Raw genomic sequence first — 144,179 nt, 5'->3', positions numbered from 1 at the left:
GATATATGTAAACCTTCCTCTTCAATCACTATATTTATTTAATAATAACCGTTCTGAAGATTTAAGCGTACAAAGGGACATAGGGATATAAGGACAGAAAAAGCGACTATGCCTTATACTATGTAGTGATTAAAATATCCATAGAATAAGATGTAGGGTTCAAGCAGACTGGTCAGAAGGCAGTTCACCTTGACCGGACTCACTATGCATGTAAGTCATCTTGTCGCGCGATGTGATTTATTTTACGACTGTCCAGTCTGACCCGCTGCTTGTTCTATGACTCACACATACACGACGTGAATGTATCGGTATCAGATCATAAATCACCATTATATTTACATTTTGCAAATACGACTGATTGAATTTTGTTCCGGTTTCTAGCAAGATCTGTAATTTTTTGCCGAATAATACCGATAACATCAAACAAAACGGTCAAAACATCTCCAAGATTGATCGCATGCCATATCATATTGGGTAATACTGTGATGATAGTGTGTATGTTTAAAAAATAAATGAATAAACTTCAGGTGTCGCCGAGTTCGCCAGCAAGCTGTGTGACTCACCTGGCTATGGTGTGCAGATGCGCGCTGGTAGCCAGCTTGACGAGCGGGCGCTGCGGCGGCCGACTGGGCCGGGTCGGCGGGCTGTATGTGTACTCCGCAGCGGGCGCGCCCGTCAGCCAAGACCAGTGCTCCGTCATCGTCAGGGTACTTGGTTTACACTATCACAATATACACTGCACTATGTAATTTTTTAAAGAAGTTTTAATTTTGTTTTGCATTTCTAATTTATAGAACATTTTGGTATATTAGCGCACTGGAAATTAGGTTTACATTTGACAAAATGCAACTTGAGTTCAAAATGACTTTATAACAAGTAAAATTCTATGATAACATAATTATGTGTAAGTAAGTAGTATCCGAAATTCAAATGGGCCTTGTGTTTTTCCTCAATGAAATTGCTACTGGTTAAAATTAATCTTATTCAAAATGTTGATTCTCAGCTCAATAAGCACGTAATATCTCAAATGGGTAAAGTTTCGCATCCACTCCGTGTATTCATCCTTCAAATCCTCGAGTCTTATTAGATTCACAAACAATGATTGATAATGCTGCTCAGTAGTTTAGCACCCTGAAAACTTTCCACTTGATGTTCAAATAACAACCTTATAATGAGACACATAAGGTTATAAATGCACTTGTATCCCAAGAGCTACCAGCAATTTTAACAATGATTTGAGATATCGCAAGAGTTTTCTTAGACAGACGATACGATTATGACAAGCTAAATTGAACCTTAATGCAACACGAACAAAATTTAAAGTTTACGCTATCCCGAATCACGAACGCAAAACGGGACTATTAAAGTTCCCTTTTCAAATCTTATTCACGAAAGAAACTTGCAACTATCCTTTACACTCGCTATAAGGTAGAAAGGGAGAGCGTATGCGTATCGGAAGCTCGGAGCAAGCGTTTAATAAGCACTAGGAGTAAGTAAGGTAATAAATCTCTCCGCCCTTAGGCCGGGCAGCACTGCACGCCATATTCATAGCGACACTTATGTCTGTGACGTCACGCTGTGCAGCGAATGAAATTCTTGGAGGAGGCTTCATAAAGGTGGGGTGCAGGAAACTATTTCCATTGGGATTGTTATTGTGGTGCCGCTGAGATTTATTTGCTTCGTAATAAGAAAACTGAAGAGCGTCATGAAATGATAGGAATACATACACATGCAGCTCTAACTACGATTAGGTATACATAAGGATAGAAGTTTATATACTGGCTAATTAATGTCCGCGGTTTCCTTCACGTCCCGGGAAACTTATTCCCATCAAATATGTAGGATAACATACATATGTGTATGTCCGACTTATTTCTGAGCTGAATTGCATAAAAGTTGGTTTAGTCGTTTCAGCTTGAAATAAATTAATAAAATTTACAACCGCAAACTAAACACTGAAATGCAAATCCTAGCTACCACAATACTCGTAACTGTTTACACGCCTTGCCGAGCGATGCCGCGGGCTGCCCCATGTATAGCTGATGAATTTGCGAGCGCAGTGCCACCGGGCGACGCACGTGGTGCTGCATACTACTGCACTCATTAATGACCAGTGCATAACAGTGCTTACTGCAGTTCTTATAGATATTAGGAGGGCCTGGATTTACTGGCGTATTAAAATCTATTATATCTTTATGATTTGAAGTTTATTGTTCAGCATATTTCATTTTAGCTTCCTGTACTTACAGCAAGAACATTATATTACTGAGTTATATCGTCAACGCTGTGCTTTAATTGCAGGGAGAAACAATTTAGAATGTCCTATTTTTCACACAGGTTTTTCACTACAATTTTTATTTTATAACTTGAGCCCTTTGACCCATGGCATTCTCATTTATGCCACTCGGCGGTAGTATACACGTAGTATAACTAATTTCTGAGATCGGGTTTCACCCGCTTCCAGCAATAACTACTACGCGCACCGTGGTAAAATGGCCTATAAATTAAGTAATATATGTTTTCAAATCGGATCAGTAATGTCCGAGATTATGGCGTTCAAGCAAAAAGACTTTTCCGCTTTATAAATCCATGACTATTACACAAAACTAGCCTTTTGCGGAAAACCTTTTCCAAAGAATCATCGTTCTTCATAATATCATTTCTGTTCATTAGTAAAATAGTTGTTTGTGTCTGGTAAAACCCTCGCTGTGTGCGTGACGCGTCAGTATTTGTCTGCTCTATGTATATGTATAGGTACATACTAGCAATATGTATCATTGTCGGAATTAACTGATTCAATGTTAAGCTACTAAAGCTTGGAAGTAATTAACTTACGATAGCGCATGAGGCGTACAATGGATTATAAGTTTGACTGAGATTAATTCGGTGAAAATGTTGTGACAAGTGATATTGCGGATTAAGTTAAAGCTTACGAGTATTTTCATACTATGAGAACTAATTAAATGAACTGATGCTTAGTTAATTAACTCTAAGTTTATTGTTTTTGAACCCTTTTACTAGCTTTGTACAGTAGGTACTAAAAATCCTACAAACAAACTGCATCGTAATAAATGTTATATAGTTGTTATAAACGCTGACAGAGTTTTCTTTAAAATTAACTTTTGCAATACTAAGTTAAAACCTAGAAGTCTCTCCAAAAGCAAATAAACAACTGTCATTTCTATTTAACCAACATCGTATGCAAATATTCAATTCCATTGCATTCATCAATTGGTACATCAAAGTTCCTATGTCCGACCACCCGCGACCAACAGTCCCAATCACCAAACCGATAGCAATCAACTATCCCGCACAATACACTAATCTTTCAATACATTTGCTCTGATTAAACTTATCACAATGCACCCCGTCCGCCCCACGAGGGGGGCGTGCACCCCACCCCGCGGGGTGAATGCATATTAAGATTACAGTGATCAGGCTGCGGTTACTAGATAACAGTATATATGGATTGATTTGTTCATGTTGTGTGATTCTAATTGCTATTCACTAATTGCCTAATGGGGATCTGTCTAAAAGGGTTCACTGTGGATCGGAATATGTTGGTGTTGTATGCACTGTCAGAATGATACCCATCGGATAGGACAAAAAAAGTAGTTATATGTATTTTTATAAGATATTTGCTCGCAAATATTTTTGAGAATAATTGAATCGTAGAAATAATAAGCAGAACTATTATGTCCGGCATTTTTCATTTGATTCACAACTCCGAAAAATAATATAACCAATCACCAATATATAATATTAATTACAAATACAATAATGGCAACATAGTGCAGTTCATCCACTCCTGAGTTATCCCCGCAGTTATAAATCACCAGCACAATGGAGGGCGCACTCCCTCTCAGGGAGGAACACTCGTATTATAAGCATAGAGAATGTTTCTATGAACTACTCGTAGATGTCGAAGTTAGTTGTGAACTGTTTGTAAAAAGGTCGAACTTTGTTGTGTGAATAATATTGCTGATGTTTTATTTTTGAAATGTGGGTAAAACCGCAGGAAACTACTACATAGTATCCGACTAATATTGTAAGCGCGAAAGTTTGTTTGTTACGCTCTCATGGTAGAACGGCTGAACCGTATTATATAAAACTTGGCTTCCATATAGATTATATCTTGGATATCGAGACGACCCTATAACGGTTATAAGTAGTTGCCTCGGAACGTAAACAAAGCCGTGGGCGAAAACTATTGTTACAATAATATTAAGTAGGTCACATCGTAGCGACTACGACGTAACGCTACGGGCTATGATGCTACGAGATTTGTAATTATTTCATTCTTTCAACCCACCCTGATTAATTTTCAATCAGCTAGGGCACACCCGCTCCATCGCATCTGTGTCGTGCACATAACTATTCTAATGCAAAGGGATGCACCGCTGCACTTGTGGGGTGCGCCGCACACTACATAGCTGCGTACGTAGGTACATAATTGATCAAACACATTATCGTTATTTGGGGGCGTGTAGACTATAATTATTGAGTTATTGTGGTCATTCAAATTGGGTGATAAAAAAGATACGAGTCACAGAGATACCTACTCGTACATAATTTTACTGTCCCAATCAATAAGCAACGAGCAGTTTTTGGTACAAAATCAACACGGTCCAGTTAACCAAATAAAAAACTTAATTTGAGCAACCCCACAACAGAAGCCGTAGGGCCTCTCCAACTAAACTCTTCCAATAACCCCTTGTATGTTATATGTACCTACGTATGAAGGTATATGTATATCTCCAGTGTTTAGCTGCACTTTTCCACATTTCACTTCATTATCGCGGGCCGAATCAAAACAAACCGTTTACTAATCAAATTAGGACCTTATCTCAAGTGCGACGAGGTGGAAAATCGTGTGCACGCTCCACGGAGGGGATGATTTCCCCATTTAGACCAGACTGTTTGGTACGTAGATGAAATTAAAATATACACGCAGTTGCTGTTTTTAATTTTCTATGCATTGAAAAAAATGGCCACTGTTTTACATATTTATAAATCCTTCATAGTTTTTATTATTATAGTTACGTCTTTAATATATTTTTTTAATAATATATTCTATGGAATATCTGATATAAACGAAATAACACGTAGATGTAATTTAAAACTTTGAATCTGATAAAAATAAAACAATCGATCGACAAGTTTCGAAGAGAACAAAGAAAATTACTCACAGTACATTCTTACTCACTTTTTGGAGTTTTGCCAAATATTAGTACATATTATATCTTTACACTAGAAACATAAGTAATATCAGTATGAAGTATAGTTTCGTGGGGCGCCTAACGTTCTCGTACTAGCATCGCGCCGCAGCGTGACTCACTGTAAAGTCCGCACTCACACAGGCGCAGAGAGTTTACACGGGCTGCTGCGTGTCAATGTGTGGGTGTAAGGCTAGGTCGCAGTGATAGCGAGGATAGTGGTAAGCGTACTGGGATTTATAAGAATAGATGAAAAGAATCAAATAGAATGAGATTAGTAATGAGAATAGGTTAGCGAGAGTAATACAATTAAAAAAAATATTTAGGTATCATAAATTCTTATTAGAATCTAAGCATACAATTGTCAAGACTAGGTTCAATCAAGTCAATTTTAGTATTCTGTTTCCGTTATCAACCTATGATTATATTTTGTTTTTTTGTAAGTCCACCTACTTATTGAAAAAATATGGAACTAACAATTAAGGACCTTTAATTACTGATCAGCAACTAATCTAAAACTGCATTTATTTGCATTGCATTAAGTTTTGCTGGAAAGGGATAGTAACTGCATTTTGACAGTAGCGTGTTCCCTATCCCCCGCTCGCGCTCCCCTGTGACGCCCGCCTTATGTCGGGTGGCACTTTATGTGAAATCGATGCATCGCTGTTTGTAAACACTTGCACTTACCAACAAACTTTATACAATATTATAATCTTTATTAAAATAAAGCTCAAGTTGAATAAATACTTGAAGAACAACTAAAAGTTATTTTGATGATCAACAAGTTGCATTTCGAAGGATGAAAGTGAAAATTCCAGATTATTTCTTCATTTTCAGATTATGCTATAATACTTTCGTATAAGCACGAAATATCTAATAAGAAAACACCACAATAAACCCAAAAACATCGCAATTAACCAAAACATTGACTAGAAATTCATCACAACACAATTCTTAGGGCACTCACTCACTACACTGGTCACTGAATTTAAACTTCGAACAATTTTGTTTAAATTTAAATAGTTTTTATTTAAGTTTGTTCTTATTTTGAATGTGACGGCGGGAGGTGGCGCGGCGAGGCGGCCACGTTGCGAACTAACCTAACCTTGCCGGCTGCACTCGGGGCGCGAGCGTAACATTTCTACCAGACCGAACACTCTTGATCCTTGCTAGGCAAACGTGTTTTATATCAAGCGTCTACAAATGAGATAACACAGCGGTATGCAGACACTCGTAAAATTGCTTACGAGCTGTTAATCGGTAGCATTCTTTAATGACATTAAATGTTTATTAAGTAGCTCTGATAGGTATTGTAGTCCGCACAATTTATTGCTTATTTATTCATTGGTTTACGAATAAAATTTTGTATTAACTTTGTCTGTATATCGCCGCAATAAATGAGTAAATCACTATTAAATAGAAATAACTAATTCATGAGGCATTATAATTCAATACTCACAAATCTAAATCTGTCTCATTTATAACACATTTCAATCATTAACATTATATATTACACACACACACACACACAAGATAGCAAATTTTATCCAGTAATAATAATTAGCCGCAGCACTAAATAGGTAGTAATTTAATTTTTATGTATAATTTAGATGTTTCCAAAAGCAACAATTTTCGCAAGTATCAAACCCTTTTGGTCAGACTAGCGGGTTCAACCCCGTGTGTCCGGCGCACCCCTCGTTCATTCATTTGTCGTAGTACGCCGGGGGTGGGGGGCGGGCGGTGACCTTGTAGCGACTATGTATGAACTGTTTTACATGCCCTGGCTGTTTTCAGAGGCCTGTTTGTAAACAAAAAAGTATGTAAAAGCGTTTAACTTTTAAAAGCATTATAATTCGTCTGTGTTAAGTACAGCTATGGATTTCATAGCCCTGTTTAGGATATAGTAACTCACAGTGCGAATATTCAAGTTAACAAATCAACTATTCAAATAACAACGTCGTATCAAATCAAATAAACTTCAACTAAATTGCGCTACACAATTTGCAGTCTAACTCAATATTTGTAATGATCGGGTGTGCTTTTCGTGCAGTTTTCTCATAGCGCCCCCTCGCGGCGACAAAACGCATAAACATTAAACATTGGTGTCTTGTTTTCTCCCCTTCGTTACCCGACGCCCGAAAATCTATTAAACACATACTTTCCCGAGTTCCCCATCCATTGCGCTATGAATACAAGTGTATTGTACAAACGTGTAGTGAAACAAGGCATGCATTTGAAACTAAAAATTACTGTCGTCTAATGTTATGGTGGAGGTGTAGTGTGAGCGCACCCTAAGCCGCACGTGTCACTGCCGCTCGTATTTTTAATGAAATTCGATAGATTTTATTGCCGTTACTTAAAATAATAAATAATAATAATTCCCCCATTTATCAATGTTGAATTTTATTTTTCAGGAGATGTGAGCGAATTTTAATTATTTGACGAAGTGCTCTGTAAAATTAACCTCCCCACTGAGAGACATTTAACGATTACTTAAGTCACTCCTTAGTGACGGAATGACATAAAAATCCTTCACTAAGGAATGGCTTAAGTAACCATTAAAAATGTGTCTGGTAAGGTATATTAGCATAAATATTTAATTGAAAACCCCGTCCACAAGTTTACTTTATAAACTAGAACAGGATAACAAAAAACCTTGCAAGTCGGTAAATGCAATTAACCCTATCGCGGCCGCGCCGTCGCGTTGCGTGACCAATCTGCTATCTCAACCCGTCACTGCAAACAGCTCGCACTTCGCACTAATATTCATTATAACTGTTTGTCTGTTTGTGTACACCACTTTTTTGGGATAAGTACCAACTTTTTTGAGACATATGTCAGTCAAATGTGACGAGTTTTACTGGAGAAGCGGTATTTTAGTGTTAACCTGCTTTACTTCATATGTAGATTATTTTAAACCTAGATTCCTTATCTTCAGGTTGCGGTATATTTCAAAAGTCAGCCAAAAAATGAAATTACAGTCGACGACTTGGCACCAGTATATTTGGGGCATCAGACTGTAATCGTCTTCAAAAGTAGTTTATTGCCTAAGTTATGAAATTCATTATCCTAGCTGAAGATACAACAGAATTTATAACTACCTACCTCATATGTACATACTTCTACGACCAACAAACGAGAATCATCAATGTGCCACTTTTATGGTATCCATTGCAGAATGCCGAAATTTATGGCATAACTTCACAGCAAATTTTCAATGTCCTGGTATGAAATAAATAATCAAATCATTTGGTCACAGCACTAATAACTAGGTACAGATTCATAAAATTACCAATTTCCTTTGTTTAATTGATTTAAACTTGAACAAATCTTATTCGTGCGAAGGTATATGTCTACAGTAGTCCTCTGCCTCCTCACTACTCCTGCCTTCCTAATAATATAGTGCACATAAATAATAATTGATTTAATTGGAGTTATAAAACTCAGAGCGTATTATTTTAAATTGCATTTTGATTGACTTTGGAGTGCAAGCTGCATTTTATTTGCTCGTCGCCATTTTTATTGCAAACCAGCTGCTGTTGGTCAAACGTGTCTTGAACAGATTCACTTATGTACTTCGTGCTAAATCATTATGACGTTTTTTTATTGCCATTATCTGTATTTTATCCTTTTTAGAACCGTAAAATATGTATGTATTTGACTTTGAGCCAATGTTGTCAATGAAACACGTAACCATCAACGTATTAGCATGAAACATGTTAATTTTGTCGTTTTTTGCCACAATTAACTAAGTAGCTTTGTAAGTTTTACATTTCGAATGCGTGAGAATTTCCAAGTGCAGAACTTTTACAAAATGTAGACTAACAATTGGCCGCTTACCGCGCCGTCATTAGCGCATTTCCTTTCCCGACAGCTGGTCGGTACTCGCGCGTCGGGAAACTCTAGTACTGTATAATTCCGTGTAATTCCTTATTTCTAGCAGAAGTAATATCTTAGCATAACAGCTCGTGAGCACGATGTTCGTATTACCGCGGTGCACTAGTTATCTTACTCATCTCACGACCACTCTAAATTGCTGCGAGGAACATTAATGGTTAAATTATATACATTTGCAATAGCTACATGTACCCAATAACACCTTTAAGACAGGAACAGCTACAAATATTGGACCAAATGTTAAAAAAAACTTACCTTAGATTAACTGTCCTGTTTTCCGCAAAAAAGCACGTTACAAAACGTTTCACGCACTGAACAAAACAATTCACTAACAGCCTACAAAACTTTGCAAAACAAGCAAAATAAAGTGAATCTATCGAAAAACACCGTTGCATACCCTTCGCGCAATCCCGCATCCCGCTGTCCCGGGTCCCGGGGTCCGGGACGACACATGTCCGCGCATAAATTACGGCGTTGCGGGGATGACTCCCGGAATTAATTAGGGATGTCCTTACCTGAAACAAGGAAAAAAATATTAATTAATTGGATTCATAAAAGTTTTAATTTTCGCAGCTTTTGGCACGGAATTTACAAGTTTTAATTCGAACATTTTTGCATGTTTCATTATTCATTCTGTTGCTAGAGACCCGGGCTTCGCACGGGATAACAATATTTCCCCACTATTTAATGTATGTTATTATACATATAAACCTTCCTCTTTAATCACTCTTTCTATAAAAAAATGCATGAAAATCGGGTGCGTAGTTTTTAAGATTTAAGCGTACAAAGGGGCATAGGAACAAAGCGACTTTGTTTTATACTATGTAGTGATAATGCCCAGCGATACTTTGGGATAAATTAAAGCTTAACCCTATGTAGGTACATACATAAGTAACGGTAAATAGAACAAGATAAACTAAAATATAAAAGAGTACTCTCAGTTACGCCATGCATCGGAATTTGAGAAGTGATTGCAGCACTTAACGCACTTACACACACATTACGCGGGTCGAGTCGAAGCGCAAATGTTAGCGGTGCACCGATTAGACATAGCCGCGGTAACGATCGCCGATAGCTATTGGGAGGAACGCCGATATCAGACGATTTCACTGCAGCTGCCTAATACGAGTACAGCGATTCACTCCGTTTAATTGTCTCATGTATGATAGTAACGGTATTGTTTATCTAGATAATTAAGTTAGGAAGTTAAGTTCAAGATAGGAGCCGGCTCCAACATGGTTGGGAAAAGGCTTGGCAGAGATAAGTACAGTTCAAAGTTTTTAACTATTTTCCTTGACCTCAACAATTGAGGAGGATAATCAATAATCAAAATTATAAGACAAAACTAACTACAAATTACAGTCCTCAATATTTTTTCTTTGCCATTAAATGCCCCGCTAATAACCAAGATAACCTGTATTACGTACATTCAATTTATATCCCTGCTTCAGCACGTTGATTGTATTTTATGAGTGTTGTGAAAGAATTGATTACCGTCATAGTGTGAAGCTGTTTGTCACAACAGATGATGGCACTCTGCCGGGGGCGATGTTCAATTTATGACAAATCACTTTGAATAATATTCATATTTTCGCGCGCTCTCTTGAGGGGATGCCACAGGCTTCGTAACGTTTCAGAACCGGTAAGGACGAGAGTGTGGTATGGAATGAGGTGTGCTTTTTAGCTACCTACTTTAAAGTAAGGACTTAGGTATAAAGTTGGATAGTCAAGTCAACAATATATTATTTGTGAAAAAGCTGTCAGATTTAAAACACGTAGGAAGGCAGATAGTAATACGCTTTATGTGGCACACTCAGATGCAACAAGTGAGACTGAAAACCAATCCAAACATAGGAAAAAGGCAAGGCAAAAGATGTTTGTATGGCACTTCAGTGCCCTGTCTGAACTTTCATCGTCCCCAACCATCATATCTCAAGTTGACAGATTTTCAGCATGATGAAAATATGGCGCGAGTCACAATAATAAAACGGCGTCGTTTGTGCCGTTATCTTAATAGAATATCGAACGTTCTCGAACCTCGGGCTCGGGGGCACAACATTTACATTTTAGAAGGAAACCCTGAATGTGCTTTTCATTTTTGAGTTCCGCACCCTTTAGTGAAATAGTTTAGTTATTCGCTGCGTCAGGAGGGCGGAGGGTAAGGAGTCCAGATTGAATGTTGTTGAAAAGGTTCTATAGGGTACTTGTCATACTGCCCCATGAAAGCAATGCAAAATGACGAAGGAAATTGCAAGGTTTATGGGTATCTAATAGTATCAAAAGTATAAGTAAGCGAAGTTTCAAATGTTATAGTCTGAAACTAAATCAAATCACGTAACTTATTTTAGTATCAATTGGTTGCAATTTTACAGGAGATTATAAAGTCATCATACCACATTATTTGTATTAAATCAATCTATTCATGAGAATATCACGGAAAGGGTTAGTATTGAAATATTGCGCAGCATAGAACAAGACTTGTACCTTGTACGAAATATAATGTTGTTCTTGAAATAGTCAACAAGTGAGTGTAAGTTTAATGTGTATCCGGTCACCGGTGCCACGTGCGACCAGCGATGCTGCGTTTACATAGGGCTAGTTACTTGAACTATTACTGCTATCTCATGTTAGAGACAAAATTATTGGGGACTCACATAAGCATCTCATATAATCTAGACACACGGCAGTGTGTCCGCCAAGTTCGAGCAAAAAAAGCGACACACCGGCCGTGGGTTATACCTATTACACGAACCATTTCGGGCCAAATTCGACCCCCCTATAACTCAAAATCTATTTTATTTACACATATCAAATTTCTAGTATCTGTTGAGACCCCCTCACTTATCTAAAATACAAAATTTCATTAATATACCTACATATTGTAGGTCTTGAAATATTGACGTCAGAAAATCGCTATTTTTACTATACACTCACTGACTGACTCACTCACTCATCAAAAACCTAGACCACTTCCAATGGTCGTATTGACTTGAAATTTGGCATGGAGGTAGGTCTTTATGTCAAGGTAAAGGAAAAAGTCTGAAAATGACCAAGTGTGAGTCGGTTTCAAAATAATGAAGGTGTATACCCCTAAGGAACTGAAACGAACTAAATTTATCTATATTTATATAATATATCTTCGAATGGTGGTACCGATCTGAAATTCGTTACAAAGGTTTGTATTTAGTCAAAGTAAAGTAAAAATCTGAAAACGGCCAAGTGTGAGTCACTTTCGAAAATAACGAATGTGTAACTTTGATCCACGAACATAATATATGATAACATGTCATGTCAGTCAGTTGGTAAATCTAGTCCATTTAGTTATTCTAGTTCATTTCTTTGTAAGAAGCATAGTGCATATTCAAAAATCTAAAAGATAGTATAAATGAGACATTTTCTTAACTAACTTAATCATAAGAAAAAAATAAAATAAACAACCTTTCAAAAATAAATGAAATCCCACCCAACACAAAAATGTGAAAGACTGCCAAGTTCGATAATATGGGAATGCTTCGCCTATAAAAGAAGTGAGATCTGAATAAGTACCAAGTTCCATACACATACCTCAGTTAAAAATAGTTACTTTTTAATGATGTTACTTGCCAAGTTTTAATAGAAATTAAATACTTGATTCCCTGCGTTTAGTAGGTTTTTTAACAAGGTGTGTGAAAACTTGCCAAGTAACATCATTAAAAAGTAACTATTTTTAACTGAGGTATGTGTATGGAACTTGGTACTTATTCAGATCTCACTTCTTTTATAGGCGAAGCATTCCCATATTTTCGAACTTGGCAGTCTTTCACATTTTTGTTTTGGGTGGGTATATCTTACCTATATATATATATTCAAATACAAGAATTTGTGTTTAATTATTTTATATAATAATAATAAATTGAATTAAGTCTCAATTTCATTTAAAACAAAATTTTGGTCCTCCAATTAAGAGAAATACAATAGTTATACGGTGCGAATAGGTGAGTAAATGTAAAATTGAGGCTATTTTGTGTGCCTATCTACTTAGCAAGCGGATGAGAGTCATGTTTCTATTTCTGCGTGTGCTTTATAATTTAGTATGCTTATTCACTGGTCACCCCACGGCGTTAATTTTGAAATGTCTTTCAATATTTACATATTTTTAATAAATAATTCTAGCGTCCGGCTAGAATTATTAATAAGTAACTAAAATTATTTTGTATTATATTCAACTTATTTTCATGATATGGACAGCGAGTATCCTTATGGCGTTCCCTTTTCTTCAGCATACCGAAGAAATATATTTCCTCTAACTTAATAACTGGGCATACAGTTCGAACGCAGCATCGCGTGCAGCGCGCCGTGCGACAGATTTAACTCACGCTTACTCACTACTCACGCTTGTTTATTGCGCGCAGCTCGACTGTAGCTGTGCCAGTCCTTAGGTACAGCTGGTGTACTTGCATGTCAAAAGAACAGTTGCACCTAGGTGTAGGAGTTATTAAATCTTTCTGATACATAATGGCGCGGTCTCACCTGCGTGTTTGATTGAAATGATTATTTCATCTACTAAACAAAATGTAACAACAATAACAAACGTAGTTTTTTAGTTTTAATTAATTTTATAACGCAAAATTAGCGACTATGACAAAAACTCATTTAATAAAACATTTTTTTAATCTCCTAGCATTACATTAGGTACCATACAGACCACTTGCCCCAGCGACTGTCCTCACATCATGCGGCAGTGTGAACGCAGCATCGCGTGACAGATTTACCGTAGCGTTTGTTTATTGGGCGCGTTCTATTTGTGCAGTGTTTGTGGTCGCGTACACCGCACCGCGGAGTTGCGCGCCCACTGCGAACACTTTCCGCTGTTTTATTTACTGCAGCTGTGTGGTGCACTGTACTCGGACATGTTGCGAGTTCGTATGTGTTGTGCATTATGTCTGGTTTGAATTGTAACTGGTTGGAACTGTATGGAACTAAGCTAGGAATAAGTAACATAGACTAGTAAATATTATTATGTCCTTCTGAAGTTGAAAAACTACAAAACATAAAAAAATTGGTAAGGGAAGGCTGCTGGGCAATTTTTTTTGTACTTGAATGTTGTTACTTAAACTTCAGTATAAGGATGCCCGAATACCTAGATTGTACCGTACCTATTATAATTAACACATTTTCTGGTTTAGATGCCTAATAAATACCCATAATGTATTACTTAAATAAAAATCTAAGCTCTCGGCCACTATTACAAAAACACTAGCCCATAGACATATCCCGACTAGATCCTCCCGATGTAGTTAATAGCCCCATACACTAGAGATTCGAGTGTCGATGCACTGGCGTGCCACTGCTTGTTCCCACTTGTACTCCGACAGCTGCACTCAATGGCCGGAGTAAGTATTGTTACTAGAGATACGAGTGTCGATGCACTGGCGTGCCACTGCTTGTTCCCACTTGTACTCCGACAGCCGCACTCAATGGCCGGAGTAAGTATTGTTACTAGAGATACGAGTGTCGATGCACTGGCGTGCCACTGCTTGTTCCCACTTGTACTCCGACAGCCGCACTCAATGGCCGGAGTAAGTATTGTTACTAGAGATACGAGTGTCGATGCACTGGCGTGCCACTGCTTGTTCCCACTTGTACTGCGACAGCCGCACTCAATGGCCGGAGTAAGTATTGTTACTAGAGATTCGAGTGTCGATGCACTGGCGTGCCACTGCTTGTTCCCACTTGTACTGCGACAGCCGCACTCAATGGCCGGAGTAAGTATTGTTACTAGAGATACGAGTGTCGATGCACTGGCGTGCCACTGCTTGTTCCCACTTGTACTCCGACAGCCGCACTCAATGGCCGGAGTAAGTATTGTTACTAGAGATACGAGTGTCGATGCACTGGCGTGCCACTGCTTGTTCCCACTTGTACTCCGACAGCCGCACTCAATGGCCGGAGTAAGTATTGTTACTAGAGATACGAGTGTCGATGCACTGGCGTGCCACTGCTTGTTCCCACTTGTACTGCGACAGCCGCACTCAATGGCCGGAGTAAGTATTGTTACTAGAGATACGAGTGTCGATGCACTGGCGTGCCACTGCTTGTTCCCACTTGTACTCCGACAGCCGCACTCAATGGCCGGAGTAAGTATTGTTACTAGAGATACGAGTGTCGATGCACTGGCGTGCCACTGCTTGTTCCCACTTGTACTCCGACAGCCGCACTCAATGGCCGGAGTAAGTATTGTTACTAGAGATACGAGTGTCGATGCACTGGCGTGCCACTGCTTGTTCCCACTTGTACTCCGACAGCCGCACTCAATGGCCGGAGTAAGTATTGTTACTATTGAATCGGCTTGCACCAATGTTGTTTTGTTATGGAGGTCATCTGTTAATGTTTATGTATACTCCTATACTAACGAAACTTTACTGGGTCCGAAGTGACACTTTTCCCGATTAACTTAGGTTGTATATTTTATTCAAGTTCTCACGAGACGCGGGTGAAACCACGGGAAAACAGCTAGTGTGGTATAAAGAAACAAGTTTCAGTATTTTTTCTTGGATGCTATGAGGATGAATTGTTTATTTATATTCAAGGAAACAATGTATTTTAGATGAAAGGATTCAATATTTCTTAGAAATAATGTTTTCTGTTATAAATACACGTACAATGTAGACTTATAAGAACGCTGAATCATTTTCATATGCAGTACCGAAAGAAATTAATTTGAATAAAATATTCCAAGCACAAGTCAAATAAACTTGTCTGGTGGTCTCATAACGTTTTACTCATTAAGTGCGTTTATTAATAACTTAAAGAAAGAAAGATAAAAATAATATTTATGGTAATGCGGCGACAAACACGACAAACAGGCTCGGAAGCCTCCGGTAGCGAACTCGTATAATGTTACACATTCATCAGTCACTTAGAGGCGTTTTATTTTACCTTTTCGGGAGCGATGTCACGAAGTGCGATAAGACTAAAGTCGTATAAGTATCACATTAGGCTCTCCTCTCAAAGCCATTGCATGTTTATTAAGCCCGCATTTTGAAAATCAACTCGTTATATCACTTCGACGCTGTATTTATTAAATAAATAAAATTGTATGTGCAATAAGTGTTCAATGCTTTATTCGCTCGAGATATCAATAAAAAAGCGAACAACAAGTACAATGATAACTTAAGCGAACGTGTGACTTAATTAAAGCAAGATTTATCTGCGAGCTAGCGCGGTCCGCCATTACTTGCGCGATTATTCGGCAGGCGTCCGCTACAATATAGATACAATCCACACTTAGCATTGCATTATCACGTGAAACGATAAAACTCCTAATGTGTCGAGCAGTTCGCTTAATTGGCCCAAACTTGAGCAAAAAACTAATGAATAAGCGATTCTGGTTTCGCTGGGCTCGCTAAGTGGCGGATAAGAGTTCGTTAGGCATATCCCAGAGCACTTATCCTTTATGTGGCGCTCTTTTTGCTCGTCTTGATAGTTTTGTTTAAGCTTTATTGTGGTTTATAAAGAGGCTGCGGTATGAATGAGTAGATATTTCTCTATTGATACGTGCGTGAGTTGTCAGTCGATAAGATGTGTTGGCTATAAGATTACGAGTGACTGCGGTAATGAGGCGCTTGTAAGTGTCGTCAATAAGGCGGGTTGTTTCATGGCTAGTACAAGTGAAGGATGATGAAATGCCTGGGCCTGGGCTAACGGATTCTGTGTCAACTAATAACTCCTAGTAAGGGAGTGGTGTGGCCGGTACTTGTGACTAGATGTGTGCTTATTTATAAGTGCCAGGTATTTGTGTGTGACAGCAATGCTTATTGCTAAGGTAGGCTTCATTCACACTTATTTTTATTTCCCGTGAGAATTGCAAGACTAAGTTACAAACATGTCGTTCAAAATATGTGTAAGTAATTAATAAAGTTAACTGAACATGACAGCACTTTAATAAGTGCTGTAATTCGTTAGTAAGTGCTTAGTTATCATTAGACTAGCTTTACCTAACCTATATTGTGCTACCTGATTGACTTAACTATACATGTTACAGCCTTTTTATCGTCCCACTGCTGGGCACAGACCTCCTCTCACATGGAGAAAGATTGAGCATTAATCACCACGCTTGCTCAATGCGGGTTGGTGATTTCAGACTTTATAGTACAGGTTTCCTCAAGATGTTTTCCTTCACCTTTTTATCAGCCATTGGTGTCTAAGTATACTTAGAAAGTACATATAAACTTAGAAAAGACAACTAAACATACCTTTAATTCCAGTTAATGTACAAAAGTTCTGCAGTAACTGCTACTCACTATCACTTGTCATCAGTTAACAAACATCGCACATTCAAAAACAGTCTCAACACTTTGACATAATGTAAAAATAGTTCCAAAGATATGTTTATTTTTAATAGTAACACTTCTAAAACTCTTACAGATAAAGATATGTTCTTTTTCCAAAAATCCTACCAAAAAAACATTTCAACAAAAGTCACTGAAAATCGTCATCATTACACACACAAACAACTATAAAATACACTTAATACAAAAATTCGACACTATAAAAAGTTTTTAAGTGATCATTTCCGCGACGTATCTCACGTATCGTAACAATGTTCGCGTAGGGCGGGCGGCACTGCAGGGCGGGCGGCGCGGGCAGACTGCGCGGCGTCTGGGCGCCGACTGCCGCCCTGTGGGGCCCGCTCACAACGTGCGCTGTTACTCACTAGCTGGATGCTGTTGTCATTCATAGTTCAAGTTTTCAGTACTTCGAAAATAAAACAGATTTTACTTTACATACTTTGAGAAGTTTATAATTTTCAGCGCTCTACATGTACATAATACATCCTGGTACCCCTTGGTTGTACTTATTCTCAGATATTCTCGCTAATACCACTCATTCTCATAGATTTACAAAGATATTCTCTCGATAATTTCACCAATTCTTGTAGATTTACAGATTACAGAAATGATGTGCTTTCCGAAGCTTATACCTCTATACAGACGGTAAACCAGCTACGTACGTTCCTATACATACTCATGAAAGTTAAATATAATAGGTCAAATGCATCGAGTGGAGCTCAACCTTTCATTTAATCGCTGCTTACCACGAGACAGAGCGGTATTAGTTCAACTGTATCTAGTTTATTATTTAACTGCAGTTAATTACGTTGGTCAACACCACGTGCGCTATATTGTTTATATATTTAGTTTGTTCAACACACGTGGCTTATCATAATGGACTCCAGTTATAAACAAATTGACTTGTTGCGTGTTTTGAGCAATGAAACTATCTTTATTGCAATCTAAATGTATAACAATAAGTTTGCAGTGGTGGCTGGTATGCTGAATGTTCCCAATTAGTAGGCTACTATTATAGTTTGTCAAATAGAATGGCTTTGGCCTGGTAGTTGTACCTACATTGTATACATACCATATTTATATTTTGCATTTCTAGTTTGTCGAAATTAAAGCTATTATTAAAGTATTTTTGATGAATTGGACCTGGGGTTTTTAAAATTTCATCACAATATTGGGATAAATTAATATAAAGGTACGATGCGGTTTTTTTTATATTGGTACTGTCTTCGACCTACATATTTTGTGTTACCTATTTATTCCTTAATACTATCGCAATTAACCTACGATTGTGTAATGATGTGTTAATCACAAAATCCAATGTATTGTGAACTGTTAACAGGTCAAAATTGTGGACATTAATTCACGACCAAGCCACATACTGTCCACGGCTTAATCCAATTCAGTACATACAGTTTCCCAAGCTGCAACTGCGACGGACTCAGTAACCGACGTACTGGACCCGTTGCAGCAGATAAGGCAGCAATTAATGCACCGCCCGGATCGAACCCGCGACCCCCCACTTGTTGCTACCGTTACTAACCTACATTATATGGAGCTAGTCTAGCACCTGTGTGGCGAGTATCTAAACAGAGCACAGTAAATTATATTTGTAGTCGTTTAGTTGCGATGCGATATTTATGAGTACAGGCAGGTACTTAAGGTATGCTAAGCGTTTGCTTGTTCTAAGGTACTTACAGAAAACTTTATTAACTGTACTATATAGCTTAGATTTCAGGTACAGGTACCTAAATGTTAAAGAAGGGGATATGATCAAATTCCCAACGATGTAAAAAGTACGAAAGTGTGCAAAAGGGGTCGTTGATCACTATCTTTTCATAGGAAAACTTTCATTAATTTCCCTGCATTTGTGTCTACAGCGTTACTGCCACAGTCACATGTCTAACGCAATTTATTACGTAGCGGACGTGACGTGTCAGCGAGGCGTCGCTCGCGCCATCTAGCGGCGCGCGCCGACAGCGCCGTAACGTATGGCCCGTCAGTTACGCGCCGGCCGCCGTTCGGACCGGTCGTGCCGTCACAACTGACCAATGATGGAATTATAGCGCCTTTGTAAAACTGTTAGAATGAGAGAAGGGGGTGCCATGAGATTAGATTTTAATATCAACATGGTGGTTCCCAGCTCTCCATTGAGCTCACAAATTCTAATAAATATTATGATCGTGAGTTTGAATAAGGTATGAGAGAGAATTTATAGAAATCGATGTCTATTAATATCTTGTTTTCAAAATGATTACTGGCTTTCTGTGTATTCTCTACATAAACTGTTATTAATATCTCCTCTATAGGATCAATAACTTATTATAACAAACACAATATAGCAGCACAGTAGGCCTTGTTCTAAACATTTGATTTACCCTTTATTCCCACGTGATAACTCAATATTTCCATGGTGGCTCGCTGTAATTTCAATACAATCCTCGTGTAGAGCAGATAGGGCCATTAAGTGCACAATAACCAATACGCTACGTCGCAATACAATTCACTGGTTGTATGTAAATCGTCGCAGGCGCAGGATACCATCGCGCTAGGGGCTCCATGATCTATGGGACGATTGAGACATTCCCGATTTGGTGCCTTGCCAGATAGCAGGTGCCAATGATAAAATGTTTGAACGTTCTTGGGAACATAATGAATCAGGTAGAATGGAGATGAGCATGAAATATTCTAGACATCTTTTCTACTTCTGAGCTGCAGCCAACTAGGTATACTCTTAAAAGCATGAAGCCCTAGTACATTACTGACTTTACCAAAAGTTTCATTAACTAGTATGTACTGACACGTAAGTTACTACAATAAATATAGTTCCATGTCGGAACGTGAAGTAGATTTGGTACGAAAACTATGTAACTACCTATCTGTGTGATATTACTTCTGAACATATTATCAACCTACAATAATAACCGTTACTTAGTTCCTAAACCACCTATCCCATGGCCACACTAGATCAGATAGAGGTGCGCTTACAATTTGCATCTGTGGGAATGCGGCGCGCACACTGTCGCGGCCATTTGTACGAACACTGAGTTATTAACCGTTGCCCGCGATGCAACCTGTGTGTGTCGAATGCACTTTGTTTACGACACTTCGAAGAGATTAGGGAACTTTTAAAGTCTCATTAGGAGTTTAGTTTGTTGGAGGTGCATCCGGGATCATTGCTGATAAAATAAATGTAATGCGCTCAGGTGTTGCTACTGCCATTCAATGCATTAGGTAGGTATCAATATGATTTCAAGTTATATTTAAATCCAATTATAATACCTACTGCAATGAATAACAAAAAACCGTTCGTTAGTTAGGTAAGCAGCTAGTAAATTGGCGTAGATGCTTGGGGCCTAAGAGCGCTTTCACATTATCCAATTTTTAGGTGCAACAACAGTTTTTGTTTTAGGTACAAAAAAAGTGCAATAACCGTGTTATGCACCGTGTGAATAATCCTTTGGTTTGAAAGCCCTATAATAAATACTGCAAAGATCTAATCCACGATCTACAACGACAAAGACATAACATTAACACGATAACGCATAGAGCGGTCACATCATCTCACAAGCCGGCCGCGTCCCGCTACAATAGTTGACGTTGTCAGTAGCGAGACAAGTTTATGCACAAACGTGCCTGTCTATCGCTTATCTGCTCTGTGGCGGTTCTCAAGCTCTGCGTGATGAAGTAACAAGTACTTTGTACAATGGATAGCTTGTAACTGTTTGTAGAAAGCACGTGTGAGGTGCTACGGTGCTACGGGCTACGTCTACGGGAGTGAACGTGCTACGGGTGCTACGTGCTACGGTGTGTTATAAAGTTCAGGTGTATAAATATGACCTACAGTTGTTGGTATGTTTAACAATAGATGGGACCATTTTTTTTTTTTGGTGCATGAATTTATTTTAGTGGTAGAATGGACAGCTTTAGGTACGTTAAATGGGATACCCTACGGTTTATCGTTTTTACAAGTATAGTTGTTCTCAGCGGTTTCACCTGCATCCCGATGAAACTTCTTTTTGTATATGTCACCGTAAGATTACAAACATCGTTAGATTACAATCTATCTCGAGAGATTGTAAACTGTCGAATTATTGTGAACCGTAACATCTGATTGCAATTTAACGCATTATTTTTCGCTATATTATAATCTATCGATGAGAAATTGTCAAATTGTCAACTGTCCGAAAGCTCTCCCTGATTGGTCAGTCTTTTTGTAAGATCGACCAATCACGACCAGCCGTTCTGTTGCCATGGAGTTCCCGTAGAGTTAGGAATGAATTTGTGTTTGAAGACAAACTACCTAATTGTTTTGTTTTTTTTTTTTATAAAAGTTTCTTATAATTTTCCAATTTCATTTAAATAAAACTACTTTTACGGATTTTATCGCGGTCGGTTTTAAACGTCGGGATTAAATAATATAATATAACCGCGATAAAATCCGTAAAAGTAGTTTTATTTAAATGTCTAATATTCGCGTAAGTGTCAGAAATCAATATGTTTCCAATTTCAATTTGTGTTTGAAGAATAAATATTTCGTTACAATTTGTTCTCTCCATATGTCAGGAATATTAATTACATACTCGTCCTAAATAACAAATACTTGAAGAATTTTTGAAGAGCATTTATTTTATTTAACTGACACCTCTATTTCATTCCTAACTCTACGGGAACTCCATGGGAACAGAACGGATTATTGGTCGATCTTACAAAAAGACTGACCAATCAGGGAGAGCTTTCGGACAGTTGACAATTTGACAATTTCTCATCGATAGATTATAATATAGCGAAAAATAATGCGTTAAATTGCAATCAGATGTTACGGTTCACAATAATTCGACAGTTTACAATCTCTCGAGATAGATTGTAATCTAACGATGTTTGTAATCTTACGGTGACATATACAAACAAAGTGAGCCATGTCCATATCTGTATTTTATATCGGTTTATTAGTTTTGGCGTAAAAACGCGACAGATGGACCGACTTACTTTCGCATTTATAGCATCAGTAAAAAACAAGCAATAACAACATAATTCCCTAAGAATCCACTCCTCTTACAGTACAGAATTAATCAAGCATTAATACGCGATAGAAAAACTAATCAATAAAGTCTTAGCGAGCAAAGATTCATAATAAATGAACATTAGCTTGGCTACTCGAGGCAAGCTTTCATCGCGTTGGCATCAGGCATGCTTGTCGCTCGAGCTGAATTATTGAAGGCTTAGGAAATAAACTCGTCAGCTACAGTGGACAGACAGCTCACTTGTACCACGGTACCGGTACTGCGCCGTTTTCTTAGATTTGATCTTAGGAATTAAAATACAGGTAACGTTTTAGATAATGTTACTAAGTACTATAAAGAGCTTTTGTTAGTTAAGTGCTCCGAGTTACCTGCTATCTGTACTACCAACTATGTCTAAACGTTTACTATGTATTTATACATTTAGCTCCCCGCGGTTTCGGTAGCAACCCTTAATAACTACTGCGCGCACCACAAAAATAACATATAAGCAGGCTACTTTGAATCCATGTGTGCGGAAAGCAAATCCACTGGGACGCGGGTAAAACCGCTGGCTAAGCTAGTTCGTCATATAGACATACGACCAATTACTAAATTCCTGCGGTACAGCGGAGTTTCATTTGAATGAGCATTCAGACGCATGAAGTACTGTAATTATTCTTGTCATCATTGTACGCATAAAATACGACACTTGATGGACGGGATGGACTCCGAACATACATGTAACATTTTTCATAGACTCGAGTATGTAATATATTACTGTAAACGTTAGTTACTGACTGTCACTATACATTTTAAGTTATAAGTAGCCTACTGAACTAACTTGAAGCTTTCTCATATACATAATTTTATCTTGTTATTCTAATCATTACTGCACGTTTTATTAACAACTGTTTTACTACCAAAATTGGCCTTGACTCAATGATTTATCAAAAGCTAACTGTCATCTATTTCATGTGAGAGAATACCTACCTATGTCAGCGTAACACAGCAGTATATATCTCGACTTCTGAGTGTTGTACGTATAAGGCGGCTAACTATCGAACAATGGCGTTCCCAGATAGTTTGCCAACCTGCAGTCGACCACTTCCCGCCAATGCATGGGATTGCGACATCGCATACCGTCTCAAGTAATTTCCCATATATCTTCCATTCAAGGAAAATATCAGTAGCATTTGTTTTTACTCATAAAATGCGAAAGTAAGTTTGTTTGTTGATTTGTTACACTTTGACATTGAAACGGCTGAACCAATTTAGAGTAAATTGGGCACAGATATAGGTAGTGGTACTTTGGAGGTCGATAGTCTACTGTTTATTCGGATGATGGGAGTTAATTCCGACGGGATGTGGGTGAAACCACCGATGGTAGCCAGTTTCCCATGTATCTTCGCCCAAGGTTCGAGGAAACTATCAGTCGGCAGTTCACTGGTAGTGTATAACAATTTGCATGAGTGTATAGCACGAGCAGGTTTTTATCTGCGGCTCGGTTTGACAGCTGTCACCGCGCATGCGTATGATATGACACTTTATGTCTATGCAGTCCAGCAGGGAGAGCGTGGTTATCAATTGCATTTGAATTTAAATGAACATGAGATTACACGGAAGTTGGATGTTCAGTCGACTGATAGTCATACATAGCCGTATGTAGCATTAACTTACTGCAATTTAAATAAATGAGATAAGTAGTTAATTATACTTTAGGGTAAAGAAGTCTTAACCTCTTGTATGCTGCTAATTAAAGAGCAGTAGATCAATTGTGTTCGGGTGGATGCGCGTTTTCGGCATACGAGTTAACGCACTATTAAAGTAGGTAACTTCAGAAGCTGAATAACAGGACAAAAATCACCTTATTTAATGCCAATAGCATCCATTCCTTAGCCCTAACGAGGCACCACTGACACCACTGGCGTCCACTGCCAACAATGAATGCCCTACTTGCATAACACCAATATCGCAATACCCCCAATATTATACCATGATAGAGTATTTACTCAGCACCGCGACTGCGCCCACGCAGCGCGAATAATACCGCTGGTGTATACTTAACTTCAATATTAACGTTTGAATGAGTCGTCAAGCGGTTTGTTACGGGCAATTCTCAGGATAAATATTGATTGAGATATCTTAGGAAATTGTGTTGTAACACTATTACACTGTTGAGGGTATATTTTCGAAAAAGACGCTGCTTTATATACAAATATGTCAGCCATTACTTAAACTAAACACTCCGATGGTTCCAATAATAACACATAGATATGGTAAGCTTCAGTTCAAAAGAAAGTCATATGGGTAACTCTTATTTGGAAAAGCCAGATTTCAGAAAGCTTCATGTGTGAAACTCTTTTCTTATATATTTTCTGTATACTTAGGTAAACAATGGCACAAAATGATTCCGTCAATAAAATACAAGACAGCACACTTTTAGCTGATTCCTAAACAAAGTAGACAGATAGGTACATATCATACTGTTGAAGACACTTATCTTCAAGTTCTCAAGTAATCGAGTAACTGCTATGGAATCCGCGACAGTGGGGCACAAATCTGGCAGGCTGCGGATTATCTGAGTCTAGCGGGACGCGCCCTGCTCTTTGCGAGGCACGATTGTGATGACATACGGGGGTGTATTGCGGACGGGTCTGCTGCGGCTGACCACGATAAGTGTGATGATTTAGCATGTAAACTAGTCCAATTTTGTATCGATCTGGTTATTTTCATTTTTTTTAGTAATATTTATGTATTCATAAAAGATTGATTTTTTTCACAATTAATATGTTTTGTATTCTGACCTATAGAGAAATCTACGATTTTAAAATTGTTATCTCAAACCACAAATTGTAATCATACTTAATTGGATTAGATCTAATAATTTAACGCCGTTATTTCAATATTTTCATATCGTCTTTGTGTACTTAACTGAAAATATAGCGAATTAGATGGTAACTGAGTAGGCTACATAGTAAAATACGATAAATAGACAATATTTCATTTTAGCTTTTCATAGAAAGGCTGCGTTCCGGTACCGAACTTACCTCCGTATGTCCTAGTTCCCACTTGTCGATACGGCAGTTCACGTGAATCACGACGATCATCTCATTTACATACCAATACCTCCCCCCCCCCTCCGCATGCCGCACCCCGCGCGCCCGCCCGGGGAGACCACTCACTCGCGATTACACCAATAAACGTACCTGCAGCAATAAACCATCACTTCAATATAAACCTATTAGTTGATTACTTTCCAATTGTTCACCGGATTGCTTTATAGAGACCAATTAAACTTAATTAATAAGAAATGTACTCAATTCATTATCGGGATCGTTTTTATGGGTCTATTAAAGCTTTGAAGAAAGGTCGTTCAATTGACGTTACTTTACTTGCGTAGTTAAACGGATTTTACGAGTCTATTTAACTTAAAAGCTGGGAATACTCAAATAGTAAAGTTAGACAGATAACACCGTGAGAGAATGAGTTTCCCCTATAAATTACACACATTAAAATGACTCAGATCCTGAAAACATATTCTTGCAGAGTAAAATTGATGAAGAAAATGATAAACATTCGGAGGTGGATTGGGGAACACAGGTAGTACGTAGGTAATTCAAGGAAATGGAAAATCTTTCAGATCGAGATAAAGTTCGTTTATTTATTTCCCGTATCGTATTGTTATTCAAATGACTTGGGGAGCTGGTCGTGTATCCGAGCCCCCGGGGGCGTTGCTTGAGGGTGGCAGGTCCCCGGGTCCTCTATTTAAAGGAGCTATTAAGAAACGTGTCGCGCACTGGTTACGGCGCGTTTAACTTATATCAAAATGATTATCGCAACATTATGTTAAGCAGAGTTTCAAGTTAATAACTTAATACGCTTGTATTATGGAAAGCGGAACTAAGCAGGAAAATGTTGAATAAAAGTTGTAGCATATTTCTTTGATCTGAGCATCAATTACTAAAAGTACAAATTTATCGATCACGTATTGTATAAATTACTTGTTATCTAGAATGGTGAAATAACATACGGGCTTCTGAACATGACAGCAACATTGATTTAACAAAATAAAATATACACATTGAGATAAAAAAAACGAATTTCTTACATGAACATCATGTAAAACTCACAAAGTTTTTCACGATCGACTAAAATAGCAATAAGGTGCGCAGGAGTGGCGGACAGGTCACACTGACGCAGGCGCAGCATTTCAATACAATGGCACGTATAATACCGCGCGGGGATTATTCAGCAGTATGACGGTAATCCGGAATAATCTCGCGTTTCTAATTGAAGCTGTGTGACAGTCGCCGCCTCTCCGTCGATGTTTTATTCACAACTTTACATACTTGTGAATTGTCACTCGCGCCAGATATTGCCTTATGCGAGGCTCGGAGAATGGTTTTTACCTATTGAATTGAAGTTCAAGTTAGCTATGCGCTCGTATGTTATTCGCGATCCTGTCATCCTTATGATCTTTACCGCAAGGTTTTCTACGGAACACTATGAATAACACACTGTTCGCTTTGTTTTCAATGTCTGATGTCATATTGAATTTTTATCTTGTCAATCCTTACAATTATATCTGGTGAAAGAAGTCCTTTCTCAAAGGTGCAGGCTCTAGCTAAGAACTAAGAATTTAATTTCGCGACATCCTAGTTAGATTAGGTATGTATGTATCGGTCTTGAAACCTAAACCAATAGCAGTCAGTATCATCTCCGATAGAGCTGACCGTGAGATGGACTCGTGATACTAACAATAGACAATGGAGTGATTAACTGATGCAGATTGCGTTGACAGGGACCAGTGAATACTTGGTCTACTATACCATTGACTAATTTGATAACATAAGCTGAAAGTTTATTTTGATGATGGATTTTGATTCTGAAAAACTAAAGTTCAAAATTCGAATAAGAAGTTCTTTAAAAAGCTTTCTGTTTCACACAGCTTTTATTTCAATTAATGTCCATTAACTTTATGAACTCACTGATGGTCAATAAGTTGTCAGCAATTAAACATAGCTTAAGCAGAGTGTTAAATCTTAGATTATGTTCATAAGGGCCTGCGTTTATATCTAACATTATCTAATAGCAGTGGAAGCATATTGCCCTACATACTGCAGTACCGCTACACAGTAATGGCGAACAGTGAAATCTGTGAAAGACTAGCGTTTCCACGCGGTTTCACTCGAGTCCCAAAAGAACTACTTCTTGCATCCCGATGAATAGTAGTATACTTGGTATTTTAATGTATAAGCTATAATTTTAGTGTAAAATTTTATCTAACTCTGTCCACCGGTTTGCATAAGAGAAGAACGAACACTCGTGCTCGTTCCACTTTACTTTTATCGATTCGAGCGTCCTTTCTCCCATTTATTCTCACTTTATAATAGTGTGTTGAAAGTAGAACCTCCGTATAGTAATATATCAGGCTAGGCGCGAAGTGGTCTTGATTATAACCTAGCGCTGTCACAGAACTGTGCTGACAATTTACATATAGATTCGTTTGTTCTGAATAGTTAGCAGTTAAATCAAGTTAACTGTCGCGCTCAACATGACGTTCTGGGCGTGTTCGCGACACCTGGCGTGGCAGTGGTTACGTATAGTGTGATACTGAATAAGTATATTAAATTTTATAGTTTATGGTACAAACACGGTACAAATGTTTTCCAAAAACTCCTTTGTCCAGAACTGGACGTGTTTAGGCTATGACGACGATACAAACGTTCATATTTTGTTGTAAGAAAGCTTGCTTTAAAAATAAACAATAACTTTAAAAGGATAAGGAAATACTGAAAGACATACCTACTGTAGATATGTATGCACTTACTATGTAGCTTGCTTAACGAAAATTTAAAACTCTATAATGAATAACATTAAACTTTAAGGTGCATTTTCTAATTATAAACAGCTACTTTCCATCCCCACTAATAAGTTTTCATAACATTATGATAGACTGCAGTGAAGCATGCACATTAAGCCGTTTGCACGTGAGCGACGCGCGTGTCGTGTCCGGCGGCTGTCGACAGCGCATCGTGCCCCCGTGTGCAATTACCCTTATCTCTAGTGCTACACTATATGGGAAATGTTATGGCCTGTTATGGTTCCGGGACGAGTGAGTTTATTGCATGCATGCCTATTGTTTATGGTTTTTGTGAACTGTCCCGGTTATAAATGTTTAATTGTCATGGAAGTTTAATGGCGTTTAAATTAACATTATGCTGCTTATCACGGCTATTGGGCGGTGGGAGTCAACACGTACTTTATGGAGTCAATTATGATTATATTTTCTGGTGTTTTATTTTTGTGAATATTTTATTCAATAAGGTCATTACTCTCCGTTTTCTTTTTAACTTTGTGGGTTTACATTTTTTAAGTTGAGTAATTATTTAATGTACCCACAAGTTAACTTCTAATTTCTACCTAACATAGAATTTGACTTTCTTTTACATTATAAACATGCGGTAAGTACTCGTTGTTAAGTAAAACAAAGTAACCCATTGACCCGGCGGCGCTGGACATTAGGCTCACAGCGGTGGGTCGCGGGTTCAGTGCTGTCCCGTGCGCGCCGGCCATTCATTATCGCGCACCGGACTACCGGGGCAAGTGTCGTACTCGGTTAGATAGTATGGCGACAGACATGATATTTAACGATTTTTATTAGTGGTTGCGACTTCAGTAGTTCTGAATCTCTCAGTCGTTCCCTTGGATACACACGCAAAATCCTAATCCTTCAAGAAGTATATTTAAAAACATAAAATTTTAATTATGTCATTAATTTCCGAGCATAAAACTATGTATATCCCAGTACTTAGATCCTATTACTATAATGATGTGATATGCCCGATACATCTCCGTGTGTTCTCACCCTAGTTCCTGGATGCACTCCATTAATGTCCTGTTAGCTGCCATTACTGAGCATCTCCGTAGCTGGAGGCGCCTGATTGCACCAGTTCTTATGTCAGATCTTATCAGGACTCTGGCTGACGAGCCTGGCTACTTACACAAAACTCTTAGAAGCCAGTTTTAGATTTCTCTCTGTATTTAAGTACGTCTAAGATTAATTTATATTGGAAATTCATTCGCTCGTAATAATCTGGTTGATTTAAATGAAAACTGACTGAATTTGTCAACAGCTAGGCATTGGAAAAGTTATGTATCTATGCATAAATAAACATCAATAACGCTGAACATTATCATATTGAAATGCTTTAGCAAGTAGGCTTTGCGACCACTTTGCGGATTAAATTATAATGAGAGGTTTAACTTGTGGGTGGCATTTTGGTCTAAAAGTAATTATTCATTTGCATTAAATTAACTTAGCAAAGTGTTTCATATCAATAAATCAACTTTTGTTTAAGAAAGTGTTCTCTTCTCTATAGCTTCCATATTCAATATTTTAGGGAAACTTTTGGTAAAAATCGGTCTCCTCACTAAGGCGTACATTTTCCAAAATATTCGTTGTTTGTCAGTATATCATACTGTCCGTTATCAGCAACAGCGGCCATTACGGATTAAAAAACTCTTCGCGGACCATCTAGATACCGCCGCATACCGCGCATAACGTCCCAACCACCACCGCCGCCTTCACGCGACTTTCCACGCTAAACATATAATACATTCTTATATCTAAGGGTGATTTTCCCATGAGGTCTCAAGGCTGGTGAACTTTGGCTATTTTAATTTGGTGTGTGTCCGGTGAATTAGTAATGGAATTAAGTGGCCACTGGGGACGCGCGGTCGATTCCCGGGTCAGCCACTTGTTTTGCTAAATTAATTTCGGTTCCTAAATATTGCTACATTTTATTTTAGGAGATATATCTTAACTGGGTGCATGTAATTCAGAAACAAGGGTTATATTCATTGAATTTGTTTGTTTACATAAATGACAACCATTAATATTTTGCAGTACAGAATTATCTGCATTTAAATGTTATCTATACATATAATAAATCTGTAAAAAAACTGTGTCTGTACATTGAATATATAAAAAAAATAATAATTGGGTGGGGTTCAGAAACAGTAATGGAGCACAAATCCAAAAAAAAAATTATGTCTGTATGTCTGTATGTCTGTTTGTTTGTACACGCTAATCTTCCGAACTACTGAACGGATTTCAATGATTTTTTCTTTATTGTATCAGTATTATATATAGCCTGGTCAACATATAGGCTATAATTTATCTTCGAAACTTGAAGACCTGATGCAGAACTCCAACAGACCAACAAAACTATAAGAGATACAAAAATGGTGCCGTGGCAAAAATTGTTTCATGTGATGAGCATTTTCAGCTGAGATAATAAATTTTAAGATCTGGAACACCTGATGTGGAACCCCAAGAGCCCAGCTTCTCTGTACCATAGACAGGTATGACGTTTTAGCAAAAGTTGTTCAATTTGATTAGCATTTTCTATTGACTTATACAAATTGAAGATCTAAAACACCTGATGTGGAACTCCAGGGGCCCAGCTAGACTATAGCATATAGAAGTATGACGTTTTAGCAAAAGTTGTTCAATCTGATAAGCACTCTCTATTGACGTATAAACATCGAAGATCTGGAACACCTTTTGTGGAACTTCAAGAGCAATACTACACTAGAAATGTATAGAAATGAATGTTATGAAATAGGTATCAAAAAAAGTAATTAGTCCGTCTTTTAGATAACCCTAAAATAATGGACACGTATTTTTCTTTTCTCTCTCTCACAAACAAATAATAACGAAGATACAACAAAGCTTGAATTTCGTGTTAAGTCACTGCTTAGTACAAATTTTACATACCTAGACGTGGCGTCACGAGCCCCCACTCTCCGACTTTGTTGCGTTATATCTCATTATTATTTTGTATGTCTCTTCCAGACCTCGGGACTACAGAGTTCCGAATTTTTGGAAGGCAAACGTGGGGCCGAAGCCAACACGCTGAAGCCCTTTTGATACAACTTTAATGAAATGGTGACACAAAACCGACGATTATCCCTTTATACACTATAGAAATGAACCCAAGGACAATCCCCGGTGGACATCGTTAAAAAAAAGACAATCCCCGGTTCTGTGCTAAACTATTGCTAACTATAGAGGAAAACTACTTGGGCTATTGTGATGGGATGTTAGTGGATGACAATGTATTAGGTACCTACATGTAAAAATGGCAGGTGGAGACTCGCCACCTCACTTACTGGGCCCCCGGGAACAACAAGAGGGCAACAGGGACATGAGCGGCTGAAGGGTGAGGATACCTCGGCAGACTTTAAACGCAGATTACGCGCTCCCTGTGCTTACCATGAGGCACCTACCCTCCGAGCAGGGCTACTAATCCTGCTCTGGCGACTCCACTCTGGACGGCCAAGCCAAGCCAGAGGCGTGAGATCTACCCCCGTCATGGTTCACTCCGACCGGCCAGAGATGGGGGACAGTATACACTCCCTGGAGAACTCAGTATATATAGCCCCGCGGGGTCGCTACTCCCCGTCATCAGCCTCAGATGTCCTGCGGTGCCTATATCTCATTATTATTGTCGTTATTATCTCAAGAGCCTTTGTCCCAATAGGCTAGTTTCCTAAAAAATAATAATTAGTCCGTCTTGTAGATTGTCCAAAATTAAGCGATACGTATTTTTTCTTTTTTAAATTGGATCAGAACTTGTTAAGATATAGCGTGTTAAAGTTGAGTGTGACGTCACAAGTTGCTACAATTTTCAGGACACTGTGACGTAAAAGGCCCCCACTCCTAATTTTTGAAGTGTATTATCTTTGTCATTTTATGTTTAATTAAAAAAAGAAAAATACGTATCCAATATTTTTTGATTATCTAAAAAGCGGACTAAATATTATTTCATTATTTCGACCCTGGACACTACCCTATTATGTTAGGATCGACTTCCAGTCACGATGCAACTGAGTACCAGTGTTTTACAAGGAGCGACTGCCTATCTGACCTCCACAACCCGGTTACCCGCTCAACCCAACACCCCTTGGTAAGACTTACTGGCTTCTGACTACCCATAACGACTGCCAAGAATGTTCAATGACAGCCGGAACCTACAGTTTAACATCCTTTCCAAATAACGGTCATACATCATCCTCCGAGCCTTTTTCCCAATCATGTTGGGGTCGGCTTCCAGTCTAACCGGATTCAGCTGAGTACCAGTGCTTTACAAGAAGCGACTGCCTATCTGACCTCCTCAACCCAGTTACCCGGGCAACCCGATACCCCTTGGTTAGACTGGTGTCAGACTTACTGGCTTCTGACTACCCGTAACGACTGCCAAGGATGTTCAATGACAGCCGGGACCTACAGTTTAACGTGCCATCCGAAATAACGGTCATTGGTATCCAAAATATACGTAGAAAGTACATACGAACTTAGAAAAGTTGCATTGGCAGGCACTTGCCAGACCTGGAATCAAAGACGCACGCTCATACTTGAGAGATAACTAATCTCTCAAGTATGACCTACCCACTAAACCACCACGACTTCCACTAAGTCACCACGACTTTGTCGTCTATTTAATGTTTTTTTACGTAATAATACGTGTAATATTTTTGCCACACACAACTTAAATGCGTACTAATTAGAATCACTACTTTTATCCTTATGGTCACGTCTATTGCGGTTCAGTTCTCAGCGTTTTGTTTAGTCTGCTGTGCTTTTGCCGTTAAAGTACAAAAATTTAATATATGGAACGTTTCTAATGGTTATGCGTATTCCGTTGTTTTCAAGTCAACGCCCTTAAAATTCAATATCAGACTATTCAGATCTTTGATTTTGCTGACCCCGTAGTCGCTGGCACAAGGGATAGGATCCGCGTACGAAGTCGCGGGCAGAAGCTAGTCTGCAATAAATCAGATTAGAGTAGCTGGTTAGGAAAGGGTTCAACGTTATGTTATGACTGACAGGCAATTACGCACTTCTGCTCACCCTGAGGGAATGTACAGCTAAGTTTCTAAGCCTTACTAAGGAATGAGGATGTAAAGCATAACAATAATCAAGATTTAGAGTTGTTAATAAGTCCTCAGGGAATAGAAGTACATAATTCAATAAATAGAGAAACGACGAATAATTAAGCTGATTTTGTAAATGTTACCGGATTAGCACTAAAATTCAAATCCTCTAAATACATATATATACTCTAAATTTCTAACAACGTCTTAAAAAAAATACGTCTCCGTAAACTAAATACCATAACCGAGTAACATATAATTACCGTACAAGAGGTCGGTGTTTAAACAAATCAGTCATCGTTGACTCGTGACAAACAGACACACATGCCACTCGCCGTACAATAACCAACAGTTACGAGAATATTTGCACAGCTTTAACGCATCGTTAATGTCAAAATACACGAACGTGATCGATGACCGGGCGAAACACATTTGGAAGAAAAAATCAATATTCACACACCTCACTTCAGACGTGCCGAATCTGTTCGACTTACAATAGCAAACATGATGTATAGCAAACACAAGATAAATCATTAACACCCATTTATGAACGTGTGACCTGTAAGTCAACTCTAGCTTTAACAAGAAAACAAGAACCTGTCCAAATTAATTTTAAATTCCGTGACAAGTGAATGAAGACATATTTAATGCCGCCAAAGATTTTCAATTATAACAGTATCGAAGTCGGTAAGTGATATCATTGAACCGGAAGACAATAAATATGAAAACTATATTAAATGGTTAATTGCTTTAAAATAGATATTAATTGCGGAAGCTATAGTCAATTAACAAAGTTAAACGCACAAATAAAATAATTAATTCTCCAATTCAGATAGAGGTCTCAATTAGACGTTCCGACTGAATCATGAACAAAATAAAGTTTAAATAATTTAACTAACGAGCCATGAAGCTTAGTACAAAAAAGCTTCTAAAAGATAAGGTTGCTATAAAATGTGAATCATCGTCGTAGTAAATGCGTTCCACACGTGAATTTTATAAAGCAGACTTGAAGTGCATTTCTCAGACGCAGGACAGGTTCCTGGCGGGGCATTCCGCCCGCAGCCGAGCGCAGACGCAACACACGCGACCAGCACATGCAATATCGAACTCTGACCCTACAGATTAAGATATAAAATGGTTTCAAGTGGGCCCAGTGTAAACCCTTGCATCACCATAACGGGTTCCAGGTTTTTCAATGATATAAAACGTGACAACGGCTGAGCGAGCACTCAATAAAATGACTTTTATTCCAAGACGACAACAGATCAATGTCGCGCGACTTTTTGCGTGAGATTTGCGCAGCTTTCTTTAATGTTAAGTTAGTCGAAGGCTTTAGTGAATTCTGCATAGCGGACCGGACGATGTAAATTGAATTTAATGTAGTGGTTTGTTGGTTCGGATTGCGAGATTCGTGTGTCGTCATATGTGTCGGGCCGGCGGCGTACCTGTCCGACGTCAATTAGCTGGCCGGGACCGGTCCGGGCGGCGTCGCCAAGCGCGCATGTATATGAGCAGGGCTTGTCGCAGCCGACGCCTGACGTATCTGCGACACTCGTCTACTCCTCACTACAAACATTTCTATTTCAAATCAGTTCGTATGACTTGAGAAAACCAACAACTATAAGGTTTTTATTGCATTTTAATTTATAGTAACTGGTTCCACTTATCGTAAAGAAAATGCGATATGTGCGCGGCATTACTTAGTGCAAATAAGTAATCGCTAATAATCTCGATACTTTAAATAGAAAATGCTTTAAGTACAGGATTAACTCGACTGTAATTTTGCAATAAGTTTATCTTTTCTACAGCCGTCTGGTGCACATGACGGTTATTCTGATGCGATGGTTACAATTTATCAAGAACGTTTCAAATACAATTAATCAATGCCAAATGTTAGCGATCTTATAAAACTCTGGCATTAAATTCTTTTATTTGATGTGAACTAAATCAATTTGCGATCAGGTATTTCAGGTCTTGATTGGTCGGCTCACGTTAATGATAGGCATTTGTTTCTGTCTGATCTTCATTCAGAACATTCGAGAAACCATTCATTTAGCTTTTAGTGCGAATATTTCGCTCGAAACCTTTCATACATAAACACTATTTCGCGGTATAAAATCACTACTTTTAAGAGCTAATTGCAGTGATTGATGATGCATTTAATTATCTACATGAGATTGCATACTTGCTACAAATAGAACGGGTAAGGTAAGATAGTTTACAAACCAAATTAAATCTGAACTATTTTATTTGCTCCTTGAATGGCGTTGACCTTACAAATGATAATTATCAGTCGAACCCACACTGACCCCCCGTGAATAAATTATAATATCATCGCTGCCTATAATAACTCATTCAAAAAAGTATTAAATTAAATAAAGGGCCTGACAAAAGAGTTGGATAAAAACGTTACAACCTCCTCGTTGTGGAATATAACACGTTATTGGACACCTTGTTACTCAATTTATAAGGCCACACAGGAAAGTGAGACTTTTATTTTTTAACCAGATGCCGCCAATTTAAATATTGCTCATCTGTTAAGGAGGCGGGGATTTTAAACGCTCGATTTATTACAGATTTCAGTAAAGTATTTAATTATGCGTAACTTTATTTTAATCAATAACCAGCTGTTTCACATGGATTATATATATTTTTTAACTAATTCGTGCTTTCGGATAAAAGCTTACATCATTCCTCGATAAATAGGCTATGAAACACGTTCAAACAAACAAACTTTTCACGCGTTTTTTATTATTTTTAGCATAGATTTCACAGTAACCGGGCTCGTGTTTAATTATAAAATTAATATCCTCATATATTAACAGCAGTTGCCAATATTAAGATGATTGATTCACTTTCTAGTATCAACGCGCAACGCATCTCTTATTTTACCACACAAAACAAAACGATTGTCCCCTATTTCTCAAATCCTCCTCAACTTTTACTTTCCAATAACATTTGTGTAAAATATTCCTGGTAGGAAACAATACAAGCCTGGTGGGTTGGGGGGATGTAACATAAGTAGGTCGTTACCGGAGTGGATGAGCGAGGGGGCGCGCGTGACCTGACTCCGGAGTGCACCACCAGATGCTGCGGTGACTGAGGTACGATACCAGATTACATTAAATTAAGACTCTTTTATGCTGGCCTCAAAAGTTATATATGTAGAACTTTTGTATGTGCCAATGAAATTACATTTTCTACTTCGATATTACAAGGCTTAAGAAAGCGAAAGTCCCTTTTGTAACTGGGAGGATTTATACAGGCTGCATCTTAAAGATACATAATTTGTGAAAGGAAAATGTCACAAATTGCCACAATAGGTAAATAAAGTTTAGAAATTCCCATTAGAAATCATTACGTTTACTGATACACATTCATCCCTTAACAAAAGTACTATACTCAATACTCAATTCTTTATTAGCATTCCATATGTTATAACAGGTGGTACATTTACATCAGTGACAATATGGACCCTATAGGGCACAGCTTAAAGAAGGTGGAGAGTTTTACTACTAGCTTATTATTAAGTTATAATTATATTTAAAAACATATTAATTTAAGTGTACATGTGAGTGTCGGTGTGAATGGGTGTGTGCGCTTGTGTGTGTCCGTGTGTGTGTGTTTGTGCTATGATTTGTATGTGTGTACTTTTATATAGTTTTTATTTATTAAAGGATTTATCTTCCATGTATTCTTTTACTGTGTAATAACATTTGTCGTTGAGGAATTGCTTTAATTTCTTTATAAATATTGGAGTTTTAGGTTCATCTTTTATGTTCTTTGGTAGATTATTATATACTTTGATGGAGCTTACTAAAGGACCGTACAATTCATGGTGACCCTACCGAGCCCTGCAATGACGCGCCTCCAAGACGGATGGAGATATAAAACGTCTTAAAGTAGGGGCTCACAAATCTGTATAATATGAAGTACTCCGATCGTAAATAAAATGACAGCGAACAGCCTCTACGTGACCACCATGGAGTATCACGTTAAATCGAAAATAGATCTCGTTAAACTTTGCTTAATAAAAAGTTTTGAAAAATAGCAAAACTTTTATCTTAGGAATTTTTTTTAAACGAGTTCCTAATCCCATTTCTCCCCTGTCTCCTAAACAGATAAGTTTCATAATATGTAAGTACTTATTTCAAAAACCGTTCACATTACCTGAAGCTTTTCACCTTCAGCAAAACACAAAAGCTTATCACATTTTTACAGGCACTTGCATGTTAACAAGGCTCCTCCGATCCCAATATCCCTTGCTTCAGATCGCATCTTAATCCGGCTATACCCGGTTACACCCGGTTATACCCGGTTACGCCCGGGTACAGCCGGCTCCGGCTATGAGAAGTCTTTATCTCGGTGAGGGGTGCAGGGCTGGCACGTACGTCTTTTGTTTAGAAACATGACGTCATATTGGAAGACTTTGTACGTAATCCGCCCGCGGTGTCCAGAATATGGATCAAGTGGTTGTTTGTAATCTATAGTTGTTGCGTTTACTTACATATATAAATAGAATTTCTTGTGAGATTCAATTTCAAATTAGGAAACTTAAAAATATTTATGTGAGCTCTTTGACTTAGAATTTTGATCAGGCTATATTTTTGGCTAAATATTTATATACTTCAATTTTTACATACTTATCAAAGTCACTACAAAAGAAAAAATTACATGTAACTAACATTAAATCATTATGCTCAGCTCTAACCATCCATCTCATTCAGAAAAGCACTACTAAACGACTTGGAAGCAGCAACCCAATTTAACCTAAACTACTAAAATTAGCCAACTATCGTGAGGAGCCTTATCTGTATCTGAGCGACCATCAAGCCGACTCGTCTTTGTATACTACTACACTAGCGGTGTCCCGCTGACCTCCGTAGCTTATCGATGTGCATCGACACGCGACAGATGCACTGATAAGGATGTCACGTCAGGACGGAGGTATCGACGGATTTGTTATTGCACGTCATCATGAGTTCAGGAAGGTATTCGCGACGTCACCACTTGATAAATAATCTTGTAGATTTAATTGAAGATGAAAGGCAATTACTGATATTAATTGATATACTGCTTTTTGACTTTTATAGTAACCAGAAGCTTTTTCAAGCAATAGGTTTCCTATGGGCACAGCAAGGGATATAAAACAATCAGTTATTGATAAATATTTGACAGTTTATAATATGGGAATAAATATGCATTATAAATTATTCATTATTATAGATGTAAATGAAAGTGCACCGCACGCAATCGACTTGTATCACTACATAGTATAAAACAAAGTCGCTTTTTCTGTCCCTATGTCCCTTTGTACGCTTAATTCTTCAAAACTACGCAACCGATTTTCATGCGGTTTTTTTTAATAGATAGAGTGATTAAAGAGCAAGGTTTATATGTATAATAACATCCATTAAATTATGGGGAAATATTGATATCCCGTGCGAAGCCGGGGCGGGTCGCTAGTTATAAATAAATATCATTATTATTTAAATTACGATTGGTCGCGTAAGTAATGTTCGGGCGTGCGCGAGCAGTTCGTAACATCGTGTAGCATGGTCACTTCATTATTATGCTTACAAATTGTATCATCTCTGGAGATGGTTTTATATGTCTACTAGAGTAAAACTTTTGACTCTTTGAAATTTTGCTATGTAGAAGGGAATTGACAAAAAGTAGACCCAATTAAACTGCTCCCTAGTTAAAATCCAAAAACCCGAACGTAATCGTATCGTATCTTAGACACTTTAAAAAACATTTGGATTAATAGCTCCGTGGGAAGGGCGGACATTCCCAGATTCGTTTCCTTATCGAAATCAAAGTATTTTAAACATAAAGTTGAAATTACACTAATGTGGTCATGAAACTTAAACACTTTCGGCAGGTTACGTATAAAGTGTAGCGGCTAATAAATATAGATAAGGTAACTTACGATATTATTATGAGTTCTTAACTTTATTTTAGGACTATAATAAGTGTATTTATCAAGGTAATAACGGTATATTTTCTCACCCTCTCCAGAGGAACACGTCCCATTAAAAATATTTTAGTTGACACCGTATCGCACCAAATACTTGTTTACTATTCATTATACACATTAATACCATTACCTAGCACGACCAAGAAAATATATTTAAACTATTATCATAACTTATAGGGGTTAAATAAAGAAAACTAGTGAAATAACACCAATTATCATAAGTTCCGTACATTACACGCACCTACTAACATCTTTATGTGATTATTATTCAAAAAATGTTAAATAATTATGATAATACCTTGAATAAGTTAAAAATCATGCAGGGTTTTTGAATTGTTGTAATTGAATAGAAAATTGTTTTGAATTCACTATAAATGTTTAGGTAAATGTTAATTATTTTTATGACTGTAACTAATATTCCTGATGCTAGCATCAGTATCTACTAATATTATTTAAAGCCGTTAATCGTTTTGAAGCTTGTGAAAGAAAGAAGTTGACACACAAGAAATAACTACTTAACATTTGTTTTCAGCCTTAGCTGTCTCTCGTTCTAAAACTACAGAATTATCCCAATTATTCAAAAATCTAAGTAGGTACCACGACAATATCTACAGCACCTTAAAAAAGTCTGGACATACATTAACAGGACATTATGTGTATAAGTAAGTAGATACAGGTTGCTGTTAAGTGAGAGTTCCATTTTGGTCACGGAGACAGCACGGGGCACCACAGTACACGTGTAAACTGGCTGTTCCTACCACTTGCGTTCCACTCGCGGCTGAGCGACTCCTGTCTCCAACAGACATATTGAACACAGACGTGACTTGTACTTGCTCCTGCTTCCATACTTTGAGCGCACCCTGTATACTTATGTAAACAGTCTTGATCGTTTCGCGAGGAAGATTCATTAATTTTTATTCAGTGACTAATTACATTGTCTAAAAAATATTTATCCAATAAAAAAAATATCCAATAATAGCACGATTCGTGTTTGTTTACCTCTAGGTAATGGATGACAGAAACAAAATTACATTTTGATCATAAAACCTATCAGTGACTGTTTCGCAAGCAAAGTCGTCTTGAATTAATAAGTAAGCGAACCATAAGTAAATACGATCGACCTAAATAAATTGCAGCTTAAGTTATTTACTAAAGCGTCCATTAAAAGCCAAGCCATTATAGATAACTCATTGATTAATAATTACTGATATTTTAACTAGGATCTGGTAGTACTTGTAGTATTCATAGCTTTGCTCTCATTACCCAACGAGACTTGAATCATTTGATGGCGGCTTCGTTTAAGTATTTGCACGAATATTTACGTTACACCGTGAATTTGGAAAATAAAATCTGTGGAACTACGATTAGGGTGTTTTTCTACCAAACCTAACAAATCAGTTATAAGTCACAATAAAGTAGGAGAATTTATGTAAATGTCAGCGTATATCAGTTTCTCAGAATATTTTTTATTTTTATAGAAGTGTAAAGTATCAAAATTATTCAGTCGTGGTATATCGTTGAGAGCACGTTCCGAATTCCGAACTTCGAATTCAGAACTCGTGTTACCGTTGCCATGACGACCAGATGACTCCATCGATAGCGATCCCTTACTACAACGATCTGCACTAAACTGCACTCTTATTTAGTCAGACGTAAGGTTCAAAATGACGTGATTCGTCAGCATGGCATAACAATAAGTATAATTAATTAAAGTTTTAGTAATTATGGCCGTTATGTAAGTTGGTATGATTGGTTCTGCGAAGTCTCCGCTCGTCTTGTTTCATATCTTATTACAAGGAGTTATAAGTGTTTGTTTTATCTTTTGATCAAGAGGAATCCTTTTTGAAATGTTGAAAAGGTTTGCTTAGTTACAAAATATAAGAAAACGGTATTCAGTCATTTCAGTGTTTCACGCGTAGTAATTTCCCGTTCGAATCCCTTAGCACAATTTACCGTGGTCACCTGAACCTTTCATAGTTACCATATTGAATACTATCTAAACATAATGAGGCAGTGATAATTTCTAACTAAGTGTTTCACCTATAGTACCCGGTGCCCCGGGTGTACCTGTCCTCATAAGGCACTTAACTTTTTATGTTTAGTGTCGCCTACGGAAGGGCGGGCCACGAAACCCGCGGGGCAGGCAGGACTAAGGATGAAATGGGTACAGAATTTTGACATTATAGCATTGTTTTAAACATTGATATTATTATATAGAACAGCAAATTGACTAAAATCAATTATTTAAAATTCATGAAAAACATTTTCTTTCCTAAATACAGTGATATAAATCCGTGGTTACACGACTAACTAGATGACGTCACACTTGCCAATAATCTTTATGTTAAAAGCAAGCATTATCTCATGTCGATTAATTGATATTACTAAATATATTTTTGATAATAATTAAACGGCTATCGAAGCGGATTTAATGGCCACCCTAATGAGCGTTAACGAATTAAAACCAAGGCTAGTTATCAATATTAAGTTCAATCGTATATTTTACTGTGAGACCAGCAGGGTCAAGGGAAATTCAACCTTGTTCTCTGGACGTTATAGATAAGAGTGTTTGACTTGCATTATCATTCAACTTTAAATCCAGCAAGTGGACTTTACCAACGGAAAACTTAGTTTCTGTAACACATCGTTAACGTTTCAACAAACTCCGACTGCATCTATAAGTTTGTGAGATCTTCTGTTTTTGTCGGAATAATTTATTGTTTATTACTTTAAATAAGATAGTTAAGTATTTAGAAACACAAACTTAGAATGTATTAATAGAATGTAATGGCAGTTAGATTAGATGGATGGCGCACACATTAGGGGCAGTGCTCACGAGAGGTGGGTAACGTGCCGCGTGATGTAGTGGGTACTGTCGGATGGAGATGTCCTGCGGTATGCAGTGAGAACAGTTCACATAACTCAGCGGAACACGCCGTGATGCCTTCATTACCGGAGGTTTATGGACTTCTAATTATTCACGTTTTTAATTTAGGAGCTGTTGACATGAAGCCCTTCTTGCAGGGGATTCATTAAAATGCCATTACAACTGATTTATTTTTATTAGAGTCGTGTGTTGTGCATATTAAATGACTCCTATAGAAAGAAAAGCGTTGTTTCTTATTATTATAATGAGGATACAATGAATGCAGTATGGAACAAAACAAACATGGGAACTAAATAACAAACAACCGCATACCTAATAATACAGTTATGTAGTTTCTTGGGAATAACTCAAGTGCTAACATTACTATTATTTCTAAACTTTAACCTTCCACGAGCGCCTCAATCCACGGACACGTTATTACTACATAGTAAGTAGTGATAACTTGAATCTCTCACCCTTATTAACAGCCTATCTACCACACCTTGCATAATAATTGCTACCACAACCGAATATCAACCCTATATCACTACACTTATAGATCACAATCGTATGTAGTTAGCAGCAGGTCCATGATATAGGGCTGTGTGGGCACAAAAAGTGGTGAGGTGGACGTGAGGTGAGCTCGTGAGGGCAGTACGTGCGGGCATCTGTTGCATCGACGAGCTGGTGCACCTACTGCCACGCTACAGGGTGACCTTGTGTGTGGGGAGCTGATGGTTAAGGCACTATTGTATGTTTGCTTTATCGTTAATTTGAGATAAATAGCTTAGTTACTAAGTAGTAGGTGATAGGTTACGTTACTCCAAATGATCAATGAACAAAACACTGCACTACAGATGGCTTCAAAAACGCAATTTGATAAGCCCTTTATTTCATGGTAAATTGGTAATTAAATGGCTTCTGCTTGACAGTATAATATTACGGGTTTTTATATATACATAGGCAATCAATATAATGTGGGCGGTTGTTATTAATTACCTAATTAAATCGGCGGGAAACTGAATAATTAAGTCCTTACAGTTGATCTGCGTCTCGATATAATGATAATGTTTATTACGAGATCGTACCTATCGACGTGTAATGGTTGAGACAAGATCCGCAATTATTTTATAACATTAACATAATGTATTGCTTCATCCTCTTCGCTGTATCTTCTGCCCACACGGCAATAATCTGAGCTAGCCAATCTGAAAGGCAATACCGAAGATACTCCTACGCCTCAAATATCAAATATCAGGAATAGGTACTCATTTTAATATTAACAGCATGAAATTAAAGTTCCTTTAGAATAAAAATCTCGAGCCCCGCCCAGGGTCTGTCGGCCCACAGAGGCGCGCGGCCCAACCTCCACGGAAAACCATTAAGAAGGCAAACAGAGCCGCGCGATAGCATCAGAGAAGCTGTATATATAATTACACGTAGTACTGTAGGCACGTACATACGTGTGATATGATCTGAGAACACTGTCACTTGTTCTCACGGACACAGAACAACTGTTTGTGGTGTTATTACAGAGAAGTGATTTGTACACGTTTTCTTCAATTACTTTTATTATTTTGAAAGAGTTGTTGTCCATTTTGATATAAAAGTCGAATAAAATATAGGTAGTTGGGAATAGGCTAGACAGATGATGGATGCAACGAATTGTATTTGAACCAATGACTGTCTATTCTGGGTGAGATCGTTTTACACTGGCATCTGCCCACGAATCGTCCGCGGTATACACAAACCGCTTTGTGAAAAATCTTTGAATTGCTTCAAACGGTCCAGAGATCTATACCATACTTTTTTCCTATAATTCCTGAACCCCTTAATTAAATAATAAAAGCTTATAACAAATCCTAGTTTAACATACACCTGTTTCCCCTCGCCTATCCCGGGCGAGTACGTTATTATTCACGGCGCAGTGATGGTCGCACGCGCAGGCACGCAGCCGGGAAGCGCGTGATCGCACTACTCAGACTCTATGCGCTCCTAGTACCACAGCTGTCATTCATACTCTTACTATGTAAACGTCTGTCTGTTTGTGTGTTACGGGTATTTATTTCCTAACATACAAAACATGTAAAAACCCCATGTTGTTTTTGAATATCACATTACGCTGACACGTTTGGATAATATAATGTTGTGACATTCAATATGTTTTACAGTATATATTAAAAATATTAATTTGTCTGGAAAAAACTTTACTAACGAGTTAACTTGTGAATCCATATACCTTACCTACTTACAACAGGCAACTAATAACGTTACGTCGGCGTCGGCCGGAAAACATAGCGTAGAATTTTCCTTTGGAAATTCACAGTGACTCACCCTAGACAAGATGGTACAGCAAAAAAAACATAATTTTAACTTCCGAAACGAGCAAAACCACAGTCTCACACTAGCGCAGAACTAGGACGCTGTGGGCCCCTAGCTGAAGCACGCGGGAGCGCTCGTAGTGACGCGAGTATTTGCGTGTAGCCCGGTGATGGATGGCTTAGTTTATTGCTTTCCCCGTCGATAACTGAATGAAAAGTGAGTTTTTTAACATGTTTGGGACAGTTCGAGAAGGGTCCGTACCATTAGAAAGTGGAAAAATGGAAAATCGATAAGTAAATTCATCAGACAGCTTAGTCTATCTTATACTGGAACATAAATGCCCCCATATGAGCACGATTATGTCAATGTCGAATATCGTTTACGTGATCAAAGGATTTCCATAAATTATGATCGTCAGGTATCAGCTATTAAGAAGAGCCAGATAAACGTGTGTCGATGAATTATTGCTGTTCTATAAATAACTATTCATTATAATTTTAATAATAGGCTGCGAGGCGACCACACATCATCTTGAATTGATAATCTTTGGAAATTTAAACTGTTTTACACTGAATGTTATAATTTGTCGAGGCCGGTGGATGCTTTATTATAATGTTTATTGGCAACATGGTGTAATGACAGCACGTTCGGCTCATCACTCACATCGGCTGCTCGCAGTGTACCTAACCCACAAGTTGGAACTTACGTCGTTGTTCCCACCCATTATTATTGCGAGAAAAGCATTGTGAAAAGGCCAAAGGTACATGTGTGATAGTGATGTTTGTAGCTGATTACATAGAAATATATCGTGTCCGTAATTTAATTATGCACACGAGTTTGGAAATCTACGAGTCATGGAAGTCGCTGGGTATTCTCCAATAGATTATTTCTTCGAAATATTTTCAATAAGTTTTTCCGTGACACACACCAGTCAGATAATATTTTGTTTTGCTAATCTGTACACTTGACCGTGATAAAAAACATCATAGGGATTGCAGAAGGATTTTCGCGGGTCTGTCTACAGACTTTTTGTTAATGAAGTCATCAGTGTCGTCAGTCATGATCATCTCTTCGATATTTAATATTGCCTATACTGTGGAAAATTATATTAAAAGGTTGCCTTTTTTTACAAGAACATATCTAAAACCGATTTATAGGAAAACTCCTAAAGTGGCAACACATTACAACGAGGTTCTGATATTTAATTATTTAATGAGGTAGGTTCAGGAAATAGGTAAGTAATTGCTTGCTATTTAACAATTGAAATTCCTGCATTACAGTCATGTTTTTCTAAGGATTTCCAATTTTGAGATTTTCTCCGATTTTCCTTATTATAAATTAACTTCAGGCTGTATGAAGCGACATGCGACAAGCGTGATTTAGTAAAAACCATAAAATATTTACGATTTACGTTACGACAAACTAAGAGTGTACGTATATTGCAGAATAACAATCAAAGGATATAAAATAGTAAGAAATACATTCAAACAAGGGGCGTTGATGTGCGCATACTCAAAAGCTAAGGGTAAGCACACACGGCGACACGTGGAGCGATCGTAACTATTTGAGTGTGGTGTGCGGTGCGGCTTATGAACCTGCCTACAGTTTATGTCAGCAGTTTACGACTTACTAATGTTAGCTCACATTTCAGACCAAGGTTCATTCTCAGTTATGATACGTAGCCCATATTACCTTCAATCTGTTCAGTAAATTAAAATAATAACTAATCTTGCTTGCTGCCACTGTTCAGCCGAGGTGGTGGTGACTTGATAGATCAATACGAGGAAGTAGCATTACATGAACATCTAAATATAAAGCGTGTAGCGCTGTGTAATTCCCTGAAGTCGGCTATTACTTCACTTATTAATATTATTGTAGCAACGGCCGCCGACCACAGACACGACCACACCGCGACGTGTCTATGTCAGCCTCACATCTGTCGGTTACACTAAAACATTATTATTTAATCGTCTTTTATTTCTTCCACGAAATTACTTCGATTTTCGCGGCAGTCACGTGCGCCCGTAATGGAGGGGGCGGCGCCTGCGCCCGCGCACGACTTATCTTAATGAAAATCCAACGCCAAACACTTTCACACAACTCAGAAATTATTATCGTCCAATAAAAAGAGAATTAAATCGCACAATGGACCGTATTTAGAGGCGCTTTACTCCGAGAGGCTCTGGCAATGATTAGTGCGCGGATTATATACGGCTGCCGACCATTACAAGCAAAATGCACTTTATAACGCAATTTACTTGCGCCACGCCATCTTCCCGTGGACTATATAAAGGGTTTATGAGGTTTCATATGAGTTTATGGTCATTTTGGTATCCGTAAAGGTTCCATTCTATTTCGTAATTAAATGAATTAGATATGCAGTAGATACTGAATGGGTATATCACCTGATGGCCATACATAAGTTATTTAAAATAGTATAGACCTATATTAATTGAGACACGACTGCCAGGTACGTGTACAATGTTATACGATACGCTCTTAACATACAAACGTAGCAAAAAATAAATCTTTGTTTGAGTGTCAGATCTTGGAAAACAATTATTGTTCATTTTTTAACCGACTTCACAAAAAAGGAGGAGGTTCTCAATTCGGCCTTTATGTTTTTTTTTGAGTTGTACAGTATCATAACTGTATGATTTGGAGTACTTATACAAAATGTATTCCTTAATTCTAGTCAATATACATACATATGTATATTCAACGCGCTGACAAATACACGCGTCTTGTAATATTCTAAATAGCTAATTATAACAAAAATGGGTAACTAGACTTGTCTGACCAAGGGGTATCGGGTTGCGGGGTACTCAGCTGAATCCGATTAGACTGGAAGCCGACCCCAACATGATTGGGAAAAGGCTCGGAGGATGATGGGTAACTAGACTTGTAACTTGGTGTTTTCCGTAACATTACCGTGTCGTAAGACAATGCGCTCGCGCAACAATTCCGCGCGATCTCTATCGTCGGCGGATTGTTAAATATTTGTGTATAATTACGCTCTCATAACTGCGGGCAGCAGGCAGTCGGCAGGGTGCTCCCACGCCGCGCTCGTTACTCAGGCATCTTAACGCTCTTCACAGTTTCCTGGTAAACGTATGCCGCAACATACGGACGCTACCGCACAGGACTTGCGAGAATACGACACCAAGCATTATACCAATTAATTTAACAACAACTTCGAAAAAAAGCCACTCGGTTTCCCACAACTACAATAAAGACATTTAACAAATATTTTCGAAAAAAAATTGAATGTTACTAATTATATGTCATACTGAACGAACCTTTATAATGGCCCTAATTAATTATCCGGCCCTTTTATTATTAAGAGGCCAAACCCCAAATTCCACCGCAAACATGGCAGACAAAGTAAAAAGCTCCCTTTTGACAAAACTTTTAACAATACTAAAACAAACGCGTTTTTATAACATCTTATATAAACATGGAGCTTTTAAGTTTGGGAGTTGTCGAAAAAACCGCCGGCGTCTGCGGCGGCGAGCGACGAGTTTTTATCTGTGCATTAACTGCGGCGCAGGCGCACGGCGACCAGTAGCCTGCCAGAGATCGACGCAAGATTAGTGAAAAAAATGAACACTGATTTAAGATTGGTAATTAATTGGTTAACTTAACTCTATCAATCTAATACGAAGGATACCGATAGATCGGACAATGTTTTTTTTTAATGTTTTTATGTTTTAACTAGAACATCTTTAGTAGATGTCAACTTTGGCTAAGAATAAAGTAGTATAAAATATGTTTCCTCAATCTAAAAAATAAAAAATCCTATAATGTCCATTCTCTACCAGAAGGTATGGTCTTCCTACCGTCAAAACAGTGACTACTACCGGTCTCTCATTATCATCTAATTACCGAATGGTCCCGGCGCGGCGGCGGCAGCGCGCGGTGCCACTCGTCGGTAAAAAACCCAGTGCGATTACGTTTGTCGACTTCTTATTGTTCTCGCTTATCTCATTATAATCAGTGTTGGCACCTGTCACTTACCTATCGGGAATCTATTAACATTCTTCGAGATTATTTGCGTTTGAACAAAGTGGTACAAACTGTTGTTAGGATAGAACAATAGGCGATGTCTGGCTCACTACGAGAATCGCGTCATAATTTTGAGCTTTATACCTTCACTTAAGCATTTATGGAAAGACAAAATTACTGAAGACAAAACAAGACGGTATTAACAATACATACGACCGAAGTTTAATCCCGACATTAAAGAAACTTAACGATCGGAACAGATTGAACGATTTGTGTCCTAATCAGCAGTCAAAGCCTTGCATTCTAGGCAATAAAACAAGTGCCTTAGTGCCTACACTACACAGTCTAGCACTAAATACAAGTACTAAGTGTACTCATCAAGTATTGTGCAAGAGTTAGCCTCACAGAGACTAACCTGTTCCTTTAACTGGTGGTTATAATTTAAGCCAAATGACTGCAAAACGTTCATTCGTTATTCCGTCTGAAGCTCGATTATTAGGAATTTATTCGATTGAGTAGCTTATTGCCCTGCTAGGTGGAAATGTTCTATCTAAATAGCTCGTATACTTGTTTTAGTGCAATTCTAAGAAATGATTTTGCCGAGACCCTGCGCCGATATATTCAAATGGACATAAATATGACACAGTGGGTTATTGAGTATAAATAATTCAGAAGTAAATATAAACTCGTATGATTAACATTTGCATGGAGAAAAAAATTAAAACCTGATACTACTTACAGAACTGGCAATAATGAGATATGGCCTAATACAGGCACATAAGTACATTGTACATATCTAAGAAACACATTAATACACTTGTGTGATTAAACAATAAATATAAAAGTGTCCACATGAGTTTCTAATAAAACGTCATGTAGTGTGGACTCTCATTTCCTCCGCGCGGTAATTATATTCGCATCAAACGCTCGCGGTCGCCTGCGCCCGCGCTACTCTGACATAAGTACACGTAAGCTCCTTACCCGGGATTACTGTAATATGAGGTATTTTTAGGACAAATATGAAGATATTTTATCGTTAAAATATTATGTTGATGTGATCCGGTTAATGTATTTTATTCACTTTGAAATGTAGTGTAACCAGAGGATTTGGTTACGATTTATGTTAATAAATATTTATTTTTAATTAAAAGCTTTGTAGTTTTACCGATTCTTAAAGCTAATCCTCAAACTCGTAATCTTCTTTAAAGCACTCATGAACAGAAACATGTTTTTTAAACAATCCTGTAGAGACTGCAGAGCCATAGAGTTCGCGCTTAATTCCGGTCATTATACATCATTATACCGACACATAATAATATAGCCGGTCTTACCGCGCCAGCCTTTTTGCACGTTCCGGGAACCGAACCCCGGCCGCTGCGATTAAAGCCCGCCAACTGATTCGATGATTGATTCCTTTCGAGACATGTTAATATTTATAAGTTCTTTATACAAGGTTCGTGATTCGGTAATCTTGTATGCACTTGAAGAATGCATTCTGTATTTTGGCGGGGAAAAGTGCAGTGTTTTTACTGTGAATTTCTGCAAATTCTCCTCGATAAAATTTTGTATAAATAGGTAACAGCTGTCAGCTTACCAAAGTGATAAGTTTTTGTAGAAAAAATGTGAGCACTTTGTACATTTTATCAGATAGTTTAAGTTTACATAGAAAAATAAAGATTAAGAATTTAATAAAATGATAACATTTTTGATTAAGCGCATCGTATAGGTATTATCCATCACTTTCTCGTGTATGAACAAACGAGTTTGTCGAGTGACACTCGGCTCGGCCGTAATCCCCGCTGGCATTCCTCGGTATCCGTTACCACATGAATATCTAAATATCTGGCGTCAATCCACGCTCGTGTCGATGTCACACGCTCGTGTCGATGTCACACGCTCGTGTCGATGTCACACAAAAACTCCGCTATTTACTAACATATTAATTATAAACTCAACAAACACACGACCAGCGCGTTTACGACGCTTGTTACACACAGCCTTATGGCTCCGGATAAGGCATTGATTTATAATAATAATAATGTCAGGACACCTTTTTCACACACGGTCGGTTAGCCCCATGGTAAGTTATTTATTAACTTGTGTTATGGGTGCTAACACAACTGATAAACTACATATAGCTACATATATACATATTTATAAATACATATCATAACACCCAGACCACGGCCAACAAGCATGCTCATCACACAAATGTCGACCGAACCGGGAATCGAACCCGGGACCTCAGGTTCGGCGGTCCGGCATGATGACCATTGCGCCATCGAGGTCGTCAAAGATTTCACTCGCTGCCTTCGTAAACGCACCTTGTAAAACTCGAGACTTGGTTGTGGCTTGTTATTTCAATTTATGACGACGTTTTAAAAGCGTTAAGCCCTAAAACGGACAGGAAATAAGCCTTACAATGTAAAACTATTAGATGTTACTAAGTATAAAACGTTTGATGTCTACTCAGAAACCGGGGTCACGCGATACGACTCATTACATTTAGTCAAGTAGTAATTGAATTTTAGTCCTAAACTTGCGAGATTGCACGAATTCTTGGAAAAAGCTCTCTCGGTAGAAACGACACTTACCGCGTAGACGAGGAAACTAGAAATGCAGGGAGAAAAGTTTTTCCAGGTAGGTACACGAAGTGACTACATTGAGCAACGAATCGCCTAGAAACAGCTAGTAAAACACAAGTTTCACAAAACCTCACCATACCAATATGATCAAGAACATTACAACTAGAGCAATACTATTTCAATGGAACTCAAAAACCAGTATCAAATTAACACGCCATAAAATATGAATAAGTTTACATAGCGCTTCGATAAACCTTACGTAGTGGTCCTAGTTAGTGTCCATGTCGTTACAATGCATACCCTAACTACTGACCAGTTATGTGGTAACAAGCCATGACTGCGACAAATGAATAGCTGACCAACATTCAATTAGATCGTGTGAAGCGCGGACGCCGGCTATCAATATTTATTAAAACTAGGGAGCTAAATGTATTAAAGGGAATACATACTTCTGTACTTAAGAATGCTAGAACTAAAAGAAAATTATTTTTGACGTAACATTTTATCTGGAAAATGCTGATAAACTGGCCACCGATCAAAAATAGACTAGTGTACCTCCTTAGCGGCTGATATGGTCACATGATAACATGGACAACTCCTCGTTACGGACAGGTTGCTTATCATCGCGTGCACACCGCGCCGGGACCGACGGAGGAGGCCCGCGCATGCGCACTGCACACTGCGCCCGGACCACAGAGACACACATTTTTTGCTCGTAACGTGCAGACTGCACTGGTCGTCCAACGCCGTCGGCTGGTTTATGTCTGCACGGTTGCACGTTATTCCACTGGTTACAAACCCAAACTATGCTTAACCCTACCTTTCGAAAGGTCCTAGGATGTGTCTTATGTGTCTTATCATCTACGTGGTACATATTCACATAAACGTGTTATGAAATCTTAAGTATTATCAGCTACTTTTCAGCACATATAGCCTTTCGTTTTTCAGTTGCTAAATGGATTTTATCTATTTAGTCAAAAAACTATTGTCTGATTAACAAAACAAGCCTTCAGAGAAAGATGATAGGTACTTGTGGATTGTTACAAAAACATTCAATTAAATATGTAAAAGGTAACTGTAGCGCCGTGTGAACGTTCCTTAAGTAAGTGTTGCCGTCCACGGTCCGTCGTATCCCGGAGACGTGACAGGCGACTGAGCTGTGACGTCACACATCGTATTCACCGGACTGCACGGTGTCAGTACTTAACGCAGTAATTATATCGTCCGCTTATCAAGCTGCCCAACTGTTTGTCTTTTTACTTTTAAAACAGTTTGTCTTGAAGTTGAAGTCTGGAGTGAAAATTGTATTTCTGATTCGTGCATCGCTCCATGACAACAAACCAGACAATCTGATAAAAATAAGGCTTTTAGACCAATATAAGAGTACTAGTGCTAGACTACACACACACATACCATTACTCACTCACACACACACATACCAGTAGTCACTCACACACCCACAAACACACACACAAACACACATTATGACAAATCCACGATTCACGCTAACTATCTGTGGAAATCAATAACGAGAGCCCTGGTACCCATACCACAAGTTAAATCTTACTTTGGGTACCAGTGTTCAACAAAATTATTGTACATGAAGATTGTTATAACTGATGTGTGTTTCCCTTGTGTGTACCTTTTTTGAGTCAATAAACTATTTTTATTTTTTTATTACTAGTACTAGTATTAGAGGCTACTAGAGGCCCTTTAGACCTTAAGACTTAAAACCAACTTTACTGAATGAAGTTACTAAGTACGACAATCAAGTTATTATTGGAAGACTAGCAGCGACTCGACTATTGCGTGTGTGGGTCGAAAGGTCACAGACGACTCGGTGTAATTTTTCACGAGTTTTTGTAAAGGCCAGCCCTTTACAAAACCGTGGAGCCGGTCAATTATCCGTGCGGCCGAACGTAACGGTTCGCGGCCGGCAATTATCCCGCAGGTAACGGACAACGCAGTGAAAGTCACGACTACAACACGGATTATCTCGAAGCAGACATATGGGAAAATAGTGGAAAGTGACGAACAGATTAAGGGTAATCTTTAATTTATTGTGAGTGCTGACTATGTTAAACGCGCCCCGACTGTCTGCGTTTCCTCATAAATGGAAAGAATATAATGTTTGATATGACGGTGGCTCTCTTCAAATTAAAAAAATATTAAGGATAGTGGTACAAATCTCAGCAACATAATCATTATTAGCCTAATTAGAAGATTCTGATCAAGTTCTAGTTTAAAGCACCGCAATAATTGGTCCTGCGTATATCTCCTAACCAAAGCTGGTAATTATATTTGTAAAGCGACATGAAGTAAACTAGTAAGACCAGTAGAGCTGCAGTAATCGTACACCGCGAGGTGCGGCTACCGGAGCCGCGGGCAGTATCTCACCGCGCCAGTTCCCACAGGAGGCAGTGAGGGGGGGAGCTGACCGCAGCCGCGTCCGCCGCCCGAGTCTCACCGCACACCACTGTTACTTCATTATCTCGTGATAAGCTGCAGATCAAATTACTTTAAACTAAGGGCTTAGTATCAAGTAACGACTATTTCTTTCTGTTAGGTAGGTAGGTACCTATAAGTTTTATCAAAAAGTTATTTGCTTTCTGAGAAGGTATCTGCATGTACAAGTAAATAGAAGTTTATCTGAAACAGGTAATTCCGACGAAGAAACTCACGATACGGACGTGATGAATATTTTTGGAATTCCGACATCATTTCCAAATAGAGCTAGTAAGTACTATAAAAGCGTTTTATGCGTTTCAAGGAGTGCATCTTCTACATTTGCTTATTAGTAACTTTAAAGAAAAAACTTCACATGCAGAGCCCGCAAACCATTCACAAGTTTATTAAGAAGCAGATCAGCCGAAAGTGAGCCTTTAAGTTTTTAGTTTAGTGTTGTGACCGGCGGCAACAGTGGCTTGTATCTCAGAATGCAGGCGCAATGCGGCCGCGAGACTGCTCCTTCTAATTGCGCCGACGTGATGCCGCGCCGGAGCCAGAACGTCGCATGACGCGGCGCAAACGCATCAATCCAGGTCGTTTCGGACCTCACTGTACGGGAACTGAATTGTACACAAATTGCTTGTGGAAGATACAAAAACTCTTGATTGGAGGAGTTCAAGCTTGTTGTCTGGAGCTTGCCTTTTTGGTTTGAGGTGGTTTTCGGACAGTTTGCTTGTTTTACTGTCTCAAAGGGATCAAGGAGGTAAAGATATATACCTTCCTAAACCTTTTGGACATGTAGAATACTTTACTGATTGCAATAAAACCCCAAAAAAAACACGTGACTCACCCAAACCTAATGAAATCAGACACTATGATTGATCAAAAATTCCCGATAGCTTCGAAGATGGTAACCATTCCTGTTGAATGTAAAGAATGCTTTAAAAAGTCAAAACAAGTGATTCAATACCCACAGAAACAGGATGTAAGTCATTTAATATTTTTAACGATTTTTATTACTCATGGTGACACGGTGATTTAAATCTCCCAGTTAGATGGCATGTTGGAATTCCGAGTGACGATGAAATGTCGCGCGGCACATACAAACGAGCGATGACTTCTACTGGTGACACAGTCGCGCTGGTCACTGACTGCCGGACTCCAAGGTCAACACAATCCACATCTTATGACCGTTTATACATTAAACACACGAGATTTTAAAATTAGATCAGTGGTTTTAACAGCTGTTTTACGAGTTTGTATTTGCATACAGATACTGGTTATTCAAATGAATGTTTGTGGCGAAACAATATGGCGCAGCGTTCGACTGCGATTAGCTAAACGATTTTTAAAGAATGTCTGTGAGGATGCTTAAAAAAATTGTGTAAATTGCTAATTTAAAATCACATTAACATATTACACAACATTAAATCAAAAGAAGTTCTCACACAATAAAGAGCTGAATTGTTGGCGTTCGATATAGAAATTAACTTATCGAATTATGAATTAATCCTCAGAACCAATTGGCATTGGCAAGTGAACACGCACATCGCGTACAATGGAGGCGCGTTACTTGAACTTTGACTCTTGGTATCTGTGTCAGTGAGGACAAAGCAACACGAAGCTGCGGCGACGTGGTACCTGCCTCGCAGACCACTGAACAAAGACCAGCGAGCTTAAGATATAAGATGTCTTGAGATGGTTTAAGGCAGTGACACGTCAAGCCACTGAACAGAAAGCTTCGCTCACGAGGTGGCAAGTGTGCTGAGAGCTCCACCCATTAGCGTATTGCACCTCGCGACAATGCCACTCCGTCTTATTGCTGCTGCTTTCTTAAGACGTCAACATGTTGTCTTTTCACTGTAGCTCTACGAAACCATCATTCGTCGCTTTTTCTTTTAAAGAAAAACAACATAATGCAGGTGCCAATTTTGGCAGTTTTTGAGACCTAACTAAAGAACATTGTTTTAAGCTCCCCACTATTTACCATAAGTATTATTTTACTATTCAAGCAAATATTTTAAAATGCACAACCAAATTACTATGTCGTCGTACGATAGTGTTTCCTTGTAGTTTGGTTCGGATTTTTGTTGTTGATCAATTCGCAAGATGTCGACGATCTTGATTGAACTTTGAAACATGTTATAGTCATAAACAACAAATTGTTTTTGTTACCTACTTACCTACACGCGACACCTACAGTGTACTGTTTCAGAATTTGACAAAAAAATATAATTTAAAAAATAATGACCAGTCACAAATGACTCGGCCACCGTTCTTAATCAAACTGATGAATTTTCTTGTGGTCACGGTGAATTGTTCCCGTGGAACAAGGCGAGAGTAGTGGCAGTTCGCACCACAGACCAACAATTATCAGACAATATGTATGAGTATTATATCATTAGTAGGTACAGCAATGAGCGGGGAACCATTGGGCAATGTTCACACTCATTGTCAATATCATTTGAATAGCAGTTTTGTGTTAAGGTCTGATGACTCTATGCCAGCGAATTTGGTTTGTAAGTAGGTAGGGGAAGTCCGGGAGACTTGAACCACTTTTAATATAAAATATCATAATTATTTGTTTATTGGATTTAGAGAATCGATTATACACTTATGTGATGCCTTACTTTAGTAGGTATATTTGTGCTTAATTATATTGCTAAAAAATGCGCTAGTAAAATTTTATTGGCATTTTACTAAAAAATGAAAGATGAGTCAAGTCTCCCTACCAACAGGGACACTTGAACCGAGGTATGGGGAGAGTTGACCATATGATTTTTGTGGAAAATAAAAATCATTTTCGGCTTCAATCATAGTTTTAATATCTATGCCTTATACAATAATTAACTTGTTTTTAATACTGCCATCAAAGAAAATGTAATTATAGTTCGGCCATTCAGAGAATGCGTTCCTGACACGTCGCGATTGAACTGACGACGTAATAACATTCATTGATTATTGATATAATAATGTTGTTTTAATGCTCCTCAATTGTTAAAACGGTAAACAACCAGCAAAAATATTTTTATCGTAACTGCAACGCCATTGCAAAGTTACGTCGTCAGTTCAATCGCGACGTGTCAGGAACGCATTCTCTGAATGGCCGAACTATAACGTAACAAATTTATGTAAAATTGTTTCAAAATTAACATAATTACAATAGTAACTTTTTATGATAACATTTGGTCTTAATATAGTTTTGAATTATATCTTCTTCAGAAATAATTACCTTAACAAAATAAACAAACAGTCATACTGATAATATAATTATAATCTTTGTAATAAATCAGTCAGAATATTAACTTTTATTAAAACAATTAACTATCTTCTAATCAGCCAACAGGATTGCTTGTTTTCTTGTCAAACCATAATGCATTTTACTGCATGTCAACAAATAATTGACAAGAAGCTTTTCCTCGGCCGTTGTAAACATCTGTGATGCTTTATATTGTCTGTTTTTTCTTGAAATTTATTATTTTTATCTTCATCTAATTTATATCGCCTCAAAGTAGTTCTATCTATGCCATATTTATTTGAAGTTCGTCGAATAGAAGCGCCTCCCTTAATTTCATCTATGGCATTTTGCAATTCCATTTTTGTGAGTTTTTTTCGTTTGCGAGCATTTTCAGAAGGCTTGTATTGAAAAGGCATCGTACAAGTTGGCACTGCAAATACAATAAATTATATAAAGACAGAAATAAAATTAAGTAGGTATAATTTCCCTGCACAGGGAGACATGAACCATTGAGCAAGTCTCCCGCAACCACGCTGGTGCAACTCTCCCGCTCACACTAATTCCCCATTTAGGTTCTGACAAAGAAAAACCTTAGATCGTAGAGAAAAAACACTAAGCATACGTCAAACTACATTTGTTTGTCAATATAATAATAGCAGCACACAATACGTACCTCAATAAATATGACAGCAATCACAAAATTACTTAAAACAAGAAAATACACTCCGCAGCAACAAAAACACGTTTTACATTGTCACTGACGAACCACACCACTAAGATGCAAAATAGTTGCATACTTATGATTAGCCTCTTGAGTGCGACCAATGAACGCTTTGACGTTTCGTTCGCGCTTAATTCAAATACAATTTTGAAAGGTGGTTCAACTCTCCCACCTGGGCAAGTCTCCCGGTTTTCCCCTACAGAATATTGATTATAATTTTCTTTGAAAAGATTGATCATAGAAAGTTATCTATTTAGGTGAACCATTTCATTAAGACTTAATCATGATTTCTATCATTTTATCCATCCTTCAGTAATTTATAAATACGTACTTAATTGTTTTAGTTACATAAAACCACATTGACAAACCAATTTATATTTATCTGGTCAGAATATCACTGGTAGAGTGCAACGAGCCCTTAACACCGCGGATGCGCGGACCGTGAAATAACCAAATATTACCAGCCGTGGGAACTGATGGCAGCCACACCACGATACCAAGTCATATTCCTTCAAAATTTAATAGCTTACATTGACTTATACTTGTTTTGTTGCAACTCTATTAAACTAACAGTTTCATAATGTTTCTGAAGCGTCGAGTCAAAAACTTCCATAACAAAGATCAAAAATCGATAAAATAAAATACAAAAGAAACAATTATCAAAAATTCAATTTGACCCCGACGTGATTTGAACACGCAACCTTCTGATCTGGAGTCAGACGCGCTACCGTTGCGCCACGGAGTCGATGCTGTGACAGTCGAAATTTTGCTTTATTATCTCAGCGCAGTCCTGACGTCACCTCGTGACGTATAGTGAATGCTATGAATGGTATCACAGACGTCGGTGTGTGGAGCAATGACCTTGCCGGGGTTATTTTTGCATTTTTACATAACCTTTACTCGTTATAAGTATCAATTTATTCCATTTTCAAAGCTAAGACGAGTTTTATTACATTTGTCTACAATTTCCGATAAGATAATATTGCCAATAAGATATTTAATTAGGCATATTGACTTAAAAGTATCTCTGTATATTGTCGATATTATCCCTAATGGATGAGCTCACTGTGTCAATCTACATACAAATTATTTGTTAAATATGTTTTAGCATTAATTAGCAAGCAATGGAATCGATTCCTAATATTGATTTTACATAATGAGCATGTTTTGCCGAAGCTATCGCGATAAATACTTAAAAATTAACATTTCCCATCGAAAGAAGTGGCCTTTACGAACTTCATAAATATAATATCAGCTCGTAGTAGAGGCAGGCAGTCATAAGGTTTGTAATTACGTTTATCTGAACACGAATCTATGCTTGTTGCTTAACATAATCTTGTGATTTATGTCATTTAGTTTAGAGTTCATAGATATGTTTAATAAAATATCGGATAGTATTTAAACGCAAATCAAAAAATATCCTTTTTCTATGCAGTAAAATTCCGAATTCCCATCAAAATTACTGATTGCACAGCAAAATATTCAACTCAAAATATCACTAAACACACTACAATTTATTTTCGCAGCGTACAGCGATTTTTCCTAAAGCAAAAGCTTTTTCATCAATGCACAGCTAACAATCTTAATGCACATTATACATGTTAACTTTTTCCTTTTAAATATAGCTTCTATTTTTATATTATTTACAGCAGTTTTTCTGAATAAAACAGCATTTTATTAGTCACAGTCATCTTATTATTTATTAATTACCACATAATGAGATCAGCAAAAAAATATAAAATTAAATGCAAAATTGTAATTTATTGAAATCTTAATAAGAGTCCACGCTTCCTTTTTTGCCCAATAGGCTCATTTTTAGCTTCTGCAGTTGGCGCCACGTACTTGAGTCGGATCGCAAGTCCGATGATATGCTTGCACATTCTTAAAAAAAATGGGGCGGGTACATTTTTAGTCATTGTCAGTACTTCCTTTTGGCATACATTTCATATAAGTAGTCATTAAAAGGCAGAACTATCATATTTCAGAATGTTTATAGTCAGAATCATATTTTGGCATATTTTTGGAATTTTTATTTTCCTGTAAGAAGCATGCAAACAAGCCTGAAGCATGCAAGCAGGCATGCAGCATGTAAGCAGGCATGCAACATGGAAGTAAGCATGCAACAAGCATGGCTTCTGTCACGGCTCCGGCGCTTCGTGGCTCCGGCGGTCCCATGCGAGCTTGCAGGCCGCCTCGCCCCTCCGCGCCTACGCGGTTTTGAATTGCACTCTAGGGGTAGGGCAAATAAGACTACGTGGAGTCGGTTTTGCAGCGATTCGTTTTCGTTGCTAGCTTCAATTTTTAAAACAATGTTTTTTAATTGAAGGTTATAAATGGCAATGTGCTAAATAAATTGAATCTAAATATTCTACCATCTTCATAGTACGCTGCATGAGATTTCAGTTAATTTGTTCTGCTTTTAGAAATAATGCAATGTGACAGGATTTTTTTGTTATAATAATCATTAAATTTGCCGAGCATGGCTTCTTGAAAATTAAGACTAATATGATGAACAGGTTTTGTTGTACTTACTGGTTAATATGCGACTGGGATAGTTATTTTGCTATGAAACATGGAAAATTTGCTGTGCAGTCAGTATTTAATGCTTGTATGTAGTATTTTTGTACAAGAATAAATTTAACTGTATTGCATTATAAGGAAAAAAGTAATGTCATATTGATGTATAATTTCGAATTATCTGCAGTTTGAGTTTTGTTAAACATTTAGTTTATTTGTAGTGGAGTAAGTTATTTGATGTAAAAAAGAATATAAATGATGAGTATTTATTGATAGGCGATTATTTATTTGATATGCAATTTATAATATCCCTAAAATATCTTTGATCTATTTATCTTGGATACTTGGATCATTACACGTAAAATTCCCCAATAACTGAACAAAAACACTTTCTTTTTAAAATCTTTTCTCAAAACCGTCCATTTCCACAGCCGGGCACTCGAGCCTAAGCTCCACTCAGTAACCGCGTCAATAAAACTCCTTCAAATACACTTAAGCCGGCGATTGCCCGGGCTTCGCGTCTTGCCCGGCCTGGCCCTAGCCCGCTCTACCCCAGCGAGCCCGGAGACGAGCACACTCGCAGTTTTCACTCCAGTTAAACTCCCTCGGTTGAAAAAATCGTAATCCTTGTTTAAAAGTAAAGTCATTTATCGCAGCGACACCCATCCTAGGGGTGAGCAGAGTCAACTAGATCCTTACTATCCACACTTATGTAAAAGCTGGTTTGTTTGTCCATCATAATATTTTAAATATTGCCCATATGTTAGCCTCATTTACATGGCATAAGGCATTAGAATGTACATAAAGCCAGGTCATTCAGATGAAAATATAAAATCACGGCAGAACTTTACTATCTATTTGAGTTTATAGTAATTTTATAGCTCCATAATATATTTGATAGGGTTTTAATGTTCAGATAAAATTTGATTTGCATAGTGAACCGACAGTTTCAGCTATTTACTCCATTAGGAGAGATAGGCAGCGAGCATCGATTATCAGCTTCTATAAACATTGCTAATTGTTGACTGCTCGACCATCAACCACAATTTATGGCTCATTAAGAGGCCACCGTGCCATCACCACCGGCTTATTGAATTAGTTTAACGCCAAAATTCTTTTAGTTTTACTGGCTATTTTCGTGGAATATGTAAGTTACACACGCGTTTCTTAAAAGCTCATATGGATCGTTTTCCTAAGCAGCGCCATCAATCTGTGCAGGCATAAAAGTAAGTGTTCTGTGGAGCGCTACACGCGCGAGCCGGGAAAATGACCAAGTATTCCATTTATTGAATGACTTCCACGAGGAAAACTCCCACGGGGAAATGGTAATTTGATGAGCATACAAAGGTTTAGTTATAACACCACTTTACGTAAGACGTTTTTTGAATAATTGAGTGTTGCCACAATTTCGTTTCAATAGGTAGGAAAATAGGCTTTGAAACGCTTCATAAACGGTAATCAAGAATTAAGTAAGACTGAGTGTTAGGAAACTGTAAATATATTGGCCAAAATTTTGAGAAACGGATACAAACGTTTCTGCTTATTGTGAAACCATCCAAAACCACAACATTTCATTACACACTAGCAGCTTCCCGCAAACCAACATTGTATATTTCCATTGAAATGAATAATAAAATGAGCGAATACAAAAGCAGTGCTGATCTTTACGATGTACTTAACGTGCTATGAACCCGGGCAGGGGGCTCGTGGCATACATCAAGACGCCCGGGGGCCCCTCTGACGGTGGCTTAGCGGCCCCGCGCGTAAAGTGGACTTTAAGCCACGCAGATAAACGAGGGGATGACTCGACGACGGTAAAATGGACTTCCTTTAAATAATCTTGAGCAATATCCTACTACTGAACATTTTCATTCAATCGAATTAACCCCTAAGTACTATAATAATAACAACTTATAGCTGCCATCATTACATTGATTTGAAATGAAACTAGACTGAATAGAGAAATTTTTTTTTGAATAATTTTCAAATTCAGCGTGCCAGAAAAGTGTTTTCAGGTTTTAATCTAATGATTTTGATTTTTACGTTTCAATTTGTCCCTTCTACTGCTTTCAATAATTTCCAAAGGATACCTAGTTGCTCATGGCCGTCCACCATGGTACCCGTGACTCTGGAGGGCGCCGCGTGTGAGCAATGTCGCCATAACCGACCATCATATTTTACTCGCGCGTCGCGAGGTGAGCTGATAACAATAACATTACACCAGGTGCTGCTGATGACAGCTGTAGCTGCCTTCTTACATATTGTTCACGGGTATGCACGTCGTAAATAATACGGTTATTACTTGCTAAGCCGACCGAGATAGCAAAACAAATCGTTACAGGAACAGAAATTGAAATACAAAACAAATTGGAATGACGTTGGGTTGTCTTGTATAATATTAAAGAAATATCATCAACAGGAGGAGCAAGCTTACTACAACGGGACAGTACACTTCGCACTTCGAATGCTTTACCACAGATTGCTATAATAGTTGCGCTTTACTTATAATTACTGATCATCAGGAAGAGCTAATCACTGAGTGTTTAGTAAATCGCGTTAAAGTTAACAGTAACACGCGTGTGTCGAGTTAGCGAGTCTGTAATGCCACACTGCGACATAATTGTATGAGTGTACACCAGACGCGCCGGATAATCGCTGCGATTAGTCGCGATCACCTCCGATACTAATTATGTATGCGGTGTAAACGCTCTTCATTATTGAACCGAAAATTCAATTAAGTTTGAAATTAATTTCTGATAGTATGCACATTAAGATAATATCATGATCTGCTCAGTACTTACTTCCATAGGTAGGTACTATGTATTATGTGTAAAGCTTTCTTTTTATTTCGTAGTTTAATTAAAATGTTATAGAGAGATACCTACTACTGTACACGTAATCGCCCTCTAGCTCATCAACATGTCCTAATAAATCAATATTAACATCATAACTATGACTATGAAATATTTTCAATTTCCTCGCCATAATCCCGCATTGATACGATTACATCAGTGATAAGGGTGATAAGTTATCATTAATTGGTGCAAGGAGGGTCGCGTGTCAGGGCGCCACCAATCGTCCGGCAGTATCCACTGCGCTTCATATCTGAGAGATAACATCTCATGAATCACGGGTCTTCCGGCACTACAGTACACTGCAGTACACTGCTCAATGAAATACAGTCAGTTGCCTGTGTTTGTGCTGGAACACGCAACATTTTCGCTGATCCAGATCGCTGATACTGATTTTATACCGTCAGATGAAAATGCTACTTTCTGCTAATAAGCAATAACATCTTCTTGGATTCATTGTATAGAATTAGGTACTATGTCAGTAGTTTCGCGACTTCATAGACTTGGCTCACGCATCGTATTCCTAAACAAGATATATTTTAAAAGATGTCTTACTTTATCTGTTATAGCTCGTATTTAATGAGCCTTTCTCGAAGATTGTCAAAACTACTATTAAAGACACATCTATGAGTGAGTTCACAGCGCTCAGCCGGCGGAAGGCAACAGTTACGACTATTTTAGTACAACTACTGCTGCAGTTCCAAAAACGATCATCTCATTATGTTCTACACGGATGTAATAATACACGGTATTCTCATATTCTGCATAATCCGAACAGTACGTTCAGATAAGCATCCTTTGAAGTCTCTAACTAACCAGACGGTACTTCGGTTGTTTCCAATTTTCGAAAATCTATTTAAATAGCTTCCAAATAATTTAAAGATCACCCCTCCTATAATTTTGCGTCTTAAATCTCTTTACTTTTTATGTATTCGATTTTTTTCTATTTTTCTTAAAACATTGCCCAGAAAACGCTCGATCACGTGACTGTGACGTCAGAGTATACTATGTGTTCCTTTACACTTTGCACATCTAAAGAGAAGAAACTAATTAGAAAGAAGTCATTGATTTTTAAATTCGAATAATGCATTCTTATAATATAGATACAAAAACAAACATTTTAAACATTTACATTATTTTTAAACATTGGGCACAAAAGAAAATACCTGTAATGTTTTGAGTTGTGTACGCGGTAAAATAAAACTGTGCAAAGGAACGTAAAGTTTGTGTTTGTTATTGAGGTTATATTTGTGTCATCTTGGTTATTAGCAAAGAATTGAGCCACAAAAAAACTATCATCTTTCATAAATCCTTTCTCCATAATTCTTTTTTAACTTTCTTTCGCTCAAATACAAATAAAAACTGAAGAAAACATCACATCAATTCTCAGTTTATACCTGTCATAGATATCTATTCTATTCTATTTTTGTATATGGCAATCCGTGTCGATGTCAACTTCGACGATTCTGCCAATGACAAGTGAAATGAGAAGCAAGAAGTGCTTACAATTAAAAAAATAAATAAAAAAAAATATATATATATTGATTTAAGATGGTGCTGTGGCCGATCTTGTGTAACTTAATGTGTTAGTAGGACGACACTGAAACAAACAGAAATACACTTACATATATAAAAACAACAACAAAATGTTAGTAACACATAACATAAAATATATACCACAACCATACAAACTGTGGCCTAAATATAGGCCACAGTTTATAATTTAATATTGTTTTGATTAATAAACATCAACAGCATCTGGAGCAGTTCTGGACAGGAGTGGGATAGGAGGGAACGGAAATTAGTCGGGAGAGGGATTTTAAGTTTTTGGAGACGACCATATAAATCAAAGGATGAGTTGATAGGACAGTCAAAAAATATATGGTCCAGGGTACCTTCATCCAGACCACACTCGCAGAGGGATGAATCCTGCACCCGAATTTTGCGCAGAAAGACCGGTGTACAGCAGTGACCTAACCGTATTCTGCACAGGACTGAGATTACCCGTTTAGGGTATTTTTTGAAATTGGAAAACCACGGTTTTGGTTTTACAACCGGTTGAATGGCGAAATAAGAGCTACCCTTCTTTTTGCCTGAGATGTTCCACCATTCCTGCCACGAGGTCTCAAGACTCAATTTGGGGAGGTTTAGCAGGTCATGCCCTTGAAGGGAGAAGTGTGCAAGGTCAGCGGACTCAGATGAACACGCATCTTTGGCCAATGCATCGGCACATTCATTGCCCGCTATACCGCAGTGGCTAGGGATCCAGACTAAGTGTACTTCTTTCTCTTGCCTAGTGCAGGAGAAAAGGGACTTTTTAATATCCAGGACAATAGGACAGTGGAGTTTAGTTCTAAAGGGATTCTGGGATAGGGCTTGGAGACAGCTAAGGGAGTCAGTAAATATAACTCCATAGCTAATCTCATGGGACTCTATAAAACGACAAGCTTCCAATAGTGCCACACACTCGCCTGTAAATACTGAAGACTCCTTCGGACATCTGAATTTCAAAATTATTTTAGAGTTCTGATAGTAAACCGCGGCTCCAGTACAGCCACCATTTGATTTGGAAGCATCCGTGAAGAACTTTTGAAACCCAATCCATCGTTCACCCAAAACCGCATTAAAGGCCGAATTTGCAGACGGGGAGTTTTTGGATATGCCAATGTTATAAAATATTTTAGGGGTGAAGCAAAGTACTTCATAAGGGTAATTAAATAGAGGAAGTCTGGGATGTGGAGCAATGGGGGATTCTAAATTTTGAAAAAACCGATATGCTTTTAGGAATAGGGGAATTTCTTTGTGTTCCCAATATTTGGAGCTGTGACAAAGAGTGTCAAGCTCTCTGAGTTTTGGGATGAGGGGGTGAGATGACTTGGGTATAACCCTGGATAGGAAACGGGAAGCGAGGTACTGACGTCTTAGGGCTAGGGGGGGTTCAGCGCATTCGACCTGCAAGGCGTTAATAGGCGACGACTTCATGCAACCTGAGATGATTCGAAGGCATTGAGACTGAATCCTATCTAAACCGGCCAAGGCACCTTTGTTGCTTGGAATCACCAGGTGTGACCCATAGTCCAGGATACTACGGACTAAGGCGTTGTAGACCAGTTTCATAGTGAAGGGGTGGGCCCCCCACCAGACACCAGCGAGAGCTTTCAAGATGGAGATTGCTCTTTCGCATCTTTTGATCAAGTAATTAAAGTGGTGAATCCCGGATAATTTTGAGTCTAAGAAAACGCCTAAAAATTTTGTTTTGTTGCCTATGGGGATATCTTGTCCTTGAATGTTAACTGAGACCTGAGGGATCAGTAGTTTTCGGGAAAAAATCACTACCGAGCTTTTTGGGGCGGATAACGAGAGACCATGGTCCAAAAGCCATGTGTGCAGAGAGTCCAGGGAGAGACAGAGAGATGAGGCAGCGTCCGTAATAGATGGATTTACTACATACAACACTAGATCGTCAGAGTACTGTAAAAGGTGGCAGTCAGAATTAAGGCAGGAGCCAATGTCTGCTGTATACAGGTTGTATAGTAGAGGGCTTAGAACTGAGCCTTGGGGAAGGCCCTTCCACGTCTGTCTCACCTCAAATACCTCCCCCTGCACTCTGAGCATCAAAGAGCGAGACATGAGGAGTGCGCATATACATTGTACCATCTTACCCGGAATCCTCAGCTGTTGCAATTTTTGCCTGAGAACAGGAAGAAGGACGCTGTCGTATGCGGAAGAGATGTCAAGGAAAGTGGCTACAGCGGATTCATTTTTGGAAAAGGCTGTACGGATATCAGTAACCAAAATTGCCACACTGTCCATGGTGCTAAGCCCCTTTCTAAAGCCAAACTGACTACTCGGCAGTAGATCCCTAGACTCCACCAACCACTCAAGTCTGTTTTTAATTAAATGTTCCAATATCTTGGCCAACACTGAGGACAAAGCAATTGGTCTAAGGCCATTCGGATCATCAGCAGTCTTGCCGGGCTTCAAAAGGGGAATTACTATCTGAGCTTTCCACTGTTCAGGAACCCAACCAAATTGATAGCAATAATTTATTATTCCTAAAAAATATTTTTTTGCTTCAAAACCAAAATGAACTGCAAATGAGTACGGTATGCCGTCTATGCCAGGGGCGGAATCCCTAACATGACGTAATACCGCATCAAGTTCCTCCAACGAAAATGGTTCATTCATAGGATCATCCACAATATTTACAGACGGGAGCAGAAGTTCTGAGGAAGAAGGAACATAGGCTGGAGCAATTTTGTCGAAAAAGGATTCAGCAGTTTCTCTCGAGATAGGGGAAGAGATAGATGGGGAGCAGCCTCGCCTGAAACGATTAATGCTCTTCCAAACTGCTGAAATGGGAGTGGAAGGGGATAGAGAAGTGCAAAACTTAACCCAACCGCGACGTTTCTTCTTGCGAAGAAGCCGCCGAGATTGAGCTAACACTCGTCTGTACCGTATAAGATTGTCGCTATTCATCGCATCATTGTACTGTTTTTCGGTCTCTTTTCTTTCTTTAATAACCGATGTGCATTCTTGATCCCACCACGGGGGTGACGGGATTTTATTTCTGGCACAGTTACGCAACGGAAATGTAGAGTCTGCGCTTGAGGTAATGGCCGAGATAAAGCCATCGTAACAGCTCTTAGCATGGCAGTGACCAGAAGAATCTTGGAAACTTGAAGTTAAATTTGGAAGCACACTAATTTTCTCCTCCAGTAAAGATGCAAACCTCGACCAATCAGGTTTGGACAAGTTGTACTTCAATAGTGGAGGAGACGTTTTCTCTAAATAAGTTTTATTAATTAAAGTTACAACAATGGGGTAATGGTCGCTACCATGCGTCAGAGTAGTACATTCCCAATGAATTGATGCCGCCAACTCTACTGAACAGAATGTGAGGTCTACACAACTCTTTTGCTGTCCTGGAAGGGATCTACGAGTAGGACTACCATCATTTAAGATGCAAAGGTCTAAATCATCCAAGATTTCTACTAAACCTTCCCCAAACGAATCACAACGATTGGAGCCCCATCTAAAGTGGTGATAGTTGAAATCACCCATGACGAGCACAGGTCCCACTATGTTATTCAAAATGTCCCTAATGGTGGTTAAAAACCTACGCTGAGGATGGGAAATATACACTGATAAAACAGTGATACCCTCAATTTTACACGCAACTATATTCATATCACCATCCAGAACCGGAAGAGTCAAGGTGGAAAGGGGAACACGATTATTAACAAGGAGAGCCGACCCTCCATAGCCATCAGATCTGTCACATCTGAGAATATTAAATAGTGGCATATTAAAACTGAGACTCGGGGTGAGCCAAGTCTCAGCTACAGAGCAAGCCAGAGGCTTGAATTTGTTGAGGAGGAATATGAGGTCGTGCTTTTTATGCCACACGCTCCTCACATTCCATTGAAGGAATACTTGGCGAGGCGCCATTTCTAATATTTAATAAAAGGTTAGTTAGTTGGTAGGCAACGTTGGACGGTAATTGGGTATTATTGGTGGATAGAATTGTAGATAGAAGTTTAATAAGAATATCTATTATTGAGGAAACATTATTATCAATGAATGGGTTATTCAGAGCGCAGCCATCAGGCTGTGAAGGTGCAGGGGAGTTAATAATCTGCTGATGGGCAGCTTTATCATAAGAGGGAGATAGAGGGGCATGGGTCTTTGGCTTAAGGAAAACAGTTTTGCGGTATGACTGAGTGGGGGCGGGAATAGCTTTTGCAGCATTAGCATAATTGCGAGAAGGAAGTGGGACAGATTTGCTAGCTTCAGCATATGAAAGGGACTTCTCAGCCATAACCGTCTTAATGGCCTTCTGTCTACCCAACTCCGGGCATGATTTGCTATTTGCAAAATGATTCCCTGAGCAGAGCACACAGAATGCCTCCGCCTCAGAAGTGCTGCAACCATCACCAGGGTGATCATGGCCGCACTTACTGCAGCGAGGCTTGGACCGACACACTAGTTCCACATGACCAAACCTGCAGCACTTACGGCACTGGATGGTGGGATAAACATATTGCTGAACTGGAAGGGAGGTGTAACAGCAAAATACTCTTTGAGGTAATACTTGGCCATCAAATGTAAGTACACATGTCTCTGTTGCCTTGAATTCAGTCACCCCATCAATAACTACTTTCCTGTTTATGCGACGAACTTTCAGGATTTCACCACAACCTGAAGGGACCTGTAAGTACTTTTGGACTTCCTCTTCATTTAAATCAGTGGGAACACCAGTCACAACTCCCATCCGAGTTATATTAAAAGTGGGGATAGAGGCAACATAGCGGTTCTTGTGTAAAATGCTGTTGATAATGAATGAGTTTGCATCCTGAGGGGATTTGAACTCTACAGATACACGGTTCCTACCAACTTTTTTAACACCATCTCGGACAACGTTAGTAATGCTATGTTTTTGTAGGAATATTCCGAATGTAACAGGATGAAGAGAGGTACCGGCGTTAGGCTGGGGCTCCAATCGAGAGACATGAACGATAAAAGGTGCCTTATCAGTAGCAGAGTACCTGCTGCGGCCAACTAGGTTTCTTTGTTGTTTAGATGGCGGGGTTGACACGCCAATGTTGGCATCATCTCCGGAGCGTTTTCTGGTATTCGAGGTTGATGGGGTCTGGGAGTCCGCGATGCTGCAAGCAACATCAGCGAGTTGGGATAGCGGATAGTTCGGGGAAAGTGGAGCATATGCAGAGATGTCGGGAGGATCGGGATCGGGGGGTTTATTTTGATCCATTATGCTTGTAAAAAAGTTGTTAGTTACCGAAATAACAGTACACCACTGGAGACAAACACAAGGACAACACACAAACACAAAACTAAGTCACAAAAGTTCACCAAAACACTTAAAACAGCTGAAAATTCTAGGCACACGTGCTAACCAAAGACACTCTGTGGCGAGAATCCCGTCATAGATATCATTCTCAGTTTATATCTGACAGTGACAGTCTGTACTGTCACTGTCAAATACTTGTCATTGTCAATGTAAAGTGACGACATCGGACTCGATTCGCCGTTTTCAAGGGCATGACGTAATAGACGATAAATTTAAATTTCATAAATTATTTAAAAATTATGTGGTCAGTTATTATTAATATATTATCGTGGTTCTAGTTTTGTAAACATTCGGTGCATATACAAATTTTTAATTGACTGAATACTAGGAAACAACCCTATTATTGTAGATGCTGACATATAGGATAGTTCTACTACTGGAAGATGTCCGAGCCCATATCCTGCTCTAATCTTGTTCGGGCTTATACAGTATCCTTGTGCTTCTCTAATTTATGTCACGTATCATCTATCATAATCTTGTCCTGACATAGGTCGCCGAAACTGGGTCCTTCCGCGTACTGACCTAAACTAATCCCAAGAAATTGTATCAAATCAGGATTAATATTCATAGTCGGCCGTGGTTGCAGGCCCACGCTCTCTGTCCAATGAGCACAAGTGCAGCTATTATCTAGCATTAGCGTCCACGTGGACGCTGGACAGCCGGACAGTACCGCGGGCGGCTCGCGCCCGGACACCTCGGCGCCGCGTGTCCGGGGAAATACGCTGTTTGTGTATACTGTGGGAACGAGTGCCGTGTCTAGCGATAGTCGAACGATTCTGTGATTGTAACTGTGCTGTGCTGTCCTCTTACTACTTTAATCTTGGCAGGATGTTAAAGTGTCTCATCGTGCGCTCAATACATAAACCTAACTTCCACTTAAATATAAATAACCGGGACTCTAGCGCGATACCTACATATACATGCTATACTATACATATGTACGATAGCTTTTTATACCGTGGTCATTGGTGAACTGATGACAGCTTACTACCACTTACCTAAATTGTAGGATTATAGACGTTTCATCGACACAGGTCGATTCGGAACTCCTTATCTTAAGGTCGCAGGTTTTACTGGTATAAGCCTTAGATTACTTTCAAGAAGAAAAAGTTCGCCATCATTATTTAAACTCTTTACCTAATTGAGTCGTCGTCACTCTTATTGATTTTATATTTTATTTTTATGTTGTAATATATATATATATATTATGTATTGAGTATTTATGTATTGTATCATGTTTTTATTCATATCGTTTCATGACTTTCTCTTTTTTTTTTTTTTTTTGTACTACCTATTTATTTTCTCCCTTTAACCCGATGGTTGACTGGTAGAGAATGCCTTGAGGCATTAAGTCCGCCAATGTACCTTTTTTGTACATAAAGTATAAATAAATAAATAAATAAAATTATTGAAATCCTTTTGAGTCTACTGTTGTGCTAAATATCTATAAAGACGCGCTAGCAATACCTTGTTTATTTATTAGACACTAAACGATTGAACTTTAATCAGCCCTGGTATTCAAACACCTGGCTACGTTTACAAAGTATGTCTATGAATATCTTCCACGAGAGGTTTCTGTCGTGCGATATGTTGTGTTGGTCAGCATCGGCGCTATCGGCAGATAAGTGTGAGATTATACGCGCAATGTTCACGTCGCCCACCGACCTAATACTCGTTAATCTAAAGCTAATGGATACGCTTGTAATGTTACTGTTAGTGCTTATTGCCTGTAAGGTCTCTTAAATCAATTCGGAATGTGAAAGTTTGCGCTTTTCACTAACAGTTCGCTTCATAACCTGCTTTCATTTACCCTTACTCTTTTTGCCAAAGATCTTCAACACATAATTCGTCTTTATTTTTACCATTCATCTAGGAAGCTAATCCAGTTATCTGTACTAGACAGAAAGCAAGCAAACCATGTGCATGAGTTGAGTCACAACAAAACAGACATTAACGTTGGATATAAATAGTCACCGGTGAGCGTCCTGCGCCTGTCTGCTTCAGTGCTCAGCGCTGCACCTGACTCACAACACACTACTTAATATGAGGGCAAAAAGTGAAATTGCAATTTATCTGAAAATGACAAGTTGTCACAGCAATTCGATGACACTACAACGATGCATACTACAACGGCAATGCAATGATTCTATAAATAGTCGCTGATACTATCTAAAATGATAAAGTATTTTTTCAGCTGCATCTCGTGTGAGTTCACCTCGTTCGCGCAATATGCGACAGTATCAACGAATAAAACTGTCAAAACCCATTTATTTAAATATAATGCCGTCTTTTGGAGCATTTTTTAATTTTCATACTTTCTATTTTGAACCATATCTTATGCAGCATAAGGTCCAGTTCAGGTTGCGATGGAATGATAAAGTGAGTTAACTGAGTTTTTATGGAGCGTATGGTAAGTGGCAGTTATAAGGCGGTTTAGGAGGGAAATATGAAGGGAAAGCTTTATGGCGAGATTTAAATTGTATGGCCATTCACGAGTTAGCTGCAGGCTGCGGGGGCGCCGCTCCTGAAATATTACTCTTTAAACTCGATTGTCATGATGAAGCTTTGTGTAAATATCATCTGTTCAATAAAAGATTTCAACTTTTTAATGGAAGCAGTATTTTTTATCGCACTTTTACTTTCTCAGAATTTTGGTTAAGCTATCAATCGAGGCTAACATTCAGAATTAAGTAATGCTCGATAAAATCACTTTTGCTCTCGTTCACAAGTCCCAACGTTACGGTTGCGGTAAGTGCATCCGTATACAGTGAAGTACTAAATCTTACAATTGAGTAGGCGGATAGTAGTGGATCAATAATACTGTAATTCAATTAATATGATTGCATACAAATCATTGAATCGTAAATCGTTGGTTACGGCGGCTGTTGTCTCGTGTCGTAACTATCAAGTGGGAACAGTTAGTGCTGACCACGTTAACTGCCCATAAACATAATCTAATTTCCTCGTCCTGATGGACTGGCTAGACTTACATTTCACTATGGGCGCAGTTCGTTAACTATCCGCCTATATTTCAACTCAACTCATTTCAGCTTCGATATTTAAACGCCTACGTCAATAGATTCGAAACAAGATTTTCGATTTGTGTCTACTTTTATTATTTTTGGACCTCTTAGAACGCCTGTGTTTAAATGGTATCTAAATATCAACAATTGAACTGCACTTACTCGTAAAAGGATCATCCTAGTCCAATTTCCTGATCCGTCGTAATGTGAGAGAGTGAACAAAAGACACGTAACACAAATACACGCGAGCCGTTGAAGGCGAGTGGTGAAGTGTCCGGGACTACACGCCATTCACGCAATCAGTGTTGATTGTACGTCGCTGGGTGCGCAGGCGCCGCCTACCCGGGATAAGGCCGGTAAGGATAGGGAATACAAATAACTAAGAAAAGTAGCTGCAAGAATGGGACACTGCAGTGTGCTTACAATTAATTAGCTCCGTCCGTTAGACACATATACCTATTCACACATCTATGGCTAGATTTCCTTCCTCCTGTATTATTCGGTATTATGAGGACACTGATTGTAACTAAAAGTTGATTGGAAAATTATATTTAAAACCTAAAATGGGTTGATTCCCTTGCGGTGAACTTTACGATATGCTACCTGTTTCCCCTAATATAAGCAACAATTAATCACCAGATTGTAACACGAGACAATCGCGTAGTGTTGTCACTGTTAGAGGCTGCGTGCGCGCCGCGTCACTCGCTGTCAGCCAATCAGCGCCGCGGTTACATTTCCAATTCACTGGCGACCGCCGGCGGATATCGTGAGTGACAGCCCAACTGACTCGCGTGCTTTATTTGCTTTTAATTTAGAAAGTACCGCTACATGGGGCCAGAGCAAGGGATTAGCCACATGAATTGAACTTCTCTTTTTTGATATGTCACTGATGTATCGAGTGTTGGAATCTCAAAGTCATAGGTTTTTATTTGGAATAGACCTATTACAGGTTCTTACGAAATGTAGGTACTGGAATGACAAAATAATGAGAAAAATGTCTGGTAAGATACTAATTGTAGCAGTCAAGAACCTATTGCTCTATAGCTTCTACACTGAAATGACTATTCATTTCTGTGTTTCAATTGACGATACGAATAGCAGAGAGGGAAGACATGGTTTGAACCAACATTTGCTTTATATTTCATCTGGATCTTATCATGGTGTTTTAGCTAGAGAAGTACACTGTTTGTGCTCAACGCTCACCGCTCGCATCTGCCACAGTGAAATATTATGAAAATACGCAACGTTACGACCACTTGTGGATATGGAAACCACTTACGAACTCCTCACTGCGGTTCCTTAATAAATATTTACTAGAAATATGTACAGTTTCTGCATTTCATCACGTGCAGTGTCACACTGACATTCATTTTATATTGAATAGAACTCTTCGGGAACTGCATGACGTTCCCGAAGTAACAAACGTACACAATATGACGACAAGACATAGCACTTTTCTGAAAGGCTTGAGTAGTTAAAAGCCATCAATAGGCCTGACAAAGCCTGGCATACATTACATATATGGTAGTATGTCTTATCAGCAGGCCTATAGAGTTTTTACTTCAGCTACTTACATCGATGTTCAATTGACTTGTCATAATGTACGAAGCATCCATGTTAGTGCGCCGACTCTTTGCTAAGAAATATATCTTGCTTGCGTGGCTGCGCGCGCGTAATATTCAGCAGGACGCGCCCTGCTGCGATCCGTATTCAGTACCTACACGTCAAGTGAAGACACGAAACTTTTACAGGCAACTTGCAGTTCAAAGGATCTTAATTCTTCATTCGAAGAGGGTCTCATTAAGCGGAATTTGATAATAACCAGTCTTTCTCACCATATTGCCTAAAGTTGGGGTCAAGGATCATCACTTTAATTCAATTGGCAGCTGTTAAATCAATAAAATCACAAGTATTTTATTTTCTCATCAATCAATCACTATCATTACCAAACTGTCTTTCTATCTGTAAAGGTTATATTTCCTGCTTTATGCCTTTATACGTTCAATCATATGCGGATACCTAATCATGGATGGCAAAAAAGGCTAAATCATTTTGAAGCATTTTGATTCTCTATAATAAGGTTTTGTTAGTCAAAATTGTATATCAGCATCTACCCAATTACTTTGTGTAAAAAGTTTCAACAAGTTCAAGTTCTGAGAGTCCGTCTCGATCATTATACCTAGTACCTATAATTCAAAATATATTAATACTCTTGTATTGTGTCTTTAAGAAATATCCTGATCAAACATTCATAGGTTAACAAAATATACATTTAGTACTTCACTGAGTTTTCAAAGTCATGATACAAATATTTCCTTGACAAGGTCTTATGTTGGCTTGAAATGATGGTTCCACTTATTTCAAAAGATGACGACATTTCACTACAGGTACACATACTTATTTGGTTCGTTCAGAGAGGTCAGCCGGTTGACCGGGCAGTGTCGAGTGATACGGCCGGGCTACATAAACAGTGCTGATTGCCGGCGCCCGCGGCGCGCCCGGGGCGAAGCCTCAGCGCCTCCATTGTGGGCCGTGATGAATCTATTTGTGACTTTATTGTTATTTATACAGGCAGTTGAGGTAGCCATGATGGATAGTTTCTTTTATAATTGACGACAGACTGGACTAATGGAAGTAAAGGATAAGAATTTTATTATGATGTTATGGGAGACCATTTACAGGTATCGAATATAATAAGAGAATAACACACTCAACTTTCTCACAAAAACCATGCCTTAACTAAATCGATTAGAAATCAAATCAACCAAAAAACACAGACAAATCAAATCGATTGTCGGAGTCAACCCGGCGGTTCAAGGATGTCCTTTCTTACGCTACTATTAGGAGCTGCTACAAAAACCAGTCGTGTGACAAATCTCACACAAAAAACATCCGACAGGTTACTATTCCGACACACGAACAAATTGAACAAATTATGGAAATATCGTCTCATATAGAACAGGTCTTCGGGAGCAGTAAAATCTGCAATAAAACGATTGGCATAAAATTAAATGATACGATGATCATTAAACGAAGTAAATTGAGAGTAATTAAAACTGGTTCCACTTCGCTTTTATACGTAATTTCTGATATAATTTGTTATTGACGCTAATGAGTAACGAACTTCATCATAAAAAAAGAATAGGAATCTCAGAGGCCAATTAGCCCAGAATGTACAGCAAAGATGACACAATAGTTGCGTCTCCGGTGCGTCTGTAGTAATATCTCCATCTGCGTGGTGAGCACGCGGACAATGGTCGCGGGAGTACAATAGCGCGACCTGCGACCTGCGACCAGGGACCGCCCCTCTCGAGTCGCAGGTCCCATTGTGTACCGTGTTACAGTTTGTTACAAAACATCATCCAACTGATACCTTATAAGTACTCATGACTAAGAACAATTGTTACAAAAATTACCAGTCATCTCTGATCTATTTTTGTAAACACAGCTAAACCTGCTCTAGCTTTGATTTGAATTAATGAGGCGCGCAAAGCTTATTGTAATCAAACTGTAGCAATGAAACTTCAAAGGAAAGGGTTAAAGAAGGGTCCGAGATTTGAATTAATCTTGTAAAAGCTGGCGAAGTAACACTTCTACTGCACTAGTATCGACACAAACCTTTCAGAGGTGTTCCATAAACGCTTCATTTATGCAAATAACTCACAACGGTTCCAATACTCCTTATACAGTGGGAGTTACAAAACGTTAGTTACTAGCAATTAATTATCTCGCTGTGTATCCTACATTTGACTGGTTGTAAGATCAGATTTACGATATTGTGCATGTTTAAGAGTGTTTATCGGCCTGCATCGCCTTATTCACGTCCAGTAGGTGCAGATGTAACTGTGTCCGGTTTTTGCGCGGATTCCCGGAGCCGCGCCGGAGCCGGCACCGCGGGTTCATACCAGGAACACATTTTCTCCGACGACGGTAAAAAACGGGAACAGAGGTCCCTTCAAGAAAGCGCAGTGTTTACTCAAACGCACTTAACATAGCATGATGCTTGCTGTGAGAAGCTGTCATGGCGGAGGATAATACAGTGGTTATATTACAATCTAGGTCTGCAGTAAACATCCGCTTTGCTGATGTTATTTAATTAAAAGACGTGGAATAGTGACGATGCTCAAGTGCTGGTTACAAGTACACAATCAATCAATTTTTTGCCGCGCTAAATGAGGTGCCATGTTTGATATTTGCTCATGTGTTAAAGTAATTGAGTCATAACGTTGTCCAGGATCTAAATTCATTACGACACCTAACATGTAACGTATGATTTACAAATAGTAGGTTAATTATGAATATTCATTTGAAATGTTACATGTAGACGCAAAGACAGCCTTTTTCAAAATGTGCCGAGTTGTTTCCTCTTCAACCATCCTGTTATATGATCCACTATAGAGAGACATTTTGAGACTTAAGCTAAGAAGCCTTATTGTATTAGTTACCTGTCGTTGTGCATGAGGTCTGGGCGCACCCAGGGCCCGGCGCCCCACTCGTCGTCATCGGCGGCGGCGCGCGCGCGCAGCAGCCCCGACAGCCACGTGTACGACTTGCTGCGCTTCATCGCACGCGCACCATGCTGCGCCACTGCTCCAACCGCACTATAGCATTATCTTCACTCCGCACTTAGTATCCACTCACTGCTGTACTACACAATCACTGCCGTACACTGTACTCTTTGCCACTTTATTTTTTATCAACACTTTTATACCACGTTTTGTATTTAGTTACGATAGTTCAGCTGCACGCAAAAAGTATTAATGTTATTTGTGGGAATGTGTTAGGTGTTGCGGCCACGCTCTCCGAACTATTCATGGCTGTACAACAAAAGCTTCCTTATTAGTCTGTTTCGACACATTTGTGGGTAAGGCTTCAACTGCCGTCAAAATGTCAATTAATTTTCGACTCATTAAAATTTCTCACTTCAACACGCAATCATGAAAACACAAACATATCCAAACAATTTGTCTGATTGGTACCTTACTGTTGTAAAAATAAAGTGTACAATAGACTGTGTGTGAACAAGTCAGACATTTTGTATTCTCATCGAACAAAATTGACGTTACGATTGATGTAAAAAACGTTCAGAGACGAGTGTCCATCAGTCGCGAGTTCCGTACCTCTGTGGTACTGGCTAACGTTACTTATAGAACTAGAAAAAGACTTTGCCATCAATTTGTGGCCTAAAACTGTATGATTTTTAAAAAATTAACTGCAGTAATTATAAACCTATTAAATTAAGAAACAATTCGCAGTTTACGTCAGAACAAAATTTGATCAGCAGGAGATTCAAGTCGAAAGGAAATTCACAGCGCTTATTAGCATGAATCAATTAAGCATATCCATTTTTTTTAATCGCGTAATCTTCGAATCGTATAGGAGGTACGTACCTACGTAACCCTAAAACTAGCGATGTTAAGTACAAAGCGTAACCGTTACGTGCACAAAGCGCGATGATCAATCATTGAAGCCTCATCAGATTCTATAGTGTGCCTCGTCCCACTAATGTTGGGCAAAATGTGAGCTTTACCAGCTTTCCTACTTAGCCGGGTAACGAATAGTTCGGGAGAGTGTGCCTCGCGAGCCGGCGAGTACCTGCAACAGAGAGAACAAGTTTAGCAATCGTGCCACATTTACTCCAGTACTCGAAGCACCTCACACTCGAGGCGACCTCGAGTCCTCAACAGTTTGGTGCGAGGCGTGGGAGGGTTATACTATAATGATTTGTTGAGAGCTCGTATTATGTGAGGCAAGGGTGCTCACAGAGTGTTGACTACACGAGTGGACACGAGCGACAACAAAATATAGACATCATCATCAACATTCAACACACAATAGTCGTTCATTAGAAACTTGAATAATTTTCATAGATAATTAAGATTCCAAGATTTTCTTACATAGCTACATAGTTACAAGTGAAGCTTAAGCTATAAGCTTGTTAAAATTACGTTTTCCTATATATTTTTTTTAGAACAAAAAAAGTTTTAGTTCAAGTACCTACTCTTAATAATCTAAATGATAACGATGTAGTAAAATACCGGTTCCAAATACTCTTCTCAATGACATTTGTAACAATGTGCGTATGTGACAATTTACTCACTGGAGTTAAAATTAACATACTAATGAATAATACGTACCGGGCACTGACAAAATGTAAACTAGTTCTGCCCACGCGCCGCGACTCGCTAAATTAGAACGTCACTTCACGTCCCGTCGGATTTAGATATCAAAGGTTTTGTACAATGAAGGACACAACACAATAAACACTATTTACAAACCTCATGACACAACAAGCAACCATGAAAACGAAAACTGGATAATTGTAACTCCCATGAGCGAAACTACAATTGAAATGTGTACCTCTGGCTTTTGAAAACATACACAGTAGGTCAAAAAGCATAGTAGCCTTTTGTTTGTCAGTTTGTAACAATCGACAAAAAATACACAATCATGTGCGGCAGTTGGTCCACATCAGTATGCGTCACACACGCAGTGACACATGCTAACTACATTACATTACTATTGTATGTAAGTACACGGGTAACGCGGCACAGTGATTGCTCTTTAGGAAGGTCGTGCGTGAAGGTTCTATTTTCTACAATAGTCTTGAATTTTAATGAAGCGGACGATATTAACCCCTTGAATCGGATCGGATCGCGGATCCACGAGAGACACAATTAATTTTCTATTGTTCTCTAATTAGCGACATTCAAGCAGTTAAGAAGAATGAATTCCTCGAGGAAGCATAAAATATACAAAGTTAGTCGTTTCTCCATCATATGCACGCTACCATATGTAACCTGTGATAAAGCTTATAGCTTGATCAAATTGAGAAATTCTTAGTTCAATGTTCCTGTTTGACTGGACTTGTTAGGGGGACCATTAACACTATATAATTGACACCACTGCAATGGTACTTTATCAACCCAAATAGCTGGCTGATACAGATATTCGATATAAATACAAAACATAACCGTTTACGGCGGCCTGTCCACTAGCATACCGCAGCCACCGCAGTGGCACTCGCGGGGAAATCTGGCGAAAGCAATGGCTTCGAGAAAACCAATAAAACTGTTGGCTTATGCAATGAACTGGTACTTGTAAGTTGTAGTACAGTTGATGTCGAGCGCCCCGGACAACTACTGCGAGGAAATGTATCGCACAACCGCTAATTATCGTCGCATTCGCGATTTATTGCGTCGTGTGTTCTTAGAGGTGTAGTAAAATAATGGCAGAGTTTAGTCTTAACTGCTACAGCTAAAACTTTTCGCATTAGCCAGACACCATGTACGTCTTTCAAAATTAAAGTATTCTTTCGCAATTTATCATTTGTAAAAACCAAACTTTAAGAAAGCGCTTGCAACTTTCAGTCGAGCTGTCCAAACTTTTTCACTTTCCACAAAATTAAATTCAAAAGAAATGTTCTGGGATGTTTAAAGTGAGTCATGATGACAGTTAGTGGATTCGAGTTGAAACGACAATGTAACGCGTCGCCTGCTGCAAGCGAGCGCTACTCGTAATGAGTTCGTGAATGTGCAAGTCAGCGACAAACTCACACCGCGCGCGGGGCGAGCGCTGCCGGGGGATAGCACAGTGTTACGCCGAAAAGCTCCATTTGTTTAGTGAACCCGTAGTTAAAGTGCACAAGACTTTAAAATAAGCTTTTTCATCAAAACTTCCATTAAAGTTTAATTATAAACTGAATGGGAGGAGTGTTCGTTGATTAAACAAATGCAATCATCAACAGTTAGCAGTCATTTGCACAAAACAAATGAATGAGCCTTCTATGTATTCCTGTTTGATGGCATTACCGATGACTACAGTTTAAACTGCGGAAAATTCAAACTATCACTCATGTGACTTGCTCCTTTGGACGGTGGAATTTTCATTGGATAGTTCACCGACGGAGCAACTAGGAACCGAGTCGACGACTCAAATATTCTTGCAAATTCAGAACATTTTGAAATCTCTCTTTCTCCACTCTCATCTTTTTGAAAGATAGCTCTCTTGTTTCCTATTTGTTGTAGTTGATTACAGGTGTGTAAATGTTTATGAAGGAATTCTGAGCAGAGAGCCGCGCTGTCACGTCACGCAACTTGACACCTCCACGTCCCCAAGCACCGCGTGCGATAGGTTGAGGGTTAAGAGGCGTGACGGTGACGTCACCAGCCTTCACGACTGACGCTGTGTGGAGAATGTTTGGAGTACCATCCGCCACGGTTCATTAGAGTCGGGAACGTAGCGGCCAGCATCGGGGCGGGCCGGTACGACCACGCAACTGACGCGCAACAATAGCTGTTGATATAGGTAACGCGCATTCACGAGATTATCGATAAGCTCATTACAGTTACTAGAACCGGTCCGATTTATAAGATTAAGGTATCATAATCAAAATGAATATTTATTCAGTGGTTGTAGCAACCGTCTCAGTATTGTTTCCCGTTAGGTCCGGCGTGTTCCCTGCCGAAGTAGTAATGTTTGCCGCGGCTCCGGTGCGCGGCCTCACAGCTAGCTGTCAGTTTTCACACCTCTACACCTGCCGTGCCGACCATACACATCGACTGGTTCCGTGGCTGTGGCGGATACACGCTTATACTTAGGATACTTATGTGTTATTGTAGAAAGCTTTTCATAGTAAGAAAATATTTGAAATTGCTTTATGCCAGATTTTGAGAGTGTTGAGAGCCCTAAGAGAATATAGCGAATGCCTGCATGTTATGTATATGATTTTGATGTGGATTCAAGAAATTAGGCCACAAAAAGAAACCTATTTCTTCCACAATCGAAATGAAATTATTCATTTAACTTATCTACTTTTCGTTATATTTTTTTATACGAAATTCGAAGATGAGCAAATATTGAATGAACCAGAGATGTATCGAATCTATTTGACGACTGGTGGTGTCAAGCGTGAACCGCGTGCCGCGAGCAGCGTGACGTCACAGTACAACAACATGCTATTGCTCAATGTCGAGGATTGCCGAACAGTTCCGATCACTTCCGATCAAGGGCTCTTGTTGATCGTGAAGCTGCTCAACTTGATCCCGACAATGTTGTTGTTACTGGTTCCTAGAACATCGTGTGAGAGACGTTTGTATGCCTAATCGAGCGCAGAAGGTACAGTCTACACTAATTTTATTACAGTGTGCTGGTAACTTTAGCTCGTAAACACATACCCCGTTAGGGAGTCCGTACCTCCAGGCCAACTCTTCAGATCTTAAGTTTTACCCCGGTGTTTTTAATTCCGTAACGCGACAAACTATTGAATTCTTCTTATCATAAAATATCTGCTGGCTAAATAATACATGTTACTGAATAAATTATTTTTTGTATAATCTCACGACATCATCACGTTTACCAGTGGCTCTTCTGAAGGCACTGCATCATAGTGTTGTACACACACGCACACTCGCGCACTATGCTCAAGTACTAGAAGGGCGGGACAAGGCCGCGGGAGGTCGAGTGCGAGTGACCCGCCGCGACCACTGCGGGGATGGAAACACGTGGCCGAACACTGTGCATTTCATCCAGAACTTGCCTATAAATAGTACTTGTTATTCAGTTTGAAGTATAAGCACATATTTAAATTATTTATCAAACTTTAGATTTGAAAAAACATAATTTTATCCGACATGCTAACAAACTACATCAAGTTGTTAAACTCAGTAGAACAATCATGATCATGAAATAAATCTCGTTACAGTCCGTATAGTAAGCACAATTACGTACTTAGCACCTAATTGTATGAAGTTTATGAACACGTAAGTATAATTCAATAGTTTCATTGAATGCTACTGGCATGTTAATTACCGCCTGGCACACACATTGTTGGCTTATCTCTCGTCATACTGCTGAGTTAACCCTGTGCGTGAACAGGGCCCACAGAGGTCCCTGTTCGTCATCAGTCCCAGTGCCCCTCTGTGTCACAAACAAACACTCCGTCTGTCTGTCAGTGTGTCACTGTATGAATACCTACTAAGATAACACTTAAATGTTTTCAACAATGAATAAGATAATTCCGTCATTTCATAGAAATAATAACAATTAGATGTTTGTACACATAATATTTACTTTAGCGTACGTAATTAACATAATTCAGTTTTATTTAAATGATATTACGCGTATTAAAATTATGTAAAAAAGTGAATCAGTCCTAAGACATACTGCGCATGTTAATTGTATTGCGGCTTTTTATAGTAATATTATATGTAACATAAGGTAATTTGATAACCATCCGATAAAAAAGCGAATTTTATAAAAAAAATAGAACATTTCACACCTTTAGACATATTTTTTAATAACATTTGGTTTGGTTATTGCATGGTGAGCACAGCCTGTACAATCAATCACAGGCGCCTCGCTGCTAGCTCTCAATTAACTCTCAACATTCCCCAAGCAAATCTATCATCCGACAGCAAAAACCCATTCTAGTCATTATTATTACTAGAGCCCTGTCACATATCCTCTGAGCTATGCGATATTTATCAATCTGCTTATTTTTTTTTTGGTCCTTAATGTCGTTGCCTTAATTCCCTCCTAATAACGCCATTGAAGTTTATTATTGTAAATTCTGGTTGGGCAGACTTATGTTAGCTCCGAGTGCATGTAGTGTGGAGTAGGCTTTACGGCGGCTGGTGGATGTTGTTGCAAGTAGATCGATCAGTAAGTAGGGCGGCATTAGAGCGCCGATGCACATTCATCACGCGCTGATGAAGGGGTGCAGCTAGATGCTGCTCCATACCTGTTATGTTGTAATCTGATGCAAGACAACTGCCTGTGCATCCGACTGACATTCGTTACTGTCTAAACCACACTTATAATCAAGATATATAGCTCATCCTTCAATTTTTTTTCAGGTATAAGTTTTTATTGCTAAGCTTATTTATTTTACTTTCAATATTTACAATTTACATAGGTATGTATGAAACATATTTACTGTATAAGATCGAGGAATCAAGTCGCGCGTAACGTCTTGTGTGAACATGCGTCACAAAACAATAGCTTGCTTTAAAATAACGTTTAGTTTGTGATAAAGAACAGTTGTATACCTAGTGTATTTATTGAAAGTGTACATAAAAAGGATTATAGTGGTGTGTGTTGTGTATACCAAGACATGACACACGTACTGTTACAAATAATGAGATCAACCCCGCTTAACGTTAGGCTCCTATTCTCGCAAAAAACTTATAAAAATATATAATATATATTTTTTTATAATCTAAAGAAAACACATGCGTAAGTGAATATCAAGATAATAATAATTACGTAAATACAGATATTTCGCGGAACTGACAGAAAGAAACCAGAGTGTTTACAAATATTTAAATAATTTTATTTGTTCCTGCTCGTTCTACATGCTCCATACACCAGTGAACATGTAGGTCGCACGTGACCACATGTATGTACAGGCTGCTCCGAATGTCACCTCCATACGTTACAACACCCTGTGGCTCCAAGCTGCTCCTGCAGTCCGAGTAGGGGTAATCCCTTGTGCTCGTACTGCCTTTTAGGCTTGCTCTAAATCACTTGTTTGCAAACAAGTGATTTCAACATCGACATGGAGGGAATGGGAACCGGGTTTCGTTGACATTTCTAATCAATTGAACTTATTTATTTACTACTTCGTACGCGGATCCTGTCCCTTATGCCAGCGACTACGGGGTCAGCAAAATCAAAGATCTGAATAGTCGCAATAGACGTGACCATAGGGATAAAAGTAGTGATTCTAATTAGTCCGAAATTAAGTTGTGTGGGGCAAAAATATTACACGTATTATTACGTAAAAAAACATTAAATAGATGACATAGTCGTGGTGACTTAGTGGAATTCGTGGTGGTTTAGTGGGTAGAGAACCAATCTCTCAAGTATGAGCGTGCGTCTTTGATTCCAGGTCTGGCAAGTGCCTGCCAATGCAACTTTTCTAAGTTCGTATGTACTTTCTACGTATAATCTTCTTCCTTCCACGCCGATTTCGGCAACGGCGACCACTTCGACCCTAATGGCGTGCGTGTGCTCTCATGTGGCTGGAGTATCCAATTTTGTGCGTGAAAGTCCGCGCACACTGCGGACATGTCAGGGTACCAGCCACAAAGTTGTAGTTGATAGCTACAGGTGGTCGAGCTTTCAACTCATCTCGTTTGGCATCCAACTCAGAAAGCCGGCGTTCTTCAAAGTCAAAGACTTTGGCTTTAACGCGGCTTCTCCAGTCTCTGCGGTTGGATGCCAGATTCTCCCACTGAGACGGTTCAATGGAACAGCTTTTCATGTGGCGCTTCAGCACATCCTTGTATCGCAGCAGCTGTCCGCCACGTTTCCGCTTGCCCTCCTGCAACTCGGAGTAGAGGATGCGCTTGGCCACTCTAGTATCCGGCATGCGCAGTACATGCCCGCACCAACGAAGCTGTCTCCTCATGAGGTATGCTTCAATGCCACCTACATTGGCTTTCCTCAACACTTCTGTGTTACGCACACGATCAAACCAACGGATATTTAATATTTTGCGCAGACATTTGAGGTGGAAGCGGTCTAGTTGCTTGATGTGGCGTCGGTATGGTGTCCATGTTTCCGCTGAGTAGAGTATACAAGGCAACACAACTGCCATATACACAGAGACCTTTGTGGATATCTTTAGGTCATGGGAGCTGAAGACCTTCTTGTCGAATTTGCCGAAAGCAGCGGCTGCAGCACCAATTCTGCTATTGATTTCGGCGTCAAGGTCGCACTTTGATGTTATAATGCTCCCCAAATATCGAAATTTATCGACCTGCTTCAGCACATCTTCACCAAGCATAATGGTCAGTTCTTGACGTCCGTGATTGTCTAAAGACATCACTTCTGTCTTTTTGATGCTGATTTTTAGACCAAATGTACAGCACTGCTTGTGAAGATTCGTGACTAGCTGTTGCAGGACTTCAGGGGATTCAGCCACGAAACAGAGGTCATCTGCATACATAATGTCCTGCATATGTGCATAGGACACCTTTGTGGTCGCCTTGAGTCTATTCAGATTGAAAAGTTTGCCGTCAGTCCGATAACGAATACGAACTCCTTCAGGAGAAGAAGTCAATACTTCCCGGACTACAACTGCGAAATATAATGCAAACAATGTGGGAGCCAGGACACAACCTTGCTTCACTCCACAGGTGACGGAGAAGAAGCTCGATTGGTCATCTTCAACCGCTACACAACATTGCATGTCATCGTGCAGGAGTCGCAGGAGTCTTATGAACTTCTCTGTACACCCCAACTTTCTCGGTACTGTAGCGCGTGGTGCGCCAGGAACCGGGGATCCTCAGGATATTAAATTAAAACATTCAATAATAACTTTAACTTTGCGTTTATTCGCTGACTCGGGGGTGAAGTGACATACTTCAATATATAAAAACTATTCTATTTCTATTTATATCATTGTCCGGCCAGTATCAATTACAATTAATAAAACCTACTTCTAATCTACTTTAGTACTACATCTCTACATCAGCTACGCCCTTAGGATAAAGTTGAACTTTATCTCAAAAGCGCAGCTTTAGGCGGACAATCATATAAATGTTACCTGCCTAAACCTATCAGAACTTTACCTACGCACGGAATTAACAATAACACGTCCCTTACAATGGGATAGTTAACGATAACATGCGTAGTCAATGATTTAATTGTGCCATGTTGCACCACAATAACGCACGTTATACTTCGGCCGTTCAGAGAATGCGTTCCTGACACCTATCAGTTAGTCACGACTAGTGATGGGCACAACATAACACTGAGTTCGTTACCGTTCCTTCAAAATGAACCGCCGCATTATTTTAAGATTATTTTCGTTTTAAATTGGCGGAATCATTTGTTTTATATTTTAGTTATTTAAGTGGAAACCAAAAAAAGGTAATATTCATATAATAAAATTGTTTTATTTATTCTTTGTTACAAGTACATTGAATTGAATGTGCGAACAGAATATTAATCAGACTCCGATTTGCTTGAGGAGGTGGTGTCTTCATCATCATCTTCGCCTACATGTATAATTATATTATTATCAATAACAGAATCAATCCTGATATCTCGGTCTAACAAAAGCCGGGTAATCAAATAAAAACAGATCGAAAACACTTGAAAAACGTGGTCTATGCGCACGAAACGACAACGGACGACTGTTTTAGCGTCACAAAATGGCGGCCCATAACGCCATTTGGGGTTACCATTTTTAATCTAAGTATAAAAATGCGGTTTGGTCATAGTTTTATTTTTATATTTCATAAAAGTTATAATTAAGTCTTATAGTCCATTATTTTCCAATTCTTAAAAAGAAAATCAAAACGTATTATTTTATATTATAACTGTATAAGAACAGATTACGATACTTGCCTGTTATTTTTAGCACAGCACTACAAAATATAAACCGCTGACATAACCTTGTAATAGCGCAGTATAGATTTAGAAAAATATTGTTTACCAAGTTATTTGACACTCAGTTTGGCACAAAATTATAACATTCATTGATTATTGATATAATAATGTTGTTTTAATGCTCCTCAATTGTTAAAACGGTAAACAACCAGCAAAAATATTTTTATCGTAACTGCAACGCCATTGCAAAGTTACGTCGTCAGTTCAATCGCGACGTGTCAGGAACGCATTCTCTGAATGGCCGAACTATAGCATTAACTCGCACGCAACAAAAACCGTGCGAAAAAGTTGCGTGGCGTGTTGCTAACAGCAAAGGATATTCAAAGTGAACACCCGTCCTGAAGGGATTACCTTTCAAGCGAAGAAAAACTTTGTATTGACAACTTACAACTTCGCCGGACGCTAACGTGTCAGATGAAGGGATAAGTCACCGTTATCAAAGTTTCTCACCTAACGTGATATAATTAAACATCTTACCCAATAATTATTTTTTTACAATTTTGGAATATTAAATAATAAATAAATCAAATATAGGGATCATAAATCTTCGGCAGAAACCATTGTGTCAAGCAAACACTCTTCGCAAGGCTATGCCCCTTATTGCGAAGTTGATCTCAACCTCAATTCACCATCCAAATATATTTTTTTCAAAACCAAATCAGATAATAATTTTGGGATCAGATTTACAGAGCAATGTAAAAAAAACTTATAAAAATAACACAGGCTTGACCACATTGGTTATCTTCATCTTCCTTCATATTGAAGATGAAGTAGCTCTGCCGTGGACATCATCTTCTCACGAAGATGAAGTAGCTCACCATCTTATCCCTTCACCGGCAATGCTCGTACCACTCGTTCCAGGTAACATGTAATTATAAAATACGTATTATAAAAACGTCATATAAAATTAACGAAAATGTTTCCTATCTTTATATTTATCTACATTTTGCCTATTTAAAAATACTAAATTATCGTCAATATTACGCAGTTGTATCTGTTTTTTGTACTGCGTGTCTATCCTCTCCTCAGAAGGATAAAAATGATGATATTCATTGTTTTTCTTAACATTTTTCCGATAACAATAACAAGAATCTACAAACTTCTTATTGTTTATCACCTTTGATGATGTAGAAGTCTAACTAGACTTCAAAACCATACGTTTACGTCGCTTTCGCAAAACTTTTCTTCGAATATTATTTACTTTTAGTTTATTTTGAAAATAAATATAATTATTTTTATTTAATTTGTCGCCAATGTCATCTGTCGTTTTGTCATTATTTGTGTCACTATGGTGATCCTTATCCGTCAGTATTGACACTGACACCTTTTTTCTTAAAGTATCAATATTAATAAATTTCGAAACAAAACTCCTTTTCAAAATTAAATAATTATTAGAAAAATCTATCAAACAATCATTTTTAGAGAGGAAATCTCGGCCAAGAATTATATTTTGTTGAATATTCTTTATAACCAAAAACTTCTGCTTGAAAAAAGAAGAATCTATTAATAAATTCAATGATGCTTCTCCTAAAATTGTTAAATCAGCACCAGAAACTGTAGTAGCAGAATGCTTCGTGCTCTCTTTGATGCTTTGAATGTTGAGTTTTGTTGCGAACTCCTCAGATACACAAGAAATCGAAGCTCCTGTGTCCACTAACGCCCTGAACTCCTGTTGAGCAATCAAAACATTAATAAATGGACCGGTCTCACCAGACTTATACTCTACTTCCGATCCAATCGCCAGCAGTTCCACAGGCTGCTCCGTATGCTGCTCCACGTGCAGCTCCTTCTCATTTTGCTGCATCTCCATGTCTTTGCTCGGCGTTGCTTCTTTCTTTACGCTAAAAATATTTTGTGCATTAAAAGGTGTACATGGAGAATTTTCATATTTCTCAGGGTATTTCTTATCATCACTCCTCTGCGGAATGATTGGCAAATTCATGACATTTCTCTGTACTTTTCCAAATAAATCTCTCATTTGAAAAAGTGTATCACGCAGCTCATATTTTGATGCAAAGAGCTGTGAGCCTAATGCGGCTTTATATTTAAAAATAAGCCCTTTTAAGTACACTTTAATAAAAATGTTATCGTCTGCAATGTCTGCTTTGGTCTGTAACCCACACAGACGGTAATAGAATGACAGTAATTCTTCTTCTTGCTCCTGTCGAGCGTTGTAGAATTTTTCTACATAATTTATATTATCTGGGAACTCTGCCCTAAGTTTATCGCATAGCGTCTTATACTCGATGCCCTCTACGTAAATATATTTGAAAAACGTCAGAGCAGGGCCTTGTAAATATGCACCTAGTAACAGTGCTAGATCCTTTTCCTTCCATTTATTAATTGCAGCAATGATGCGAAATTGGAAAAGGAAATCTTCAAAAGAAACGTCATTGACGCCAGAAAACAACTCTATGTCCTGGGACATCTTTCACACACTAAATTAATTAAAATTTCACTTAGCTGCTTTCATGCGTGTTCCAATATCTCATTAGAACTTATTACAATGCCCAGGAAGACTTCATCCAGCCTTTTCTTCTTCCCGACTTCAAAATGTCACCAAGCGACTTTTTAGCGTGACCTGAAAAATACTTGGGGCTTTGGCGTCGGCGCCTCCACCAAATTGTAGCGCGTGGTGCGCCAGGAACCGGGGATCCTCAGGATATTAAATTAAAACATTCAATAATAACTTTAACTTTGCGTTTATTCGCTGACTCGGGGGTGAAGTGACATACTTCAATATATAAAAACTATTCTATTTCTATTTATATCATTGTCCGGCCAGTATCAATTACAATTAATAAAACCTACTTCTAATCTACTTTAGTACTACATCTCTACAGTACCTTCCAGAGGGCCTCGCGAGGGACGCAGTCAAAGGCTTTTTCCAGATCAATAAAGCAGAGATACAAGTGCTGTCCCTGCTCTCTACTTTTTTCCTGGAGTTGACGGACTGCGAATATTGCCTCACAAGTTCCTCTGTCTGGTCTGAAACCAAATTGGGTTTCCGGCAGAATCTTTTCAGAGAGGTTCCTGAGGCGGTTCAGAAGTACTCTGGCGAAGACTTTTCCAGAGACAGAGAGCAGTGAAATACCGCGGTAAGAACCACATTCCGACCGGTCGCCTTTGTTCTTATAGAGAGCCCTGACGCGTGATAACTTAAAAGTTTCAGGAACTTGTTCTTTCTCCCACATAAGCACAAACATTTCCCAGACGCGCGAATGCAGTTCCTCGCCGCCGTACTTCAGAAGTTCACCTGGTATAAGGTCTAGGCCAACCGCATGCTGATTTTGCTGTTGTTTGATGGCACAAAGCACCTCATGTTTAGACAAGGCATCATCCAATTCTTCTGCTATTTGAAGTTGAGGCAAACTGTCTATGTAGTGTAGATCGGCTGTTCGATCTACATTAAGTAGCTTATTGAAGTGTTCTGCCCAACGATCTAACACTTCATTTTTGCTTTTCAGCAGACTTTTACCATCCAGAGACTTCAGTGGTACCTTTATGAAGTTGGTGGTACCCAGGAGATTGCGAATTTCGCTATAGAAATCACCGAGCTGATTACTATCAGCAAGCCACTGGATGTATTGAGCCTTGTCTTGCCACCATTTATCTTTAGTGTGTCTCGTGAGTTTACGCAACTCACGGTCACTCTCTCTTATAAGTGCGCTGTTATTACTGCGCTTGAGAAGTTCTCGGTGTTTGGCAATAGCTTTAGAAAGAACTTCGTCGTTCTCATCAAACCAGTCTTGCTTGCGTTTATTTTTTAGACCTATGGTGTTAGTGGCTACGTCAAGAATGGACGACGATAAAGCGTTCCAGTCTGCATCAATATCACCGGTATTTTGATGAGAGTGTATATCACATGCCAGCGTTTCAGCGTATTTGCTTCGGGGTCACGGATGTTTTAGTTTCTCAATGTTTATGTTCTGAGGCTTTTTCCTGCTAGCCCTGAATGGTCGCCGAAGGCAAAGACGCAGTTTGGTGACAATTAGTCTATGGTCCGTCCAGCAATGAGCACCGCGCATAACACGAGTGACTAGGACCTGAGAGATGTCTCGCTGCCTCGTGATGGCATAGTCAATGAGGTGCCAGTGCTTAGATCGTGGATGCATCCACGTAGTTTTGTGCTTAGCAGCAAGGCGAAACATGGTGTTTGTGATTGCAAGTTGGAATTGAGCACATAAACTAAGCAGCAACTGGCCATTAGAGTTGATGTTGCCTACCCCATGTCTACCCAAAACTTTAGGCCACGCTTCATAATCTCGACCAACTCTAGCATTGAAGTCCCCTAACAAGAGAATCTTTTCTCTGTTCGGTATTTTATGGAGACATTGTGTAAGTTCTTCATAAAATTTATCCTTGATGTCGTCAGAACTACCTAGCGTCGGTGCATAGACACTGATAACATTAAGGAAATTGTCACCGTCTAAGTGAAGGCGCAATGTGGTTATACGGTCCGAGATGTGGATTGGACATTCTTGAAGTGTCTTCACAAGATTATTCTTGATCACAAAACCAACTCCCGACCTTCTTGGTTCTGTTGCAGCAGTGCCCTTCCAGTAGAAAGTGTAGCCACCGCCATGCTCGACTAGCTCGCCCTCATCGGCAAGGTGGGTTTCGCTTACAGCAGCTATATATCAATGTTGTAGCGGCGGAGTTCTCGAGCAACTTAGGCCGTTTTTCGTTCTGGGCAGGCGTTTGTCTCGCGGTCGAGAAGGGTGCGAACATTCCATGCACCAAAAGTCAGTAAAGGTGTTTTAAGTTTATTACTATTACGTCGACCACGAATAAAAAGATGCGGAAGCAGCCATGGTTACTGCTATCCAAAGAGTGTTTGGGGTGAGCATTTTTTTAGGGCACCTTTTCTAGCCCCCTCCCAGGCTGAGCAAGGAAAGCAGTGCTCCCCTAAAAAGGGCTGCTTTGTCGCTCTGGGTGCTGCCGGATTCCCTCTGTCCCCCCAGCTCAAAGAGAAAACGACCACGGCATGTACTCACACCCCCAGAGCCGCTAGTGTGCAGGTCTCAGACAAAGCTCAGGTTGCATCAGCCCGAACCTCTCTACCTCAACCTATCGCCACTAGTCTTCGCCAAATCGGGGTCCATTATACGGAAGCAGTCAGATGCGCAGGATATATTATAGTGCTCAAACATACGCGCAACCGCAAGAGCACTCTCTCGTCTAACATCCCTTTATCCGATGGAACGGTGAACCGCTACGATCGGAGAGATGTTAGATGCAGCAGTTTGACATACGATAACACGATCCCTATCGCTGCCTCTAGGCCTTCCTGCGATGCCTCGGTGTCTTGCCACCAGCGGTGGTCTGCTATCTAGCCAAGACACCATTTCGGGGGATTTCCGATCAGGCTTGGGAGATGTTGTTACCAAGCGCCGGCACCGACGGTAGCCGCCGCGCTACTGACGGCGCTCGCCGCCGTGCTCGACACTGTGCACGACACTGTGGCGCCCTCCAGCGGACACGCCAGGTACTGTGGAGAGCCTGCTCTCGCACACGTCCGGCGCCGGTGGTGACCGCCGCGCTACTGACGGCGCTCGCCGCCGTGCTCGACACTGTGCACGACACTGTGGCGCCCTCCAGCGGACACGCCAGGTACTGTGGAGAGCCTGCTCTCGCACACGTCCGGCGCCGGTGGTGACCGCCGGGCTACTGACGGCGCTCGCCGCCGTGCTCGACACTGTGCACGACACTGTGGCGCCCTCCAGCGGACACGCCAGGTACTGTGGAGAGCCTGCTCTCGCACACGTCCGGTGCCGGTGGTGACCGCCGCGCTACTGACGGCGCTCGCCGCATTTCTACATTTACATTTTATATTTTGGATACCAATGACCGTTATTTGGAGGGGATGTTAAACTGTAGGTTCCGACTGTCATTGAACATTCTTGGCAGTCGTTATGGGTAGTCAGAAGCCAGTAAGTCTTACCAAGGGGTGTTGGTTGGAGCGGGTAACCGGGTTGTGGAGGTCAGATAGGCAGTCGCTCCTTGTAAAACACTGGTACTCAGTTGCATCGTGACTGAAAGTCGACCCTAACATAATTGGGACAAAGGCTCTTGAGATAATAACGACAATAATAATAACATATAGGCACCGCAGGACATCTTAGGCTGATGACGGGGAGTAGCGACCCCGCGGGGCTATATATACTGAGTTCTCCAGGGAGTGTATACTGTCCCCCATCTCCGGCCGGTCGGAGTGAACCATGACGGGGGTAGGTCTCATGCCTCTGCCTTGGCTTGGCCGTCCAGAGTGGAGTCGCTAAAGCAAGATTAGTAGCCGTACTCGGAGGGTAGGTGCCTCATAGTAAGCACAGGGAGCGCGTAATCTGCGTTTAAAGTCCGCCGAGGTATCCTCACCCTTCAGCCGCTCATGTCCCTGTTGCCCTCTTGTTGCTATTCAGTGACTGGTTCCCGGGGGCCCAGTAAGTGAGGTGGCGAGTCTCCACCTGCCGTTTTTACATGTACCTAATACATTGTCATCCACTAACATCCCATCACAATAGCCCAAGTAGTTTTCCTCCATAGTTAGCAATAGTTTTCATTTCTATAGTGTATAAAGGGATAATCGTCGGTTTTGTGTCACCATTTCATTAAAGTTAGAAAGAAAGAAAGAAAGAAGAAAGAAAAGATATTTATTGACACAAGCCATACATACACAAAGAAATAAAAAAAATAGAATAATAATTAAAAAAGTTGTCTCAAAAGGCTTCAGCGTGTTGGCTTCGGCCCCATGTTTGCCTCCCAAAAATTCGGAACTCTGTAGTCCCGAGGTCTGGAAGAGACATACAAAATAATAATGAGATATAACGCAACAAAGTCGGAGAGTGGGGGCTCGTGACGCCACGTCTAGGTATGTAAAATTTGTACTAAGCAGTGACTTAACACGAAATTCAAGCGTTGTTGTATCTTCGTTATTATTTGTTTGTGAGAGAGAGAAAAGAAAAATGCGTGTCCATTATTTTAAGGTTATCTAAAAGACGGACTAATTACTTTTTTTGATTCACCATACCTATTTCATAACATTCATTTCTATACATTTCAAGTGTAGTATTGCTCTTGAAGTTCCACATCAGGTGTTCCAGATCTTCGATGTTTATACGTCAATAGAGAGTGCTTATCACATTGAACCACTTTTGCTAAAACGTCATATCTTCATATGCTTCATATAGTCTAGCTGGGCTCCTGGAGTTCCACATCAGGTGTTTTACATCTTCAATTTTTATAAGTCAACAGAGAGTGCTTATCAGATTGAACAACTTTTGCTAAAACGTCATACCTGTATATGGTACAGAGAAGCTGGGCTCTTGGGGTTCCACATCAGGTGTTCCAAATCTTAAAATTTATTATCTCAGCTGAAAATGCTCATCAAATGAAACAATTTTTGCCACGGCACCATTTTTGTATCTCTTATAGTTTTGTTGGTCTGTTGGAGTTCTGCATCAGGTCTTCAAGTTTCGAAGATAAATTATAGCCTATATGTTGACCAGGCTTAATACTGATACAACAAAGAAAAAATAATTGAAATCCGTTCAGTAGTTCGGAAGATTAGCGTGTACAAACAAACAGACATACAGACATACAGACAAACAGACAGAATTTTTTTTTTTGGATTTTTGCTCCATTACTGGTTCTAAATCCCACCCAATTATTATTTTTTTAATATATTCAATGTACAGACACAGTTTTTTTACAGATTTATTATATGTATAGAAGATAGATTACGAATCTAAGTAACGTTTAGCTTTCTCTATCTACTTATTATGAAATAAATTATACAATAAGCCGGTTACAGATAGGTTTTCAGTAGCGGACTGTGACAACACGGTCGTGACAGGCCGTGTGGCACCCGCACTGGTTATCAGCAGTCGTGATGAGCACTATCAGTGTTTGACTAGCGCCTCTTATAAGCGCCGGCGCCGATCACTTCACAACACACCTGAAACACCGCCAACCAGTGACCACACACACACTAATATTCTCTAATTACATATAGTTACTAGTATTTTTCACAAGTTGTGTTGGGCACACAAAATCATACTTTGTCCTTTGTATTTGAGAAGTAATTAGTGAAACATCAAAGTGCTAAAGTTAGAGCGAATTGCATCATAGTGACAACAATGGTTTGAACATGACAGTCATAGGACTTGTACCGAGACATGGCTTAGATATTACATCACAAACGCGTGCCAAATAGAAGAAAGACTACAGTTAGAGTTGTGATGTTATAGAGGGGACTACACCTGGAAATCTATTGGTGTAACTGTGCGGTGATTTCTGTCACGTAGTTCACTTGTGACCCCATGCATGAGTTGTATGAAAGCTAGTGTTCCAAGACAAGCTGAGTACTATGGAGCAGTCGGCGGGCAATGGTCGTCTCCACGTGGACGCGGTGCTGGCGCGGCTGGGCGGCTGGGGGCGGCACCAGGCGCTGACGGCCGCCATGCTGGCGCTGGTGTACGCCACCAACTCCATGTACAACGTCAACTATGTGTTCGCCGTCGAGGATGTCGGATACAGGTGACGGCTCACCAGCTTTGTGTTCTACGAGCTCATGTATGGCTGGCCGCATATAAATCCTCAGTATTATGGTTTAAACGGCTTCTAACGTCGCTTACGTGTTCTAAAAAGAGTGATCTTTACGAATTGAGGTAATAGAACGTATTAGCGTTTTACATTGTGTTCTTGAAATATGTATAACACGCACTACAGTTTCTAATGAAGATTTCATCGGGATTTCAGTAATTGAAATTTATTAAGTACAGTATTATTACCATACAAGTCAAATATTTTTAAACTTTGTAAGAACATGTGCACATTGCTTAATTTGTTATCAATGTAAATACATTATCATAAGAACCTTGCTCTTGCGCATCGTGCTCACCTACTTAGAAAATACAGCATAATTTTAAGAGAAATTATTTAAAACCATGGAGAATAAAATAACGAGCAGTGGTGTCATAACGAAAAATCTCCTAAGAAAGTAGGGTCGCCAAATTGCGGGTGTTTGGGGGACGAGGAACGTTACTATCGCCGCTTTTATATACCTTCTTCGGAACCCACCCATTCTGTTACAACAAAAAAACTTATGGCATCTCCGCTCATCTAACCCTACTCCGTGGGTAAACTTTTCATAAAATTAGTAAATATTTTATGAACGCTACACGAGTATTGCGATCACGCAACAAACCAATATTTGAATACTGAATTCTCTATTTTAATTGTCTGCAAACACTTTCTCAGCATGTGATTAGGAGAACAGTTTGTTCTGGACATCGAGAGCTTGATGTTCCTGTGAGCGGTGTCCGTGCGATAGAGAACACGCAGTAACACCGTTACATCGGCGACGCTATATTTCCCTCACTTCTCGGAACTTAAAGCTCTCTTAAGTGTCCGCGCTGTTACTTAATGATGCTGACACCGACTTCCTTCGTTACTTAGATAAATACACGCAGCAAGGAAGCCATCAGCTTTTTATCAATTATTTATATTCTTGGAGCTTCTACATTAAATTGATCACACAGAACTCTTAATATTCCTAGGTCTGTAACTTTCAGATTTAAACATCATAGTAGCATAGAACACGACGGAGTTTTCACTGACTGTGAAAACATAAAAAACGACACGACACGAATAAAACCCTAAAACTGACGCTACATATTTTGCAGATGTAAAATCCCGTCCTGCGACGGTTCTAACGCATCCTTCACGACCCCTTGGCTGAACGCGTCACAGAGCTGGTCCGAGGCGCCGGTGAAGCAGTGCTGGAGGCCTGACGTCGCTGACTGTAGCCCGAGCAACGTGACCGACCTGGGGGACCACGCCTGTACCGAATGGATCTACGAAAAGCCTGATAGCTTTATTGCTGAGGTGAGTAGGAAGAGTGGACTCCGTAACTCTTTCAAAGAAGTCAGCAACACTTCGGTGAGAGTATAGGTATTAAAGCCGCAGCCATTACTGAGCGAATTTTATACTGTAGGAGAATCCTTCTTTGGCTCAATTATAAAATCTTGCCTACTTCTCTTCGCTATTTTATAGTTTCATATTTGTTTCCATGCTGAAGCAGAGTGCCTTTACTAAACGTTAAACTTAGCGTCAGCCCAATGACTACAAATGAACGTTTAATCGCGAGAGCTGCACCACGCCACGGTATATGTCAATAGGTACAAGCTGCAGCAACATAGCAGCACAGCGTGAAATCGACCCCACAGACTCGTATTAATAGAAAGCTCATATGAATCATTGGAATGAATAGATGAGCACAAATCGCTGCGTGCAATGTGTGGTCACGCATAATGTTTGACGAGCACGGGATCACGACGTGACACCATTGTGACACCACGGCTCCTCTCGTACCGCTGCGTTTAACGGACACTTAACTATTACCACGAGGTAACAATGTGATGGCCCAACGTTAAACAATTGCCAACATATTACTTATATTGTTGGCTGTACGAGAAACATGCTCCTCCATAACTAAGTTGTTAAAGATCTCAACATAAATACGTGGAGTGAAAAGTCTTTTCTGTTATCTTAATTAATACTACTTCTCGAGAATAACCCCCTTGTTAATAAACAGATAGACGTTGATCAGCACGACTGCTTGATAACAACTAATTATAGCAATTAAGAATCATCTACCAAAATATTAAAACTGGTTGTTAAATCATTAAGCGATGTGTAAATAGATAAGCTGTAATGAATGAAGCGTCAGAGGGGCGTGAGTGACAGTCAACTGTTCGCCAGTCATTAGTACCACACGGTTATATCATTATAATTAGGTAACATTCGAGTAAAGAATGTTGACGTGTGCTCAGCGAATGCGATGCACGGGAGGCGCATCATAATTTTACGAATATGTCCGAGATCACAGCGGAGATTACATTCCTGAGTTTTTGATTTGATAATAATCAGTGACCCTTTTCGTAAGGTCTTGATATATCCGATACATAGATGAATCATAATTAGTATTATGTTACCTGCAACCATTTCACGCGAACACATTAGCGTTGACGAAACTGTCCCTCTCTAATGTACGTACAGTAGTTTACATATCATTTAGTAAATTCGTCACGACATCATTCTCTTGTACATCACTCGGCGCATTACGAAACAACCACATCATTGAGTAGCTGAAAAACCATGTCGTTTACTAAATGACTGGTCTCCTCAATTTGAGGCTAATCATCAAAAGCATTGACGATGCCTTTGTATTATCGTGTAGCATCAAGACCATTTGAAGAACAAGAGGTATTGGCAGCGAGTTCATGTAAATCTTTTATTACGGGCTATAGAACAGGTGAATGCGAACAATAGTCAATAAGCTCTCATTGGTATTCGGCGGAGCGGATCGGTACAACTTGTGCAACTTGTACGTACTAAGCACGCGGGGTATTGTCACACGCTCAACTATTTCAGTAGCTCCATTAAACTATAGCTTGTGGATAGTTCCGTCTCCGGGTCTTCCTGGTCCATGTGTGACGACCGTTAGTTTAAAGGAATTGGAAGAGTGCTCATTATCAACCGCTGATTAGTATATACGTAATTGTTTATTCATGTTTCAGACGAAAGCACAGAAATAACTATTTGTTCTGCCATTTATATTCCACACACGTGCTATTCAGACAGTGGGCGCTTTAATTATATGTATAGGTATGCTCATAACACAGCCTGGTCGTCGGACACTCCAGATCACGGCAACGTTTTGACGCAGCACAGCATGTGTAGTGAAGGTTCTATATTCTGTAGGTGCAGTAGGACTTGCTGACTACCAAGTTGTATTAGAATCATCATACATAACTTATAGAATCAAAGCTTCTACCCGTAGGACGGCACGTCAAAATTAGAGTCAGTCATCTATGATTTGTATTTATTGAAACGCCTATGTAACCCATTGGAATGTGAAATTGCAACTTGTATCTATTGATGGAGCAGACAATCGTCGAACTGCAGTTCGTACTGCATGTGAGTCATTGTGCTAGGCGTGACGCTAAGGCAATGTGTCCCGGCGGCGCAGGGGGCGTGTGTCGTCGGCCGCGGCTCGCTCGCGTGTGGAGCTATTTGCATAGTTTTTGCCGCGCGACCGGTCTGCGCGGGAGCACGGGACCCGCCGTGCACTCGCTTGTTCACTACACTTGACCGATCCACTTGAACTACGTGGAGAACTTAACTCGACATCAGATAGCTACAGTAAGAGCATTGTCAACGACTTTACAAACAGCGATATTGAAGCATTCTAGTTAAATCAAAAGACACAGAAAAAAAACGAAAGACATAATCTATGGAGAGCCAGTATGATTTGTTAGCACTATGCTGATAATAATGTTGTAGATAACCGGAGCATGTAAGCAAGATGTAAGCACTTCATCGCTGTCTCCGACGTTTGTTGTACGGCTTGTACTGACAAACTGCGAGTTACTGTCATGTTAAACTCTTAAATATTGTAGCAGCAATCCCTTCTGTACATAGCCGAGGGCATTCTCGTGCGTAATTTACCGAGACTTATGTAGTTGGCAATACATAAGCATTCGTTGATCGAATATGGTTTGTGTCGCAGTTCGGGCTGGCGTGCCAGGACTGGAAGCAGACGCTGATCGGCACCGTGCACAGCTTCGGCAACATGCTCGGCCTACTCATACAGGGACAGATCTCCGACAGGTACCATAAAACCCTATTATTTTTGCAGAACAAGGCAAACAAACAGTGCATAGGTACGTGTAATCTCTGTGACGTACATGGGTACACGCTCAGGTACAACATGTCCTGTGTTGGCGACTACATAATCCTACGAGTACAAAACAACATGTTTTTGCGGACAGTCGCTGCACATGCGCCGGTCACTAACACTCACCTGCGCGCATCCGTCACATCACAACACTGATTCATCACGAACATTATATTTGCAATCATCTCGTGTAATAGCTGTCTTAATTACGGCCGTGTCCACTACAACGCGTCATAGAATGTGAAGTTGTGCGCACATGTGCAGCAGTGAGAGCGCGGGGTCATTAGCGTCTCGCGGGGGCTGGCCGCTAGCACTGCCTTATGTCTTAATTACCCCCCTCGGCAGGACATTTATCTGCACATCGTAATGGCCGCTCGTTTGAATGATCGCCGTTTTATGAATACTACCCCACCCCCGAACACAGGTTCCTTGCACATGGGAGGCTTAAAACAAACATTTAATCAAACATTTAATTTGCTTTATGAAATACGCTGGTGGTAGTGCCCGCTGCGGACCGGACTTCTGTACGGCATCTGCCGTACATCGCTCGGATCAACTGCACATACTTCCCTGGTATACCTTTCTCCTCAAGGGCCCACCACAAAACCTCACGAGGCACCCGGTCATATGCCTTCTCGAGGTCAACGAACACCATATGCAAGTTTTTGTGTGCACCCCTGTACTTTTCGCACAATTGGCGAATACAGAATATAGCGTCCGTTGTACTCCGACCAGGCATAAAACCGAATTGATTTCGTGCGATATCACTCTCTTCTCTCAGCCTCCTTTCAATAACTTTCTCCCACACTTTCATACTATGTGACATTAGCTTTATTCCTCTATAGTTGTTGCAATTCAACACATCACCCTTGTTCTTAAAAATGGGCACCAGGAAACTATTGCACCACTCGTCTGGTATAGTTTCCTCTTGCAACAACTTATTGAAGAATAAAGCCAGCCATTTCCATCCATCCATCTTTAATAATTTCCACACTTCCACTGGTATTCCATCTGGCCCTATCGCTTTTCCATTTTTCATTCCATTCACTGCTAATCTGACCTCATCCTCACATACATTTCTTACAAGGCCCTCGTTCACCGCTTTATGATGGAGCACACCGCTCCACTCATTTTCTTCATTCATCAGTCTTTCAAAATATTCCTTCCACCTACCTTTAATCTCCACATCATTCGAAAGGACCGTTCCGTCTCCATTCTTTACACACCTTATCTGGCATACATCTCTTGTCATTTTCTCCCTAGATTTAACCAATCGGTAAAAGTCATTTTGACCAGCTGGGCTATCTAGGGAGTCATACATCCTCTCGTGCGCTTTTGCCCTTGAAACAGCCACAATCTTCTTTGCTTTCTTCTTACATTCATCATATTCAGCCTTTTTTCGTGCTTTTTCACTATCATCATTGTCTTCCGTCCGCTGCCATTCCTTGAATTTCATCTTCTTTTCCTTTAATACACTCTGCACTTCTTCCACCCACCACCAAGTTTCCTTCTCTATCACTCCATTCCCTTTTGATTCTCCTAGAATGCTTCTTGCCGCTTTCCTTATACACGTCGCCATTCCACTCCAGCATTCATTCACATTCTTTTCATTCATTTCTCCCATTTCAATCATCTTATCAACCACTACTTTTCTAAATTCCCGGGCCAACTCAGCCTTCCCCAACAGATGCCATTTGATTTTGGGGGGCCGTCTCTCTTTGGCTTTTGGCCGGGAAGTTAAAATCACATCCATAATTAGGGGTCGGTGCTGCGAGACTACAGCTTCGCCTGGTATCACCTTGCAGTCTTTGATGTTCTTTAAACTACTGCGTCTGACCAAAAAGTAATCTATTTGTGTCACGTGGTGTATGCTTTTCGCCGATGACATTGTTCTGGTGGGGGAGAGTGGGCCAGAGGTCCAGAGTAGACTGGAGGCATGGCGGCTGAGACTGGAGACAGTGGGTTTAAAGGTGAGCAGGAGTAAAACCGAATACCTTCATTGTGATTTTGGCGGTATTTCGGGACCCATGACCATAACCCTAGCCGGCATGCCCCTACCAGTTTGCTCCGACTTCCGGTACCTTGGTTCACTCGTCCAAAGTGACGGTGAGGTGAACAGGGACGTTACGCATCGGATCAATACTGGATGGATGAAGTGGCGACAGGTAACTAGCGCTATTTGTGACCCGCGGATGCCCCTCAAACTGAAGGGCAAAATTTACAAATCCGTCATTAGACCTGTCGTCCTGTATGGATCGGAGTGTTGGGCATTGAAAAAGACGGACGAGAAGAGAGTGCATGTAACAGAAATGAGAATGCTGAGATGGATGTGTGGTGTTACAAGAATGGATAAAGTGAGGAATGATTACATTAGAGGAAGTCTGAAAGTAGCGCCAGTTACAGAAAAGATGAGAAGTAGAAGATTGTCGTGGTATGGACATGTAATGAGGAGGGATGATACGCATGCAACAAAGTGTGTGCTAAGTATGAATGTAGATGGATGGAGAGGAAGAGGAAGACCTAAGAAAAGATGGATGGATTGCCTGAAAGATGATATGAATAGGAAGGGAGTGAGTGTCAGTATGACGAGTGACAGGGGAAAATGGAAGAAAATGACATATTGCGCCGACCCCAAGTAATATTTGGGAACAGGGCAGGAGAAAGAAAGAAGAAGAATTTGCTTTATGAACGCTCGTTTGTAAGAACTGGGAGGTTCGACTTGTGGATCTCATGTCAGCGTATTCATACCTGCGGAATAACTACATGTTTGTATTTTAATTAAAGTATTTTAATCCCTGTTTGTAAAGCGGACTGACTTGACAATGCCTACATGTTTCATCCACGCATGGTCGCTTGGCAAGCGCGCATATTTGTCTATAATTTCCCGAGCAATTTCCTATTGTGCTCCACATAACCGTCCACCATATATGTAGCACACATGTGCATTGTGGCTAACATATGTCGTTGTGCGTTCGGGGTTCAGGTTCGGGCGCAAGACCGCGGCGGTGGTGGCGGGCAGCGCGGGCGCGGTGCTGGGGCTCAGCAAGAGCTTCGCGCGCTCCTTCTGGCTGTACGTGGCGCTGGAGGGGCTGGAGGCAGCCATCGGGGACGCGCTCTCTCCTATGTTCATGCTCAGTCAGTTTTCGATGACCGCATTATAACCCGCAATACAGAGTTCTGCAAGTGAGCTATAACTCTCGTTTAATTTCTCACAGGTATAGAAATAGTGGAGAAAAAGCGAGCAGTCCTGTTTCAAATGATATTGCTGAACTGCTACACGTGCGGCCTGATCCTGATGCCGTTCATCGCGTGGGCTGTCCCCTACTGGCGAAACTTCCTCCGCGTCATCTACGCCCCGACGCTCCTCATCTTGACTTATTCCTTCTTCCTGGATGAGAGCATTCGCTGGCTGTACAGCAAGGGGAAGAAGGAACGAGCAGTTCAGCTGATAAGGAAAATAGCCAGGAGAAACGGAGTCGAGGTCGATAATATGATGCTCGACAGATTAGATTACACTGAAGAGGACACGAAGAGTAACGTTAGTGACAAAAAGCTGTTGATGAAGACGTTCAAGTCCAGGATTATGATGCAGAGGTCAGTGATACATTGAACAAAGCTTGAAACAATAGCAACAACTACTAATTATTCTTTTCCATTTCACAATTCGTTTCCAGAAGTGTATATACAAGCTGTTGATTTGCATCCGTGCCATATTCAAGGAGGTAATCATGCTAATGGTTCTCGACCCAAATCAATAAAAAAATTGGTACGTAATTTTTTTTCTCTAATTTTTTTTCAGAATTCCGTAAATGTCATCTAGCCTTATTTAAACTTGGCGCGTATGTCACTGGCGTTAAAACCGTGCTGCACCCTCACACAAACGCAAACAAAAAGCATACGCAACGATCACTCATAAATTTCATTCATAAAATTGGATTACTTCGGAAATACCACGACATTACAATGACAAAAAAGCAGTGCATATTAGTTATTTCCCATCTACTGTAATTCCAATCGATTATTTACGTTTTTTATGTCCTCCTCCTGAAGTATGGCACAAATGCAAATCAACACCTTGTATATATATGTTGTTAGACTATTTTCATATCTTATATATCCGTCAGGTTCCTGGTATGCATGGTCTGGTGGTTTACGATCACGCTGATCAACTACGGCATGATGATCAGCGCGGTGCACATCGCCGGCAACAAGTACGTGAACTTCTCGCTGCTGATGCTGATGGACATCCCCGCCAACGTGTTGTACTGGCTCGCGCTCTCCAAGTACAAGCGCCGTCTGCCGCTGCTCGTGTCGTTCTTCGTCGGGGGACTGTTCTGCATCTCACAGCCTTTCCTACCAAAAGGTGAGCTCAAAAGCAAATACGTGACGTGACGGTGACGAGACGTAAATAGTCATGAAGTATTTGTTATATATTTTTCTATGTATGTTACATATTTTTCTGCAAATCTTGATCTGTCAACCGCCGAAATTCAATTTATACGCTTATTTTTTAGAAACGATTTATTTTTATGGTCCAGCTACAAGCAGCTATTTTCAAAGTAAACATCAATGTTCACTGTGTGTTGCAGGGTACGCGTGGCTGGGGCTGACGCTATTCATGGCGTTCGAGATGCTGGCCACGTTCTCGTACAACATCGTGTACATGTACACGTCGGAGCTGTTCCCCACCTACACCAGGAACTCCATGCACGCCATCTGCTCGGCCGTGGGGCGGGTGGGCTCGCTCGTCGCGCCACAGACACCGCTGCTGGTATGGCTTACTTTTTCAATACTGTTATTCGAGTCATGTGCCATTTTTTTACGTGTTTTAGAAACTTCTTGTGTTTCCAGTTAGTCCATTTCCTTCCAAAAAAAGTTCACAAAAGGATATTAAATGTATCTTTTTTATTCGTGCCATCCTTTTAATTTAACTAAGTAGAGCAAAGTGGGCCGGAATTAAGGTAGGTATATTTAATTTAATAGCCTTTTATTCCTAAACATAGGGTTACAAGAAGTCCCTAAGTTCGGTGTGCCTTTTGACATAGGCCTCCTGAAATTCCTTCCAGTGTATCCTATCCCTTGCTACTCTCAGCCAGAATGGTCCCGCTGTCTGTTTCAAGTCATCTTCCCACCTCCTGACTTGACGACCCCTACTTCTTTTGCCGTCTCTTGGCTGCCAGAGTGTGACTTCCTTGCTCCATTTGTTGATGGGGTGGCGTAACATATGTCCAGCTCAACTCCATTTTTGGACGTCTATCCGGTTAATAATGTCTGTGAGTTTTGTTCTTGTTCTTGTAGGTATATACTATACAGTTTATAGGTAACTAGCTTCCGCCAGCGGCTTCGCCCGCGTGGTGTGTAGATAAAAAGTAGCCTATGTGTTAATCCAGGGTATCACCTATCTACATACCAAATTTCAATCAAATCGGTCCAGCCGTTTTTGCGTGATTGAATAACAAACATACATCCATACATTCTCACAAACTTTCACATTTATAATATAAGTAGGACTATAATATTTGAGGAAACAACTTCCCTCTACTTGTAATTTCCTAGATGTCGTACTGGTCGGGTCTGCCCACGTTCATCTTCGGCATGACGTCGATCGCGTCGGGGTGCCTGACGCTGCTGATGCCGGAGACGGCGCGCGCCGAGCTGCCGGACACCGTGGCCGAGGCCGAGCTCATCGGCCGCAAGCCGCTGCTCAAGAAGCAGACCGCGGAGACCAGCATCACCTAGCTCACGCGGACCAGCACAGGACGTCATCGACGAGATATTGATACAGTATTTAAGCTGTCATTTACAAAATTCATTGAAACAGAAGAATGTTCTTAGTAAGATGATCGCTGTTTCAATTATTATTTAAGAACGATTATAAATTACAGGAATCAAGTGTAATTGTTTAAAATAAGCTAAAGTCAACTTGTTGGTAATAAATTGTTTTTGTTTCAAGAAACGTCTCATTTATCTCTAAACGTTCTCAAGTTTTTGGGTCTATCATTTATTTACAAAGAAAACGATATCCTAAAGCACTGGTCCTCTTTGTATGAATAATTGTGTATTGAGCCGTGTGATGTGGTCGCGGCTCGTTTGTCTCGAGCGCAGTATTGTGTACACTCTGGCTGCGCATACAAGGCGCGCGCCCGGCTGCTCTCGTTTGCCGAAACATTAGTGGCCGTGTCGCCCCAAGTGTGTCTGTTATGTCCACATTAGAAGAACACGTCATAGCCAAAACATTAACAGACGCAGGGATTCTTTAGATCTTTTAAGTTTAAAGATTTTGTTTTCAATTATTCTATTTCCGACTGACAGAGAGTGTATATTGATAGATCAATTGGTCATACGTTGTTTACCATGTTACTACGAAATTAATCCCTAAAATACTAGAAATGAGATACACAGCTAACTGTCTAGACCTAACATTTGATGTTCAAACAAACATGTATGAGACAGTTATGTAACAGCACCGGTGCCACTATGTCGTAGGTTGTGAACATGAAGTGGTTCAGCGTAGAGACGCCCACGCGGCGGCGGTGCCCTGCGCACCTGCGCGTGCGACGACCTTGCACCTTGCAGCAGCGGGAGCGCCACCTGACCACCCGCGCCACTTGCCACGCTCACCTCCCTCGACAGACTGATGCTCAACTGATTGTCACTCATTACAACATACATCGATGATTTACTAGGCGGTGTTGTATTCTGTAGGTATTTGTGATCCTTAACGAATTCAACAACATGTAAAGCAATACTGCACTCCATTAAGGTGATCTTCACACTGCCCCGCATCACGCTGCATCTTGCGTGTCGACGCACCTACGCGCGTTCCTGCGGGAGTGCAGATCTGCATCATCGTGCGGGTTTTTCACGCACTCACGCGCGTAGGTGCGTTTTGTAAATTCACGCACAGCGAGTTCCATTTTCAAATATACACGTCACGCCCATTCAAAATCACGCGCGGCATTGCGGGATTCAGTGTGCCATACCTTGCGTCTCGCCCCGCACCTACGCGCGGGGGTGCGTGTTTCTCCGCATGTATGTGCGTGATCCGCATGAACGCGCGTGGATGCATTTTCAGTGTGTTGGACTATGCGTGTTTTCCATACAAACGGAGATATTTCCATACAACGGAAAAAAACGCATCCACGCACTACGCTGCATCATGCGGGGCAGTGTGATAATCGCCTAAACGATCTCAAATCAGAATCAACAAAAGCAACGTTCACCTATTCATATCGATTATATCATCGAAACTTCTTCGAACTTAACGAATTAATATCCTTTTCAAATCTGAACACTTTATGTACGATATTTTTTTATATCGAATCATATGGATGCGAACTACTTGAAAAGCTCTTCAATAATAGTTAACGGATTAACGAAGCAATGAAAAAAGCTAGTTTGAGAATGTTCGATTCGCAACAGTCCATTTGGTGAAGTCCAATTATGGCGTCTGCTCGCCTCTCGGTAATGGTATAATTGGTGTAACCTTGCGAGGTGCGCCATGGCTCACCATTATCTATACCCGTGTATGAATTAACAACTGTTCGAAGCTCTCACAATGAACAACCAACCGCGTTCAATATCAATGAGCTCTGCACACTTGTTTGTGCAGGGTTATTACTCTGTGAATCCCCAACATATTCATAATCATGTGTCAAGTCGAGAATATACCTAAATATGTTCATAAAAAGCTTATATTTGTTATAACATGGTACCTGCGAAAACATGTATAAGCACAAATCGGAGACAGAAAAAATCACCTTCTTATGAACTGATCTTATCATATGAAAGAGTAACCAAACGATACATGGCACTTTAACCATTGCTTTACTTTTTTCAAACGCCTTCTTATCCCTAACTTAGAACTGCCCACAATGTGCCCCAAGAGAAATATAGTTCCCAGCATGTGTGAGGCAGTAAAACATAATACCTGTAGATCACGTTACAGGCCGCGCGCATACCGCCGGCGTGCCGCGCCGAGCCTGTCATTACTGTCCATCGCAGGCAGGCCGGGGAATATCAGCTATAAGGAAATCTTTACTCAGCTGCGTTGCTGATATTGCCGTTAAATAGCTTAAGGTCAACGCATAGAACTGTCATTTTCGTAAGTTCCATAACTCGGTAAAATCGGTATCTGTTTATAACTGGCCATGCGACCCCTTGACAATGCACGCCTTGGCGTAGATATGTAGCTTTACAACCAATATCGTTTTCACCCTCACACAATGCAATTATATCTTCAAATGAATTCGTGAGCGATGTATCTCATACGTTGCTAGTGACGTCACCACGTGGTACCTGTCGCCGGCGAGAAGCTTGCACAACTCACATTTAAAGCCTCATTAGCGTGACTGATCCGCCGCCACAAGGTCGCCACTTATTCACGAGACATCCAATTCAATTTTCATACAATTCCCTCAAATGTACAGCTAATCAAAATGATGACAGCTCACGACATCTAGCAATGCGTTTCTTTGTTCACTCGAATGTGTTAGAACAGCTACGTGGAACAACTCTAGTTAGTAGCGGGTGAGTTCAAATAGTTTCCGAGAATACAACAGGTCGCTTAGGGCAACGGAACGCACTAATGCCTAATACGTGTGGTAGGTAGCCGTTGTAGTAGGCACTGGTCTGCAGTTACACCTCTAATAATGTAAGATCATCATGACGCTTTACTTCCTGCGTGAAACCAATCTGTTCAACAATTACGAGGTAGCTAATTTAGAACTCAAGAAGTGTACATGTGTGTTGTGCTTCTTAAATGAGAATTTTCCTAATCTATTTATTCTGAACGTTGCTAATAGTGTTACTAAGCTTAACCAATGTCTTCCACCGTCGAGGGACCGCCTCTTACACTACACTGTACTCTCTGGCACGCAACAACCAGACATTAGTAATGTGGTATACCAGTGTGGTACCCACAGCTTGGAGGAATCTGTGGCTACGTAGTATCTGTCCTATTGTACCGAATTTTGAAGTTTGAGTTAATGTTAACTTTACAATACCAACACGAACAACAAAGCGTTTGAAGACGCCATGAACATTTTCGATGGATTCAGTTTGGTTTGTGATTCTCAAATGCATAACTATTACCAACATACTACTCCTAAGAAACATTTCATGCCTTACCACTCCTCGCCACAGATACGTAATTGTTCATTGAAATGATATTCCTGAAAGTATCAAAACGCTATAGAAGGGAAAAAAGATTCGAGTGCAACGCAATCAGTGTATCACACATGGTGACAAGTTGAATATATGTATGTATGAATACGGGTTCGTTTAGCATCGTGTGCATTTATTGAGCTAAATGCCACACGTCAGCTTCGTATCATATTTATGAAAAGATGCATGTGTGACATATTTGCTTGTGAGCTTGCATGTGCTACCTTACTACAGGTGCACTTCTTGTTCGGATAAATATCTAACTATTTAGGAATCGCAATAAACAGTCATTGTTAATAATTACCGCTGAATTCTGGATTTAAAGATTTCCGGTGTGAAGCAGAAAATATTTAATAGTTGACTTATGTAAAAACTAAATCATCTATTTTTATGTGTAGATACGCCTCTGCCTCTGGACAGCAAGATCTCGAGTTGCGCTAAACTTTGACTCCCGCATTCATAGTCGGCAGTCGCGCTGGCTTCTGCTAAACTATTACGCGTATTATAAAATAAACGAAGTTTATGTCGCCGAGATTATCCGTCATTTAGTTCTTGTGTGCAGTAATTGTGCGCAGCAGTGCCCATAGCAGTCAGCTAATTGCGAGTGCCGCATGTCGCTCCATGAACACTACATGATGCCCACAATACTGAATATTGATGCCCTGGACACATCTACCACCTACACGTAGCTTATTAGCTTTGCGATACCTAATGCGAAAATCGTACATTGAGGACGATGAGCGATGCATAGGATCTTAATTAATTCTTGGCGTAAAATGACCACTAGAAATAGACCTTGCTACAAAAGTCACTGAAAAATCAAAGATTGGGTACTAGAAACATTAAACATATAATGTTTACATATATATCTTGTAACTAGTATATTTGAAATGTGCCAGCCCCAGCTAAAGCTAATGATCGAACAGTTTTGTTTCTAATTGTTTGGTTTCGATGCCTTTAGAATTCAGCTCATCTACCAGAAGCAAATGCAATGACTTTATAACAACCTAGTTGTCTTACTGTCTTAATCATTATGCAACAAAACTTGTAACGACTTGTGCTTTGGATGATTCCCATAATGTTATAAAATGTGTAGCTACTCCGCCTTGCAGCTGTAATGTCGGGTGATCAGGGTCGAGTGCTGCAGATGACGGGCGTGCTGCAGGGACCAGTCGACTCCGCTGTGATGGACTCCTAACGCAAAGCGCCGTCATTTGGCGTCGTTTGCCGCCCTCAGCGATGACAAGAATTAAGTATTGTTATACAGCTAAAGGTATTATTGCAAATGTATGATATCGTCGCCGAATAGGACTCCGTCTAACTAGGAAGTGAAAAACGTATCGACTTATTTTTTTACGATATTGGTAATGTTTTTACATTTTCAACTAATTTCATTTTCATAACTGAACTAGTTGTGTCAAAAGAAGCTGTTTGGAGTAGTATTACATCTGAATAAGCATCTGAAAGTAAGTCGCAACACAGAGATCACGTGCTTGCAGTACTCTAGTGCTGGTTTATAAATTCGTATTAACGGTTGTGGCCACTTCGAACATGTATGAGCAATGGCGGCACCGTTCCCGAACTATTAATTGCAATGAGCGCCGAGTCCTGTTACGCAACATTTACTTCTTGTAGCTTGAAGCTCCTCCTCATACAATGTACTCCTCGGCAGAAACTGTTTAATGAACATAATGCAATAGCCTGCACAGCTATGCATTGCCAGTTAAGATTTGTGGACAGGTCGATCACGCAACGAGTTACTGATCGTAAACATAACGTTATGACTTTACTGTATCGCTAACTAAACCTGAATGATTTAAAGCTCTCATGGACAGAACATTGTTTATTTGCAGCTAGAGAAAGTAGGTTGGAGCGGTTCGGAGCGGTAACAGAGCAAATGGACCGGATTCCTCGCTGCACACGTATCCCTGCACCTCGCACTAATAAATAGTTACCGTTTACTCGCTACGACACAAATACTGCGGGCCGTCGAACTTGCACCCGGTCAACGCACCAAGATTTATCTCTTCATCCGCTGCACCAGCCCTGCTGCCTGCTGCCTGCAGCCCTCGTTTAAATGATCCGCGACGTCCAGCACGCACTGACACTCACACACACACAGCGGCTGGCAGCACTGCACACACACAGGTCGCAATCCACACGCGGACACTCGCGGTCGGCAAATTTCGGCGGTTGTGCTTCGAAGGGACCAATGAGGCGAGAGTGCGCGCGCACGTCGGTCAGCGGCGGGCGGCCGGCGAGGACTGCCGCCCGCGCGCCGCGCTGCCTGCCGGCAGCTTTTTGCGTTAAAAAGCTCCGCGGATAAAAGTAAAACGCTCCCACGAGGCCGCGCTGCAACAACAACACCTCATTTGATTATTGCTGAGCATTCGTTACAAACGGCCACGCACATGATTTACGAGCGGTTCTGTCGCTCCCACAAACGGCCCGCCGAGATATATTGAAATCATACAGTGCAACGACAGTTTTATTGAATTTAATCACATTAAGCAATGTCAAAGTATTTGCAATAAGTTTGAATGATTTACAGCTTCCCATCTGCAGACGTCAGACGTCCATCACGCCAGGACCGGCTTATGAGCGACATTAATTGCAAATGTAATGCATTCGGAAGATTCACTTAATATTCTCCTTGCACATCACGACTATTACGATGAAATAGATTTTAATACTGTCCTGCAAAATTATGGGAAAATATGTAGTTAAGTGACTGATGCACTATAAGCACCAGTCGTGCTTATTAACGATTATAACAAATACAAAACTGTACAACTTCCCAATTACATAATGATTTTGAGTTAAGTATTTACAGGTAAGGAAACCTTTATAAGTTTTCAGTTTTTAAACTACCTATATAAAAATGTCAGAAATCGTTGGCACAACAATAACAGTTACAATTCAGCAGAGATTTCCGGCGACGTGCAGACGCGGCTTTCTGTGAAGACTGGCTGATTATCCCGCAGCGCGACAACTCGCAGCCGAGAGCTGCAGGCTGCTCTGCTGAGGGCGAGGGGACGCTCACAACACGCCTCGTCATTATCACGTACAGCCGTGCTGTACCCGTAGCCTCCGTGCGCATACCCACTAATATTTGCACTGTTTCTATAAAAATGGCCATATATTTTCTACAATTAATACCTACCTTCTTTTGCTATTTACCTAACAAGTAACGATGTAAGTGTATCCCAAATGTAAGTATGACAGCATCAAGCGAACAGGTGCACAATGGTCAGGTACACGTCAGACGCGTGTTCTCAGTCAGTAGTATTGCTAACACTATTAAAGCTAGGACCATGATTTTGAGGTCGTGATCTGAGTTTCCTAAGTTCAAAAAATATGATCGTTAAAAATCCCGCTGCGATCACATCATCGATGTGTGGCTCATGGCACGCTTAGTATTCATGGCTCGTGGCGAGTTTGGCGCCAAACTATGCGATTGTGCTCCTAGTACACGAGTGCCTATTGTAACTGCGCATGTTGGCATTCGACACACCATGTATCGCGGGTTTAACCGCAATTCTTCGCACGTCAAAGTCTATCTATGAGTTTTGCGTTACATTTGCTGTAGGTAATTGTCCACAAACGGTCCCAGTGCTGATGAGATGATTTGTAAAAGTAAAGCTTTTGTTAATTGAAACGCATTGAAGCATGAAGACACAAGATCCTGATAGGAGACATGGCGGTATCCGCGTGAGTTACCTGCACGTGTAACCTGACACCGCGTGACGCTACACCCACTCCTCGACACAACAACTTGCGGACCCATACAAATCATCTTCACATACTTCAGAATTTCTTACATTCTTATCTGTCTAATGGTTACTGACCAATACAGCTCTTTCTGTTCCTCCTTAAAAAATATTTGCCTCACCTGAGCCATGAACATGATTTCCACTGCACACATTCGAGATACAAATAAAAACATATTCAAATAACCGACTTTGAAGTTTGCTTGGCCCTTCTGTCGATATATCTATCCTGTGATGTCTCCGGCCAGAAGGCTCAGGTTACATGAGCACAACACCTGATGCACGCACGTTTTCGAGCATCGACGCTAGCGCCCGCGTGCGTCAGCTCCGTGTGGCCTGTCAGCGCACCACGCACCCGCTACACTACGTCTTTCGTGTTCAATTTATACGTATGTGTTAAATATGTCTGAGTTGTCGAGATCGCCACATAATAGCTGTAACTATCATATAAGCAGTCGGTGCATCTTGACTACACATTATATGAGCTATCAGCTGCTAAAAACCGTTGGACTCCGTCTTCTCCGTCGTCTTCTCTATAGAATAAAACTTCCATTCATTGTGTAAATGATTTTAAATTAATATATGGCAGGTGCTTGCTTGTTAGGTCATAAAACTTGCAGCTCACTCGATAAGAACAAGTAAGAAGTTGTATCAAATGATTGATGGCATGCTCTAACAGCATTCCCTCGAACGCAATCTGCTCGCGGAGTGCATCCCCGCATGACGGAGGACGAGTGCATGCAGGATGCAGGGTCACAGCGCCACTGCTGACAGCACATCTGCCTTATCTGTGATCAGCGCTCGGATGCGCAGGCGCCAGCGCCGCTGTACTGGGCGATATACATCACTGATATAAATTCTGATTTACATTTTTTTTTATAATACGAAACGCTTTTTTTAATCTTTTCGACATCTTCTTTCACGTTTAGCAGTCCTTGGAAATTTTCGTCGTCGTTCGTTGGAGATTTTCCCATTGTAACATCTCTGGGCGTATTGGTGAGCTGACTCTCACATAGATTAGCAGTTGTTAATTCTAGTCAGCAAACCCAGACAAACAAATATTTAACGGAATACGCATGTTACAAGAATATTTTCACAATTAAATTGTTGTCCAATGAGACCCCTAGCGTGTACAGGTTATAGAGGAATGTTTGACAGATTCCTTCCTGCGCGCGCGCAACACGTGTGAGTACAAGCGCGCGTGAGTAACGACCCCGATGCCCGATAACGCTGACAAATCACTTGGATTCCCTTCAGATACCACATATTTGGGAGTTCCTGGCCTGCTGAACGTTGTGTATGTTTGTTTTGTTTTGGCCACGAGTGACCGTTGCGTGGCTACACCTTTGCACGTGCATCAAAGTATATGTATATATGTCAACCTGTGGGAAGCTGCATGATTAAATAATGATGATGGTGATTTCAATCATCCTTAGCTAGCAGTGGAGCATTTGACTTTGGCTAACATTGATAACAACAATAATGTTCTTAAACAACAAATTGCATTCTTAAATATGAGGTAAAAACAACTAAGTAACATCTATTTATCCTTTGGATTTTAGATCGAAGCTGGATGCGAGAAGCTGGGGATGGAAATGCCTTTTTGTATAGGTAATTAGAAGTAAACCGCAGAAGACAATCACTGGTCTCTATTCCTTCTAAACTAACTACTTATCTTTAAATAAAATAGTAAATCGGATCATATTTGAATTATAAGAACTGTTGGAATCAAGCAGTCGCATCAAAAATAAGATACCTAATAAAAAGGTCAGTGGCGACACATCTATTGTGGTTACGAAATTATAAAACATACCTGGTGTTAGTAGATATCCACCTCCTTAGTGCTTCCATACAGTTGCTCTTGTGTCACTTAGTGCTTCCATACAGTTGCTCTTGTGTCACTTAGTGCTTCCATACAGTTGCTCTTGTGTCACTTAGTGCTTCCATACAGTTGCTCTTGTGTCACTTAGTGCTTCCATACAGTTGCTCTTGTGTCACTTAGTGCTTCCATACAGTTGCTCTTGTGTCACTTAGTGCTTCCATACAGTTGCTCTTGTGTCACTTAGTGCTTCCATACAGTTGCTCTTGTGTCACTTAGTGCTTCCATACAGTTGCTCTTGTGTCACTTAGTGCTTCCATACAGTTGCTCTTGTGTCACTTAGTGCTTCCATACAGTTGCTCTTGTGTCACTTAGTGCTTCCATACAGTTGCTCTTGTGTCACTTAGTGCTTCCATACAGTTGCTCTTGTGTCACTTTTTGATTTTTGTTTCGGTGGAATGTAAGCCTCGTGTTCAGAAAAAATAGCTGACATTGGATATACATAGGATATACCTACATTAGACATTCGTCTCTATGTTTAATATACATTGTAACTTCAATATACCTACGTGTAAATAATGAAGAGAAATAATTAATAATTGATTGATTGATGATGGCAGCAGTATGACCATATACAGTTATGGTCACATAATTAAAGACACCCCCCAACTCGAAGTGAAATAAATAGTTATGGTACTGACATGAGCTTAAGCACGGTATAAAATGTAATGTAATTATTATTAAAACAAACTTTACATTGTGTTCTTTAAATTAAGGACAAAAAATAATTACTTTCTTTAATACTTTAGATATAACGCTCTATGGGAAATGAACACTAACTTTTGTAGCTGATACTTGGCTGGTCAACTAATTAAAGACAGTTAAAGCCCAGTTAAGAAAAAAAACGAAAGATATAAATAGTTGCCATACTTTTTTTCAGAAGTGAGTAAAATACTTATGAAAACTCGATTTAGGTAATAATTTAGGTTTCTTTCATTAAACATTTTCATTTTAGTCTTATCAATAAGACTAGAACAAAAATACTGGTGAGTAAAATGTTTTAGGCTTTTTTAAATTAAGTTTTGACATGCGGATTTATTCATACCGCTTGATCTGTAGTAAGGACATAGTAATAAATTTATTATTAAAGATTCCTTATCAATTGGCACTAAAAAAGGCAAGGTTTGAGAACAACTGAAAACCGACCCCAAGGAAAACTTGTCCGCAAACAGACTTTAAGGCGGTGCTATAGGCAAATAGTGAACCATTCACATGATTCGGTACTGGTTTTTTTGGGAGTCATCTGATGCTAAAAGGACGATAATTGTGTCTGCAGAACTTTAAGACTACAATCGGGTCGGGAAAAGCTGTAAGGCATGGGTATGGGAAGATGTTACTTTTGGAAAAGCATCGCTTGTCCATACTGTAGTTGGCTATTTCTATCAAATGTGAAAGGCGCAGTGCACAAGTGTTCAAAAATGTAATTTTTTTCTCATTAAACAAAGGGATACGAATAATTCTAAAATAATGCATCGATATTAGTCGCCTCCAAAACATGAGATGGAACCAAAGTACACCAAGAAAGTTCTCAAACATAGGAGGCGAAAAGTAATAATGTGAGGCTTCTCTCCACTACTTGATGTGGAGATCCTTTAGAAAGATATTATTAAAAATAGGCGAATTCAAGTACTATAATATTTTATAAATAAGCATGTTGTTATATGCTTAGCATAATTTACCGGTCCTAAGCGCTTTACAAATTAGAAAAGTTCTGAAAAACACTGCATGAGTAGTGAAAAGGACTCTTTGATCGAGCAACTTATGACGGTTTTGGTTTGGCCCATTGCAAATTATGTCCATCAGGATTGAGGAGCCACTTTCTGTATCTTAATGAAATTTTGTACTTATTTAGTAGTAAGTTAAAAAGTATTGTAGGCTCAATCTTGGAATTTGTAGTATAATAGTTCAAAAGTTATATGAACACAAAGGTGGCTCCTCAATCTAAATATTTGGACAGAGGAGCCACGTTGGAACACAGAAAGTATACGATGTACATTCTTGAAAATTTTGTATGATTTAGTAGTAATTGAGCGCAGTGAGTACTAAAAATTTAATTCCACTACCTTTAATATTTAAGAAGATACAATACTTTTAATGTGGCACCTTAACCCATACAATGAAAGTGTGAATTCCCATGAATCGTAAGTGGCAAATTCAAATTACACCCCATAAACATTTAGTAGTAAGTGTGCCTGAATTTGTAGTACATAAACAAAGTAGCAAACCTGAGTGAATTTTGTAAAAAAAACGTATTTTAAGTGGCTCCTCAATCCTGACGTTTCTGAAATGAGAAAATGCTTGAGTTACCTGAAATCGGAATGGAATAAAAAAATAAAGACACTAACATTTAGTATAAATTTCTACTAAATATACATGCACAAATGAAAATTGTATGTATTCAATATCGGATAAAAAATCATTTTTTCCATATTCCTTAGGACGTCGCCATTAAGGGTGACCATGTAATATGAATAAAAATCAGGATAAATAGGTAGTTCTCCGCTTTGCCGCCAATTTTTTATTAAACCTCTGTAGGCAAACACATTTATGGCTATTCCGCCTCTTGAATGACAAAATATTATTGGGTAAATACAAAAGTATTTAATAACCTTACTTAATAAAGTACCTATTTAATAAACTTGCTTTGTCATTCTACATTGCTGGAGCGGTGTAATGTTCCAAATTCAAAAAACGCGCCTGTTTTTTTTTGCCCTTTATAGGGCAGGCTAAAGTGTTACGACCATACTGCCTAGTATTTCGTAGTGGCAATGGATTTGATTTTCATTGTCCGTAAATTCGATACTTCGCATTTTTTTTAAATAATGACAGCATTACATATGAAACATATTTGCTGCGTTGTTGTAACCGACTTCAAAAAAAAGGAGCTGGTTCTCAAGTCACTTGTTATTTTCTTTGTTACTCGCTACCTCGAAGACGCCTGGACCGAAATGATTTTTTTTTCTTTCTACTCGCAGTTTTGTCCCATAGCTAACAGGTTATTCGTGATATGACTATGAAGGTTTGGATCTTACTTGATGATGGAGGCGACAGAAAATCAAGGGAACTCCGTATCGGTATATAGCAACTGCCAAATGTTTGGGATCATTGGCTTCGTATTAACGAGATCTTTACACCGAAATATGTTATGAGTACCATATCAGACCTGACAATGAAGACAAAGTGCGTTAAGGGAACTCCTTAACGGTTGATAGCAGCTACCTTGTGTTAGGCCATATTTTATTTATTTTGGTAAAGAGTTTCCACAACTGATAAACTACATATAGCTACATATATACATATTTATAAATACATATCATAACACCCAGACCACGGCCAACAAGCATGCTTATCACACAAATGTCGACCGAACCGGGAATCGAACCCGGGACCTCAGGTTCGGCGGTCCGGCATGATGACCATTGCGCAATCGAGGTCGTCAAAATATTACTAGCATCAAAAGGTTTTGCCAAGCATGTGTATCTATTCTTAGTTTTAATTTTGGAGAATTGCTAAGTAAATTGTTAAAACCTTGTTCTTAATTTCTTAATTTCTAGTAGAAATTTTGTCGGTGTTTTGAATAGCAAGTTTTCCAAGTGATGTTCAGGAAACTGATACTGCAGTTTTAATAACTGATTGATGAACATTTTTGTTACATCAAAACATTTTAGAAAAATCATGCACATTTAGTAAAATTGACAGCTGTACTAAATGAGAATAAGATCTCGAATATATGACATGTCATATATTGAGACTACACTATGTCAGCCCAATATGCCGCCACAGCGAGAGCACGGCGGCAAAGCTGAGAGCTATTTATCCTGATGTTCTTCATATTACATGGTCACCCTTAATGGCGACGTCCTAAGGAATATGGAAAAGATGATTTTTTATCAGATATTGAATACATACAATTTTCATTTGTGCATGTATATTTAGTAGAAATTTATACTAAATGTTAGTGTCTTTATTTTTTTTATTCCATTCCGATTTCAGGTAGCTCAAGCATTTTCTCATTTCAGAAACGTCAGGATTGAGGAGCCACTTAAAATACGTTTTTTTACAAAATTCACTCAGGTTTGCTACTTTGTTTATGTACTACAAATTCAGGCACACTTACTACTAAATGTTTATGGGATGTAATTTGAATTTGCCACTTACGATTCATGGGAATTCACACTTTCATTTTATGGGTTAAGGTGCCACATTAAAAGTATTGTATCTTCTTAAATATTAAAGGTAGTGGAATTAAATTTTTAGTACTCATTGCGCTCAATTACTACTAAATCATACAAAATTTTCAAGAATGTACATCGTATACTTTCTGTGTTCCAACGTGGCTCCTCAGTCCAAATATTTAGATTGAGGAGCCACCTTTGTGTTCATATAACTTTTGAACTATTATACTACAAATTCCAAGATTGAGCCTACAATACTTTTTAACTTACTACTAAATAAGTACAAAATTTCATTAAGATACAAAAAGTGGCTCCTCAATCCTGATGGACATTGCAAATTTAATAGAAAAAAAACTGGTAATCGGCCAGAAAACACAATGGCGATAAGTCATACACGAAACATTGATCAATTTTACACAGATTTTTATGAAGCATGGTAGAAAATTCCCGTAGCGACTTAGAACAAAACTGACCGCTTGCACGTTTAGGGATGTCGTGATGTCATTGAGGTAAAAGGAAATAAACCAAATATTAGTACTCATCAGTATGCTTAGTTATAGTGTAGGGAATGTTGTTATAGAAAAGTACCTTCAATAATATTAATAATTTGCTTTTCTTCCTCTGAGCAAATTGAGTGTCTTTAATTATATGGCCAGGCCACGTTATGGTTCATACCGCTCGAGATTCGGATAAAGCGAAAAAAAACTTGTCGCGGAGGATCACTGAAGATAGTCTTTAGTTTTAATATTTCACAATGTCCTTTTAAATATTTTAAAATAGAAAATAAAGTTCCAAATAGTAATCAGAAAAAAGAAATGCAGATGAAATGCAGCGGCAATGTATGATTCCAACAGTGTCTTTAATTAGCTGACCACGACATATATGTATATCTCTGACCGTGACTCATTGCAAGCGGTTCACCACCTCATGCTTCTATACATGAACGTCCAAATTATACAAAAATAAACCGACTTCTCAAAACACTAAAAAGCAAAAAAAAACTATTTTTAGGTGCATCGGCCTAGAAGTCGGTGTCTAATGGATGTTACTAAGTTAATTTTGCCACCGACTTCTAGGCCGATGCACCTAAAAATAGTTTTTTTTTTGCTTTTTAGTGTTTTGAGAAGTCGGTTTATTTTTTTGTAAAAAAGTTTTTTATTTAAAGCTTTTCAGTGATGCGAATAGTTGTCACTATCCATACAAGTGAGAAGTTCTCATCAATACAAAGAATATAAGTCCAAATACGAGGTATTTTACATATTCAGTTGTCGAGTTCCCTCGACTTTCTCTGGTCTCCATCATCAGGTCAGCTCCAAACCTTCACTGTTGCAAAGGTCTTGTCAATACAAATAATTTAAGCCCAAACACGAGGTAGTTTACATATTCAGTTGTCGAGTTCCCTCGACCCTCTCTGGTTTCCATCATCAGATCAGCTCCAAATCTTCACTGTTGAATAGTGCTTTTAGGCGTACACCTGAGTGTCAAGTTTTTACCCTATGTATGCCTCTAACTTTCGAAGGTTGCCCTCGATTTCTCAGGGTTTCCATCATCAGATCCTGACCTGATGACTATGGGACCAACTGGCAGCTATTCCGAGTCGAACAAAAAAAGAATCACGTAAATCGGTCTATAAACCTCGGAGTAATCGATGTACATACATAGAAAAAAAAAAAAAAAAAAAACATACCGGCCGAATTGATAACCTCCTCCTTTTTGGGAAGTCGGTTAAAAATGATGAATGTCAGCCATATTGAGTGCGGTGGTGGCGGCGCGGCGTGGATTGGTCGCGGGGCGGGCCGGGGCGCGGCCCGCCCCGCGACGCGACGCGCGTTGCGACCAGACATTGTCTACTAATGCTGAGCCAACACTGACGCGGTACATGACCGCACCTGCTCCACAATCATCTACAGCCGCCTGTCCAACCACTCACTACTAACGACTATAACTAACGACACGACACTGCCTCACTACCTTTACTTTAAACCGTCCCACGTACCTAGTGCATTAAAAAGCATAATAAATGTGATGAATTAAATAAAATCACCGGGTAATGGGTGCGCACACGCAAGCCGTAATCGCGGACATTTGTCAGCCACGCCACTCACAAACTCACGAGATAATAACATGAGAAGTTAAAGACGAAACAATCTCGCGATCTAGATAATACTCACGGGTAGATGTAATAACGAGTAATATGTGCCCTCAGCTTCACATGCGTTACATGCAGGTACCTCAGGAGAACATAGGGGTTTACATAAAAGAAGCATTATATGGAGGCAGGAACATAACAAACTACACAGGGAGCATACCAACAAACAGAAGTGTATACATATAAGCAAGTACATAGGTATAACACGAAAAGATTTGAGAAAATTCCTGCATTATGATTAAAGGAGAGAGTTTGTGAGATAGAGAGTTTAAGCACCAAAGAAGCTTCAAATAAAGCTCACACAACGTAGGCCTTCTGAAACATTGTACATTAGTTAGGTTGCGCTCTTGCTAGTTCGGCTCAGCGCCGACAGATGGCGCACGCGCACCAGAACAATAGTTTGCCAAATTCGTCAGCGACACTGCCATGGTTGATGGGGGAGACGGTTCCATCAACAGGGGTCGGTGATAAAAATATTTTCTAATTAAATACATATGTCATAAAGATATATCCATGACTTTTCTGCTTACCCGGGCTGCGGGATTGATACGTTAGTTGCTACTGCGACATCAGAAGGATACTAAAGGAAAGGCTTTAGTCTGTTGATAACTATAAAGCCTCGTATCCCCAGCTTCACAACTCCACACACAACTAAGAGTCGGCGCTCGGGTACGGAGCGGCATTATGTTTTTGTGTCCCCGGCCGCCACCGCCTGTTCACTCTACAACTTGCCTCGTTAGGATTACGACACACTATTGTATTAAACGAATGGATTGGAATATTCTTTAAATTGACGTATTTCCTAGGCAAAGCTGTTAGCAGCAAGTGTTTGATCCTACCTATACTTAGATTACGCAGATATGGGTGAATCAACAGGTCCAATAAAATCTTCATTTCATTGGTTTTTTTTTTCAACTTTAGAACAAGAAAAAATAGTGTTTACTCAAGTTTTTGATAACATATGTATTCTTACTTATTATATAGTAGATAACTTAAAAAACTAACGAGATATACAAGATTAAAATTTTCATGCCACGGCGATGAATCTTGCATGCACGGCAATGAAACATGCGTCCATGGCAATGAAAGAACTTTTCACGTCGTTTTCTTTTCAGACAATCTTTTTCTTTCCTTTCTCTCCTCTTCCTATAGTTTCGGTTTAGGCATCTTGGCTTTCTAGAAAGAATCAATCTATTATTATGTTTATAATTAGACTGTAGAATATGTGAGTGAGTGAGTAAGTGAGTGTGTGTGCGTGTGTTTGTGGAGGTGCGTACGTGTGTGTTTGTGTCAGTCCGAGTGCATGTGTGAGATGGTGTGTGTGTAAGTTTATCGTTTTGTGAGCTGAACGTGGAAATATCTTTTTGTAGTTGACTGTATAGTACAAATTGTTTTTTTTTTCTTAATCATGCCGTGGCGATGATAACATAAGTCACGGTAATGAAACATGTGGCCACGGCAGTAAAACGAAATTGTTTTACAAGGCATGGCAACGAATTTTTTTTTCATTTCCGTGTATTTTTTTTTCATTGCCATAGCAAATTTTACCACGGAAACCACGGCAACGAGAGCGCGGCGATGAATATCAAGGCAAAAACATCAAAAAAATTGGTTGTTTGTAAAGTAGGTTTACGATCGAGATGTTTACGTGATAACGTCTTATTGATGATATAAGTTTTTGGGAAGTAAGGAATTAATGAAGATAACAATTTTTTCAAATTTTAAATTACATCTATCGTTTTATTCATACTTTTGACGATAAATTTCGGGTGTAAAATGACAAGTTTACTTATTCGACTATGATATACGTTTTTCTTCATACATACATTCATACAAACATACTTTTACATTTATCCGCACGAGAAAATCTCCATTCGTATGTATGCCGCTAGAGTGAGAGAGACGGAAGATCGGTCCACTCACTCGAACGCTTTGCCAGCCTCCGCTCGTGAGGATTCCGCGTGACAAGTTTCACGGAATGACTGGCAGCGCTCGAGATGAGACGGGAGATCGGTCCGTCTCTCTCTCATTATACCTGCGATCGCGCTCGTGAGGTTTTGGTGTGACACAAGTTTCTGAACATATCACCCGACTAAAACGATTTTAAAGACGTTATCACGTCAAAAACAAAAAATCTGTTAATAATTCACAGTAATTAACACGTCACAAATAAACATAAGATAAATGGCATTGTACCGAATGATCAATTAAGAGGACAAACTTATTCAAACAGAAGTTAGACCTATCCACGGTGATGAAAGAAAAAATGTCCAGTAATAAAAAAATGGAATACTTACATTTATGGCGCGAAAACGCAGGCACGTGCACACGTCATTCCACGTCGAACACTTGACGTCCACTAATATGCAACATTTGGCGCACAGCGGGAGGGACGCAAACCGTTAGAAAAAGCAATATTCTCAAATATGTTTAGGACATGGCGATGAATGGTAGTTCTGGGACAAACTATTTTTTATCTACCATTTGTTGTATTGTTTAAATATTTGAACAAATTGATTCCGTAACAATACTTAAACTATTCACGAGTCAAATAAAAGTAGGTTTTAATATAAATAACTAATACATTTTTATCAATAAGGTCTAGTACACATCAAGGTGACGTGTGGACAAACACGACAATGAAAGATTTTGAGGTTTAATTTTTTTTTTTGGAGAACCAATTAATCCTATTAATAAAATATTTAGTGCTACACATCGATTACTATTTCACCTACTTAGAAAAAAATATAAGAATATTATAACAATGATTTTTAGTACCGATTTCATCGATGCCACGCAATTTTTGGTCCCGGGAAATTCACCCATATTTGTAAAACCAACCCCCGCACTCAGAAACATTTAATGATTGCGTCACTCCTTAGTGACGGATTGTCAAAGAAATCCCTCACTAAGGCATGTCTTAATTTCAGGAAGTATAACACTGAAATACTTCCTTGTAACAATGGCATAAGACAGTTGGTTGGTGTACACACTGCTTAGCGTTAGGTTCCCCGAACAGCCGGCGCTCAATCAAATATAATTGGTCCTGTGATCCGCTTGTATTTATGACGTCACTTCCTGCCCTATGACTTCTTTATTGTGCTCCTCATTACTGCACAGAAGTGCACTCCACAGGTATAACTATCTACTACTATATCTATACTTCTAGTTTCTGCAACGTGCAAGGTCCTCATATACCTCTAAGTATCTAGCTACCTACTTACAGATTAAATACATACTTAATACATGATATATCAGCGGGGCCCAGTAGGGACAGGGCCTGCCGGGGCTGCGGGTTGTTCGAAAGAGATACCGCGGCCCTGGTACATAAAAGGCCTACGACGGAACACGACGGTTTTTAGTCAGTAAGAGTCTGACACTCCCTCACCGCTGCTAACACACAGCGAGAGGGGTCATTTGATGATTTTTAACGTCGCTAAAAAAAATAAAAAAATACATGATATATCCTATGTAAGTATACATATATACACACGTCATTACCGGTAAGATCATTCATCATCATTAAGAAAGGTAAATGTCGTTCTTTAGACGTCGTTATGCAGTCACAGTCGCACTTGATCCCTTACAATCAAGATTGTAGAAAATTAGCCATATGTGACATAGTTTAAGAAGAATATACACGACACAAAGCAATAAAGTAGCTACGTGAGCTGTAACAAAACTTCACATCGTTATGGATTTATGTTGTGGCCTATCAGTTCCGTCCCAAGCGCACATCATTCCCTAGTAGACAATTCCGAAGAGTACCAGCATTAACTTTGTCCAATAGTGGTGAGTAGCGCATATCGGATAACCGCGCGACAGCTCCTCCACTGATGACAGTAAGATAACGACAATTTATCCACGACTATACATACAATAACTTGCAGAAAAAATAGCATTTTATTGCCAACGCTTTTGCATATAAGTAGGTATTTGTCGTAAAGGATCCTTGCATAGTGTACCGCACACGGCGACGGCGGCGACATCAAACGATATGATTAACACTAATTATGCGGTTAATTGCGGCGAGTCCTGAGCCCGCGCCGCCCGCGTCCCGCCCGCGCGTCTGTCGCACGCCGCGCCTCCGACACAACCTACCAAATATTTTAATTACCTTTTACAGATCAGTTTATAGCTCTCGAAAGCCTCCGTGATCACTTTTAATTGATTTTATATTCTTTACGGAGCGTTGTTCAATTAATGTTTTAGATTCTTTCCGGAAGTTTCACCACACGTGATAAAACTCTAAGTACCTACCTAATTACTTTCATTTGTTACTGGTCACTGTTTAATTAACGGTTTAACGCTGCCGATGATTTAATCAGAAATGTATTGAATCTGTAGCTAATCCATTTCCTTATCGTGAATACGGCCGGCAAGGTGCAAGCAATGGCATGGAGTATGCAGATGTGAGCGTCCTAGTTATCTAGCAGGGGCCTGATTATCCTAATTTTACTTAAGCAACATACGATTCACATTCGACTGCGATCCAAATCCAATCCCGACTCGATTACGATTGAAGCGTATGTGGCAATCCGCAATTTTTTCTTTGAAATAAACGTTTTTATCCTTTTCTGTCATTCAATAATGAATCATTTTGTCTCCAAATGATTTACGATTGCAATATGATTGTAGAGCAAACTACCGTATAGACCAAAATCACCAAAATAGCAGACCAATCGCAAACCAATCGAATGTCGTTGGATTACGATTGGTCTTATATTAGGAGCAGAATGCCCGATATGGTTAAAACTGCTATTGCGATCATTATTGCGATTCGATTTCTATTCAATTTTGACATTATCAACTTAGGAGAATCGGGCCCCTCATATGGTTAAAACTACTATTGCGATCATAATGCGATTCGATTTCTATTCAATTTTGACATTATTAACTTAGGAGAATCGGGCCCCAGTTTGTCACAAGCCTCGAGACGTCACGTCATCTCACTGCAGGCTGCAGCGCATAGCTTGGTATCACCAAACGGTAGCATATATGAAGACATTCTCATTGTTCAATTGACAAAAATATTACATGAATTATAGAAACAATTATGATACAAGTGTGTCGTACCTAATCACATTAGATAAAATAAATACGTAGGTAAATATGTATACTGGTTAATCTATGTCGATTGACACAAAGATAAAATAAAATACATACACAAAAATAAACATAGGAACAAATCGAACAAAGTAAAAATAGGATAAAAAATATTATGAAAAAAATGTGCGAGAGTTAGAATACCATTTTAATAAGTACATTGCATAATTCCTGACTGACCTGTGCTGTAAGAGCATCGCAACAATATGTCGGCGAATCAAACGCGGCTAACTTAAAATCTCAATCGTCTTACAATCACATCATATCACACCTTTATTTTAATTATTCATTATGATTATTATGTATCGAGAGTGCTGGGACCAATTGAAATGTTTTTTCATTTAATGAAATAACCTTTAAGATATGCATTATTTTGGTTTTATTATTGCCGAACAAATTTAAACTAAGTCCTAGGAAGTCATGTGCAAAATATGATAAGAACCATTTCAGAGATCTAGCAAAACCAAAAACGTTACCCCAGCAAAATCTCGAATAACTTCGCAACCGAAGAAAGAACAAATACAAAATATGGCACAACATTTACTTTATCTAGACAACTAATTTTATAGGTAATATTTATTTAAATATTCCCATTAGAAAGGAAAAGGTCTGGCTGGGGTAACGTTACGCCAGCAGGTAATGTTTTTATGAAATAATTAAAAAACTATAAGCGCAACAAATTTAAAAATGTGCGCAACAATTACAGAAGCCGCACAACTAATTATCGGCTTATGTTTAACTGATCACCAGATATAGTAACAAATAGCAGACATAAATAGTAAATGATCACCAAAATGAAACTCGCATTTTAATGCAAAACTATAACCAAAGTTTTAACACTTTGCTATCCTATTTAAGTGAAACTACTCCAAAATCAATCATGCGTAAGCCAAAAATAGTAAATGATCACCAAAATTAGACCACCATTTTAAAGTAAGATTATAACCAAAGTTTTTAAATTCTGCTATCCTATTTAAGCAAAATGAGTCGAAATAAATCATTGTTATCCCAAAAGTAGTAAATGATCACCAAAAGAAGTAAATGATCATCAAAATTATACCAGCGTTTTAATATAAAATGATAATCAAAGTTTTTACATCTTGCTATCCTGTTTTAGTAAACTGACTCCAAAAAAATAAGTTCGGCCTGATACAATAAATGTAATAACATTATGGGGACCCTTTTCCTGCACTAGGGTGAAAAATTGTCTATTGCATGCCTCTAAACAGTACGATAAGAGTGTGTTGTCGAGGAAGTGTATTGAGAAACACATTCTTCTTCTTCTTTCTCCTGCCCTGTTCCCAATTTTACTTGGGGTCGGCGCAATATGTCATTTTCTTCCATTTTCCCCTGTCACTCGTCATACTGACACTTACGCATGCATTGCAAGCCGGACACATAACTTAATATGGCACCATAATACTTTATTTGGTAATAAGCCTACATTTTATGGCAATCACAGTGACTTATTTAGGCAAAAATAATACATTAATTTGGTCGTCAAGAGTTGGTGATCATTTACTAAATTTGGTGGTCGAATACAATTTAAAGTGAAGTCGTGACTAAAATAGCTGGTACTATTACATTTTTAGACTTTATTTTTCTGGTGTTCAGTAATTATTTCTGGTTACAAAACTAAGGGTATCAAAGCATTTTATGGTGGTCATTATATTTGTTCCCCTAATTATCTATAAGATTAAAATGACCATTTTCGACAACATCTGGCCTGGGTAACGCACACCATTGACACTTGCGTACGTTATCTCTGCTTTACATAATTATGATGTTCTAAATTATGAAAACGAAAAATAATTCAGAGAATTATTCAATAGAGTAAACAGGCAAATCTGATCAAAATCAAATATGGTGTGAGTTTGATCCACAATATGTTTAGTTTTAGTATAATGTATACGAGCTGTACCCAGGGTGGGTGCCAGCAGCCCTGTGTCCCGCGCGGCGCACTGCCCGTGTCGAGCCGACCGCGCCTGCTATCAGCAAGGCATTAGCCGCGGCGGCGGACCACCCGCGACTGTGTCACGACGCACCTGCATTAATAACGTATAGTTACCGGCACGGATATTGAGCTCTCGGCGGAGGAGTGGGGATCGCTTTGCGCACCGTACGCATAAGGCAATAAGGCAGTAAATCGCTTCTGCGCAGGTGAAGGTCAGGGCTCGATATCCGTGCCGATAACTTTACGACCTGATCACTGCTTCCTATCCTCCATGTCAGCTGGCTCCATGTACGCACATAAACATCTATGTATTACAACACGGCATTCAATACTTTATAGTGCTGTTGTAGCAGATCAATCTGGCTGATGCGAATACCGCCAAAACCTTACTCATGACATTGGACTGCCGCCAGGTAATGCCTGCTGCTACCACTTGCTTATTTCCAGGGGCCCGATTCTCCTAATTTTACTTAGGCAACATACGATTCACATTCGACTGCGATCCAATCCCGCTATGCTATTTTTTCTTTGGAATAAACGTTTTTATCCTTTTCTGTCATTCAATAATAAATCATTTTGTCTGCAAATGATTTACGATTGCAATATGATTGTAGAGCAAACTACCGTATGGACCAAAATCACCAAAATAACAGACCAATCGGAAACCAATCGAATGTCGTTGGAATACGATTGGTCTTATATTAGTAGCAGAATGCCCGTTATGGTTAAAACTGCTATTGCGATCATATTGCGATTCGATGTCTATTCGATTTTGACATTATTAACTTAGGAGAATCGGGCCCCAGTTTGGCTCCGTTGGCTCCGTTTGGCACGCAGCGAGTCCCCACGCAAAAAATATTACACTATTACTATACTTAGCGAAAAGATCAATTACATTCCGATGGGGTACTATGGATCTAATGCGTTATGTTATTGTAATGGTGTAAACAATTGTTGGCTAACCTAAATAAATAAATATTCCCATCTACGCGGGAGCGTTTCAACTTGAACTTCGGAACGAGGCATCCCAGCTTCGACGGAAAACTCTGGAATGCAATATTGCAAGAAATGTACTTAGTCAGGAATAACGCATACTTACATGAAACCTGTCCGCTGGTGTGTGACTACTGGTGTGCTCGTGACTGCGTATGTATGCTATTCAAGTTCTAATGTAAAACAGATCACTGCGTCGCAGTTTTATTGCAAATAATTATCTGCACTGGCTACGAGCTTAGGTACTCCCTGCTTCATCAATTATATAAAAACTGGCGATAGTGCAGCGCATAGGAGTGCGGGCGCGAGGCGAGGGGTAAGTTACAAACCTGCCCGGTGCACCCATACTGTCTCTGTGTAATACCTATGTGATTATGTATTGTTCAGTTTTGATAAATAGCTAGCACGTCAAAATGACGCGAGATGGATTCTTATCGAATGAGCTGCAGGTTTAGGCTGCCTGTCCACCGGAGCGGAGCTAGGCTGCGGAGTGGAGAAACTGAGAAATATTAACCAATAGGATTGAGGAGCGGAGATTTTGTGCAATCCTTTCCTTGGTTAATATTTCTCAGTTTCTCCACTCCGCAGCCTAGCTCCGCTCCGATGGACAGGCAGCCTTAATCACCTAGCAAGCTTGGTTTTCTTAAATCCTCCTGACGGCCTCTGAAGTGGAATTGTAACAACGACTGCTTCTGAGTAGCATTCAGTGTCCCGGAAATCATACCCGAAAATCTAGTGCACAGCAGTGGCGCTATCGACAACTAGACCAGCGAGGCTGACAGCAGTCGAGGCCGTTACAAGCAGCTCTGCTTGAATTACCTACCTATCCCAAGTGAGTAGAGAAAACTACAAAAACCGTCTTCTATAGTATACATGTACCTGAAAACCAAATCAAAATCGTTTCAGTCAAACGTGAGATAGTCACGCAAAAACGTGCAATATTTTTTCAAGTCTGTTTAAAATAGCGTAACATGTAGACTGTTATTAGAGAGCGGACACAGTTCACTAGCTAGTCCACACAATTACCCCCGAGCTGTGCGCGTGCGCCTGCGCGGTGCTGCTTGCTGTTTACTTAGCGTTATTCGCCACAAGCCGCGGAGGAACAGGTCATTATATGCTAAATCTTTTACTAATGATAATTAAGAAATATCTCGCTAGTAACGAGAGAACTGTAGAAAGCTTCCCCCCTCTGTAACAACATTTGTATGAATAGTCTGGTTTTAGATGTGCTTTAATAAAAATTATATTTTAAAAAATGTTTATAGGTAAGTTAAGTACTTAATCTAATTTATCTAGAACGTCATCGACCGACCACCCATTCAAACCATTAGGTATAACGATTTTCTGAGCGTAGCTTATATGTTATGTAAGTACCTACTTAGGTCGCCCTCACGTACCGCATGACGCAGGTCCTCACCGGACACGGTTGTTTCGGGAGGTACCTGCACCGCATCGGTCGTGAGGAGGCGCCCGGGTGTCACTATTGTGCGGACAGCCCCGAGGACACGGTGGACCACACAGTCCAGGTGTGCCCCGCATGGGAAGGGCACCGCCGGGTCCTCGTCGAGGCTTTGGGCGGCGGCGACCACTCGCGTCCGGCCCTGGTTCAGGCCATGGTTCGGGGCGAGAGGGAATGGGATGCCGTCGCCTCCTTCTGCGAAGCGGTCATGCTCGATGCTCGAGAAGGAGGAGGCGGAACGCCAGAGAGTTCGCACCTCTCATCCCGGCCGCCGCGCTGGACCAGGTAGACACCATGGGCGCCGGGTGTCGCGAGATGACTCCCGGCCACCGTAGGCGTGGGTCTGTGGGCGGTGAGTTCGGGTGGCTCATCGTCCCTCTGTCTTTCTAGACGACAGACCCGTGTCGACGGCGCGCGTTGTTCCACGCGCTCCTCAAAGAGATGTCAGCAACCCCAGCGGGGCCCAGCAGGGCCAAGGCCTGCCGGGGCTGCGGGTTGTTCGAAAGAGATACCGCGGCCCTGGTACATAAAAGGCCTATGACGGAACACGACGATTTTAGTCAGTAAGAGTCTGACACTCCCTCACCGCTGCTAACCCACAGCGGGAGGGGTCATTTGATGATTTTACGTCGCTAAAAAAAAAAAAAAAGTACCTACTTAGGTACTTTTTTATGTGAAATAAAAAAAAACTTCGCCTGTTTTGTCTGTCAAGTCAGCGATATCGCTGCACCGCGTTTAATGCTATCACTGCAACTGATTACTGAAACGCTAAACATATATCGGAAAAGTTGTATTATCTTCGCTATCTGAGTAAATAGATACGCTGTATCCTTCTGTGCAGTCTGACAACCGTGTATGGAACATCAGTCGGTTGGCAGTCAGGCTATCCTCGGGTGCTGGGGAGTGTCGGAGGCGGGTCGGCGCCGACCGACAATTAGGCGCGAGTATACGCGTTATCGACGGCTGGACCGCGCTGTGCCGTACCGCATCCGGCACGGAACGTGATGCCGACTCACGCGCGTGCCGGAGCAACCCAACGAATTAACATACCAACATGTCCTGGAAACAGGCGTTCCTCGCCGACGAACAAGCCGTGGTCGGAGCTGGACCTTGCTATGTACCGCACCTAGTAGGTACTAGACAGAAGATGATTGATAAAAAACAATGTCAGTAAAGTACTTGTCAGTAGGTCGTACTTCACAACTTTGATCCACTTAAAAGTAACTACGAAACCCAGTGGCAGCTTTAAAGATATACCATGTAGACTGTCGCTCGTAAATGTGTATCTAACATCTGCTGGTGAGGAGCCGCGCTGCCCGCCCCTGCAGCAGCTGTACGTCCCACAGTCAGGAGATGATGGAGGCGCCCCGCCACACAGTCCACACGGCTGAAGCCACACGCTGCCAAGTGACCAGCATCACTGGCTCGCATGCACTCCGGCGCAGATATGACGATACAATGTAACGCGCCACACACCACAACCAGACAATGAAGTTCTCATTAAATGATATGTTATCATAAAAATTGCACAATTATTTGCAGAACCGGGGTAATGAGGGCTAATTGTAGTTCGTTTATGAGCTCCTAATGACGTCCTCTCGTGTGCTGAGGTCAGCTCGGTAAACACCGTGCGGCTGCCACGCCACGCCCTGCCACCGGCCGCCACGGCTCGCAAACACCTTGTGATCATCATCTAAATAGCTGCAATATTGGCAATATAGACGAAATCTTCATTGAAATCTGAAAAAGAGAAATTGTTTGTTGTCACTCTATACTATACAACTACACCGATATATGCTATCTGCGCTGAACATGGGTACATTTTTTTGATGGGCTATATTTTATCCAGGTACGGAAACTAGTTCCCAAGGATGCGGCTGAAACAGCTAGTGATTGATAAATTAGAATGCCTATTTCAAAATCAGAATACCTTTATTTTCAGGTTGCATTGGGCCATAGATATATATTTATTTATTTATACTTTATGTACAAAATTGCTACAATGGCGGACATTGCTGCAAGGCGTTCTCTACCAGTCTACCTTTGGGTGGCGGAAAGAAAGCGTTGCTAGGTGCAAACAAATCCGAATATATATATATACTAGCCGTTTTCCCGCGGTTTCATCCGCGTTCCGTGGGAGCTACCGTCCGCACCGGGATGAAATATAGCCTATGTTACTCGCAGATAATATAGCTTTCTAATGGTGAAAGAATATTTAAAATCGGTCCAGTAGTTTTTGAGTTTATCCATTACAACCAAACAAACAAACAAACAAACAAAGTTTTCCTCTTCATAATATTAGTATAGATAGATAATATATTTACAACATAAAAATAACAATCAACAAGAGAGACACCAACGGCCTTTTCGTCTATTGCAGACGATTTATGTGGTGGTGTCTGTGATACAACGCCTTTCGTGACTGAACAGACCGATACGAGAGCGACATTTCTTACCATAGGCTTGACAAGCGAAGTAACTGGACTGGATGTTCGGGAAGAGAGACACATATATCTTAAAGAGTAACATACATATTATATTATACAACATTGTTAGCATAAAAAACTTAAATCTGTGTTAGTAACACTTCACTATGCACTGTCACTGTGCGGTCCTGTGGCACTTGTCCGCGGAAGCGACGGAACACCACGTCCTGTGGCCAGAAGTTCTCATCCAACACGTTTTCCATCAACATCTTTTCCCGACCATGTTGGGGTCAGCTGCCAGTCTAACCGGATGCAGCTGAGTACCAGTGTTTAGAATGCCTATTTGTATTTACATAAGTATTATGAACAACGATAAATTGTTTTGGATATCCAAGTCCATGAAATAAATTAAGCTATATTCATTGTAGCTCAATAAGCAAAGGAATGGTTTTTTTTCATGATGACTGGAAATCGTAAGTATTTGCACATAGTACCCCAGCACTCACGTATGTGTCCTCCCAGTTGAAGACAGTGATTACCGCAGCGGATGATTACAGGCAGCGCGGGTATATGAGCGCGCGGCGCGGCGGCCGGGCACACGCCGCCGCCATGCCTGGAGTGTTGCGGGCGCTACTCGTGCTGGCCGCCGCCGCGCCGCTGCTGGCCGACATCAACGTCATGAAGGACGTCACGCTCGGCTTCGGCCAGGCGCTCGACAAGTGCCGCGAAGAGGTGACCGCTTACCACCCGTCTCTCCATCCCGAAGGACGGCCCCCTGAAGATGATTGTTTGGTATTCATTTGTTTGTATCTACTCCGACTGCTTCTGCCACCAGAGTCAACTGACGGAGGAGAAGATGGAGGAGTTCTTCCACTTCTGGCGCGACGATTTCAAGTTCGAGCACCGCGAGCTCGGCTGCGCCATCCAGTGCATGAGCCGGCACTTCAACCTGCTGACCGACTCCAGCCGCATGCACCACGACAACACCGAGAAGTTCATCCAGTCGTTCCCTAACGGCAAGTCCCTCACTGCTCCCTGTCATGTATAGGTAGTGTCATGTCAGCGGAACGCGCCTCTAGCCTCTGGTTGTTGTGTGCGCAGGCGAGGTGCTGGCGCGCCAGATGGTGGAGCTGATCCACTCGTGCGAGAAGCAGTTCGACCACGAGGACGACCACTGCTGGCGCATCCTGCACGTGGCCGAGTGCTTCAAGGGCTCGTGCGTGCAGCGCGGCATCGCGCCCTCCATGGAGCTCATGATGACCGAGTTCATCATGGAGGCCGAGGCGCGCTAGCTCTACCTCACTCACCTTCGCACTATCACTAACATTCATCATTTCGCTGACAAATACATTTAGATTAGGTGACGTAATTTAATTGATGCTAGGCAGGTAAGACAGCACGTATGTTGCAGCGAGATCACGAATGCGTGCTAATGAAGACTTTGAGAGGTGGTGCAGCGCTAAAGCTGCTCCGCCACTATTGTGTTTAGTATTTAGCTGATAGTACATGAGCGCAACATGTTGAGATGTTGCACTCGGATACACAACGACGACCCGGCGCGCTCTCGGTACTGCGATCGCAAACGATGCCACAATTAGAGACAGTGCTGCTATGGCACTGAAAATAACTACTTATAACAACAAATCAAAGGTTCTGGAATATAAATATATACCTACATGATTGCTTTGAAATATTGTTTTATTTTTACCGTTTAGTGTCGTGTCAACACAGAGCCATCTGTGCGAGCCGTTTGATATTTATTTTGGTGCTTTCCAGCGCCGCAGAGGGAAAAAGTTAACAAAATTGTAATTACTCGACAATTGAAGCAATCGAAGTGTTCGATGCTATACAAAGGTGTGAAGCAAAACTATATCCTGTGGTACTATATACTTATAAAGTCATATTTTCAATGTGAAGTATACAGGGGATGTAGCTCAGTGGTAGAGCGTTCGCTTTGCATGTGAAAGGCCCCGGGTTCGATCCCCGGCATCTCCAATTTTTGGTGTTTAACCCAAGTTCAAGGGCAACAAAGATGTTTTTGTAATCACCGAAAAGCGCTAGTTAGTACCTGCGTTAATGCATCTCCCAACATGAGACGCCTTGATGAGGTGTTTTTTAAATACAATCAATCTCTCGGTATTTAAATCAGATTGATGTACTGTATGTTACTGGTGCATGATGCATGTAATGTTAGTGAATTTATTGTCTGAGTAAAAAACAAAAAAAAATATTACATTTTAATCAAACACGGACTTGTTATTACCAAAAGTACATATTTGACCCCGACGTGATTTGAACACGCAACCTTCTGATCTGGAGTCAGACGCGCTACCGTTGCGCCACGGAGTCGATGCTGTAAGAAATGAAATTAACGTTTTTATTCAGTGTTTATATTATGATCAATTTAACTTCTTATCTTTTTTCATTTCACATTTTACAAATAAATCAAAATAGAGAGTATTGTTTTTTTACTGACGAAGTTTAAAAGAACATCATACTCATTAATAGGACCTGATCAGATTTACAAAGTTCCAGATTGTCGGTCAAAATGAGAGCAGTGTTAACCATCGTATCCGGATCCGGATCCGGTATTGGTTAAGATTTTTCGATATAAGTATAGGCACTAATACTGCCATCTAGTGGGGAGCGGCCGAATACGATTGCAAAGTTATGCAAAATAGCCTAGCTGTGTTTAGCTGAGTAATAACGATAAATAAAGTGTCCATAGACAAATTCAAAGTACGTGTATCTAAATGACTTTCAGACTTTGTACTTAGATTACGTCGCTAGCTTATCATCAAGATGATTAAACAATATTAAACTTTATAACAAAGTACCTAATAAAAATAATAATCAATTCGAACAACAAACTCTCCAATGTTGGTGGAAGCTAACGTTTAGCATTATTTATATATTCCTTTCTTGTATGCAACCAGGGCCCATAGAAAAATTGACGGAACTGTCAACTGAAAGGAAGTGATTATTATTGAAAGTATTTAATAAAGAATTACCTAATGACAAACGCACATGCAAGTTTTCATCAAATACATATAAAAATATTTGAACGATTTATTTATTTATAATTTTAAATGGGTTTCGTTATAAGCATATTTTATAAGCAATAAACAGCTATTTTTTTTTGGCCTTCGCTGTGCCACTGCGGGGCAAAGGCCTCCCCAGTAGCCATCTTTCTATATCAGTCGATGTTTGTGGCCAGCAGGCCCGCCGCTAGCTGTTTGTTCGCCCGCGTGCAAAACCGATTATGCCGCCCTACGACTACATATTATACTGGGTTTTGTCAACAAATATATAAGGGGTCCAGGGGGTCCGGACCCCCCCGCCCTTTCATATCCATTTTACTTGTCCAACAGAAAAAAATATGTACATGCACCGCTCTGATTGCAGAAAACCCACCTACTTTTGGATGCATAAATATTGCAATATGTACATACATATATTACACATAACTTTTTATTTACTTGAAATGCTCTAAGTGTTAGAGTAACCTAAGAAGTCCTGGGTTAGCCCATAAGCAGACTAAGCAATTGCTTAGGGCATCAATGCAGTGCAATCATTACCCAAGTGGCCCCTATGTATTGAAAGATTGTGATTAATGGGTAGGTACCAACATAATGTATATCAAAGTGCTTAGAACAGATTATGGGTAACTTAAACTAACGAACTTAAATATCTATAGCAATGTTTAATTTCGGTAGAATATGTTATTAATGGTTTTTGGTGGGTTTCCCGTTGAAAAAGTCAACGCATGAGACACATTTCATATGTAAGGAAGCGCGAGCGAAGCGAGCGCGAAATTTTTTTAGTCTAAGGACACAAAACAAATAAAAACCACTGTAAATTAACAAAGCAAAGTCAAAAAGTAAGATATGCACAGAAATAAAGTGCAAATGTACATGAAGCCGCGAGCGAAGCGAGCGCGATTTTTTCCTTAGAGTTTTCATGAAGTAAACCTCGATGACGACCTCGACCTCGATGGCGCAATGGTCACCATGCCGGACTGCCGGACCTGAGGTCCCGGGTTCGATTCCCGGTTCGGTCGACATTTGTGTGATGAGCATGCTTGTTGGCCGTGGTCTGGGTGTTACAATATGTATTTATAAATATGTATATGTGTAGCTATATGTAGTTTATCAGTTGTGTTAGCACCCATAACACAAGTTAATTAATAACTTACCATGGGGCTAACCGACCGTGTGTGAAAAGGTGTCCCGACATTATTTATTTATATTTATAAACATGATGATTTTTCGGAATTGAATGCCTCAACAATTAAACAAAGATAAATAGCGATCAGTGCCGGTTTTAACTCAACCAGCGCCCTGAGCGAGATTTCTACGGCGCTCTCCAACTGCAATTCAAACCCATACGAAAAACAGAGACGTATGTAGTTACCGATTGCGCGAGCGAAGCGAGCGCGAATATTTTTTTTATAGTTAACAAGTCGAAGAAAAAATTACGTAAAATGTAGCCCAATCGTACATAAGCTGGTTGATGAATGCAAAAACACTGGAACATGTCTTCTGATTGCGCGAGCGAAGCGAGCGCGAAATTTTTTGTTATATTTTAGAACTCATAACCAAAATTACTTAACATTTTGCCCAAACGTACATAATTCTTTGTTGGTGATGGCGCCTATGTATTAAAATTTTGGGACTTAAAGTAGTACCGTAAATAAGAAAGTTCATATGGAAACTAGAAGTTACTTTCTTATTAATAAAATAACTTAAAAACGACGCTACCTTTTTGCTAGGGTAGACTAAAAAATTGTTGAAAAATAAAAACAACTGTGAAGTGAAGCAAGCCCGAAAATGTTTGAGTTTTGGATCACTAAAAGTCCTAAACATATATAATAAAAAGCGACTGTGAAGTGAAGAAGCCGCGAGCGAAGGGAGCGCGAATTTTTTTGAGTATTGGGACATTAAAAGTAGCTTGTGATAAAAAGTTGAAACGTAAAGCAAGGAAACCGCGAGCGAAGCGAGCGCGAAAATTTTTGAGTTTTGGGACATAAAAGTAGTGTTTGTTCGAGAATTTCTCAAATTTAACGCGTAATTAAACACTAATTCGCTTCGGCTATTTCTAAAATCTGATGTAGCTTCTAAAGTACTGATTATTTGTTAGAGGTATTTTAGTAAGGCCTTTCCAGTAAAATATAATTTATTTGTAGAGAAGTGATTTATAAACTGAAAACACCTATCGATAATATAATCTAAAATAAGCTCTAACTTCTAAAGTACTAAGAATTGGTAATTAGTATGTTAGTACAAAATGTAACGCTTGAAAAGACCTTTCAAATGATGTATGACTCATTACTAGAGGGGGAGTAGACCAACAACCAAACATTTCGCCCATTGTTCTTTAAAACAAAAATAGGAGTAACATTCTGATCAAGGATTGGTTGGGGGCGCCTGCGGCGCCCTTTATATCCGGCGCCCTGGGCCGTCGCCCAACCGCGCCCTACCCTAAAACCGCTACTGATTGCGATATCTGACATGGAGGCGCGAGCGCAGCGAGCGCGAATTTTTTTGGGGATGCAAAGGGTGAACCCGTCAAAATTGATAGGGCGAGACCAAAGCGAGGGCGGCTTTTTCTGAAATTTTATTGCTAATGTACTCATCTATTTTGAGTAAAAATATTTTTATTACGTAATTATGGTTTAATTTTGCTGTATGGGTTAATTTTGCCGCCCCGTAAATAGTGCCGCCCAGGGCATTTGCCCCCCCTGCTCTCTCCCCCCACGCTACGCTAATGGTTGATCTTAAATCGTTTTTAATAATTTTTAATTTTGAAAATGTTCAACAGATGTAACTGAAACCGGCAGTGTAAGTAATATTCTTAGCGCTATTGCTGTGTTCGGAAATATTGAAATCAAATAATTGGTAAAAAGATATTGTATTTTTTTAATATTACGTGATAAGTTGCTCGATTTGCCGCCCCCTAGGACGTGCCGCCCGCGTGCGGTGCACGCCTTGCACGCCCGCTTACGGCGGGCCTGGTGGCCAGTCCTTGAGGAAGTCTTCCCTCCAGCGTTTCCGTGGTCGAGTACGCCTGTCCTGAGTCAGATAATGGTGTTGCGTATCCGATCACTGAGTCATATGTTGAGCAGGCTACGCTTCATGCTCCTTTGGGATACTTTAAGCCTGGATTCTAAGATTCGGTCAACGACCAAGTCTGAGCGCCGTAGGTTAGGATGGGCAGAATTCACATAACTTTTCACTTTTAAACTATCCTTCGTCCCTGGTAGACGAAGAACCTACCCACGCTTCGCACAGGACGCGGGTGAAACAGTGGGAAACAGCTTGTATATGTAGGTACCTATATATAAATAGACTGTAATATTTTCCTTACTCAGGGGCTAATTAGTTATGAAAGAACCTACCGTGTATTCTAGTTAATTAATTTTTCCGGATAATTTATCAATTAGTTTCATACGCCATTTCAATATAACTCAGCCGCAGTGCAGTCCTCACTGTAGCGAATGTAATTTGTGCAGCTGTGCTTTGCCAAGTGATAGTAAGAGTTGTGCAGGCTCGCCACCAGGGTTCCACTGAGGCATCATGACCCCGCGGAGACGGCTCAGCATGTTCCTGGCGCTGGCGCTGCTGCTGGCGATGGCGGGCGCGCGGGCGCAGCTGGAGCTGGGCGTGCTGTCGCAGCTGTACTACCCCGCCGCCGCGCCGCGCACCCACAGCACGCAGCCGCCGCGCGCCGCCCCGAGCGCCGCCCCGAGCCTCATCCTGCGCTCACATCAAGTGCTCCGGACGCCTCACATTTCACCTTCACGAAGCGCCGACAAAATAAAATAACATAAGTTATACTAACGTAATAAAACATCAACCATGGTATGGTAGTTTTTGAATTTCGCTTAGTCAGACAACTCCTTATAGGCCGCATCTACACTTGATTTTGGAACTGTGTTTGCAGTCAGGTCCCGCTCCACCAGCGCGCCGGAACATTACGACTCCGTGCTCTTTGCATTGAATACAGATTTGTGGCGAACTCAATCGTGCAGTAAAATAAGACAACTGAGTCGGGGCATACTAACAATTAGTATATTTAGTAATTTATCTAAGTAGTGCTTGTGCGCGCGGCGGGTCGCGGCGGCGAGGGCACGGGATTCCCGCGCGCCCGCATGGCGCCGGCGCGCGCTACCACGGCTCCTCGCCGCACACTCGCTCCGCAGCGTCACACGCGCGGTGCGTCACATCGCATACGGCATATTCGCCACATACTAACCAAAAGGATTCTACTGTACGCTAAGAAATATGTGTCAACCAAAGAGAGCCTGCAGTAATTATAGATCATCTATGGATGGATTCTAGTTTTCTACCATGTGGCCAAGATCGAGCAAGTAGGTATCAATATTATCATTTGCCATCATCATTTTTAAAAATATGTTGGGGACGGCTTCCAGTCTAACTAAATGCAGCTATGTACCAGTGTTTTACAAGGAGCTACTGCCTATCTGATGTCAACCCAGTTATCTGGTGTTCGGTGCAATGACACCGAACACCTTGCTCAGCATTACGCGACTTACGCAGTTATTTCATTAGTATTAAAATTGTAACAGAGTTTCAGTGCGCATCGGGTAACCGCGATATTCGGGTGCATTTAAGTATTGCAACATTTCTAACATTCCATTTAACATAGTTTTTACTAACATTTTAACATTTAAGAAGTTATTGTGGATCAGTACAATAAACTTTATTTTAGTGAAACAACATTCTGTCATTCAACAAACTCTGCAACCCCCACCGCATTACACCGTACACCTGGGTAGCACAAATACCGAAATGATAGATTACACTGTCCTATAACAATAATGTAAGCAGAGCAATCGGTAAGTAGCATGACGGTGATACCGTGGCTCTAGCGTCGACACTGACGTGAGTTGCGGAGGTACCGGCGCGCTGGGCTTTCCCGCGCCTGCGCGCCGTGTGCACGCGCCGAGTACAGTCGGCGACACCACCCGACTTCTCATTTCACAGAAAATCTTCTACCACACGCCTTTTGTTCGTTCCGATTAGACCTACCTACTCAAAATCAAAATAGAAAATCATTATTCAAACATGACTGCCAAACAGCACTAAGAGACCGCCCCCAAAACACCCACCCTTCACCACTTCCTATATGTTTAGCTGGGAAGAAGAAGTGGCGCAACAAACTCCCCAGCGAGACATGCCTGTCTGTAGGTTAGAAGAACCTTTCAACAATGTTTTATTATCTGTACAGTAATTTTAATGGCATGGCTCCCGTTCATAGAGAAGAGGGGATGTGGCTGCCACATGCTGGGGCCCGATTCTCCTAATTTTACTTAAGCGACATACGATTCACATTCGACTCGGTTCGACTGAGATCCAATCCCGACTCGATTACGATTGAAGCGTGTGTGGCATTCCGCTATTTTTTCTTTGAAATAAACGTTTTTATCATTTTCTGTCATTCAATAATGAATCATTTTGTCTGCAAATGATTTACGATTGCAAAATGATTGTACAGCAAACTACCGTATAGACTAAAATCACCAAAATAGCAGACCAATCGCACACCAATCAAATGTCAATCGAATACGATTGGTCTTTTATTAGTAGCAGAATGCCCGATATGGTTAAAACTGCTATTGCGATCATATTGCGATTCGATTTTGACATTAATAACTTAGGAGAATCGGGCCCCAGGTCTTGTGGTAGCCACCGCACCGCTCAGCAGCACCACCTGAACCTGACGGGGCGGAAGGCGTCACTGTCGCGCTACAAACTAATCGCAACATCCTGGGGCCCGATTCTCCTAAGTTAATAATGTCAAAATCGAATAGAAATCGAGTCGCAATATGATCGCAATAGCAGTTTTAACCATATCGGGCATTCAGGGCCGCGATTCTCCTAATTTTACTTAAGCGTCATACGATTCACGTTCGACTCGATTCGACTGAGATCCGATCCCGACTCGATTACGATTGAAGTGTATGTGGCATTCCGCTATTTTTTCTTTGAAATAAATGTTTTTATCCTTTTCTGTCATTCAATAATGAATCATTTTGTCTGCAAATGATTTACGATTGCAAAATGATTGTACAGCAAACTACCGTATGGACCAAAATCACCAAAATAGCAGACCAATCGCACACCAATCAAATGTCAATCGAATGCGATTGGTCTTTTATTAGTAGCAGAATGCCCGATATGGTTAAAACTGCTATTGCGATTCGATTTCTACTCGATTTTGACATTATTAACTTAGGAGAATCGGGCCCCTGCACAGTTTATAGGTTTTTAAACAATATTACTGACAACCCGGATTCGGGTCTGGCTGGAGTCTATTTGCAAGGATTGGAGATTCTATCGCGCCTGGCATGAACAAATGACCGTTATCGCTGACAGAACAGTCCATGGAAAATGTCGCAGCTAATATGTGGTAGGTACACTGAAGGTAATTAACTTTTTATACGGTCAGTACGAGGACTAAATGACATTCGTTTAATTTCGGAAACCCCCAAACAGTCAATGTAATGTAATGTCATCATGCGAGATCACCTTGAGCTAGTTGTGGCACAGCTCATGCAGCGCCGGCGCCGCTCCGGCTGGCCACTGCTCTAGCCAGAGCGCAACTCCCTCAAAAATAGAATACCTGTCATGGGACATTCTCGTTAAGATAATCCCATCTTTAAATGGAAGCTCATTAACATATCACTATCGACAGAATACCTATTTAGAGCCTCAAAAATGAATAAGTACTCGCCATTGTTTGTTCTCATCAATGAAATACGTACGGCTGTAGAAACCCCAACGAAATATTGGGCTGATATAAAAGTTTCCTGTTTGATCTGTAAGACAGTGTACACGGAAAGTACAGACTTAACACATATATACGAGACGCTTGTCGCAGGAAAACCAGTCGCTCCCGCGAGACCGCTATGATACGCGTCGCCTGCCTGCTGCTGGTGGCGGCGCGCGCGCTGCCCGCTCCGTCCGCCCCCACTCCGGCCCCCGCCGCCCTGGGGGTGGCGTCTGACCACTTGCTCGCGCGCACGCTGGGGGATATCAAAGCGAATGCAATCGATCGAAAACAGTTTATTGTGAAATTACATTGCAAGGACCCTAAAAAATGCGCGCCAACGCAACTGTACGAGTTTAACCTGTTACGAGTGCAGCCCAGCGAGAGCGGCAAACGGGTTTACTACTGACGTGAACTGCACCTGCTCTGCAGAGGTCGTGCCCGACCCGGCCCGGTAGTGCGGCGCTCTACCATGCAACATGACCAAAGAAAAAGTATTATTGAATACGAGTGTAAAGCCGAAGGGCACTTCAGCTTATTTTGGCCAACTTTATCTTGCAATTTTTCTTTTTATTATTTGTTTTAAGCATCTCAGGCTCACGTTAAATATTACTACATGAATGTTATAACGTTGAATAATATACATGTCTATCTATCTATACCTACTAATATTATAAAGATGAAGAGTTTGTTTGTTTGTTTGTTTGAACGTGCTAATCTCAGGAACTACTGGTCCGATTTGAAAATCTCTTTCAGTGTTAGATAGCCCATTTATCGAGGAAGGCTATAGGCTACTTTTTATCCCGGTACGGGAAGTAATTCCCACGGAATGCGGGTGAAACCGCTGCGCTGGCAGAAGCTAGTTCTAGTATAATAAAGAAGATATTTTTGTTTGTTTATAAAGTGTAAAAGCCTGGAAACTACTAAACCGACATGAAAAATTCTTTCATTGCTCGAAAGCTACATTGTCCCAAATAACATAGGCTGTATTTTATCCGGGTACGTTCATATGGGACGCGAATGAAACCACGGAAAACAGCTATTTTTATATACAAAAAACTAGTTCACGTGGTGTCTTGTGTGGTGTGATGTATCACTGGTTCCGATCAACTTCCCGAGTAGTAAACGAACAAATAAGAAAAAATCTGTAAACAAATAAAAAAGTTAGTACCTACCTATGTATCATTGAGCATGGTTCATGTCATGTATAGAATGTAAGTAGATCTAAACAAGCTACATAATGTGTTTCTATGTCATTAAGTATTATGTAATTCTTAATAAGCTTCGTTTGTTGTATACTTTGTGCATGTGCTGTCAACTTTAATTTATCTATATAAATAAAAATGAAATGAAATGTTCG

At 40.0% G+C, this 144,179-nt stretch overlaps 2 protein-coding genes, 1 long non-coding RNA gene and 3 other non-coding genes across 6 annotated transcripts; 3 read left to right on the top strand and 3 right to left on the bottom strand.

Moving 5' to 3' along the window:
- Positions 1-56,846: 56,846 nt before the first annotated feature.
- LOC124637997 lies at positions 56,847-57,744 on the bottom strand. The gene is made up of 2 exons (XR_006985318.1): positions 57,502-57,744; positions 56,847-57,258 (listed from the first exon to the last, which is right to left on the bottom strand). It is a non-coding gene; the product is annotated as an uncharacterized LOC124637997 (long non-coding RNA).
- Positions 57,745-58,222: 478 nt separating this feature from the next.
- Trnaw-cca lies at positions 58,223-58,294 on the bottom strand. The gene has a single exon. It is a non-coding gene; the product is annotated as a tRNA-Trp (tRNA).
- A 12,373-nt stretch (positions 58,295-70,667) lies between these two features.
- LOC124637991 (solute carrier family 22 member 1-like) lies at positions 70,668-105,907 on the top strand. The gene is made up of 9 exons (XM_047174758.1): positions 70,668-70,727; positions 95,224-95,747; positions 96,896-97,097; positions 99,784-99,884; positions 102,935-103,086; positions 103,167-103,545; positions 104,076-104,314; positions 104,541-104,722; positions 105,508-105,907. The coding sequence occupies exons 2-9, from the start codon at positions 95,578-95,580 to the stop codon at positions 105,688-105,690; spliced, it is 1,608 nt and encodes a 535-aa protein (XP_047030714.1). The 5' UTR covers positions 70,668-70,727; positions 95,224-95,577; the 3' UTR covers positions 105,691-105,907.
- A 27,729-nt stretch (positions 105,908-133,636) lies between these two features.
- On the top strand, positions 133,637-134,718 carry LOC124638160 (general odorant-binding protein 1). Its single transcript, XM_047175045.1, has 3 exons — positions 133,637-133,759; positions 133,863-134,043; positions 134,129-134,718. Exons 1-3 carry the CDS (start codon positions 133,637-133,639, stop codon positions 134,317-134,319), a joined length of 495 nt encoding a protein of 164 aa, XP_047031001.1. The 3' UTR covers positions 134,320-134,718.
- Positions 134,719-134,950: 232 nt separating this feature from the next.
- Positions 134,951-135,022, top strand: Trnaa-ugc. Its single transcript has one exon. It is a non-coding gene; the product is annotated as a tRNA-Ala (tRNA).
- Positions 135,023-135,304: 282 nt separating this feature from the next.
- Positions 135,305-135,376, bottom strand: Trnaw-cca. The gene has a single exon. It is a non-coding gene; the product is annotated as a tRNA-Trp (tRNA).
- Between the last annotated feature and the right edge of the window lie 8,803 nt (positions 135,377-144,179).

The sequence above is a fragment of the Helicoverpa zea genome, chromosome 17 (genome assembly GCF_022581195.2).
Source record: "Helicoverpa zea isolate HzStark_Cry1AcR chromosome 17, ilHelZeax1.1, whole genome shotgun sequence".
Lineage (NCBI taxonomy): Eukaryota > Metazoa > Arthropoda > Insecta > Lepidoptera > Noctuidae > Helicoverpa > Helicoverpa zea.
This window is presented reverse-complemented; position numbering and strand designations above follow the sequence as displayed.

Bases quoted from the DNA above. Each gene is read 5' to 3' on its own strand.
- LOC124637991 (XM_047174758.1), top strand. From the start codon at position 95,578: ATGGAGCAGTCGGCGGGCAATGGTCGTCTCCACGTGGACGCGGTGCTG. The intron at 103,087-103,166 runs GTCAGTTTTCGA...AATTTCTCACAG, and splicing joins CTCTCCTATGTTCATGCTCA to GTATAGAAATAGTGGAGAAA. The intron at 103,546-104,075 runs GTCAGTGATACA...TATATCCGTCAG, and splicing joins TCCAGGATTATGATGCAGAG to GTTCCTGGTATGCATGGTCT.
- LOC124638160 (XM_047175045.1), top strand. From the start codon at position 133,637: ATGCCTGGAGTGTTGCGGGCGCTACTCGTGCTGGCCGCCGCCGCGCCG. The intron at 133,760-133,862 runs GTGACCGCTTAC...TTCTGCCACCAG, and splicing joins TCGACAAGTGCCGCGAAGAG to AGTCAACTGACGGAGGAGAA. The intron at 134,044-134,128 runs GCAAGTCCCTCA...TTGTGTGCGCAG, and splicing joins CATCCAGTCGTTCCCTAACG to GCGAGGTGCTGGCGCGCCAG.